The following is a 111,382-nucleotide window of genomic DNA, read 5'->3' as shown; positions in this document are numbered from 1 at the left end:
GAGCGACGTGCCAGAGCAGCTGAGAGGCAACCAGACACACGGTCAGCTGCCTGACGTCTGAGAGGACACTGTGAGGAGACACTGTGAGGAGACACTGTGAGGAGACACAGTGAGGACGCACTGTGAGGAGACACTGTGAGGAGACACTGTGAGGACGCACTGTGAGGAGACACTGTGAGGAGACACTGTGAGGACGCACTGTGAGGAGACACTGTGAGGAGACACTGTGAGGACGCACTGTGAGGAGACACTGGAGGAGACACTGTGAGGACGCACAGTGGGGAGACACAGTGAGGACACTGTGAGGAGACACTGTGAGGACGCACTGTGAGGAGACACTGTGAGGAGACACTGTGAGGACACACTGTGAGGAGACACTGTGAGGAGACACTGCGAGGAGACACTGCGAGGAGACACTGCGAGGAGACACTGCGAGGAGACACTGAGGAGACACTGTGAGGACGCACAGTGGGGAGACACAGTGAGGACCACACTGTGAGGAGACACTGTGAGGACACACTGCGAGGAGACACTGTGAGGACACACTGTGAGGAGACACTGAGGAGACACTGTGAGGAGACACTGTGAGGAGACACTGAGGAGACACTGTGAGGAGACACTGCGAGGAGACACTGAGGAGACACTGTGAGGACGCACTGTGAGGAGACACTGAGGAGACACTGTGAGGAGACACTGTGAGGAGACACTGAGGAGACACTGTGAGGAGACACTGTGAGGACGCACTGTGAGGAGACACTGTGAGGAGACACTGTGAGGAGACACTGAGGACACACTGTGAGGAGACACTGTGAGGACGCACTGTGAGGAGACACTGTGAGGACGCACTGTGAGGAGACACTGTGAGGAGACACTGTGAGGACGCACTGTGAGGAGACACTGTGAGGACGCACTGTGAGGAGACACTGTGAGGAGACACTGTGAGGAGACACTGTGAGGAGACACTGTGAGGAGACACTGTGAGGACGCACTGTGAGGAGACACTGAGGAGACACTGTGAGGAGACACTGTGAGGAGACACAGTGAGGACGCACTGTGAGGACACAGTGAGGACACACTGTGAGGAGACACTGTGAGGAGACACTGTGAGGAGACACAGTGAGGACACACTGTGAGGAGACACTGTGAGGACGCACTGTGAGGAGACACTGTGAGGAGACACTGTGAGGAGACAGTGAGGAGACACTGTGAGGAGACACTGTGAGGAGACACTGTGAGGAGACACTGTGAGGAGACACTGTGAGGAGACACTGTGAGGAGACACAGTGAGGAGACACAGTGAGGAGACACTGTGAGGAGACAGTGAGGAGACACTGTGAGGAGACACTGTGAGGAGACACTGTGAGGAGACACTGTGAGGAGACACTGTGAGGACACACTGTGAGGAGACACTGTGAGGAGACACTGCGAGGAGACACTGTGAGGAGACACTGTGAGGACACACTGTGAGGAGACACTGTGAGGACACACTGAGGAGACACTGTGAGGAGACACTGTGAGGACACACTGTGAGGAGACACTGTGAGGAGACACTGTGAGGAGACACTGTGAGGAGACACTGTGAGGACACACTGTGAGGAGACACTGTGAGGAGACACTGTGAGGACACACTGTGAGGAGACACTGTGAGGACAACTGGAGGAGACACTGTGAGGAGACACTGTGAGGAGACACTGTGAGGACGCACTGTGATCCAGTTAAGACTTTCGAAATAAAACAGGTAATATATGACGACCTTTGATGACCTTTGGACATCTTTGTGGACAGACGAGATGAAGGAGAAGATCTTTAAAACTCTGGCCAACATGAATCCTTGAGCGTAGGCAGTAATCCCAGTGCAAACATGAGGAGACCCGAGGGAACAGGCAGCCACACAGGTGAGGCAGGAGGGAGAACACAGGACCGGGGAACAGGTGTGACTCAAGACGAAAACAGGAAGAAGACAGTTAAAAACACGGGGAGCGACTGACTAATGAGACGCAGGTGTCGCAGAAGAAGAGCGAGAGGAAACAGACAAAGAGTGGAAACTGGAACATCACACGACAGGAAGTAAACTACAAAATAAAAGAGGGAATAATCAAACCACGACACGGACGCCGTGCTCCAGCTGGACTCTGACTCGGACTCTTTAAAGCAGGCTTTTATAAATGATGCTGGAGGGAAACTACAGCGTGTTGAATAAAGGTGGTGAAAACTTTGAGGTGGAAAGATATCAAACCGACTATGTGCGATCAGACAGGTGCTGCCGACTGAGGGTGAAGTGGAGCGACTGAGTCCTAATGCAGCTTTTAATCATCGCTCTAATGAATTAAACTGCCGTCTGTCTGCCTCACTGACTCATCGCCGCTCTCATTTCCTGTATGGAGAGAAAACTGTGATGTTAGAAGTCAGTTTGCTTAATTTAGAAAAAACCTGACTCCTGATACAGCAGCCTGGACTCTGGACTCTCTCTGGTTCTGTCTCGTTGTGTCTTCGACTTGAGCATATGACCGAGTGGAGGAGGTTAATATTTCAGTTGAGTCCAGCAGCAGAGGAGCAGGAGGAGCAGGAGGAGGAGCAGGAGGAGCTGGGTCAGTGTGACGGTCTAGACGTGGAGACAGAAATAGACCGTGACCTGATACATCTCAGTCCAGAAAACACAGACGGACTCGTCTCATCCATCCGATCAGCAGGACGGCAACACAAATGAAATCATTCCAAAATATTCTACTTGACTAAACTTCTGTTTAAAGGCTTCATGAAGGATCGATTCTCATTAATTCAGAATCAGGTCTTTGTTTGAGACACAGTCGTTTATATTTAATTAAGAAGAACGTGTGTTTTCTGATCGGCTCCTGATGGCCGTGATGATCTCACTGATTCGTTAAAACTCAACATCTTTTTTCACATTCAAGTACTTGTAGTAGTTTCTGCAGAACCACAGATGAGTTCACGCTGAATGTTTGTGTTTCTCTCTCGTCACACTTCTTCGATCGCACTCCAACTTCAGCGATGAAACCGGCTGGAAATGTCGGCAGCGGTGCGACTCTGTGACTCTGAGCGGCCTCCACCTCCTGATGCTGATGTGTACTGTGAATGTGATATGACAGCATGGAAACGTCTGTGGTTTGAAACGTTCCTGCTAACATGAAATCCTCGTACACGGCTTTTAAAGAGATATGCATCAACTTACAGTAATAATCTGAGCAGGAGGAGATCAGAAGAGATCAAACTTATTCTGCAGGTCGAGAGTTCTTCTTCTTCTCTTCACGATAAAAAGTCTGATGGAAACTTCGTCGTGCGTTAACCTCGGTGCTGCGCCGCACTCATTTACTGTGATTGATGCATAAGTAGAAGTGATCCTGTAATTCTGTTTCACACCCCAGTTCCTTTTCAGGGCCTGACGGGAACAGACGCCTCCGTCAGCACCGCCCACGTACCAGAATAACCTCCACACCCTCGTACTATACCTGCGTCACAAAACTACGTTAACATTCAGTTTTTTCTGACTTTCACACGTATGTAGATCTCGTTGTGTGTGTGTGTGTGTGTGTGTGTGTGGAGTTAAAGGGACAGTATGTAGATCTGAAGAAGGAATTCAAACTCACGATTTTAATATTTACAATATCAGTGAGGTAAGAAATCAAACTTTTCTCCATCTGTGAATAAACCAGCAGCAGCAACGTCCCAGAATGCTGTCTGAGGCTAGACAGGGCAGGGTCCGCCACATGTAAACAAAGTAAAACAGTACGGTGTTGTTCTTATTCAGTCGTGAAAACAAAGAGAGTTTGTTGTGTTGTTCTCACTGACGTCTTCGTTTCAGCTGCAAACGTGTTTTTATTGCAGATGAAGATGTCGATCAGTAAAACAATAAACTGGTTGATGATGTAAACGTGGCGCCGGCTGAAGAACGGACGCTCCGAGGAAACTGAAGCCGTGACTGAGGCGGAACATCACGTGCAGCACAACACAAACAGAAAGCAGTGCATCATGGGAGACGGCGAGAACAACAAACAGAAGAGAAGAAAAACAACAAACAGCCTGTGTGCATCCCAGCATGCTCGGCGCTTATTAAGCGGCGCCGCCCTGTCTCTCCTGATTTAATATCATGTCTTTGTTTTGTCCCCCAGACGGCGAGCGGCGAGCGGCGAGCTCGTCTGTCTGTGCGGTCGTATAAATGTTGGTTCGCAAACTAACGACAGCGGCGAGGCCAGAGATGATTCACCTCTCCGGCTTTAAACAACGGGACAAAGTCTGGATTGAAACGATCAAAGAGAATCAAAATGGAGGAGGAACGATCGGCTGGATTTATTCTAATCAATTAGTCATGGCTGCCTGCAGTACGATCACACCGCCGTTAATTATTCCATTTTGGATTCATCTGTTCATTCTTAATTTAACAGCCCAGAAATAAATATTAGGTTTCTGCAAAATATGTCTGAATCTGGACGTCTCAGATGGAACATGTTGATATTTCATGTGTCAGATCACGAAACAAAAATGATATGAGCTGTCAGGAGGAGGTGGAGGTGGAGGTGGTGGAGGTGGAGGAGGAAGAGGTGGAGGTGGTGGAGGTGGAGGAGGATGGTGGAGGAGAGGAGGAGGAGGTGGAGGTGGAGGAGGTGGAGGAGGAGGTGGTGTGGAGGAGGAGGTGGAGGTGGAGGAAGAGGTGGAGGTGGTGGAGGTGGAGGAGCAGGAGGGAGGAGGAGGAGGAGGAGGTGGTGGAGGAGGTGGAGGAGGAGGAGGAGGAGGTGGAGGGAGGAGAAGAGGTGGAGGTGGTGGAGGAGGAGGAGGAGGAGGAGGAGGCGGGAGGAGGAGGGTGGGGTGGAGGAGGAGGTGGTGTGGTGTGGAGAGGTGGAGGTGGAGGAGAGGGAGGTGGTGGAGGTGGAGGAGGGGAGGAGGAGGAGGAGGAGGTGGAGGTGGTGGAGGAGGAGGAGGAGGAGGTGGTGGAGGAGGTGGAGGAGGAGAGGAGGAGGTGGAGGAGGAAGAGGTGGAGGTGGTTGAGGGGAGGAGCAGGAGGAGGAGGAGGGAGGGGAGGTGGGGAGGAGGGAGGAGGAGGAGGAGGAGGAGGAGGAGGTGGAGGAGGAGGAGGTGGAGGTGGTGGAGGGGGTGGAGGAGGAGGAGGAGGAGGAGGAGGAGGGGTGGAGGAGGAGGAGAGGTGGAGGAGGAGGTGGAGGTGGAGGAGAGGTGGATGAGGAGGTGGAGGTGGAGGAGAGGAGGAGGAGGAGGAGGAGGTGGAGGTGGTGGAGGAGGAGGGGAGGAGGTGGTGGAGGAGGTGGAGGAGGAGGAGGAGGAGGTGGAGGAGGAGAGGTGGAGGGGTGGAGGTGGAGGAGGTGGAGGAGGAGGAGGTGGAGGAGGAAGAGGTGGAGGTGGAGGGAGGAGGAGGAGGAAGAGGAGGTGGAGGAGGAGGGGAGGTGGTGGAGGAGGTGGAGGAGGTGGAGGAGGAGGAGGAGGAGGAGGAGGGGGGTGGAGGTGTGGAGGAGGGAGGAGGAAGAGGTGGAGGTGGTGGAGGTGGGGGAGGAGGAGGAGGTGGTGGAGGGAGGTGGAGGAGGAGGAGGTGGAGGTGGAGGAGGAAGAGGTGGAGGGGTGGAGGTGGAGGAGGAGGTGGAGGAGGAGGAGGGGAGAGTGGGGTGGAGGAGGAGGAGGAGGAGGGGGTGGAGGTGGAGGAGGAGGAAGAGGTGGAGGTGGAGGGGTGGTGGAGGAGGAGGATGAGGAGGAGGTGGAGGAGGTGGAGGAGGAGGAGGAGGAAGAGGAGGTGGAGGAGGAGGAGGAGGAGGATGTCCACTGAGCCAGAGACCACTGTTCAAGACTGAGTTTCACCACTGGTAAGCGTGACAGCACTGGACAGGACAGTGAGCCTGCAGGAGGACGCTGTTGATGAGACATCAGGTGAATCCTGCAGTGATTCAGCGTCTCACACCTGGTGTATTTACATCACACCGGCTCATTGTCCTGCTGCGCTTTCACTTGTCAGCCACAACACGGAGCTTTTACAAAACCCCAGCTAAGTGGATTGTAGTTTTCCAGGTTGATGCCCTCTCAGGAGAAGAATAACTTGCTGTTTCTGTTGAGTTTCTGTAGAAATCTCTCTGGTGTTTCCTCTTTGTCAGACTGCTGAACATCTTTGTGGTTCAAAGAGGAAATCTCTGCTCTTTGATTCAGGACTGAGACCAAACGCTGACAGCTACCACTGATGTTTAAAGCTGTTGTAAGTGGAGCTTTGCCTCGTTTGTTCTGCAGGTCCAGTGTTTCTCTGCTTCTGTCTCGATCCGGCCTCCTCCGACTGTCCTGCCGGCAGCAGAGTGGAGTGAAGCTGCAGAATATTCTGGAGCGACCCGAGTGAGGTGACAGCGGGGCTGATGGAGGATGATGTGTTTACTGACACTGGCTGTGGGTCAGCAGCCACACAGAGGAGGGACGACACCTGAACGCCTCCCAGCCCCCACCGGCTGTTGTTCCAGTGAACCACAGAAGAAGAAACTGATTAATACTGCACGACTGAACTGAAGGATCTGCTGACGATGTGTTGATGTGTGAATCCAGCGTGTCACCTTGTGATTATTAACCTGCAGGGCACCAACATACCTGCATCACTGCCACGTTTCTCTCTGTGTGGAGACATTTTAGTGGTTTAAATATTCAACCAGTGCTTCATCGTTACTATGAGATCCTGAAGAATATCAAATGAATCGAGGGAAAGATTCAAGTACCTGCTCCCATTACAACCTGAGTGTGAGATCAGTTTTGGTATTTTTCGCAACACTTCAAGTAAAACGTGTCGATATCTATTGTTTCAAAACTGAAGCAGACGTACCTGTTCGGTATCATCACCTGTCAGAGAGGTCGACACCAGTCGGTACATCTGCTGACACAAAGATGAACAAATTGTTAGAGCTGCTAAAAGGTCACATGGAGAGAAGACGTCCATCATTTATCAACCCAAGCACAGCGCTCACATGTTCTTAACTCGACGCTCGTGGAGTGGAGTGTCAGCTCCTGCCGGGACACACCATCGATCAGCTGCGTCCTGCCGAGATGTTCATATCTCACGTCTGAGGCCACAAAAACCAGCATGAAAAATAGGAGCAATAATATTTAAATGTCGCCCGTCCATCACTTCTTCAACATGAACTCTGGGAGCTCCTGATGTTGACGCTCTCAGCTGTTTCTGACAGACGTTTGTCTAATTTACTTTTTGACATCTCGATTCTTTCTTCTTCTTTTTGCATCTTAGCTTTGCAAACATTTTCATATTTAACATCAGATCATTTTTCAACAAGCAAGCGAGAATACAGAGCTGCTTTTTTATTTCCGGTGTGTAGATAATTAAATTGAATCTGAGACCTGCTGTTTCTTTTTGCTTCCGTCGCTGCTCCGCTTTGTAAAGTAAATATGTGTGTGTGTTCAAGCTCTCTGCACACACACACACATTAAATGGCCATCCAGTGAGTTGCTGACAGGAGGTTAAGTACGTTGACTTCGACTTTCACTTTTGAATCCCAGCGGGCAGGAAACAAGCGTGCAGGCAGAACGTGATGTTTCTCCTGCAGCTGACGTTCTCTCCTGTCGACGTCGCATGTTGTTGTGTTGTTCGTTACAGCGCAACATGGATGCAAACGAGAGTTTAATAAACTTTGAGCTGATATAAACTCATCTCTACAGACGGATACCTGCATGTGTTAGGGTTAGTCGCAGGCACGGCGCCTCGATCTCTCTTCTGGTTGAGCCAAAGTGATTTTTTTAGCCGGGTCTTTGAAGATTACAGGAGTTAAAACTGTGAACACACAGCTTCATCAATCTGCTCATCTCACTCTCAGAGAGAAAGCAAATCATTTCCTGTCACAGTGAGCAGATACACAGATCCCGTCAGCTAACCTTCATTAGCTGTTTCCGTGTACAACATCCTCCCTGTGACAGAGCGATTGTGTTCGCTGATGAAGATAGAGAGGAGGACCGCCGCTGAAAACACTAATTGCCTGTGACGTTTAACTACTCGTCAGGGAGGTCGACACACCCGGTTTGAGGACCTGAGGAGGAGGCCGACGGCGGGCGAGATGTTGGGAGAGCGGCGTGCAGACAGCAGCTGTCCTGATCAGATCCGACCCTTCCTCCTCCTCCTCTTCTTCCTCGCTGCATTGTTTTGGCATCTCTAATTAAAGAAGTGACATTTGTTTCAGAGCCCGGGGTCGCTGGAAGACTAAGACTCTCCTTCTCTTTCTCCTCATCCTCCATCAGCCCCTCCTCCTCCGCGAGGTCGCCGACACCGACAGTACGTATCAATCACTGTCCCCAGCCTCCGGTCGTCCCCTGGGGTCCTGGGTGGCAGCGTGATGGTGAATGTCAGATGCTCTGTAATGAGTTGTTATTGTGCCAGTCGATGTATACGCGCCTCCCCGATGAACTCGGGTCACCGCGAGGATAATGTATCATTGATTGCGTGATCAATGTCTCGCAGGAGGAGCCGAGGGGGTCGTCGTTGGGCGTCGAGGCGAGTGAACAAGCTCGCCGCGGTGTTTGTAATGCCTGCACGGCCTCCGGCGTGCATACCAAGTGTGACATTGGCCTCGCAGCGCTCCATCCTCCTCCTCATCAGAGCGTGGCTGGGTGAGGAGGTGATTCACGTCCTTCCTCTCAAGGCTTTCTTTGAGCCTCGCTAATACAGTGTGAAAGTCAGTGGTGACAGCTTCCCAGGTGTCTCTGAGCCCCGAGCCCTGACATGTGACCCCCTTTAGTGAAGCGTCAGAAAGGTGAAGCGAGTCGGCGTGGACAGTTAAAGCGTCACAGTGTTAAGTAGACAGAGTCTGGAGAAAGACAGTTAGCTGTAGAGGAGCCACGCTCGATATGCCTCCATGCTACTTCTCTTTATGCTAAGCTAGGCTAGGCTAACCACATCCTGACTCCACACTTCTTGGTTTGAATACGTCCTCCGTGTCTGATGTGCGAGCGAGCTGCCGGTGTGTCGCTGGACTGCAGCAACATGTCGGCGCCACACAGAACCATCCCGTTAGATCCGTTTCATTTAAGCATCGCAGTCACACTGGCAGTGATTCCGGCGGCTCTGTGTGATTGAACAAAGCTCTCCGTCACGGATGTTGCCGGTGACCTTGTTATTAAAGTTGTGGAATTAATGTGTTTCTGATTGACGTGCGTATGATGAGTGAATTATGCAGCGCGGCGGCTCCGCAGTGACTGATTGTTTTCCAGCTGCTGCAGCGTGGTAACTGTGCAGACATGATGTCGTATATGATGGTAGAATAAAGGTATAAAATCACCTGTAGCTCGGCTCTCCGTTAATCTCAGGGTGAAAGGTTCGATCCCTCCCTCCTGCCCACGTGTCCTCGAGCAGGACACTGATCTCCACAGAGCTCCACCAGCAGGTCAGGTCACTGTGGACGGAAACATCTGTCGGGTCGGGTCAAGCATAAGCAGTTAATCACGTAGAAACAGATGCTCTTCACTGTACGCTGATACTAATGCATGTGATGTGTTGGTTAAAACAACAACATGAGGATTACTGACTCAGACACTGAAAAGCACTGAGAGATAATACAAGTTGGATACTTTCAGTTTTATTTTATCTAACTGAGGCGTCAGGTAAAGTTCAGGTGCACAGGTATGAAGGCTGTGGGCCCGTTATCACCTGTTTTGTCGTCCGGACACGTGAACGGCGTTTCAGGTCGCTGAAAACGGAGCTTTTGATTCTTTTTTTTTGGCTTGGAGCGCTTAAAAAAAGTGTGAACCTACAGGTAAGTTCAGGAAACCTCGACTGGATGACGGCTGATGCAGCAACACTTCACCTCCAGAACAGTTCTGTTTTGGATTCACACGTCTGACGGGACGATCGTGTACACAGTTTCCTCTGAAGGTCGTCTTGTTCCTTCCTCTTGAAACTCCTCGAGATGTCTGTGTTTGAACTTTGGCAATTTGTTTGCCGTCGTTCGATTCATCCGTCTGGGAGGGCGAGAGGCAGGATCCTTACAGCGCTCCCCTGCAGCGGCAGACTTCTACATTCTGCTGATTTAGAGCCACTTGTAACCATGGGAGACGGCGGACCGCGCCGCAGCCACCGCCGCCTCATTAAGAGTGCTGCCGGGTCTGATCGACGGAGGAACGTATTGTTATCCAGCAGACTTATTCAGCTGCTCCCTGAGATTTAACCTCAGCAGACCTTCAGCGTCTGTGCAGGCTGAGCAGACACACAGCGACACGTTACAGCACATTACTGAAGGAAATCACACGAGACGGACTCCATCATGTTTGAAGTGAAACTGGACGAGAACAAGTTACTCTCAGTTTGATTCATGTAAAGACCCAAACACAACGTCTGAAGTATGTTTTTTCACAACCAAAATCTGTGATCTTCCACTGAACTTCAACCTTTAAATGTAGTGATGCTATGTTGTAGAGATACTGTGATAGAGTGACAACTTTAAGAAGCCGTTTTCGTTTTTTCAATGGGCATGGCCTGGCTGGCCGCCTTGGAGCAGGGTAAGTATTTTTATGGGTGCTAATTTGCTAGATGAAATGAACTTAGTCACATTCATATTAATGTTGGAATTTTTTTTTTCACAAATGGAATACAGAGACGTCGCAACAATGATTTCCCCCTGGTGCCGAGGATGCGGCTGCCCCAGTCGGAGCCACAAAGCACCGCCCGGAGATCTCCAGCGGGGGATGTCAACCCAGAAGAGGAGACGGCTTCAGAGATGGAGCCAATGTCGGAAGTTGAATTTGACTCACAGCCATCTCCTGATCCAGGTCGGACTCCAGCTCAGTCTCCGGAGTCGTCTGCTGGCAGGTCGCTGTCGCCCTGGCTGGAGATGTCTCCAGGACCGGACTGCGATACAGAGGAGGAGGAGGAGGAGGAGGAGGAGGAGGAGGAGGAGGGAGTTTCTGCCACTCAAGCGTTTTAAGGACTGTGCGTGTTGTTTGTTTGTTCATTTGTTGTTGTTTGTTTTCATTGTGTAGAGTTTTGTTGTTGGTGTTGCCAATAAAACCTGTTGGACCTGCAGAGTTATGCTTTCTGTCTTCATTTCTATTTTCTACATTTCTTAGTGTATGGTATTGATGTTAGCATGCTAACCAGCTAGCTCCAGGGCTGTCCACATGTCCTGTGCTCGTGGCTAGCTGCACAGCTAACTAAGCTCCTAGTTCTGGTTTTATGGCGTATTTCCTGTCCAGGTCAGGCTGCAAGCACAGATAAACCCAGACAGTTACGGCCAGTTTCCACTGGATACGTGTCGCTGCGTTACGTCTCCACCACGCCAGCGGAGCTGATGGTTTCACTTTAGTCTCTGTGTTAACTTCCACCAGGTCCGGTGCGCTGCGTATCTGCTCCGTCCAGCTCCAGCAGTCCGGAGCCCTCCGGATCACATACGCAGGACTTCTATTTCTGGCGGATGCCGGAGCACGACGCAGCAGTTCAGCTAAAATTAGCACCGAGCAGACAGGAAGTCAAGCACAGAAACAACAATATAACATACGGCTACTTTTCAAAATAAAAGCACACAAATCTCAAAAAAGAGACAAACACAAGTTCTTCTGCTGATCCTTCGGTCGGGAATACTTCGTGTTGTTTTTATAACACAGACCTGTAACTGCGGTCGTGAGTGATTATGTGATTATCGTGGGAACTTCTCGGCCTCGCGACGCCAGCTGCCTACCGTACTGCACCGTGACGGACTCAAGACGCAACCGGTGGGGATTGCCAGATAGCGGAGCAAAGACGGATCGAAGCTGTAACGCAGCGGACACGTATCCAGGGGAAATTTGGGGTTAGAGACTAGCCGGGGAACAGAGTGAAGCATTCAGCAGCTGAACAACCAGATGTTTCCATCAGGAGGTGGAGGAGACCAAAAACAGAGCGTAAAGAGAAGCAGTGTTCTCGCTTTGTGTCAACTGGACGTGACGTTGGTGGTTTAAGTTACAATCATCCAAGTCACAGTAGTTTGATGGCAGTTTTCTAACAGCAGATCATTTGATGCTGCATTCTTCCTTCAACTTAAGGAAGATTAAGTAGAACATGCAGACATTAGCCACATCTTTGGTTTAACAACATAAAAACCTGCAGCCTGCCGCCTCCAGTTTTTAGGGATATTATAAGTAACCTCGTGGAACATTTCTCCCAGAATAGAGATAGAGTTTAACAGGATATGAAACAAATCTGTTCCATTTTTATAGACGCAAAACAATCAGAGAAGAGCTGCATGCTTTGTTACTGACGGCCAGATTGGAGGCTTTTAGCAGAATTGCGGCGGCTCGAGGTCACGAAGAGCAGGAAGAGCTTCAGTTTGCTCCAGTGATCGTCACCGAGCTGAAGTCAGGTCAGAGTCAAACAGACGGGGAGGCGACATTCTCCCACAGCCGGGATCTTTCATTTATACTGTGTTAGCTGCTGAAAACAAGCTTTACAGTTTTACAAAAGAAACATGAAGTCACATACTCAGTGGACTCAGTCTGCCAGCATTGTGCAGACTTGTTGTTGATGTGAACATGGAGACGGTCTGGATCTGTGTTCTGGTCCTGAGAGCAGAGCAGGTTGATCGCTCGTCCCTCCCTGCATCAGAAAACCCGCTGTGGCTTGTTGAACCTCAGACTCTGCAGCTCTCTGTATCTTTTGTCCGCTGACATTTTCCTCGAGAGCAGATTTATTGGCCCACATAATTAAAATGGCTGGCGTCACATGCTGCAGCGCCGCTACCTGCTGCACCATAAAATGTGACGGATGGGACACCAGAACGTGACACCGAGGCTGAAAACAAAAAACACATCTCCACCGTAAATCTCTGAAACGGCCAAAGAGCGCCAGCGGCCGGCGCGCACGCATCACGTGGCTGATCTGCATCGATGAACGAAGCGTATATCAGAGCGAGCGTGTAGATTTACTGCAGGGAAACAGATAGAGGTTGTCGGCCACAACATTAATCTCACTTTGCAGAGCATACATGATTTTAATCTCACTTTGCAGAGAGAGTGTGTGTCTTTAATCCATCTTCACCACTGGAGCCGGGAGGAAACAGAGGAACAGCAGCCAGGATCAAACCGAACTGAAGCTCAGGATCTGATGACGGATGGTGTCACACTGAGGAAGTGTGTTATAAACCTCAGTGTGAGTCTGAACACTGACTCCAACATGTGCAGAGCCGCTGCAGAAACATGCTGATATCCACTGAAAGTAATAAAGATATATTCAGCAGACGGGGAAAACAAAATGTGTTCTTCAGTACCGACCATGTGTTCTGTTTATAAGATATCATCTGTAAGAATTCTGCATTAAAACTTGAATATATTTTGTGCTGTTGTTTACTGACGTCATCACAGATCTTTCCAACAGTGTCTCCTTGTGGTCGGATCATCAGCCGGGTTTTGTTACTGTACGTTAGCAATAAACTAGTGAATGACATCTAAACTCAGCACTCAGCAGAGACTCTGGTTCTGGTTCTGGTTCTCTGTCTCGTTACGTTACGTTCATGAAGTAAAGTCCATTTCCCCTCCAGCTCCAGTCAGCAGAACAGAACCTGGATGTCCGCTCCGGATCAACAGGAGGAAAACACCTTTGTAATCTCTTTCCTCTCCTCCCGTCGGTGAACGTCTCCGGATCAGAACAGAACCTGATGAGACTCCAGGTGTTTATTCCTCCGGAGCTGGACGGCTCGCTCAGAAAACATCAGCAGGAATGATATATTACATATTTTCTATTTTTCCATGCGCTGCAGCGATGATTTCTAATATTTCTGTAACGCTGATTCACTTCAGGACCTCTTTAACGTTCCCGGGTCTCATGAAGCGATTCATCCCACAGAACCATCCGGTCCAGACGGGAAAGAAAAAAAAAAACCTTTCTGTTGACGTAGATTTTAATCTCGTGAGGAGAAAAATATAACCGGACACTTTCAGTTTCCGTTTGACAGAAATCCTGGTAAAAAAGAAAGAGAAAAGAAAACTATATGAGAATTAGATTTAAAAAATCACATGTTGTTTCTTCCCTTCACTCTCGCTGTGACTCACATCCACAGAAATGCTGTGATTGGTGGATCTCAGAGGGGATTTGCGGCAGATTGATGCTTCGCTAGAATTTAAACACTGTTTGCTTTTCTTTTTTATCTCCATGCAGAGTCCTTAATTATTTGCTCCAGAAGCCTTCGTCTTCGTCTTCGTCGTCTTCTTCCCACTTCATCGCTGCGCAGCCTGTCGCCTTCGTCTGTTTGACAATCAGCCACCTGCTCGCCGACTCCGACACAGTTTGACTCCAACCAGAACCAAATGTGTGTGGACAGATCCGCAGTGACGGCACGCAGAAATATGAGGCGGCGGCAGGAAAAAAACACCAGAACATCGGGTTCATTTAGCAGCTTTTATATCGCTGCCAACCAACAGAGAATATTTAATGTTTTTCAGTCACAACACGCCGTGTCAGCGTTGCACACACACACACACACACACACACAGCGGGGGATTGAACTCGTGACCTCACAGTCGAAGGTTTGTACACCTATCAGCAGGAGCTGATCGGTAAATGAGCCTAAACCGTATTGATTTTACTTAAACACCCTCTTATTATCTTTGTGCTGCTCTGTCGCTCAATCGGAAACAAATCAATCGAGGTTTTCTGCCGCCGACCCCCCCGTGAATATCAGAACCAACGATGAGCTGAGGAGACAATATGAGGAGACTCTGCCAGAAGTATTTATTGATCCATACGTATGAGCAGATCACAGACACATACGTACACTTTCATTATCATCTGTAGAAGAAATAAAAGATCTGATGGACCTGCAGCAGCGCCGGGCCTCGTGCACAACAAGCGTTTGTGATTTGACAGTTAAGGTTGTTCGTAAGTCGCCTCGCTGACGTTGATGCTTCCTGTCTGGATGTAATCGCAGACCTACCCGCTCCGCTCGGGTCTCTGCTCCCCTTTGATTATCATCTGTAGAAGAAATAAAAGATCTGACTGCAGAGACGATCACCTGCTGCTCAACAGCCCAACGTGATTTTACATTTCTGTTTAGTGAACACGCTTCAAACCTTCAGCAGCTCCTCTGACTGAAACTTCAGACGGACACACACACTTTAAATTTCCATCTTGACGCCGGGCCTCGGACCTGCAGCAGCGCAGGGACTCGGACCTGCAGCAGCGCCGGGCCTCGGACCTGCAGCAGCGCAGGGACTCGGACCTGCAGCAGCGCCGGGCCTCGGACCTGCAGCAGCGCAGGGACTCGGACCTGCTGCAGCGCCGGTCCTCGGACCTGCAGCAGCGCCGGGCCTTGGTGCACGACGAGAGTTTGTGATTTGACAGTTAAGGTTGTTCGTAATTCGCCCTGCTGACGTTGATGCTTCCTGTCTGGATGTAATCGCAGACCTACCCGCTCCGCTCGGGTCTCCGCTCGGGTCTCCGCTCCCCTTTTAGTTTAATTGGCAGACTGCTGGCACCCTGAACAACTGGACTCATGACCCGTCAATCAACCCAGCGAGACAGAAGCAGCAGGACCGGAGCTTTTTAGATTCTCTGAACTTTGAAAGCCTCATAATGGCCGTTCGGTGTAAAGTGAAAAGGCAGACAAAGTGCAGAGAGACTGTCGGCTTTCAGAAACACTTCCCTGAAATGGAACAAGAGCTTCGTGCTTTTTCCATTTTCCTGCGACACGTCCTGTCGCTTGACTTAAATTGTTGGCTTGGCGGAGACGCTGACACGTCCTCAGCCTCCCTGAGTGGAGCAGCTTCACCCGAAACACTTTACTTCAAAAATATAATAAAAAATAAAAAAAGTGGGGAAGAAGAAAATCAACACCCACGCGCTGCAGCGTTCCAGCTGAGCGGCCCGCGGGCCTCGTCTCTGCTGAGTCCAGCTCTTCTCTCTCTCTCTCTCCTGTTTTTGGAGGGAGGAAGTAGATGATGAATTAAAGTCGTCTTTGTCTCGCTCTCTAAACTCGGCTGAGGGATTTGGCTGTTCTGAAGAGCACAGAATCCAAATCCTGGAAAAATAAACAGCAGAATTATGTTTAACTGAGGTGAAAGTGAGCCACATGTCCGCTGTGTCGGCCGTCTGATGTCCAGAGACGACGTGACGGATCGTTTCAGTCCCATCAGTGATCGTCCTCTGACTTCATTCTTACGACAGAGGCTTTCATCCAACGCTGTCGGACTGTTTACTCTCTGACGTGCGTCACGCTGAGAAGAAAGTGATATCAGTGATTCTGCTGCTAAACTTCAGCAGAGACCTACAGAAGACGACTCCGTGCATCTTAGAAAATCTTTGTTTCACTCGTCTGAATTCATCCCGGCTGTCATAAATTCAAATTTCCAGGTTTCTGTAACAATCAGCCAGATGTGATGTAACGTCACGTAACAACAAACAGAACTCTCTTCTTCTTCTGGACCTGTTGTCGTCGTCTCACCGGTCTGACTCCTGCTCACTGACGGACTCGACTCGACTGCAGGTTCAGAAACAAGAACGGATCAGATGTTATATTAGAAAGGACGTCGTCGTCGAGACTTCAACTCGTTGTTTTTTCCCTTTCAGATCTCAGCGATCAATATTCTTTTATGACTCGGCTGCTGGATCCAGTTTGACTGGCAGAACAGTGTTCTGGTCTCCGGTTCCGACTGAGCCGCACCTTAATTCACCTGACAGAGGCGAACAGCGGAGCAGCTCCCCCCGGGTCTCTTTATCTTTCTTACTTTTAATTGGGCCACTCGATCAAAGAGAGACGTCTCGCCAATGAAACACTGTGTCATTTTAATTTTCTCTCATTAGCTTTTAAATTACTCAGCCGCCTCTCCGACGGGAGACCAGTCATTCTAAAGATGGAAATGAAAGAGACGACGACGGGGAAATACAAGCAGACTGAGCGGTTCTGATACCGACTGTGTACGGAGGAGTTCTGACCTCCGACCTCGCAGGTGTGACATGTTTTGAGGGGGAAGGATGAGGGTCTTTACTCTGAACACGGGGGATTATTTGGAGGAATTGCTTGTTGAGCTTTTAGCTTTTCATGAGCAGAAATGTCTGCGAGTGACACCAAACGATTTGTTAAAATACCACAAAAGATTGTCGACGGGTTTTAAACACACGGACACAAAATACTGAACGCTCAGCATGACCGAAGTCAAGAAGAACAGCAGCTCTTGGTTTCCACAGGATTCCTTCTTTTCTTTAATTAGTTTATGATTTAAATAAAGCGGGTTGAGGTATATAAACATTTCACAGGTCGATGAACATCATAAAGGCCCACACATTCATTATTTATTCATTTACTATCAGTCAGAGTTTAATACAAACATGTTTTCAGGTTGTAATCCATTTTTTAAATGTTAATTATCTTTTAAAGGAAATGAAAATTCAGTCATCATCTCTTCACGCTCGGGGAAATTAAACTGTTCCTGGAGCTTCACAGCAAAACAGCAGTGAGAAATATAATAATATAATAATAATAATAAATACATTAAAGAAGTCAGCAGACGTCCCTGAGACCCTAAAGTGATCTAACAAGGTGTCGATGGTGCAAGGGTTTAAAAACATCTGATCTGGAACCAGTCAAACCATCAGACGATACGTAGTGGACGGTTCTGTGGTTCTGTACGGTTCTGTATGGTTCTGTACGTGTGTTCAACTCAACTCAAACAATCTGCGTCACATCCAAACAATGTCCCGCAGACATATTCTACATTTTTTAAGGTCATGCTAGCAAACAGGGATCTCGGTTAAGAAGCTTAACTCCGGCCCAAGTATCATTCTCTGGAGTTTTATTAAGCAAACGGATCATCAGCTTATAGAGAGGAGACTTTAGCAAATCTAGTGGAAAATGGTGCAGAGAGGGCGGGCGGGGCCGGAGAGCCGCCGGGGGGTATATATAGGATTAAATTCTCTCTGTGGCCCTACAAGTAAAACTGTTAACAGGCTTGTCTGAGCTGACGACGTTTTGGGAAGCTTCGGTGGAATCTGGTGTTGAAATGTCAAAAATGTTAGGAAGACAACTTTTAGTGAAGACCAAGAGAAGAAACAGTGACTGAAGCAGACGGCGTGGTTCATCTATCACACGCAGGTTATATGATATGTAGACGGGTTAATTGTTTGGATTGTGCTCGTTGTTCCGACACGAGACAACTCAAAGTGCCTCACAGGACATTAAAAACAAGAAGGGCGACATCAAGAAACAAAACATCAGAGCAGGTTTAGAAATAAGGAAGTCAGCTGAAGTAGAAGACGAGCAAAAAAACAACCTCATGCACTTTGTTTTAATGTGACTTCTGTTATATGAATATGACGCTGAAGATAATAACTGATTACATCACAGGCTGCAGCTCAGACACTGTGATAATGTCATAAATAGTCTGTAACATATGAAACATATAAAGACCAAACAGCTTTCAGCAAATTGGGAGGAACTGGGAGCAAATCTGGTCTTGAATCTTCCATCACGTCCACCGTATGAATGTTAGACCCTGAACTTTACATTCTGTGTTAAAGAATATTGGTCAGTTGTGAGGAGAGCGACGGCGTTTCTGCTCAGAGCACAAACATAATAAACGGAAACATAATATATGTGACGCTCTGAGCTGCTTTACTTCATCGGAGAGCCGATTACAGCAGCGATCGATCCGCCATCGGGACAAAAGACTTTAGTGATGAATAATTGAGTCCGGCGTTCTCGTGTGTCTTGCTGTTTATCGACGTCGGGGCCGATCATTGGCTGATCTGCAGGCAGCACGGAGCTGTAACCTTGGTGTGTTATCTACACACACACACACACACACACACACACACACTGTTTATGCTACACTGTACAATTTGATTTTGTTGATCATTTTCCTTCTTGAAAGCTGAGAGGTGATGTTTTCAACTCATGCATGAAACCTAAAATCCATCTCTGCTGCAGCTTTCTCTTTCTCGTGTCGTTGTGCACTTTTAGTTTACGTTAACGATCAGAAGGATCATTTTCACACTCACTCATGTAGCTGACATCTGCGTTCAACCTTTGCTCACTTGTACTAAAACTTAAGTCACATAAATAATTAACTTGCTTGGACTCAAATCACGATGTTGTCCTGAACATAACTAACCTAAACCTGACCAGACTTTTCACAACATTAGCTCTGTTATGCACGTAACGCTAACTACGTCACGCTAACTACCTCATGCTAACTACCTCATGCTAACTACCTCATGCTAACTACGTCACGCTAACTACCTCATGCTAACTCCCTCACGCTAACTACATCATGTTAACTACGTCATGTTAACTACGTCATGCTAACTACCTCATGCTAGCTATGTCATGCTAACTACCTCATGCTAACTACCTCATGTTAACTACGTCACGCTAACTACCTAATGCCAACTACCTCATGCTAACTACCTCATCTTAACTACATCACGCTAACTACGTCATGCTAACTACCTCATGCTAGCTACATCATGCTAACTACCTCATGTTAACTACGTCACGCTAACTACCTCATGTTAACTATGTCACGCTAACTACCTCATGCTAACTACCTCATCTTAACTACGTCACGCTAACTACCTCATGCTAACTACCTCATGCTAGCTTCGTCATACTAACTACCTCATGTTAACTACGTCACGCTTACTACCTCATGTTAACTACCTCGCGCTAACTACCTCATGCTAGCTACGTCATGCTAACTACCTCATGTTAACTACGTCACGCTAACTACCTCATGCTAGCTATGTCATGCTAACTACCTCATGTTAACTACGTCACGCTAACTACCTCATGCTAACTATGTCATGTTAACTACGTCACGCTAACTACCTCATGCTAGCTATGTCATGCTAACTACCTCATGTTAACTACGTCACGCTAACTACCTCATGCTAACTACGTCATGTTAACTACCTCATGCTAACGACCTCATGCTAACTACCTCACGCTAACTACGTGATGTGCGTAACCCACTGATTCAGCACCATGGACTGGACGTTGTCTGGAGGGTCCGTCTCCTGAGAGCCGGACCTTCAGACGACTGGTTTCGTTTTGAAGATGACGGGTCGTTGGGCGAACAGGCTTTTGTTCCAGTGGGACAGTGTAATTAAAAGCAGGTACATGAGTTACATTGTCTGATAATAATCTCTAAAACTAATGACAGAAGAGGAAATTTATAGGAAATACAGCAAGATATACAATATTAATGAGGTAATAACACAAATAAATAATAAGTCATAATACAAAGTGTCTCCATCAGTGAGTAAACGAGCTGTTCTCAGAGGACGATGAGGTCCCAGGACACCGTCTGAAGCTAGAAAGGTGGCGGAGTCCGCCACATATAAACACAGTAAAACAGTTTAAACTGTTCATTCAGTGGTGAAAACAAAGACAGTTGATTTCTCTGCTCATTAAAAACTACAGACTGCTCCTTTAATAGACGAGTGTGCAGGTGAAATCTTTGTTGCAGGAGTCAGAACCTTCCAGAACTGTTCTCAGAACCGCTGTCATGAACGTATTTGCAGACTGACGTTTCATTGTGAGTTTGTGTTTAGGTTATTCTGTGTGACTTCTGTCTGGACCTCTGGAGTCTGTTTCTAAAGTCTGGGTTTGGTCTTTTTTAAGATCTTTGTGACTTCAGGCAGGAAAAAAACAAAAAAAAACCCGTCTGGGTCACAGTGAGGCGGGTTCAGACTGTAACCCAGAAACATCACATCTGATGGGACATGAGGACGGACGAGCAGCAGGAGAGTCTGTCCACGTGAGCTCGGAGTTCAAACCAGCAGACCGGTGGATCTAACGTGTCCTTGATGTGATGGGTGCTGCTGCATACACGTTTATACCTCTTAATTATTGTTTTCATAGCTCCGGATCATAAAAGTCTTAAAGTCTGTTATCTTGTAAACACACGGTGATGATGACGTTACAGGTGATGTTTGAGTTTTATCAAGAACTTCAGGAAATGCAGCTTCAACGAGGTTAAAACATGTGTCGTCTCTAAACTCTGTAAATATTTAAGTTAACTAATGTGAGGGAAGTTTTCAAGAATCAGAACCAGATCGGTCCATGTTTTCCTGACGTAAACGCAGAACGAGAGTTCAGTGACGTCTGTATTAAAACACGTTATCAGTTGAGTCCTCATCCCTTTAAACCCACACACACACACACACACACACACACACACACACACACACACACACACGCACACACACACACGCACACACACACACACACACACTAAGTGCTCACACAATGGGAGGTTAAATGAAGCGCCACAAAGCCGTTGATCTTCCTCAGAGAATATCTGATGACCCGTGGGTTTTTATTCACGCTGCACAAGGACGAGGCTAAAAACAGCCTCAGACGCTCCAAATGTGGAGCGTTTACTGCTGACAGGGGAGGGCGGGGAGGAGGTGGAGGAGGTGGAGGAGGAGGGAGCAGATAAAACCCTACCAAAAAAAAATAAAAATGATGATGGGTCGAATGAAGAGGTGCAGCAATATCCTGAAAGTTCAGCGTGCTGCAGATTATTTCTTAGAGATAAAAAAACAAATGCTAAAAATACGTAAGTGGACATGTGAGGGGTGATAACTGAACGTGAGGAGTCACAGCTGTCACCAGGTGGAGGTGTGATTCTGAGGCTCATTTACCTGTCTCTGTGGTGCGTTCAGGAACAGCTGGGACAAATCCTACTGACTCTACCTTTAACTTTAATAGTCTTTGAATTCTATTAACATGACGTGAGCTTCAGTTAGCTTTGACCACAAATGTCCTTCAGAGGGAGACTTTTTACTCTGATACTCTGAGTACATGTCAGAGCCTGTAATCTATTACTTTACTGGAGTAAACAAGCTGAATCAGTACTTCTACTTTTACCAGAGTCTGTTTCTACACGAGTATCTGAACGTCTCCTGGAGGAGAGTTTACACAGACTGCAGCTCTCAGCAGTTAAAGGTCCAGTTTGTAAGAAAAGTTGATTTTTGAGTCTCAGTCCCGACTGATACAGAGGCTTTGGGGTGGTAGGTCGGGTTGTTGCTGATTGTTGGTACGCGGCTCACAGGAGTAAAGTTGAGGCTTTGGATGATGCAGCTGTTGACATGCTAGCTTCTCTGCTAACGGCCTTGCAGGTGAGCTAACCTCTCAGTTGTTCTTGGTGAACAGTTCCCGCTTCATGTATTTGTCCTTTTCCTGGACTCCAGGTTAGGACTGGTATTAACGTTAGATAATTACTGAACCCTCACCCTACACTGGACCAGTCAGTAACATTTCAGTGTTTTTACTGCTCGAAATTATAGACAAATCAACCAAAACAGATTCTTAAGATGTCTGTATCTCACTCGAAGGAGGAGGAAGAAACTGAACTCCACCTCGCTGCTGGACGAGCTTTCGTGACACGTCGGTTCTGATGCGATGACACTCTGTTGCTGCTCGGTGAAATCTGTCATCATCACCGAGCAGCTGGGTCGTCTCTGAGACAGACAGACACACAGAGAGCTGTTGGCTTTCATTTTGTGTCCTGATTTCATTTTTCTCTTTGTCTCCTCCGTTGGACAATAGAGCAGGACGAGCTGCTGCTGGCGAGTCGCCACGGTTCAGCTAGCATGACTTCAGCCTGCGTGCCATCACACACACACACACACACACACACACACACACACAAACACACACACACACACAAACACACACACACACACACAAACACACACACACACACACACACACACACACACACAAACACACACACACACACACACACACACCACAGTGGCTTATGCTCAGTAATCGTCTTCTCATTCATTCTCACACTAACTCGAAAAAAAATATGGAAGGGATTTGCTAAACGCTGGGCCAGATGTGATAATACTGATCCAGGAGGGTTGACCTGGGGGGAGGGAGTGTGTGTTTGTGTGTGTGTGTGTGTATGTGTGTGTGTGTCTCCTCTTTGTCAACAGAAGCCGAGGAGACAATCTGCTCCTCTCTCGGTGTTATTTCCTCTTTGTTGAGGCTCCAGCGGAGACAGATTAGCAGCAGTATCGACATCTAACAGAGGTCAGAGGTCAGAGTGACTATCCAGGAGCTCATCTCCCTGATGGAGACATGAAACAAACACACAGTCGAAGAATCACACGACAGAACGACCGGCGGACACAGAAACCGATCAACACCATGTTAGCTGCTGATGCAGAGTCACAGCAGAGGTTATGGGCTGATAAGTTCTGTGACACTGGCGGTGACTCGAGGTGTTTACGTGGAGGTGACGTAGGTTTGATGGTTTCCCCGGTGAACGGCGTCACGCCGAGGACTTCCTGTTTCTGCGCTCGTGTGGAGGCTGCTGCAGGAAGAGGAGGGATTCAAACTGTGTCCTCGTTTGCCTCCAGTCACGACACGAAGGAGGGAGAGGTTTGAGCTTTTATGTTGCATCCAAAAATACTGACTGTGTCCAGTAACTCCTCCTATAACTGATCATTTCTACCACACTGTTCATAAACCTCGTTCATCACAGGCTCGAACGCACGAACACACGCCGTCACTCAGACTGATTAATCTTAATAGATTAATCTGATATTCTTCGATTCTAATCCCAAGTTATTTTAATTTATACTTTATAAAAACAATAATGTTCAAATTCACTTCCTGACACCTTCACTTTTCTATATTTTATTCTTGATCCAGAGAAAACACTGATCTTTTGTTTCACAGAGGGATGAAATAATGCTCTCATGTTTTATTCTGTCAGAAAAACACCAACAAAACACTTCCCACAAAGGTCACAAACACTTTTAAGAGCAATAAATAATTCAATTCAATTCAATTAAAATTCTGATGACTGCCTTCAGCTGTAAATCTCAGTTTAAAGACGTATGTTAGTAACGGAAATAACACTTCACAGTGAATATATCAGCCAGAAAATCATTATTTTCACTTGAAGCAGCGTTTTGTCTTCCACTCAGCGTCTCAGCGTTGAGGCTCTGGCGTTTCCCTGAAACAGAAGTGTGATCTCGACGTGTAAAACGTTCCCTCCTGCTATAAACGGCGCCACTTTTCTAATTAGCATCGGGCTCCTCCAGCTTGCGAGGTCGCGGGGGGAAGTCAGGAGGTGTCGACGCCACCGTCTCCCCGTCTGCAGCCTTATTATCAGAGCGGCGGCGAGCAGCAGCCGGGCCGTGATATTCTTATTCAGAACCGAATAAGAAACAATCCCCCCCCTTTAAAGGAAAGTGACAGCGGCTGTTTGCAGGCAGTCGATCTGAGAAAAGGTTAAACACTTCATTCTGTGAGATCTGTTCGCGCCCGGGACATCTGTTAGAGTGCGATAAGACGCTGGCTTTGAAAATAACATGATTCATATATATAGAGCTCGTTGAAATGTTGAGGCGCTGTGAATTATTTATAGACACATAAATGCAGGTGTAGCGTAACACGAAGCTCCCCGCAGAGGACCGGATCATCCAGAACCACACCGACGCTTCGACAGACGACGGCGTTCTGGGACGAAGAAGAAGAAGATACATTTTTTTTAATTCATGCACAAAATTATAAAATGAACATTATCTTTTTCAGAACGACCTTGGTTTTATTTCAGGGATCACATCGTGTCCTCTGTGAGTGTGTCCATGTGACCAAAGCACTACTGATGTGACCCGAACTGTGTTTCACTTCAGTCAGAACACAGTCAGAACCAACAGAAGGCGAGTTGAGTTTATTTTGTTGTTTAAATGTATGAACAGAATATGAAGACGTTTTGCTGTGGTGACAAAAAGGTTCAGCGGTTAAAGAACGTCGTCTCACACGCACCGCTGCGCTTTCACCTTCACATTGTTTTCTGATCGGTTTCTTTGATGAGATATTAAAGGAAGAGTTCACCCAACAATGACAACGTAGGCATTATCCCACAGTCAGAGGACGACGCAAACTCCACGATCACAAACAAATCACAAGAGACGTTATTTACATTGTTTAATCAGAACATTTCACTGAGGTAGGTGCATGTGTTTGTCTGTTCATGGAGAGCGTAAATAACATCTTCTACCTGATGTTAGCCGGTCAGAGAAGAGGCGAAGGGGAAGTGAGAGCGCTGTAGGATGGAGAGCACGTCGTGATGGACGATGACTCTAACCCTCGTCACTGAAGTACGTTGGTGTCGAGTGGACGAGATGGTGGAAGGTCGGTCGATCTCACCTGCTGATCAGCTTCGGCTCTCTCGTTAAGCGTGTGTGTCAGTCTGTCAGCAGCGGGTGAAGCCACGCCGCGCGGTGTTAATTAAAAACACTCGACACGATTACAATCCAGAACAACCTGCTGATTGTATCAAACCAGTGTTTGTCAGCTGGGCGAAGAGGAACGAGCTGAAACCCGACATCTGACAGTTCATCTCATTTAGCAACAATCCAAAACACGGAATAAAATGTATCATACGTACAGTTAGAAATGAGCGGTGTGGTCTATCTGCATCATCCCCGCCGCCTGTATCTGTGGTGGAGGAGCTGCAGGACGCCGCGGCTCCACAAACACTGTCACATCTTATTCATGCCTCGGCGGCGGCGGCGCTCCTCAGACTCACTTCACATGTAGACGATGAGAGCCGGGCCCCGAGGGCTCTGCTCATTGTGCCAGGCTAATGGTGTGCATGTGCCACAAAACGGCTTCTCATCTTCAAAAGAGGGCATACGTTCCCCTTTTCAAAGGCCCTCAGAGCCATTTATGTCCGTCTTCCTCTCCGACAAACGCACGTTCACACAAAGTGCAATCAACGGCCTCGCTGCCGCCGTGTGATCAGACTCCCGATCGAGTCTGACGATCGAGTCTCAGCCACATGTGCCACCGCAGGGTCGTAAACACAGACGGTTAAACTAAAGAAGGCTTCAGAGAGACATAACTGACTACAGAGGTCTGATCCATCTTCATGTTCCCTGACTGACGCATTATGTTCACATCATTTATCATTTATAACATTTGTCTCCTCTCTCACAGACGACAGCACCGCGTTAGGTAAAGCTCCCGCTCGGATGATCGAGTCTCATCCTGTGGACACTCGACCTGCGACACAAGAGACTCACCTGAACAAACATGAGGAGAATTACAGGTTTTATTTATTAAAGAAACACTTCGATCATCATCCACTCACACCAAAACATTTCTGAAGAACGTTACAAAACAACTGAAATTGATTTGAAGAGACTTTATTCACACCTTCACTGTAGCTTCTAAGCTAAAAATGTTAGCACGTATCGCGTCTGAAGGTGCGGTGCTCGAGCTCAACTGGGATTTTCAAATCAGCTCCGGACCTCAGGGCCATGTGGAGACATTTTATGTTTTGGTTTCCTTTTTTTCTTTACGTCATTAATGCATTTCATAATGTTACACATCCCAGGAACTGAGACCAGGTAACATACGTCACCTGTTCACATCAGGTAAAACGAGGTGCTCTGTTTGACTCCTCACAGCCTCTGTTTGTAGCCGGTGCTCTCGGTGCCGTTTCCCGACCAGAACAACCAGAACAGACACAGGTTCCACCATGCTGCATTCACATAATCACAACAGTTTAATCCTCGGCTTTATTATTGTATATGTTGGTTTTGTTTGGTGTTGTGTCCTGTTTCAAATGCAAGCATACTGTAAATATGTAAAATTGACCTTGACACGCGTCCAATTTTAGATTAAAAGCTCAACAATTTGTGTATAATATCATTCATGGCTTCAAAGGTTCACATCACTCAAAACCTGCAAAAAGGTCTGTTAGTGCTAACAAAGAGAAACACATGAAAAGTGCTGCGATTATAAAAATGTCCAGGGATTAGTGTTTCCAAAGAAAAGTGGACCGAGCGCTTGCTGTTCTATTCTCATTTATTGAAAAGCGTAACCTTCCCCTCCGAGCGTCAGCCGTGCAAATTCACCCTTTACTTTCTTTTCTCCGGATGGATTTAGTATTCTTCTGCTGCGTTCTTTCACTCCTGATAATTACACGCCACAGTGAACGATCCATTGTCCCTCACCAAAGGTTTATTCACTGTCCAGTTGTTTCAACCGCGCATTTTAATATCTGCCGCGCACGTTTAAAAAGCTCTCCGCTGTCACACCCCATCAGCCGGGTATTGTGGGGGGTTTCATTTGCTTCACACTTGGAGTGACCTGTAATTAAAAACTCCCTCGATGCAAATAAAAGAAGGGATCCGTCCACGGAGATAAGACTCATTCCAAACAGTGCGTGCAGCTAAATGTGATGTGTTTACAGGAACACAAAAAGACTTCAGTTCTGACAGCAAGTTGGGAGTGATTTAAATGCAAATGTGTGCAGAGACGTGTTTGTATTCCACTTCCTGCAGAAGCTTTAACGTCCATCTTCCCTGCTACGTTTTCCTGGTTCATACGGTTTGTTTCAGCAGGTGTGGATTCTGTTGTCAATCGAACTCCTGGAGTGGACTGAACAACCCGGCCGAGACCGCTTGAAAAGGCGAGTCTCTGTTCACAGGATGATGCCAACAGATATGTGATTTTAGCACAATTTCAAGCGTTTCATTACTTATTAATCCATGAAGCCTCTGGTTTTAATCCCGCCTACAAATATCTGGTGTCAGAACCACCTGAAAAAATGTACCATATCCTAAACTTAACCTAAACGTGACTGTTTGACGAAGGCCCGGTCCACCTGTCGCTGGTCCGAATGTATCGCATCACATTTATTTACTGTCGACCGATGTGTTAAGTTGCTCAGGAGTGAAGATGTGTTTGTGGGCTCACAGCGGGCCTGTGAAGAGCCCTACTTGTGTAAGAGTGACCCGTACAGAACGAAACCTAATGTCCGTTATTATGTGCTCTGATACGAGTGAGTGGCTCGGTTCAGTTCATATTTCTGTGCGTGCATTGTGTCCTTCCTCCCTCATGAGTGTGTTTTTGTGTGTCAACACGGTGTCATCGAGTGAGGTTTAACACAGGTTCACTCAGCACAATGAGGCCACTGAGAGGTAAAGTGGACTGCAGCTGCTTGTGAAAAAAGGGAGGTGGAGGAGGTGGAGGAGGTGGAGATCCTGTTAGTATCTGCATCGGATGATGAGCTCAAATCATGGAGAAAGAACAAACAGCCCCGGCGGCTGCCTCCAAAGCCACGATCTGAGCCTGAAGCAGGTTGGCCCTTCATCTGCATCTCAATGAGGAATTTGATCACAGCTCAGCATTCAGAGGCGACGGCACAATGTGATGCTACCGGAGCCGCCGCTCTCAGATATGAAAATACATCTGGGAGACAAATTAAAGACGGAGGGGGCAAAGAAACCAGCGCGTTCACTGTGTTTGATTCATGCTCTGCAGCTTCACTCCCTCCACGTCGGGTTGTTTTTCCAACATTCAGACTGAGGACATGTTCCATGAGTCCCCCAACAACAGTTTACTTCAGGTGAATGTGTGTAATCAGAGGCATGCTCCAGGTAGGCTGTCCAAGTCTTGTACCTCCACATTGAAAACACGATGTTCGGACCGGCGCTCGTGATCATGTAAGTCACGTTTCTACTTGGTATGAAGACAGGAGGAGATTCCCAAGAAGCTAACCTGACTCCACTCACACAGAGTGTAACAGAGTCTGTGATTGTCTCACGATGAGCTCCAGTTATTGATTACTCCCTCGTGTGGGCTCATGATTGGCTACCGAGCCACTCACTTATGAATTTAATTGGTTTATTGGTTTAAGGGCGCGGACTTCTGCACCATTATTACACCCACAGAATTTTATTAGAGGGAAGCTGGATCACGAGGAGGTCGTGTTTAGAGGAGCACAATAGAAAAGAATATGCAAAAATCATTGTGGTCATTTCGAGGCTGATGGGAGCCTCATGCATGTCCTGGTTCTGGTCCTGGTCCTGGTCCTCTTCTGATCTGGATGTTATCATATACAGAAATAATTCTTAAAGCTGCTACAAGGACAAAAGCTGTGAGACTTCTCATTTCATCCTCCCCTTTTCATTTTATGATGTATCTACCCGGACGAGTCAGAATTAACCCAATACCGGGCGTAAAGAAACAGCCAGTCTTCTGACTGACGGTGTTTATGGGTCATGTAGATGTATTAATATTAAATTGATGGTTCTAAGTTCCTTATAGTACACAGTAAGCACAGATCAGACATGAGACTATCAGTGAATATGTAAACATAATTGTAGACCCAGTCCTACGAACGGACATCGAGTTCTGATACCCTCAATTTTTTGGCCACTGGGGGGCAGCAGAACAAGTTGGAAACAGCGTAGTTGATGTTTCCCATTGTTAATAATATAATATCACAGCAACTTCAAGAATGTCCAATATTTGTGTAATAAACCCGATTTGCTTTTCTCAGCTGAGATGTGTTTTGGCGCCGTCGTCGATCACTCACCTGACTCAGGCATCAGCTCCATCAGCTGATCAATAAGTGATTCGTGACCAATCAGAAAGTTTTTCAGCTCTGAACAGGTAGAGGAGAGGAGAGGCAAGTTATGAAGAAGAAGGAGAAAGCGATTCTTAAACAACACACACTCACACTTTCTCACTGCAGCAGCCATCGCAGCGGGGAGTCGATGAGTCATCTCTGTAGCTTTTATACGGGCGGTGCATCAATCACCCGCTCTTGATGGGAGCAGATGGCGCGTGGCAGCTCAACCAGCGTGGAGATGTGTGTGTGGGTGTGTGTGTTTGTGTGTGTGTGTGTGTGTGTGTGTGTGTGAGTGTGTGTGTCTGGGAGAGGGGGTTGGTGCTGCCAGCCAGCGAGGGAGAACGGTTGGATGAAGGCTGATACAAACAGCAGCATCGAGGCCGCCGGAGAGCAGCCGCCCACAGACGGGAGCGCTCAGTGTTCGGTGTTGATCCGGCGCCAGCAGAACCAGCTGTGTTGCAGGTGCAACAACAACAGAGGAAGAAGACGAAGAAGTGTGCAAAGGGTGGTGCTTTGATCGGAGGAATGTGTGACTCATCGATGGAGAAGAGTAAGAGGATGAGGATGCAGAAGGGCGACGAGTCGTTCTGGTAGCCCAGGTGTCACAGCAGTTAGAGGGAGTGACGTCTGGATCACAGCTGGATGTTTGAACGTGGTTAAGGAATCAGAGAATACAACTTATTCTATATATTTATTCACAACAAAGTCTCTCAAAGGCAACCAAGAGATTATACTGAAATATTGTGTGTATCCAGTCTGACACACACCTGACGGACCGTCCACACCGAGAACGATCACTGTAGCAACAGCTTGGACAACAACAGCGTGAGCGTCCACACCGATGAACTCTGCTGTGCTCCAGATGTGTCGAAAGCTTGTGAAGATTGATATCGATGCCCTGTTACTGCTGTGCAATACACAGAGAAAGAATGAAAGAAAACCGTGAAGATGAATGAGAGGCGTTGGCAGAATCCAAACCTTCAGAAAAGCAAACTTTGTCGTCTTTGAGGACAAATTTTTGTCTTATTTTTGTACCGACTACCCTGATGATCGCACAGAGGACACTGAACTTAAGAGACATCTGGACTAAAGATCGCTTGACATGTGCATTTAACAAGTTGGATAAATAACCGAGACTGAGCTATCAGAGGAGATCATCTTCTCTCTGTAATGTCTCACGTTTACATGTCATGTTTTAGTTTCCTCTCATATTTTCAGTTCTCAGTTTTGATTTGTGTACCACCAGTTCACAACAAAAATCATCTCATGACACTTTCCTAATTGAGCAGATCTAAACCATACTCCTTAATTAATGTATTTACAGTGACCCAGCCCTTCCATTAGAAAGCACTTGGCAAGAAAAAATACTGCCTTTTAACGGGAGAAAACCTCGAGCAGAACTGGACTCAGCAGCCATAATAATAATATAATAATAATAATATAATAATAATAATAATAATATCTGTTGTTTAAGTCCCTTAAAAGAAGGATTTCGATCCTGATTTAAAAACAAAAGGCACATGCATGAAGACAACACGGATCTGTGTTGACTTGGTGTGAGGAGCGAAGCTGCTGTATCACGTGAACAGCAGCTTCACTCCTCACACAGACCCGAGGCGGCAGCAGACACATATCCACTCTGCTCCTCAGATGCTCCGGCAGCGTGACCTCACACGAACATACAGAAACAAACGTATGCACAGTTTCTATTCCCCTCCAGCTCAAAGCCTCATCTTTCCCTTTGACATAATTTCAGATGCCATTTTTTTTCCACTTTCTCCTCCAGTCAGATATGAGAGCCTTCAGAGCCTCGGGCGTGCATGCCACAGCAGTCAGAATAAAAAAATTAATACATAAAAAAAACAGAGAGTAGTTCCAGGTTGGAGCTGGCGGGCTGGATGTCACAGACTGATTAAAGCTCTGGGAGGAGAGAAACCTCCATGAAGCTGGAGGGGGCGTCCTGCAGCTCCAGAGATGCAGGGCATGTTCGCTGAAACGGTTTGTTTTGCCCTGGGGGTAAAGTTTTTCGCTGTAATGCTTTTATGATATCAAAGTGATTATGCAACCATGCAGCCAATACCGCGGGGGCTAATGGGTTTTTCCTATGTTCCTATGGCAAACAGATAATATCAGTGATGCTAAGGAGAGAAATAGAGCTGTTCTTACCAGTGGTGAATAGAGAGGAGGAGAAATCACTGCAGTCTGTCTGTTTCCTCAACATGTTACAATGAAGTGCTAAAACCAGTGTATGACTCTATAAAGATGTCTACAGACGTTCTTTTTCATGGTCAAGTTACCAAAAACAAACACTGTATGTCCACTTATATCTTAAAAATAAAACTAAGGGTTAGGGTTCATGTCTGGGTTCTCTGGGTTCATGTCAAGTCAGTTTTTTATTAAATAATCCAATATAACGAATTAAAACATTTCCTCAAGGGACTTTACAAAGTGACAACTTTTTCGAGTATCTCGAGTATTTCTGGGTCTGCTGTTTTGCCTCGTGTCCTGCTTTTGGGCTTTCATAACATTTACCACATTTCTCACAGAATACCCTTTAAAAAAATATCGACCAACTTCCTGTCAGTTTCAGTCTGTACTTAGAGCACCCTAACATTTTAATTTCCAAAATGTTGCCCAGTTTATGGACAATTATCCCCTGAAGGTCACACTGCTTTATATTTTGAGTCACATAATTACATCCTCGTCGTCTGAAGGTTTATGAAAAGACATCCTGTGCTGAAATAATTTAGTGAGTTAATATGCACACGGATGGGATAGTTACATATGGTCTGCGTTAATAATCTGTCAGTCTGTTCATTTCACTCGTGTGTGACTGAAGCATCATCAGCAGCACTTTCATTGTGTCCTCTTACCACCTTTTCCAGCGACTCTGTTTCTGCCTCTCCCCGCTATCAACTTACAAAGCATCTGATCATGTTAATGCAGGCTTCACTTCCAATGCAATTTACCAAACTCCCTGAGCTTTTCAAGAGCACGGACCACACAGCACTCAAAGCATTGTAATGCTTTTTCTGCACCAGGAGCATCTCTTCCCCCTGAAATTCAATCAGCCGTTTCAGGTCAGCCGTTTCATCAGAGAGGAGTCACGTGTTGATATAGAGCAGAAAAGTGCTGCCTGATTGCAGGAATCAGTGAGTGAAACCAAAGTTCACAACAACACGCAGCTCCATAAAGAAATGGATTTCCTGGTTTGGTGTGAAAGACTTGACAGACCTCCTCAGAGCCATGACCTCAATCTTCTCAAAACCTTTGGGATGAACAGGCGCACCAAATGTGAGTCACACCTGGTCACCTGACAAGTGTTGGACCTATCTGAGGCTCTGGTTTGTGAATGGGATCAAGTCCCTGCAGCAGGTTCAACATCGGGCAGAAAGACAGAAACCAGGAGAGTGGAGGCTGATTCTGCTGGAGCTGCAGCCGAACAAGGCTTGTGATTCTGCATTAAAGTGATCAGCACGTGAATGCATCATATCATATATTATATATATATGACATTTAATTCTGAAATTAGCCTTTCTGCATATTTAGTACTTTCACTTTTGATATGGCCAGAATTGGAAGGTAGCTCCAGAACTACAGGGGGCAGTATATTCGCTTCCTGCTGCTCAGTACACTATTTGTTGTAGCAACTAGCTGCCGTTAGCAAATAAATCTATGACATGAGTCGACCCGGACTGCAACCTCAGATGCCTGAGGGAGCCAACAACAGGACAACCGGGCTTGGACTGGGACTGAACGCAGCCTCTGTGGGCTACAGAGGTCAGTGTGAAGACAGGGGTCACTGTACAGAGGTGATTTACAGCGGCTCCGACCAGGACTTTGACTCCAGGGACGAGAAAGACACGGCAGGCCGAGACAGGAGAGGCCAGAGAGTCGGACATCAGCAGCATGTAGAGGCAGAATATGTTCACATCTTACTCTGTGGACTGAGGGTTTCTTTGGACGGAACCAGAAGAGATAGAGACTGTCTAGTTTGAATGAAGAGTGATTTATGATGAGATCATCTTTTGTGGTACATTATTAGGGGACAAGGGGGGAAGCTAACTGATTAGCATGCTAACTTCAGTAGACATCTCTGCAACACCAAACAAAAGAGGTCTTTGACAGAACGTCAACACTGTTTTAAAAGTCTTTTAATCCTTTAATTCTTTCTTTCTCCACTTACAGTTCAGCTGAGACATTTATAATCTGACCATCAGTTATATTACAGTTCAACCCACTTGAAAATTAAAAAGCTAAAACTCTCACAAACTAATTATCATATTTGTCTGTCTCTTGTGCTGCTTCAGTACGGTATCTTCCTCGTTAACACCCAGCTCAGGTGTCACAATGAGGATTCTGAGTTTAAACCTGACTGACAACACTGAAGCTAACACGCTAACACCTCGCTAAGTGTTAACTTGTGCCTCTCCGCCTCCGTTCCATGATTTCAGGATCTATTTCTGGATCGGTTTATTATCACTTCACCAGCCAGTCTTTTTCATCACAAACACTGGGAGGCCATTAGAGACAAGAACACTAAACAATGTAATATTCTTGTTTTTCTGTTCCATTAAATAACTGTCTCTGAATTAAATGTGCAGGATTCGTCACACTGTATGAGGGAGGACTTGTGTTACCGATGTTGTTATTGTATTCACATCTTTGCTGACACAGTTGGTGCAAGTGAAAGAAAAACCCTCAGCTGTGTGTTTGCTCCTTCGTCTTCCCTCTGAACAAATCAACAAAGGGTGTTTTTCCATCCACCTGTTTTTTGGCCCCTTTTCAATTTCTGCTTACAAAAAAAAACCCTCTCAAAATATTATATCCAATTGTTCTTATTTTGCACTTGAGTTTGAGGTGGAACAATGGGTGTATTTTCATAAAATGAATGTGAAAAACTGCACTGCAAACTGAATAAAGTGAAACTTACAAATTATATTTTGTGCCTAAACCTGACGTTCTCCATTCTCATCAAGTTGTAGCTACACAGCTGACAGTCACATATTGCACATAAATCATCGATAAGCTGAGTTTAGTAAGCCGGCTTCTCTTATTCTTCATATTAAGACACAAAACTAAAAGGTATGGCATGATTAGCAGCTTGTTAGGTAGATCTGTACCGTTATAATCCACAGTGACTTGTGTGCTTTGCTTCAGGAGACCTAAATACTAAGTCAGAGTTCCAACCTGCAGCTTTTCAGTTACTCAGCCGTCTGTCTGTTCTCTGTGTCGTCCGAACAAATCAAAAGCATCGTCCCTTCAGTAGAAAATGAATGCAGTGGGAGTGTGTGATGTGCAGAAGGTGAGTCACTGTTTGACAAACTGATCAAACTGAATCCTCGGCTGAGTTTGACTTCATCACAGCGACAAAGGTTTTCATTTCAGAGCCGTCCAAAACAAACGCTGCAGGAGGACGACAGGTGAAGGTCGACCTGCAGGAGCGCGCACACACACACACACACACACTACTGCAAACACAATCACAGCTTTGGCATTAATCATCAAGGCATCATGCTCTTGTACAGGAATTGATCAAATGTGAGGTACAGTTTCACAGCTGCATGTCTGTCTGCTCTCCAGACTAAATGGTAGAAGTGTTTATTATTCTGGGTTTTCATGATGCTGCCGTATCAAAGGGAAAACTACTGCTTACCACTTTAAGATTCAGGTACGAGACAGAACCTGCAGTCTGGACTCGGGGTGATGGTTTTCTTTCAGGGTTCAGCAGCTGAATCCTGCAGACTGCTAATTCTGAAAACAGCAGACAGGCCGAACATCCAGCTGCTCTGTACAAAGGCTGCTAATGGCCCAGACACTGTGTGTGTGTGTGTGTGTGTGTGTGTGTGTGTGTGTGAGGACCGGGGGGTTACAGTGTGCACACACAACGCTCACACAGGGAGCCCATTTTCAAATGTCAAGTGTTTGTGAAATAAATGTCAACTAGCTCAGGGATGAGAAATCAAAGGGTTCCTCAGCGCCGGCTGCGGCTCCAATAAGAAAAACGATTTGGCCGACAAAGAACTCAGAGGAGAAAAAGGAGCAGAAACACCCAATCGAACGTTTCGTCTCTCCAGCTCCGACGTGTCGAGCGTCCACATGGGGGATGGAGAGAGAGCTGACAGCGAGGAGTCTTTGGGAAACAGCTGGAGGAGACTGTTTGGTATTGATGGACTGTCTCCCTCTCTGAATGTCAGCAGATTCAATGAGAGACCATTATGACACAGTTGTGTTGTGGCAGCTGACCCAAGAATACCTGACGGGATCCACCTGAAGTCTGCAGCTTCAGGCATGTTCATGTATGTACTCAATACCTGGTCGAGGCTGCTGTCACATGACTGACTGCATCAGTGAGACAGAAGCACAGGTTGGTTTGATATCGGCCTTCAGCTCGTCTGTATCGCTGGTCTCTCATCTTCCTCTTCCTTCTTAAAGGAGTCATCACCTGGTTTTTTACATATCCAGTCCCTCTTGGATCGCTTTGGATCAATTCTTAAAACTTATTAGAAAAAATAAAATAAAAAAAAATCAAACATAGAGCTTGTTCTGACACTTTTTCATACCGCGACTTTGTCACGCGAGATTATGCGCGAGGTTTTGACCGGTCCGGATGTGCATTGTATTAATATGTAATGAGGCGCGTGTTGATTGGCCGCAGGAAGGACAGAGCCGGAATGGGGGGCGAGCCTGCATGCACACACAGACTCCACAACATAAAACAGCCCCCTGTCATGGCGGCACACACTAAATGACGAACCTTACGGAATTCAGGATTTATGTACGAGCCGGAGTCGGAAACCGAACGGGAGAGTGAAGAGGCAGAGACGGTGGAAGAGACACGTTTACAGCAGGACGTCTCTGAATGGTAAATTCTTTTTTTTTTCCTTCTTACTTTTCACACTCGTGTTTTTACATGTAAGACCTGAGTTTTAATGCTGCGGTCAAGATGTATGGCGTGAAAATGACAGAGCAATAAGCAGATTCGGCGTGCTCACTCTGGCTGAGGACGGCTGTGAGCCGATGCTTAATATGCAAGTAGCCTCCTGTGGTAACGTCACCACAGGAGCAGAGTCAAAATCTCGTGCTTTAGGGAACGCGCACTATTGTGCGCTATTCCTGTTCAGAAAAAGAGCCAAAGCGAAAAAATAAGCCACTTTCAAACTCCAGCTTTTCAGGCAAGTTTCAACAGAGGTCCAACAACCAATATGCATGATTTAACGAGACAAATTGCGATTTCCGGGTGATGACTCCTTACGGGGTGTTCAGACCGAACGCGATAGACGCGAATTGAGGCAGCAACTCTACATTGAAAATCAATGTAAATGGCGCAATGACATGCAATTCAGGCGTGGAACATGAGGAGAAGCTAATTGTAGCTGTGTGCAGGCACCGACCCGAGCTAACAGGTCCTGGAACTGGGCTCCGGTCAGCCTGAGGTTACTGCTGGAACCAGTCGTCATCCAGACGGAGCTCCTGGAGGAGACAGTGAAATTTCCCCAGCTCCGTGCGTCTCCAGAGGACTTCATGAATCCAGACATGACAGCGAGTGGTTTTCCAAAATGATCAAGCGCGCAATACAAGTGGTCACAAGCAATTGTATTCGCGTCTAACGCGTTTGGTCTGAACGCCCCTTTAGATTCTCTGTAGGGTTCAGGTTCAGGTTCAGGTTCTGGTGAGTTGGCCGGGCCAATACAGCAGAGTAAGACCACGGTCAGCAGAGCAGTTTGTAGTCTTGCTGGAAAAGGAAATCAGAGTCAGTGTACGGTATGATTTCCTTTCCCCCTGACCGAGTATTGAACATACTTCTCTATTATAATCTTTATTTTTGTTGGTCTCATGTAATATTCTCATATTTTGAGATTCTGGATTGACTTGAAAGTTTAATGTATTAATTTTTGTTAAAAAAAGGAACATTTCATGTTCTAATGTTTTTACATGCAGCAGGAAAAGTCTTCTATAGATCCCTGAATAAACCTGACAGACTCCTCTGGTACTGTTCTACAGCTTGCAGGTAAAAACCCATGTTCAACATCCCGTTCTGACAGCTGTGTGTGTGGTGTGTGTGTGTGTGTTTAACTTGTTGACTGTGTAAAATGTCAAATAAGCTTTATGTGTTTGCACAGAGGGTGTTGATATTCATTGTAAGAGCTCATCATGGTTTACTGATGCGCTCTACAGTTATCTACCTTTTTTCTGCAGCACTTCCTTTCTTTTCCTGCTCTTCTTGCCCTACATTCAGTCTGATGCAGCCTCCTGTCGTCTGTGTGACGTGGCTGAGTGTTTACATGTGAGAGTACAGCAGCTCCCAGCAGGACAGCAGCTCAACTCTGCCCTCTAAGGTGGGAAATGTGGTTACTGTAGGTTCTCCTCACCAGTCCGTCTGCTCCAGCCGTCCCTCCATACCAGATGCACAAAGCTTTAACTGTGCTGTGTTATAAGAACTCCTGATGATTTATCCACGTTTCCTCTCCCTCTGAAGTCAGTTTCTCTGACACTAGCTGCCTCGTTTGCTCTGCAAAGAGGAAAGTTGTTGTCACCACGACTGAATTATAATGCAGGATGATAATGATAATATAATCATCATCAGGAGAGAGTCCGAAAAAACAAGACAAACTGAAGATTTAGTGCAGATTACATGATAACGACTGTATAAATATGAATTAAAAGTCGTAGAAGTCATTAATCCATGTGTGTGTGTGTGTGTGTGTGTGTGTGTGTGTGTGTGTGTGTGTGTCTCAGCAGTGATCAGACCCCCGTCGTCCCTCCACCTGTCTGCTTCTGGACCAACTTCTTCCTCTTCCATCGTCACGCTCTCCCCTCGTCCTCTCCTCCTCCCTCTCCTCCTCTCCCTCAGACTCTCCCTCTCCTCCCCCTCATCTCCCTCTCCTCCCTCTCTTCTCCCTCAGACTCTCCCTCAGACTCTCCCCCCCTCCTCTCCTCTCCTCCTCCCTCTCCTCCTCTCCCTCCTCTCCCTCTCCTCCTCTCCCTCTCCTCTCCCTCAGACTCCCCCTCTCCTCTCCCTCTCCTCTCCCTCCTCTCCCTCTCCTCTCCCTCTCCTCCTCTCCCTCTCCTCTCCCTCAGACTCTCCCTCTCCTCTCTCCCTCTCCTCTCCCTCTCCTCCTCCTCCCTCCTCTCCCTCTCCTCTCCCTCAGACTCTCCCTCAGACTCTCCCTCTCCCTCTCTCCTCCTCTCCCTCCTCTCCCTCTCCTCTCCCTCTCCTCCTCTCTCCTCCTCTCCCCTCTCCTCCTCCCTCCCTCTCCCTCTCCTCCTCCTCCCCCCCTCTCCCTCTCCTCCTCCCTCTCCTCTCCCTCAGACTCTCCCTCTCTTCTTCCCCTCTCCTCCTCCTCCCTCTCTTCTCCCTCTCCCCTCCCTCTCCTCTCCCTCCTCCTCCTCCCCCTCCTCTCCCTCTCCTCTCCCTCTCCCTCCTCTCCCTCCTCTCCTCCCTCCTCCCCTCCTCTCCCTCTCCCTCCTCTCCCTCTCCTCCTCTCCCTCCTCTCCCTCTCCTCCTCTCCTCCTCTTCCCTCCTCTCCCTCAGACTCTCCCTCTCTTCTCCCTCTCCTCCTCCCTCTCTTCTCCCTCTCTTCTCCCTCTCCTCCTCTCCCTCTCCTCTCCCCCTCCTCTCCTTCTCCCTCCTCTCCCTCTCCTCCTCCCTCTCCTCCTCTCCCTCCTCTCCCTCTCCTCCTCTCCCTCTCTCCCTCTCCTCTCCTCCTCTCCCTCCTCTCCCTCTCCTCTCCCTCCTCTCCCTCCTCTCCCTCTCCCTCATCCTCTTCTTCTCCCTCTCCTCCTCCCTCTCCTCCCCCCTCCTCCCTCTCTCCTCTCCCTCTCTCCCTCCTCTCCTCCTCCCTCTCCCTCTCCTCCTCCCTCTGCGGAGGATGACTCACTGCTTTCATAGTTTCCACGTCTCACAGGCACATCCATTGAAGTCGCGGTGGGAATCCTGCCTCCCTCCGGCTGATGTTACCGACCGGACTCGTCAGCGCCAACAGTCCAACAGCGGCTTTCTGTCACACAGAGAGCTCAGACTCATTCACAAAGTCTCTGAACTACAAGATGTACTCTGAGATGCAGATTACAAGTTAACAACAGGAGCGAGAAGCTGTGTGTTGTCATTATTGTTCGACAAAATCATAAACCTAGCGAACAGAGCAGGTGGTTCTGCAGGATTCTGATTATTTCATCATCTCCGTCTCAGGAATCCTGCTGTTCCTGAAACTTTTCCTCCCTGCAGACCTCAGATCTCACAGTTGCAGGTACACCTGCATCTCTCTCTGCTTTCATCCCTCCTCACCTCCCGTCTCAACCTTGATGTAACGCTGCTATTCTTAGCGACGCGATGAAGAACGGAGCCCAGAGCAGAGACACCTCTCACATCTGACGGGGGTGAAAAGACTAAACAACCCCAGCGCAGAGCACATTTCTTCTCTCTTATTAATTTTTCACGGCTGAAACTTTTCTTTTTGTGTGTGTGTGTGTGTGTGTGTAAGTGACGAATCGAGACTCCCGGCAAAAAAGTGATTTAAAGCTGACAAAGCTAAACGAGTAAGTTTAGATGGAAAGTTCTTCAAGTTTTTAAATACGCGTTGGAGAAACCACAGAGATCCGCTGACGATGCTGCACTTCCCGATTCTTTCAGCCTCTTTTAGCTCGTTTCCTGTCTGGTTCTGGTGAAACCACAGTATACCTGCAGACAGACCGACTGCTGCAGACAGGTGGGGAAATCAAAACATCCAGCAGCTAAAGAGCCAGATATTCTTCTCAGGAGATGGAGGAGACCAAAGCAGAGTAAAAAGGAGAGTTAGGCGGACAAAATAAATCCCTCTGAGCATGATTCTCTGTTTGTGATCATGTTAACAACAACTTTATGAGCTCTGATATGGTAACGGTGAGTCTTATTCAAGAAGTTAAAGTTAAAGTTGTCTGTTGCCAGTTTAAGTAATTTGACACAAACGCCACCTTGTCAGCGACTATCTGCCTTCACGTCTTCTTTTTTGCATCCATGGATAAAAAAACAGAGAATATCTGTAGATTTGTTGGATGTACGACAACACTGACGGGGAGTTCACCTTTAATTAAACACACCTGCAGTCTGTCTTTTCTGCCACGAGGCGTCTCTAAATCAAAACAGAGTTCATGTCTCGTCGTGATTAAACGACCTCCACTGTTGATGAAAGTCTGTCAGCCTGACCGAGGCAGAAATGTTCACAGATGTGGTGGTAGAAAGTTTAATTCATGTTGGCTCTGTGTTTGGTCATGGTTGAAGAAAACAAAACATTCAAAGACGTCACTTTGGGCTCTAGAAGTTTTGATGAGTGACGAGCGGTTACTCCTGCAGAGTCTGACTCATATGCACCGACAGGTTTATGGATGGCTGCTCTTAGACACGTCATCTATTGAAGGTAAACACTCCAACCGAACCCTCGTCTGCCCGCAACACTCCTCCTCGTGATGAAGTCAGGATTGCTCATTCGTGAAGCTGATGTACAGGTTTGTCAGGTCGAGTCCAGACACGACTCTGCAGTGATGTCTCTTAAAATCCATCCAAACAAACCTGCAGGGATGTAACAGGAGGGAGGTTACAGGCCGAAGGTGAGACTGTGGAAACTGAGAGTGCCGGAGGGAAAGGAAGAGGAAGAGGAAGAGGAAGAGGAAGAGGAAGATGAGAACTGCCGTCATGTACAGACCTGGTATTAAAATCCGTCCTGAGTGACCGCTTGTGACTGGATCTCACAACTTTGCTCTACATGCAATTAAACACATCACTGAAACAAACAGACTCCATGTTTCTACACAAAGACAGAAAGAAGTTCATGTGGAACATTTGCTGAATGAACAAGAAGGTCCAAATAATGCAAAATGAGTCAGAGACAGAGTTTCATAATGTGTATAAAGTTTGTTTTAACTCAACAACTCTTAAAATCACAACATTTGGTAAGGGAGTCTGGTGCGGCTGTGGTAAATAGTCGGCTTCATGTATCACATTTAATGCTGAATTAACAAGAAGGTCCAAATAATGCAGAATGAGTCAGAGACAGAGTTTCACAGAGTTTATAAAGTGTCTCCAACTCAACAACTCACTAAACTGACACATTTGTTAAGGGAGTCTGGGGACTTTCTCCACGGGGACAAAGAAGTAGCCTATATTGTTCCTGTTTAGTGTCTTTGTAACATGTGACATGTTTAGATCAATAACATGTTTCTTCTTTCATAAATGGAGTGTAAATGGTGAAATCAGTGTAAACAGTGTGTTCAAACAGCTGATCAATGTTGGCAGGTAAGACTTTAGCACTTTAGACACAGAAGCAGACAGGCTGGTACAGACATGCTGCCACAAACTGACACTTTTTACAAGGAGACAAACAACTTCAGCTGAAAGATTTAATGCTGAATTTACAACAAGGACACAATGACTTACAATCTGTCACACACACAGTTTCACTATGTTATAAAGTCTGTTTTAACTCAACAACTCTGAAAATCACTACATTTGTTAAGGGAGTCTGGTGCTGCTGTGGTTCACTGGTTCACTTCATGTTTTGATGTAATGCTGAATTTACAAGAAGGCACCAATGATTTAGAATTTGTCATAGATAGAGTTTCACGATGTTTATAAAGTTTAACGCTACTCAACAACTCCTAAAATTAGCTGATTTGTAAAGGGAGTCTGGTGAAATTGTGCATGATAGTTGGCTTCATGTATTACATTTAATGCTGAATTTACAAGAAGGAGACAATAAGTTAGAATCTGTTAGAGATAGAGTTTCACAACGTTATAAAGTTTGTTTTAACTCAACAACTCTTAAATCACCACATTTGTTAATGGAGTCTGGTGATGTTGTGGTTCACTGGTTCACTTCATGTTTTGATGTAATGCTGAATTTACAAGAAGGCACCAATGATTTAGAATTTGTCATAGATAGAGTTTCATGATGTTTATAAAGTTTAACGCTACTCAACAACTACTAAAATTAGCTGATTTGTAAAGGGAGTCTGGTGAAATTGTGCATGATAGTTGGCTTCATGTATTACATTTAATGCTGAATTTACAAGAAGGAGACAATGAGTTAGAATCTGTTAGAGATAGAGTTTCACAACGTTATAAAGTTTGTTTTAACTCAACAACTCTTAAAATCACTACATTGGTTAATGGAGTCTGGTGCTGTTGCGGTATCTGGTTCAATCAAACATCTGCTGCAAACATTGGCAGGTTAAAAGAGCCCAAACATGTCATTAACAACACAATGAACCACATGGAAATCACACAGTGTGTAATCCACTCTGCCTGCTGCTGTGGCTTCTCCTCTTCCTCCTCCATCTTCTTCTTCTTCTTCTTCTTCTTCTTCTCCTTGTTTCACGGAGGAAGTCAGTTGAGCAGGTGCCCTCGTGGTCACATGACCTCCTCTGAATGTGGATTTAGTGATCGAATCCCAAATGCGTCCTCAAAGCGTCTCGTTCACCTCTTTACTTGGAGTCGCCGTCCACTGATGTCTCTCAGGACGGATGTTGAAACCGGGTCTGAACAGAACCTAAATCACTTGGTGGCTAAGAATCCCCCGCTCAGCTTTTAAATCCACCTCCAGCTCAGTTCTGCGCAGCCCCCTCCTGAGAAAACACACAAAGGTTAAAATACATATTGACTGTAACTGGACCTGTCCGTCGGAACCAGCTGCAGGCTGGATGTTGAACATCCATCAGAGGTGATCTGGCGTTTGATGGACGCTGAGGACGTTTCAGGGGAGGTTAAACTCCAGCAGCCTCCTTTCATGACTGAGCTGCAGCTCACCGCGGGCGTCTGTCCTCCACCCACACAGCCCTTTGAAGTGCAAACGGAGGCTTTCGACAGCACTTTTCACCTCCATCTCTGGGCACCGCAGAGACGACGGTGTGAAAGTGAGTGCCAGATTGATTGCATCTCATGTGTTCGCAATAAAAATACACTCCCCTATTCCCTTTCATGTGAGGGATGTTTCACAGGTAAATATGTGTGTGAGAAATTTCAATTTTGACTGAGCAGCACGGGAAGTGTTCCTGCAAAGTGTTTTAATAAAAGAGTGAATTGCCGTCCTCGACTTCACAGCAGCGCCGGCGAGGTTTTTATTGTTCTTTTTAATGTTCGTTCAAGAAGCTTTTCACCCGGTTGACTACAGCGATGATGATATGATTTTGAGCATCATTAGAATCAAATACTGCACATTTCAGTGTGGCAGCAGTGAGACACCTCAGACCTGAGTCACAAATGTCTTTCCTCCTGGAGTTCCAATGGATATTCTAATTTTGGGGCAATTTTCTTTCTTCCCTCTGAAGAATCAGTGTGCCGGCCGGGCGAATAAATCAGTGAATGACTGGAGATCTAAAAGTAGTTTCTACAGTAGTCAGGTCCAATCAGGGTCTCTGACACAGCTCCACCCTCTTGTCCAAATATGGTCACTTCTGGCTCCGTAAAACCAAGATGGCAAAGGCCGTCGTAGCTTTATTATTTCTGCACACAGCCTTGACTGCCAGGATAGACCAGCACCAAAACCAAAACCAGCACCAAGACACAACATATGCTGGTCTTGCAGGTGACTGGTCACCTGCAAGACCAGCATATGTTGTGTCTTGGTGCTGGTTTTGGTCTATGCTGGTTTTTCCAGCAGGGTTTTCCTCCCATTGTGCTGCTTCAACAAGTGTGTGATATCCTCTGGTACATCCTGTCGTTTCTCACAGCTGATTTCTTCCTCCCTATTGATTATCAGTGCTTGGCAACGACGCCTCCGCACTAAATGAAAGAAAAAAGAGAAGAAAAAAAAACAGGTCGATTGCCATCGGCCTCCAGAACCATCGAGCGCGCATCAGACATCGTTTGACAGCACGCTGAGAAGCCATTAGATGCTACGTATGATTTATGTGAGTGATTTCTGATTTGCTATCTCTATGGTGACCGTGTGCTTCAGTATAGACGTAAAGGTACTTTGATCAGTTCACAATTATGTTTCAAAGTCTCTGACTGTGAGGTGGTGATGTCATTTCACATCGACACTTCTCTGAACCGAACGTGATCGTTCATGGTTTTCAAAACTACAGCAGAAATTAACTTAACGGATCAAACTCCAGATGAAGTAAGAGCAGAAACTGTGACTTCACATTTCATTAAAGTTCCTGTAATTGAAAAATGAAATATGGATTAAATGAAAACTAGAAGTCTTCTTCAGAGAGTGATGATGGCTTATCAGATTCATTTGAATCACTCTGAGGTTTTTAATGATTGTTGAGGGGATTCCACTCTTAAAAGTATTGTCAGTATCAATAAATCCTGGACGTCTTCTGGCTGCGGTCCTGAACAGTAATTGAATATCAGTTCGTTTTCACAGAAGCATCAAGACGTTTTGGACAACTCCCAGTTAACATCAGTGGAAAAACTCCAAGTATAAAGACTTCTGCTCAAACTATCGACTGCCGGCCTCCATTAGATGATAACGATCCAGAGTGTGTCTGTTCATAGAATCCAGTAAACTGATTCTGCCTTTCTGAACCAAAACATCCCAGAGCAGCCAGACAATCAGCAGCTAATGAGAAAACTGTGACTGCTGGAACGTTTCATTGACTTCACCTGTCGGCTGATTACTCCTGTCAATATTCTGCAGAGGATCAGTGCACACGCTGCCTCCTGAAGAGAAACCACACCAAATATCAGTCAGGACACAAAAACCAGAGACAGACCGGGCCAGCTGCTGAGATTTACTTTTTACAGTTTTATATTGTAACAATAAATATGTTTTTTCAAATAAATTATTTAATCGACCTCCACGTCAATCAGAATGAAGATTTTATCCTGTGGGTAATGGGGGCGGGACTTGATAAGCTTTGGCTTCTCCCACTTTTCCCTTTCGGCCATGTGTGTTGTATTATTTGAACAATGATGAAATGTGATGCTTATGAATTGACATGTCCGAAACAAACAACATAAATAAATAAATCAAGCGAACAATCTTTTTTATGAATCAGACCGATTCCATAAAATTTCTAATGCGATATTCTTCAAAATGCTTCATGCAAACACGTTTACTGACACAGCTCGACAACTCGTAACAAAGGTTTGGCATCTTAAAGCAGAAATTATACGTAACATCTTTAATCCTTACACACTCTTCAGTCACAGCTCATGACTGTTGCTGTTGGCAGCAGACTTTAAAACCACATTAACCACTTCCTGTGATGCTGCTTTGTTCGATATGCGACCTGTTTGCTGGAGAGCGTTGGGTGCGTCTGTCACTTTAGTGAACTGAAGACTGTTTATTTTATTACATTCTTGCTCTTTGGCTCATCAAATCAAACGGACTCTCCCTCCCTGACTGACACCTGATTGGTTCAGGTGAGTCCCGCCCCCTACATCCTGCCTCAGCAGTAAACACATCAGTCTGAGTGGATCACCTTCCTGGTTAGATAATATTAATACTAAAAAAAGCCTGTGTGTTGTGACTGGTGGACAGTGAAGTGTTGCTCACTGCTAAATCTGTTCATGTTTGGTCAGTAAACACAACACGCCCCCCTCATCCCTCCCTGTTCCAGCTTTATTCTAAGCCTGTGTGCAGATCCACCTCTGTCACTCTGTACACGACATGTGGACGCCCCTGCATTAGAGTAATTACACAAACAGGATCTCTTTTTTTAAAAGTTTTTATTTTTTTGTTGTCAGGCGGTGGTGCCGCTGGCTGCTGTCTGTCATTTGACTTGAACAGACGCTGGGCACGCCATCTGTGGGGCCAAAGCCTTTAATCACCTCTAAGTCCGTCAGTCGGCCCAGAAAAGGTCCTTAAGAGCTTAAAAAGCACAACCGGCACACTTTCACAAACATTCACACCCCAGCTCTGAGAGATGACTTTGGTTAAGTTTGGGATAATTACTGTCTGTTGGACAGTTTTGGTCTCATGGTGATCTTGATGACAACACATCCTCTTGTGCCATCATCAGTGATGTTGCAGGAACATTTGTTCTTCTCAGTTAAACTTTGTGTGCGTGCGTAGTGGTCCTAACGAGATTAACAAGACTTCATGACTGTGTACAGATTTAGAAAGAACGGCCTAAACATAGAAGTTTGATCAACCCAGTGAACTACAGGCGATGCCGACAGCTCAGGAGTGAAAGCTGAGCAAAGCTGTAAACTGTAGCTGGATATTGTGGCAGAGCTACGCTAAATAAATATGTGGACACCCCAGTCCATTCTTGCTGACTTGCACTCTTATAATGAACCTTGTAAACAGCATAATAATACAACAGAAGTGAACTGAAACCTGTTGTCACCTCCTCCTCAGCTCGGAGTAAACGGTCGAGGAAGTACCTACGAACGGAATCAAACAGAGACGGAGGTTCAGCTTCAGCACATCCGTCTGATTAGTTTACAATAAAGTCACAATGGACGGATCATAAAACAGCAACATAAAGAGTCGTAATGACAGAAAAGACAATCTGGACATTTAATAAAATAGTGTGCGTCCTGTTCGTCCACTGTGACAGAGACTGGGACTGAAATGACTCATCATCCACTGTTTCTTACATTTTTCTACATAACAACCCTGATTGTGATCAGAAACAACATAATATAATTGGACCACAACACAAAAATGTGTGTTTTCTTAGTTTATGCTTTTAATTTAATGCAGTCATTTAACATTTAAATTTGGTCTGTAGTACTTGAAGCTGAAGAGGCCCTACGAGATAACAACACCGACAATGACCCCATATCAAAACATCTCTGTATACATAATCTTTTCTGTATCTGGTTCAGGATGATGCAAAATACATAATTCAGTTATGGCAGACAGTAAAATGGCTGCTACATGGCTCCATCTCTGAACTGTACAACTCTACCAAGTTTCATACTTCTATCAAGAAGTAAAAGGTTTTTAGACACATCATCTGGATTAGCTAGTTTTAGACAACGTACCTGAATTCACCATTTACTGTTAATCTGAATAATTCATGATGTTTTATGTGGTGTCACTGTGGTCTTTGACCATCAGAACATGGGGGTAGACATCACTGTTTCTGTGTTATCATGTTTCCTTCAGGAGTTATTAAGCAAAATACATAATTTAGTTATGGCCGACAGTAAAATGGCCGCCGTGGCTGCTACATGGCTCCATGTTTGAAACTGTTCCGGGCCTCAAACTGTACAAATGCTTCATGTTTTTATGAAAAAGTGAAATGATTCACCTCAGATGTGTCACATGTCATCTGGACTACAGGTTCATGTGAGTTCAGGACATGTAAACACACTTTAATGTGTAAAATATGTGGAGTTATATGACGTTAATACTTCTGCTGCTGCACTGTTTAAAGTTGATATTAAAACGTAAAGTCGTGTGTGTTTAAGAGGCTTCATGTAAGAGGGAGTTAAACAACATTTAACAGGGAGATGATGATAAAACTTGTACATGTGGGTTCATTACTAACATTATATTTCAGAGCGGTCCGGTCACGGTGGACCTCTCCCCGCCTCGGGCTGCTATAATTAGCCGTCTCCTGCTCCTCCACGGTCGGTGTACGTTGAGCAGCAGCAGCGGGGGGGTCGGAGCCGCCGCAGCACACACACACACACACACACACACACTTCCGTGTTGTGTGTCTGTCACCGTAAAGCAGGAAGCACTGTAGTAATGTGTAGGAGGTAATCTGCCTGCTGCTGTTTACCTACAGGTATGTTCACCGGCTCGTCCCTCACACACCTCACTAACGTCTCCGTGTGTGTCCAACGACCCGCCGCAGCCGTTAGACACGTTAGCTTCTCAAGCTAATTCCCGTTTGCCTTGTTTTGTTTTAACAATCAGTGTCTCCAGGGTTGTCAGTTGGTGTGACGGCGGACAGCTTTAGCCCGTTACAGACGCTTCATGTCTCACTGTTCAGACTGAAAACAGCGTGTTTAATGTGCCGTGTCAGCTCGCGAACAGGTGATTTAACGTTACATTCCGATACCAGGTGAAGTGAAGCCAGCGGGAGAAGCTACATGGAGGCTAACTGACAAACACAGGACCAATCGGTGCTCAGCATACGGAGGAACTGCGGTACATTAGCACCAGGATGCCAGCCGGTAAGCTCACTGTGTGTGTGTGTGTGTGTGTTTGTGTGTGTGATGCTGACAGTGAATGTGTGTGTTGAAGTGTTGCGTTTAATGACACCGTTTTGGCTGATTATAACAGACACGAGGGTCGAAGTTGTGTAGGGGAAAAAAGTGCAGTGATGCGTTCACTGTCACAGCTTGTGTGCGGGATTTGAAGGCATCTGTTGTCCCTGTGTCACCTGCAGGCCTGTTAATGAAGCTTCAGGAAGTACTTTTACTTTGTGGTCTACCTGACAATCTATTCTTGTTTTGTCTGACGTACAATTAAAAACACACTGCTGTTGTAAAAAAAAGTCATCATCTGAGAAACCAGAATCAATAAAGTTTGGCAGTTTTGATTCAAAACTGATTTTAACAATTAATCTGTTACGTTAGCCGTCAGTTGATTATTTTGCTGTACGGCTAATTAATAAGTCAACTATCTGTGATCAGTGTTGGGTAACTTTTCAAAGTAACTTGTTACAAGATTACTGCCATTAAAAAGTAATCATTATGTTACTGTGTTATCTACTGATGCCCCATTTACACTGGTTTAAAAAAACAATTAAACCCACGATGATGAGCTTTTGTGTGCAGTGGGAATGTGTACACTCTGCATTTGCTTTGTGGGAGGTTGGGATGAGGTCAGTAGGTGAGTTTAAGCAGGTGAACCAGTGTTTAAACAACCTGTGTAAAGTAACGCAGGTACTTTAGTGTTAACAGAAATGACTGCGGTTGTTGGATATTGTTCAGATGGCGTGTAGAAACTAAATAACGCATTACTTCTGTGGAGCGTTACCCCCGACACTGCCTCTCTACTTTCTGCAGTGATGGAATGTAACTTCAGTACATGTACGCAATCACGTACTCTACAATTTTAAAAATACCTTTACTTAACTTCATTATTTCCATTTTGTGCTGCTTTATACTCCATTATATTGTACTTTTTTACTCCCCCACAGACGAAGTAGAGCAGTTTTAATCAGCCAGGCTAAAAATCATGATATAGTTTATACTAACATGTAAATATATGTATGATTTTCTTGTTTTAACTTGTACTTTTAATACTTAAATCCGCTTCATATCAGATACTTCTGGACTTTTTCTCAAATACTATTCGTACGGGCGACTTTCACAGTACTTTAACGCAATATCTTCACTTTTAATCAGGAATAACTTCTTTAAACAACACTGGTCTTCTTCGTCTTTTTGGAGGTTACAAATTGTCACATGATGCTATAAAGTACTTTGCGAATGAAAGCAGTGGTGCAGAAGTGATTAATCTAATGATTAATCTCTTTATAGCTTTGGTAATTACTTGTTCATGTTATTCTTTGAGACAAACACTGAACTCTCTTTAGGGTGTGCTTGTGGTTTTCACTGAAGCTTTTCCTGCAGCTGTTATTGATCTCTACCAGTATTTGTTGCCACTTGTTGTAGTCGGATCAGAGCCAGACAAGTGAAATGTACTCGCATGCGACGTTCTGGGACAATAAAAATCATGTGCGGGGCTGTAAACGTACACTGTGGCAGAAAGTATGACTGTCAGCCAAGCAGTTTAGATTTTACAGCATCTAATCAAAAACTTTATTGCAGTTACTCTCTGTTATTATCTCGTTCACCACAGTCAGACAGCAGCCCTCCCTCTCTGCTGCGCCACATATCTGGACCTCTCTGTCGGTCCGAACCACTTTCTCAGTTTAGCTGGACGTTGGACATTCTTGTGACCTTCTTACATCTGGAGAACAAGACTTGTGTCTCCGCAGCACTACAGTACTTCACTATAAACTCGTTTTCTTACATTTTACGTATATTTTTTCCCCTCTTGCACAACATATTTTAACGTGTATCCACTTCAAGAACTGCACATCCTTCTGCTTCAGGTGCCGACTCTACAGTATACGTCTCTAGTTGACTTGTCACAGTTCACTTTGTGTATATCGTTAATAGATTACCGTTTATTTTTGTCTCTCAGGTTTTATCACCTGTGATCATTTAGATAATTACCTAAGTGTTTTTAACTTGCCTGTTAGCTAGCTGCTAAGATGAAATGGGCCTTTGTGATTGAAGATATATCTGACTTTCACAAGACGCTGTACTTCCGTCACCTTCATTTTTCACCTCATGTTAGTGTGGCTGGCTAACGTTTAAAGGATCCAAAATGTTCAGGACTTTATTTATAGAGACAAACAGTAAATCTAATCAGAATACTCATGATGAACTGTTGAAAGTTAACTGCAGATGTGTGATGTAGAGTCCAGGAGCAACAGGACGTGCAGATCGTAAATTATGATTGTGATAATATGTTGTTTAATTATTCCGCCTCACTGTGGCACTTTATAGTTAAAAACGCAGCAGGGAGTCTCATCTGACAGGAGTTTTGTAGTCTCTCTGTGGTGTAGGAGGAGTGAGTCAAACCTCCACTCGCTTCAGTTTTTCACCGTTTTCAATAACTCAGCACTTTCCCCCTCTATTGTCTCGCAGTCTCTGTAAGTGTCAGCCGCTCACAGATCCTCTTAATACAACGCAGCATAAGAAGCATTACGACGATCCAACATTCTCTAAGTCCTCTGATTCCCTCCGCCGCCTCCATCAGCTCCTCTGTCCTTGTGATTCCTCCATCCCGACTTTGACCTCTTTTATCTTGAGCACACGCCTAGTCGAGCGTAGCGTAAATAAACAAGGCATCGGAAAGTAAGTGTGTGTGTGTGTGTGTGTGTGTTGTCACGTCTGACAGCGTTTTCTATTTTGGGAGAGTTGGACTTTGCGTGCCCTCTGCTTCCTTCTCCCCCAGCAGCTGCTCTCTGGCAGGTAACCAGCTGCTGTTTTACTGGAGAACGATTCTCCCCTAAAGACCCAGTTGGCTGCCGAGACTCACAAAGTAGGATGATAAATCGGCGTCCGTGGCCCAAAAAGCCTCCCTGGAGATGTGCTGGTTGTGTTTGGGCGCAGTAGCTGATGTGTCTGGATGCTGGAGTTTGCGTCTGCAGCTTGAGGGACTCTGCAGCCCCGCGGCCCTCGTGTCTGTAATTACTCCCACTGGTAAACTGCTGATGACATTAGTGGTAATGGAACACCTTCCACATCGATCCCTGATGGGCCAATGAAACGGAGTGTGGCAGCGTGTGTGTGTGTGTGTGTGTGTGTGTGTGTGTGTGTGTGTGTGTGTGTGTTTGAATATGTTAGTGATGTGGTCAGATACGCTGCAGATGGTATGAGCTGAGTGATCTCTGTCCTGTTGCTGGTCCGATCAGTAGATGTTATTCCATCATGTATCAGACAGAGAGAGAGCTGGCGAATTATATTGCAGTATTTGTAGGCTATAATCACAGTATGTGATATGTTTGTATCTCTACATTAGGGCTGTAACGATACACCAAACTCGCGATTCGGTTTGTATCAAGATTTTTGACCCACGGTTCGATACAAACCTCAATTTTTTTTTTTTTTTTTTTATTAAACATTTTATTTATATAACATTTCATTAACTTCTGTATATGATACTTGTCTGATAGTATTGTGGAGGGCGTGTTTATCTGATGGTCTGCTAACTGCACAGATCCCTCACTCAACTTAATACAGACAAACAGAACCAAACTAAGGTAGCGTAGTAACTGTAACTGTCTTTGGCAACAAGGAAAAATACCGCAGCTGTACGTGGATAAGCGTCCTTCCTCCCGCCCGTCCTACTGACTCCTCGTCACATTTCTGCCTGATAACAGCGCCTGTCACCGGCAAAAAAAAACTTTAACTCACCAAGTGTTTATAATGAAAAACAATCTCCGCGACATCGGCCCTCCGGACCGAGACTTCAGTTAACTTTGCCCCGGAAGACAGTCTCTGTCGGGTTTTGATTGACAGGGGAGACACCGGGGAAACCCCTTGAAAACACACACATGTCATCATCATGACGTGTACCGTCACGTCTCTTTAGGAGCCGCAGCGCCGCTTTCTGTTTGAATTACGCAGCGGTTCGTCTTTACAGCGGTGTTTCACTCTGTGTGAACAAGCAACGGCGGAGAATTGGCGAACGACCGCTGCGGTGTTAATGTGGTGTTACTTACAGCTCATAGGGCTGATCTGGACTGGAAGTTTTGTTGCGATTCTGCCTTCTCACAGCGCGAGACAGGTTCGTGGATCTGAGTTTCAGCTTTGATATGTGTATCGTTACAGCCCTACTCTCTATATTTAAAATCTCCTCTTCATAAATACCAGGACTGGGTGACAAAATCCAACATCACAATATTTTTGACCAGACACCACGATATTGATATTGGGACATTTCTGTAGGGATGACTGTTAACACAACAAGGTTAAAGTTATTGTTTTGGCACAATGTGGTTAAGCTCGGTGTAGACGTAACGGAACAGTTCAACAAAGAAATTCAGTCGTAATCTTCTCACCTCCACGCTGATGTCAACAAAACATTTCTGGAGCTTCACAGCAAGACGTTGTTGCAGTATTCTCCTAAACAACCGAAGTAGATAAAAACGCAAAAACGAAGAAAGTAGGGGTGTAAAAATTAACAGATATGAAACGAAAATCTGTGTTAAATTTAGAGATGTGACTACACGGATACTCGAGCTCTGGGTCGGTCCAAATGTACCGTCAACTGGTCGATGGACGATTTAAAAGTTAAGAATCTCTCAACGCTTCTTCTAACTCTCGTCTAAGTTTAAAGGTCAAACAAAAGCAACATGTCCGACAGTGTAATCATGGCATCTATAACCTGTTTTATTGCTGAGGACTTACGAGCTGTCTGCTGTTGAACGTGTTTCTATCATTAGCTGGTTCTGTGACCGTGGTGGTTCTGTGACCGTGGTGGTTCTGTACACTGTTAACTGTCACTGTCTGCTGACATTATGTGCTGAGCTGCTGCACAGTGTTTAGTTAATCCAACTTCTGAGTGTGTTATCAGTGGTGAAAATGTGTCTGATTGTTAACTCAGCTTTGAGTTTATGCACTGATTATTACAAGGAAGCAGAGGATCCAGACAGTCAGGGAGGTCCAGTTCAGGGGGGTCCGGTTCAGGGAGGTCCAGTTCAGGGAGGTCCAGCTCAGAGGCTCACGGAGATCCAGACAACAGGATAGTTTTCCATCAGATCCAGGATGAGACGACAGGTGTGTGTTTTATACGCTGAGGTATAAACAGATATACATGACAGTGAGAAACACACAAACATCCCCGGGTCATTTATGAAATATCTAAATGAAGGTAATCAGCTTTTTACAGAATTTTCTTACTCTAATTTATAAAAGAAAATGAATGTCTACGTGAAACAAAGAATTGTATCGGCTTTTATTGTATCAAAACCGAACCGGATCCGATTGAATCGTTCCATAATGATTAAAAGAATCCTTGCTCATAGTGAAATAATGAAACGCATCGTTCCTTTGAGTAAAGCTGCACATTTCTCTGATCTGAACACTGGAATATTTGAGATAATGCAATAACAGAAACGTTACATATTACATCTTTAACTAAGTCAACATATAATATACCAACCAACTGTCCGTTAAGAAACCGGAGATGTCAGTTTAATCAGCCGATCTTCTTTAAATGAAGGATTTTATTTTTGCTTAAACGATGAGAGAGAAAATTCAGCATTGATCTGGGAAACAAAACCATGTAGAAGAAAAGTGAAGGCTGTCACTGACACCGACACACTAACGATGCAGGAGCCGGTCAAATGAAATTAGACAGATACCGCTACATTTAGTGCAGCTGCTATTAATAATCGACACTGATTTCCTTTGTGTGTGTGTGTGTGTGTGTGTGTGTGTGCTGCTCCACTTGGTAGCTCTCACTCCTGGGTCTGTTGTGGTCTAGAGGCTCTCATTATCCTCAAAGTGTTAACCACCTCAATTAAGTCATTATGTAGGACAGACCCTCCGTCGCTCACTCTCGCTGCGGCTGCTTCAGACTGAAGGAACAGTCAGTCAGATGAGCGCATGGTTACATATGGAGGGATGGACGGAGGATGGAGGGTTGGTTGGATGGTGGAGGGATGGAGGGATAGATGGGTGGAGGAATGGAGGGATGGATGCCTGTTGGAAACTACCTTTCTAAGTCTCCTGTCATTTGTGTGGAGCCCTTGGTGTTTTCTTCACCCTGCAGTAATCTGCTCCCAGAGAAAAGCTGCACACTGACGGAGGACACCGTCGACTTCATGTCTGTCCTGAAGCTTCGTCTCTGTTTCCCAGTGGGACACTCGGCCTGCACAACAGTATATTGACAGTTACATTGAACCTTTCCGGACCTTCTTTCACAGTTCTTACAGACTGTGACTGTTGGATCTGCAGCTGTAGCTCCACATGATCACCCAGCATCTCTAGACACGTTCACACTGTGCTTAAAAGGTGGGACTCTTGCAACGATACTCCGCCTCGCCGTCTGTGTGAAAGTCAGAGAGATAATGAGATAATGTGACGTGGTTCAGAGCAAAAAGCTTTAACTCACTGTGTCTCTGTCACCTTCAGTTCATCAGCTGCTCTCCACCAAGACTTCCCCCAGAAAAAAATACAACACTGCTCCTCGTGAGTGAGAGCCAGGCAGGCTCCGCTATTCACTGACAGCGATTATCTGATGTCATTTAGACCAAGAGGGGATGCATGGTGGGTCAGGATCTCCATCACAACACATTACAACAGCATCCATATGATTTACAAACACCCTGCGGATACATGTTTAGATTTACAGGTGAAAAGACGTTAAAGAAAACACACAGATGTCAACGTGATGATGCGTGATGTCTGTGTGAAAAGGTCTTCTGTTTAAAGATGTCCAAGAAAAACAACAATCTCTCTACTGGAAATTTGAGATTAAGTCACTTGAAGTGTGATTGTTCCTCAAAACTGATGAGGGAGAAGGCAGCAGTGGAGTAAAAACAGAGTAAGTACATGATGTCAACTGGCACCAAAACAATAACTCCTTTAAAGATGGATGTGTTCAACCATAACCCTCGATTCAGGCACATTAGCTCTCGGTGAGGATCAGAAAAAGATCCAGTTTTGGTTCTGTCACAACAAACATGGCTGGGGGATTCATGCTGACTAAATCTGAAACACTAATGCCATCAAAATGTGCCACTTCTGCCGATCTCTGTAATGTAAATGCTGCCGTGTTCATATAAAATGCAGTTTGGCGAAACACTAAACATAAACACCAAAACATGTTTGGTATTCTGAATTCATCCTGCTGATCCCTCGGAGGTTTAGTTTGCATCCCACGTGTGTTGGAGGAGCTTTACATCTGCAGTCGTGTTGTAAATGTGTCTAAATGGATGTGGACCACCTGCAGGGAGGATTTCTGTGTGCTCACGTCTTACAGAACCAAGTCACCCAGCATGCATCTGTGTCCCAGGTGGAACAGAGTGTTTGGGATGCTGAAAGAATCAAAGTCGATCAAACCCAGCGGGCCGGCGTTGTTTTGATGCTCCGCCGACTAATTGTACGTGTGCAGCCGGTTCCTGTGCTCTCAGGACGGTCCTCCCTCCGTCGCTGGCTGTGATTTGTATGCACAGTGGAAGACGGTTTGTTCTGCAAAGGAGGATTTGGCCTAAATATAACTTCAAAGGAGACGCGCCTCCCTCTGTTTCCTCCGCCGGTCGCATCTTTGCAGAGAGGGAAGCTTTTATCTTTGTTGTGCGACGCGCGGCTTACCGCTTTTTCTGCACTCTTTGAAGGATTTTACAGTTTTCCTCAGGCGTGTTTTGTAGTCGGATGTTTGCTCGCGTCCCTATCGACATCAGACAGACAGACAGGTGTCGGTACAGAGATGTGGAGCAGCAGGACTGAGGCAGAGCAGCAGCAGCATGTACAACATAACTGGTTTACTTCAGTCAGCACTGTCCTCTTTCACTTACACATGAAATGTCTGTGTGCTAGTTAAAAACACTCCTACATGTGCAGGCGACAACCAAGTATTCACATGCAGATAATGTGTCAGTGATACACAAAATGAACACTGCTTGGTGGGAATAGTTTCTCTAATATTGTGCATGTGTCAGCAGAAAGCATTTATAATGAGAAAGACGATGCACACGAGCTCCCTCATACCTGAAATATGGAGATGAGAGCAACGATATTCAGAGAGTTTATTAATCGTGTTATTTAAGATTCAGAGCATGTTGAGACAGTAGTTGACAGAACAGGCTCATCACAAGGTCCAGTCAGAACCTGTTCTGGAGATAATGATCGATTACAGATGTTCACATTTCCATTTTGCTGAGCAGTTAAAAGACGTTGTGCCCAGAGGGAAAACACTTTTTCTTTTCAGACACAAAAATATGCATAATTCTCAGAAGGTGGAAGAAGTTTATTTTCCAGTATTCTGTGTTGAGTAGAAAACAGTTTCCTCCTGCTGACCCTCCCTCACGCTCTCTGTGCTGCAGACTCGCTCACACTGCTCCATATCTGCCTATTCTCATGATAACTACAGCTCCCACAATGCCTTTCATCTCATTATCATGTGTTGCATTTGTGTTCCTGTAGCTAAATGATCAGTAAGAGAAGCACACAGCGTCATATCTCTCTGTGTTCAGCCTGTCAGGGCGAGGCCACGCTGGCTGCACCGTCCCTCCGGCTCTCATCCAAATGTATTTCATGTCCTTTCAGTCATCTGTGGCGAGAATGTCTGAACACACACTGACCTGAGGCTTTGTCACCGGCAGCAGCGAGACCCTGAGCTTCTGTGGAAGTTGTTCAATATTGTATAATTGGCAAAATATGACACAGTTGAGGATTGAGGATGCCTGCAGGCACGGCGACAAACCTGCCAGGATGTCATCGTTGAAATGTCGGGCCCGTGATACAGCTGCAAAAAAAAATGATATGATGCATGAAAAAACTCTTTTCAGCACCTTTTTTAAATTGTAATGTTTTCCTAAGATATTGTATTTTCAGCACTGATGGCTTCACCCATCTTGGACTGTTGCATCTGGATCTGTAAAGAGCGACAGATTGTTGGTTTCACCTCCTGGCAAACCTGTCTTTAAACGATAATGTTGGAGGTAGAAAAGCTCAAATAATATTCACCAAAAATAAAGATGGAAGAGCAACAACAAAAAAAGAAAAAATGTCAGTGATTCAACCATAAACGTCAAACACAGACATTCAGTTTGTCACTAAGTTCAGGTTCTCAAATCTGTCCAGAGTGAACCCTCTCCCCAAACAAATCAAAAAGGGATCTCTGAAAAAAAAAATAAACCAACAGCTTTCACATAGACTTGAAAACATGAAGTGAATATCTACAGAAGACATTTAAAGACGTCACCTTGCACTCCATAGTCTTGTTTTCTGTCACTTTTTTGGACTAACTGATTATTTGAGAGCGTCAGAGTGTTTGGCTGAAGTGTGTCGGCTCGTTAATGAACTCTTGATGCTCACAGATCCAAATTTAAATTTGAAAATCCAAAAGATTTGATTGAGCAGCCTGTGGAAGTGGAAGTTGTTTTCCTTCAGTTTGCCAGTAATTGATTTGCAGAAGAAACCAAAAAGCGCCCTTTTTTTTGGATTGAATTAAATTTGCCTTTCGATTGATTGTTGCGAGCAGCTCCAGCAGTAAAAGATGCTGAACTCTTAAACGCTCTCCAGCTCTTTAATACAGACCAACAAACCCACCTGTGGTTTCAGCACAGATCCCGAGACCTTAATCAGTTTCAGGCGGCTAGAAATTACTGTTATTTTTAGAACATTCCCAGAATATATTACGTTTACAAACCGGGAAATTCTGTGGTCTTTCTTTCTTTTTTTTTTTTTGGTGGAACTCGAGCATCAATGTGAGTTTTTGTTTTCAGCTCTCACAGAATCTAAAATTAGTGCCGGAGCTGTCTGAATAGCATGTGGCATGACGGTATCTGCTGCCGCCATCTGTGACAATAACACACACACACACACACACACACACACACACACACACACACACACACACACACACACACGTCTGACTGTAACTGAAGATTTTTGGTTTCATAATGGCCCTAAAACCGTCTCAAACGCTCTGAGATTCAGATAAAGTGGTCTTGCTTTCCAAACTGATTGTTCACGGTGCTAAAACTCTGCTGTGTGTCTCCAGAAGCGACCTCCTTCTCTCCCTCACTTTTGATAAATATCCTCAATTTTTCAGAATCACTTTTCCAAAAATATCCTCACATTTCAAATTATGGTTAAGTTTTTAAAATGTCCTCACTTCCCCAAATCATCCTCAATTTTTACAGAATCTCATCACTCGACAAAATGTCTCACTTCTGCAAAAATGTCATCGCTGGAAAAATGTCACGCTTTATTCACATTTCCTCACTTTCCTAAAAGGTCTCACGCTTTTAAATTCCTCACTTCACTCTTTTATCAGGAATTTACTTTCAGAAAAAAATGACCCAAATGTTGTTTAAATGTTGTCCCAGATGTTACAGATGTTTTTAAAAATGTCCTCATGCTCAAGGTTGGAATCCAGGCACGTACACACACTGGAAAAAAACCAAAACTTTCTCTGTTACACAACCGCAGAGGCCCACACACACTTCTACAGACTGCACACACACACACACACACACACACACACACACACACACACACACACACACGCCCCTTTCAATAAATCTGCATAATTACACTCCAATCAGGATGATTAAAACACCTCAAACCATACGCACACACACACATGCACACATAAACCCACACATTAGCAGAATACACACTCATCATGTCATCTCTGCAGTCATCTGTGCAAGTGCATGTGTGTGTGTGCAGCGTGTTTGGTACCGAGTGGGTTCTGAGTGTTTTAGCTGTTGGACTCTGCAGCGCTGCAGCTTCACCTGCAGCCCTCAGCAGATCTGCTGCTGCTGCTGCTGCTGCTGCTGCCGGCGAGGGGAAACACAAACACTGCAAGGTCAGAGATGAGAGTCAGTGTGTGAGGGGGGGAGGGAGGGAGAGAGAGAGGGAGGGAGAGAGGGAGGAAACAGAAAGAGAGAGAGAGGGAGAGAGAGACGGAGGCATCGAGGTCCACCTGGCAGGCCGTCCTCCACTTCGCCTCCACCAAGATGGATTCAGAGAACAACGAGTCGGGTAGGGGGCTGTTTTTTAATTTGTGACTCGCCAGTGTTTGTGTGTGTGTGTGTGTGTGTGGATGTGCACAGCCTGGCAGAACCCCACTGTGTGTGTGCGAGTGTGTGTGTGTGTGTGTGAGTGTGTGACAGAGACAGAGGAAGGGAGGCTAACAGAGTCCAGGTCTGTGTGTCGGTGAACAAGCCTGCACGGCGGCGGCCATTGATCTGCTCGGTGGCTGAACCGTCGAGCCCACTCATCCCCACCGGCCAATCAGCTGCCTGGTTGAGCTTTACAGACACACCTCGAGACCAATCGCTGCGACAGCACAGATTTCATGTCGTCGTAACAAGTGAGGGAGGGAGTATGATGCTCGTGATTGATGATTTGTTGCTCTGGTTATTGTTTTTATGAATCAAAGCTGGTGCTGATTCACCTCACATGATTTCAGGTCCTGAGAGTTTAAAATGCCCCTAAAGTCACGTTGTTTATATTCCTTATATATCGAATACAGCGTCTGCTTTATGTATCTGTGTCTACAGGATGTATAATAACTGTTTATTTTTATCAAATCTGCCCAGCTTTTGTTGAAGTTTGGTCTTTATGGGGACTGATAGTCACACAGTCGAGGTTCTGCTGCCGGGCCAACGTCAGTATATCATTATGTCAGATTCCCAGGTGGATCCAAGTGGACTCTACCAGCTTTGGATCAGGATGCATGAATGGAATCAACCTACCTGTAAAGTGAGGCGCTCATTATTGTTAATTAAGGAACTTATCAGTGATCACTTTCATCCAGATATTTAAAAGTCTGCAGGCTTAAACTCATGTACATGTTTCGAAACATTTCTCAGTAGACATTATTTAAAAAACAGTCCCTAGAAATATAATATGACACCGCTTTTGTCACCTTGATCATGGATGCAGATCTTCCGGCCTCCCATGAAAAGTAACCGGTTTTGGTCGCCACAAAAACAGCTGGTAAACATGTCTGCTTCAAACAATCCAGGTTTGTGGCTAACACCATCATCCCCTCCGGCTCATAATTGCACAATGTGAACGTGATGACGCACGTTTGCGACAGACGTCAAACCTTCGACGTGCCTCCTGTGCTGGAGACTGAGCTGGCTCGCTTTAACTGAAGAGCCTCCGCTGACACCAGGAGCTGTCTCAGCCCTCGGTCGCTGGTGTAGCTGACAGAGATGTAGACATTTGTAAATAAAATGTTCCCCAGTGGACAGATTGTGTCCACAGGTGAATCTGAGCATGAAGGGCTGCGCGGCTGCTCGGCCGTTTGGGCGGTCTGCGGTCGTCCTTGAGCCTCCGGCTGGCAGATGTTTGATTGGCGGCAGTGCTGCAGCACCAGAGGTCATCTGTTGTCTTTCATGCTCAATTAAGTCCCTCCCACCCACCCTGCCACCTCACTGCTGCAAGCGCACACACACACACGTGTACTTGTGCACTTGTGAGGACGCTTATTTAAATGCATGTGGAGCAGCTGAAGGTGTAAACCCAACCCAGACTGTGACCTCACGCTGACCTCGTCTCTACAAGGAGGAGTTAAACCTCCAGCAGCCCTCTGGAGACGTCAGGAGCCCAGAATGGTGCTCACTGTAAAGATTCAAACGAGTCCTCGCAAAGATAGAAGAGCAAACACAGCACACACACACACACACACACACACACACACACACACACACACACACATCCTGCTGTCAGAACCGCTGACTGTAAAATATACAGCGACCTACACACACGCACGCACTTTTACAAAACATACACAAATAAACACGACACAACAGCTGACTGAGCAGGAGGGCATCTCTTTACACACACACACACACACACACACACACACACACACACACACACACACTCTGCTGCTGTAGCATGCATTCATTCTGACACACACACACACACACACACTCACACACACACACACACACACACACACACACACACACACACACACTCTCACACACACACACACACACACACACACACACACTCTGCTGCTGTAGCATGCATTCATTCTGACACACACACACACACACACTCTCACACACACACACACACACACACACACACACACACACACACACTGCTGCTGTAGCATGCATTCATTCTGACACACACACACACACTCACCTTTGTTCCTGCCTTCTTTACTTTTTACTTCGGACAGATTTTAATGTCAGACGTACCTGAATGACACTATAACCTCGTGCTACTGTATTATTTCTATTTTACATCACATGTTGAATGTTTAAAATGCAGCTTCTCTGTTTAAAGGGTCAGTTAATCACAGGGTTGAATAACAAACTCAGCACTTTAAGCGCACCGTCCCCGTGATGTCGACACTACTGAGAACCGATTCACATTAAATCAGTTTTTCGGAGCATCTTTAGAGTAACGTTACAGAGATAAAGAGAGATGTCAGCCCTGCAACGAGCCCCAGTGAGTCACACCAACGCTCACTGCAGGATTTGTGATTCACAGTACAAAACTGACCCGAGCCTGTAAGCAGGTCTGCTGCAGCAGACGCAGCTAACATTAGCATGCCTGCAGCCAGCGCTGAACCCTCCTACACGTACATGTTGATGATTATCTCACGTGGATGTGCCTCTTGTGTTCCTGCGGTCCTGAACAACCAGACGTCAACATCTGCATCCACATCTCAGTTTGATTAAGGAGCCTGCTGGAGAAGTTGTTAGTTTAGCAGCGTTCCTCACCATCGTGCTGAAACAGGATGTGAGGTTTATTAAATTGTTGTAAAAGTTGTGTGTCTGACAGGGTGGACAGTGTAGTGAGTTTAAATATGATTCTGTTTGTGATTTATGCATTTTTAATTAAAATATTAGCCTTGGTTTCAATATAACAGTAAAAATGAACCATGTTAGCAGCCTCTCTTATCTCAGTGATGTTTTTTAGAATCGGTCCATCTTTTTATCTCTCAGCACAGCTGGTACATTACTGACATCATTCAGATTGGCTGAAAGAAAGATTTCATGTTCATGTTCTCGCCATTTGTTGCACTTTGACTTGATGATTCCAGTCGTGACCTAATTAAATGTTATTTTCGCAGACTTGCTTTGGGATGTTTTTGTCTTCTAGTTGAACCTACCAGTCCCTCGTTACTCGATCACAGATGATTAAAGCGTGCTTGTTGTGAAGTGCCTGTGAACTTTTCGATATACGAGAGCAAAAGTTTATTTCCTGACGGCAGTAGAAATGTCATCCGTGGGGGGAAATCAGCAGATTGGTCGGTGCAGATGGGATCAGAATGATCCTGTAGCTGAACTTATAATTACAACGAACCCACTTTACATTTTAAACGGTCCAAATGAAGCTCATCGCTGAAATTACCTTCCTCCTTGACCTTTTACAGTGTGAACACTTCCAAAGCTCGTGTGCTTGTTGCCTCAAAAAGTCATCAAGTGTTTTTGAATTGAATCATTTTTACATCAGATTTCAAACTGGAGATATTTTGGGTTAGGGGTTATTTGAGAGTGAAACAGACTCCAGATCAGCCCGTCTGCCACGTGTAGTTTAACGTTTTCTCTTCGGCCTGATTCAGTCTGACCAGCCTGAAAATGAGATGTGATTTTTGTCAGCGTTGCCTCGAGCTTCCTCTTCCTCTTCCTGCTTCCTCTTCCTCTTCCTTCTTCTTACTCCTTCTCTCCCACTTCAGACGTGTTGCTGACATCTCTGGACATTTATCTGACGATGAGCTGTTGGTTCTGTGGGTTTGTGATCTGGTGGGTCGCGTGATGTTTGACTGCAGCGATGAGCTCTCAGATTTCTTCCTCCAGATGAGCTCGGTCCAGACAGCCAGAGCCACAAATTACTTTAACGAGATGTGTGGGTGTTTTTAATCTCAGCTTTTTAATTATGAATATTTTAAATCACAGACGAGACGGTTTGAATCAATAACAGCTGACAGCTGCAGACAATATCACAGAGTTATAACAGGCCGCGGATGAATTGATTGGTTTGTATAAGTGTGTGTGTGTGTGTGTGTGTGTGTGTGTGTGTGTGTGTGTGTGTGTGTGGCTTTGCTTTGATTAAAGCTGATGATGTTGATAGATTGTGAGTGATCAGGTCTGCTGTTTGGCTCCGCCCCCCACTTCAGACCTCACTAGGCGTCCTTGATCTGATTGGTGGAAGTGTACAACAAGAAGTGCTTCCTGATTGGTCGGACAAAATGATTTAAACATTCACATTTTATGATTTTTATTTATTGATTATTATTGAGTGATCAGTTTGGTCTCATCAATGTTGGTGTATCTTAAAAAATATGAAAGTTAAGACTAAATTAATTTTAATTAACATTTCCTCATATGTTTCATTCGCATGTGAAAATGTACATTTCTTAATATGTTGATTGAAAATAAACCATCACGTGTGATCTGAACACAAGTGAATCACATACATTCATATTAATCAATTCAACTTTTCAAAATAAAAGCACATTATTTTATGGCTGTTTCTTTATGTGAATTTGTGTTTCTCCTGCAGTCGCAGCAGAAACTCATCTGTGCTTAAAGAGGAATGAATAAAAGTGGAACATGGATGGATTTCAGATGAATCCACAAATTAAAGCACATATTTTTTTTAGAGGTTTAAGACCAAAACAAAACAGCGATGACTTTGAGGTCAGGGCTTCTTATTATCTCCTCTGAGCTCGTGTTACCTGCTTGGTGTCGCTGCAGCCTCACAGCGAGGTTTGTAAAGAGCTCCGACGTTCTCACTTTCCAAAATGAAACGGGGGGTAACTTGAGACGGCTGTTCTTCCAAGAATACCGAGTTCCTGGAGTCTCTTTCTCCGCTGCAGGACTAATTGATACACCGGTGGCTGAAGTCCTAATGTGATCAGTTTAATTCAGTCTCTGGCAGATCGAGGAGATTTGATTGCTGATAGAGATTCATTCAGAGGCAGTCCCAGTTAACTGGATTTGCTCTCTGGGTTTAAAAGACACACAACTTGTTTTAAAAGGATATTTTTGACTTCACCTCTCATAAACCTCACCCACGCTGAAAGGGTTTGTAAGTGAAGCTGGTGGATGTTAAGTCGGGGAATGTGTCGTCGACACCGTGCTGCTGTTCAATTTGTTTTATAGAAAAATAACTTATTAAAGCGGTTTGTGCTGAAGATAAAACAAAATCAAACAAACAAGATGCAGTGAGACTTCTTCAATATCTCACAGCTGCCTCATATATTTGTACAATTCCAGCACAAACGCACCTTATCAAACTTAATAAGATATTGATCAGCAATTGATCGAGCGTGGCAAGATCCAGCAAAGCCATGATAAACAATCGTGCTCATTCTGCTGAATATTGATCGCCGATTTTTATGATTTATGATGTTTAGTCTGCAGTGTTTAATGAGAGTGTGTTTCTGACCAGCTGTCGGATGTTTGTGCACTTTTTGAATTGACTAAAATGTGTTTTAACCTGCTGATGTCTGAGAACACAGTTTCAACTGAGCGAACGTGATGCTAAAATGTCAGATTCTACAAATACACTCAACAGTAGTAAATGTAGACTAGCTCTAGAACTTCACCAGACTCCCTTAAAAAATCACTCAATTTTGTGAGTTGTTAAGTTTAGAGAAACTTTACAAATATAATTTAACGTTGTCTATTTCAAATTCTTAACTATTTGGGCTTTCTTGGAAATTCGGCATTCTTTCTTTGTGTAAAAATATATCTGTTTGTCCTTTTATTTGCATATATAGCGGGAAAGTGAGAGCTGATCCGAAGAGGTCACTCATGGACTGAAAGCTAGTCAACTTGTGATTGGATCACTCGTAACAGATGTTAACAGCAGGTACAAAAAAAGGCCTAAAAGGCTTTAAGACAAAACAAATCATTGATTAAAGGTCTGAAAGATATGAATTCTGTGAAGTTAAACAATCCTGGAAATCAAAATGACCCCAACGAGCTCTAATATCAGATTCTCCTGCATTTCTTCTCTTTTATTTCCTCCTTTGGTTTAGTTTCGTTATTCGTATCAATAATTGTCAAAAGACTAAAGAATTCGGCCGCCTCAACAATCGATCGTCGATGAATCATGAATAAACTTTTTCCTTTGACAAACTGTTTTAACTCTTTATGTAGCCGACTCTGATTTGACCTCAAACACAGATCATGTTCAGGGTTAAAAGAACAGATATAATAAACATAAAGTTACTTAACTAAAACAATAAATAACACAAAATCACGACTTCAGTCCGCCGGTGGTTTTCAACAACTGCTAACAAAATCTGACCCACACTGAGGCGACTGAACGGCTCAGATGGGAGGATACCAGTTTGTGTAAAATGACAAATGACTTTTTAAATGTATTTTAATTCAATACATTTTCTCATTACAGTTTTGAAAAGCAAGTATCTGTAATCTGTTACTGTAAAATACTCTTAATGTGTCTCTGATTGTCAGTTAAGACATTTTGAAACTGTTACATTCGTATCAACGATGACTCGAATAACGATGAATCATTAACGATGAATGATTAATGTCCCTGCTGTGGTCAAAGTCAAACAACCTGGTGTAAATGTAACAAACAGCTGTAAGGAAGTAAACAACGGCCAGATTACGGCAGATTAAAGTCACATGACTGACTGCAGAGCTTCAGGGCTCTGACCGGCTCTCTGCTCCATCACGCTCGGACCTGAAGGCGTCTCACCGCTCAGCGCAGTGACAGAACCTCCATAAATTGTATAGTATGGTAATTACACGGTCCACTGCCTCAGTCTGCTGCTGGACGCCGGCCATCACTCCTCTGCAGCTGCAGTCACGTGATGTCCGTCGTCTGCCGGTCCGTCTGTCCTCACTCGCGTCTCCTTACATCAGCTGCTGATGCGTCTCCACCAGAACACCAGAGTTTGTTTCTGATTCTGATCTGAGGTGTTTAATATTGATGCACAGCTCCAATCCAGTGATAATATTATCAGTAACATTATGAAGCTGCTGTCTGCACGCAGCCAATCCAAATTAGATTCATGGGGACCTGGAAACAAAAAAACTAAAAAACACAGCAAGCAGGTTTCTTAAAGGAACAGTTCACACAAAAATGAAAGTTCTGTCGTTTTCTTCTCAGCCACGTGCACGTCGGTCCATAAAACATGTTTGGTAGCGCGATGCAGCATTCTCCTGGAGAAGATGTAATTAATAACTAAAAAACAAAAACATAAATACAGCTCATCAGATGTAATCCAAGTCTGCACAAGCCCCGAGATCACAAACTGATCTGAGAAGCTGTTATTCACACTGACGCAGTGGAGCTTCAAATTTACCTGAAAATGCACAAGAAATTCACCAATTATCATTGATATCAACTTCCCTGTTCAAAGATCATTCTTACAGCCGTGTCAGAGCTCAGTTAAGTCTTAAGACGAATGTGTGGAGCTTGCGAGGACTTGCTGATGCCGCTTTTCTGTCTCCATCAGGGTAAAAATTGGAAACCTCAGAATCAAAATTGGATTCAGCCCAAATCCTGATCCATTCAGACGCTGAGGATTCAGCTCAGATCAGTCCTGAAATTGTGGAAGAAGTTGAATAGTTTGAAACATAAAGTAAAACACACAACTGTCTCCAGAACAGCGGCGAGGAAACAGAACACAGCAGCATTAGATCCAGATCTGAGCTGGTCGTTGCAGAGATTTCAGATCTCTGCTGTGTTTTTAAAACTCTGTTTTGTGGAGTGAAGCAGTGTCACAGGAAACGATCTGAACTGTATTTTGAACCATTTTTCTTCTTGTTTAACTTCCCTCTCAGTCGCTGCGCTCAGCAGATGTGTTTTTTCAGCACAAGTAAACTCAAGTGGTGTTGCGTCAACAGCACCATATGCCCGTGAATGCTGTAGATCCCTTTCCCGCGGTGGCGTTTGGCAGCCTGCTCGCTGCCTCGTTGAGACTTTGAGACTGTCTGTCAAAAGAGGAAGCGGCAGAAAATCTCTCCACTCACAGATCTGAGTGTTGAGGATCCTCAGTTTCCTGGCAGACCAGAGGGTTCTTTAACTTCTGTTGGCCTTTCAGCAACAAACTTACAATGTAGAAGAGTCCATTTGTGCTTTTTTTAGAGTAGTTTGAAATGAAAGTCATGTTAGTTATGTGTGGTTTCACTTTAGAATAATGGTTTAAAAGCCATGTCAGGTCTGAGCACTGTTCTGACTGTGATGGTGGTTTTAAAATAAATCCATCCCAACATATCAGAGTCTAACACTTGGAGATATTTCTGACATTCACAGCATTTTTCTTTAAAAATGGCCCTATTTAGTAATTTATCAGCCTGACCTGAGCGAGGAATCAGCTGCTGAAGCGATTAGGATTGAATTCCCGCTGTGCTTCCCGGACCGGGCAGCGTCTCAGCTTTCCTGCTGTTACAGTAAAAAGTTTGTTCATCAGATCCGCTGCTTGTAGGAAACATTATTTTATTGGTCATATTTCACTCTCAGGTTCAGGATTCAAGCGTAATCGAGTAGATCTGAACAGACGGAGGAGTCAGAGGAACCTGTGTGACGGTGATTCGTCTTTTTCTCTGACGGATACGTTTCTCAGCGCTGTGGGGGGAAAAAGGAAAGCAGGGGTTTGATCCCTCCATCGCTCAGCCATGAAACATGAAACTGATGGCAGATAGAAGATGGAAGTCACCTCTTGATGTCTTGTGACTGTCATCAGTGAAGCAGCAGGTCCGTCACTGTTGACTTGGATGGTTCTGAACTGCTCAGATTAAGCTCACCGTCACATAAAAATGTACTGAAATGCTGCAGAGAGAGCAGCTCTGGTCCGGCTGTATCACAGGTGAGCAGGTATCAGCACACATGCAGTTCTCATTCATACGTAGCTCCAGTTTGAAGGTTAAACGTCCTTTTAGCTCTCAGACTGTCACACTGCTCGTCTCAGTATTTGATCGGGAATAAAGAAGACGTGAGATTGAGTTAGCACGGGTTAGCACGGACGTGGTTGAATGCTAACGTTAGCTCTTGTCTAGCTGCAAATAATGTGTTATCAAGCCTGTTGTTTGTCCTTTTGTCCCTAAATATTCTCTATACACGTTCTTTTCAGTTGATGAATCAGGAAGCAGGGGAACTCGCAACCTGGAACAGATCTGTGTCATTATCACAGCGTTATTATCTGAGCTTCCTGCTCTGAGTGTGAAGTCAGAGGAAAATGGCTGCTGTGTGGCTGTAGATGCTCTTGTCTGAGCGCGCACAGATACGTCACAGTGAAATTTGTCATGGCTGCAGTCTGTATCACGGTCACTCGTGTCTGCTGCGTTTGAGTAACAGAGATCTCCCTGAGAATCCCCCCTTCAGCTTCCAAGGCTAACACTTGAGAGCGGCTTCATTACGAGACTGACACCTCTCATCACACTCTGTCAGCCTGTGAAGTGACACACACACACACACACACACACACACCCACACACACACACACACACACACACACACACACACACACACACACACTGAGCTGCTTCACAGTGAGTGTGTGAACTCTGTTTGTGTATTTTAGTCCACAATTAAGTCCTTATATTATCCACACGGACCAAAACAATCTGTTTTCCTCTGTCTTCCTCGGCATTGTTTTAAGAATATTTGCGTCCACACGGATCCACTGAAAACGACTGAAAACGCTGTAGTTCATATTCCAGGTCTATAGGAGTAACGGAGAAGAAGAGGCGGAGCATGCACATAAAGCTTGCGCGCTGTAAACAAACAGACAGTAGACGGAGAAACCGAACGCAACAAGAAGAAGATGACAATGGCTACTGCAAGGAAACCAGAATCGTTCATGTGGACCGATAATGAGGTCGAACTGCTGCTGCGACTCACACTCAACTACAAGGAGAGTAAGTTGCAGGAGAGGCTCAATATCTTCTGCTGCACGAACACAAACATGCAGTCCGCCATTGTTGTTGTTGTTATGAGACGTCGCGGAGTTCAGAGGTCGGAGGCCAAACGATGCAGAACATGTGCGTCTACACAGAAAAGCGTTTCCTTGTGGACGGCCTCTAAAGCATCCTCATAGAGCGACCGTGATTAATCAGTTAGTTTATGTTAAGAAAATGAAAGGCTCTTTGAGTTGTGGACGTATGAGGACGTCATCTTTAGCTCTGGAAAACACTGGAGACCAAACAAGATCAAGTTCAGTCGACAATCAGAATAATGGTAAGTTGCAGGCTGTTTTACAGAAGCTGGTTTCAGAAGAGGATGATTTTTTCAGACTCGAAGCATGTCGTCATTTCCAGGGAGCAGCCGAGGCCTCGCACAGTTCAGTGTCCGTGGATGACATTTAGTTCTGCCCCGTGGCCGTCTGTGTCCAGAACCAGAGTGTATCAGTTCAGTCCTGTTTCACCCCTCCTGACTGCCACAGGCGCTGCCGATCACTGGATACCTTCCATCTTGTGCATCGCAGGTCGAGTATTATGTGGACCTCAGATGTTCCCCGACCAGGTACAACTACCAGTGCGTAGTAGCACTGAGTTTAATCACCTTAAATAAAAAGTCTTGTGGTCACAGTTATCAGAGCTGTGGGTTGTCCGCCCTCTGAAGGCTGCGAGCCGTGGATTGGCCTCAGACAACATTATTCACACCCGACACAATCTAACATTTACACACACATGCACCTGATAACACATTGTTTTACCTCAGCAGTTATACACACACACACACACACACACACACACACACACACTGAAAGCTCTCCTTGTGAGTATTTGAGTATCTGACACCGCGGCCAACTGGGACCTTCTGGATGGATATTGAGTCGTCCACACTGAGGAAATGTCACAGAAAAGTCATTACTGTGTGTCACACATGTATCACCTCTGTGTATGTCATGCATCAAAGAAGTGTGTGTGTGTGTGTGTGTGTGTGTGTGTGTGTGTGTGTAGGAGTGAACATATATGTGTGTGTATTTTATTTGTGCTCCAGTCCACTTTCATCCCGATGATGTCATGTATTCTTTTTAAGCAGAAGTCCGAGTGAGATAAAGATCCATATCGCAATATAGTAAAAATGAACTTTAAAAACACATCGAAACATGTTGATTGAGTTGACACAGTGAACAGCTCCATCCTCCTCCACCTTCCTCCACCTTCCTCCGCCCTCCTCCACCTTCCTCCACCCTCCTCCGCCCTCCTCCATCCTCCTCCGCCCTCCTCCATCCTCCTCCATCCTCCTCCGCCCTCCTCCATCCTCCTCCATCCTCCTCCATCCTCCTCCGCCCTCCTCCACCCTCCTCCACCCTCCTCCACCCTCCTCCCGTCCTCCTCCACCCTCCTCCACCATCCTCCATCCTCCTCCGCCCTCCTCCACCCTCCTCCGCCCTCCTCCATCCTCCTCCTCCATCCTCCTCCGCCCTCCTCCATCCTCCTCCATCCTCCTCCATCCTCCTCCACCCTCCTCCACCCTCCTCCATCCTCCTCCACCTTCCTCCATCCTCCTCCACCCTCCTCCACCCTCCTCCACCTTCCTCCGCCCTCCTCCACCTTCCTGCACCCTCCTCCGCCCTCTGACGCCTCCTGGTGAATCTCACGGTGACGTCGACTTTTGTACGACAGCGATTGTAATTAGCAGAGGTGGAAAATCAAACGTCTGGTAATCAGTTATTTTGTCTGGGTTATCGGAGCGGTGGCAGATTTAATAACTGGATCTGTGAAGCTCCGCTGCTCTTCATGTTCTGCTGCGGCGCTCCAATTATCTTTCCTTCAGAGCCGAGGAACTTTTCTCATCACGTCGGTGTCACCGGGTCTCCGCGACACTCCGACCCTCTGTGGTAACTCCAGAACCAGGCTGGATTACGCTGCACTCAGGACTCTGAACAGAATCTAAGAATCGGGCCGTCACGGCGGTGTGGCGCCCCCTGTTGGAGAACATTTACTCCACCAGCAGCTGCCATCAGTGTGGCGTTAACAAGTATAATCACTCCAGTGGGAAACAGGAGAGTCTGGAGTTAAGAGCTGATTTGAAGGTTATTAAAACTGGAGATCCATGAACTGGACTAAAACATCAAAACTGAACTCCTACACGCCGTCTTTTTTGGGCCTGTGTGTGTTTGATTAATCAATGAACTGATACGTTAATCAATTAAAATGAGTCACATTCACATTGTTAATATTACGTGTCAAACATTTGCTCGTTTCTGCATCTTTACTGGGCAGATTTGCTGCTTTTCTTTGTCATTCATGACAGTAAATGAATCTTTTGGATTTCCTTTCAACATTTTCTGAAACTTAACAAACTAAACTATTAACTGATTGATCATGACAATAATGGAGATAGTGTTAGTAGCAGCCTTTTAACGTTTTACTGCCAGAACTGTGTGTTCTTTAATGCAGTTCTTCTTTTTAATTGAACATTGAGACATTTTTTAATGTTTCCTCAACCAGATTAAAGATTTTCCTCTTGCAGCTTTTTGACACGATTGATTGAAAACACTGTTTTAATTAATTGGGAATGATGATGGGTTTGGATATCTCGTGAAGCTCTAAACTGGTTTTCCTAATTTTTCTAACTGGATGTTATTTGTATCTTCTGACAACGAGCTCCTTCTCAGTCACGATCCATCATTTTATCAGCTCTACGCTGTCGATACTCGATAATCGATACTCTGATTCACTCTGCACTTTCACCCGGCCCAAGATTAGTATCTGGATGTCTCACAATTTTCTTCAATTAAATCATAGTAAAGCTGAAGTTCGGATCAATTCTCCACTAACATCCTCCTTGACTTTGAAAAGGACATGAAGACGGTCGTTCAGTCATTGTAGGATTTGCTGTAAGATGTCACAACATTTTGGAAACTATTCATCACAATTTCCAAGAACCAAAGCGAATATCTTCTTCAAAATTGCTTCCTTTGTCCAGCCAGCGGTACATTAAGTTTCTTTGGGTTCTAAACAGTCATCAATAACAGAGAAACCTTCCAATCCTCAGATGTAAGAAGCTCGAACCTGCCAATGTTTGACAAAACTGATGGCGATTAATTTTCTTCCAGTTGACTAATCAGTGCGGTTGTACCGGACTTGATTGTGGTTTTGTTCGCTCTGATTTGTCACCTGTGATTAAGGTGAGTTTAGTAACCAGCACAACTTGATTAAAGTCACCAGTATGAGTCCGTGTGCTTTGTCCTTTGTCATCACGGTGAAAGAATGACCAGAGATCCGTTGAGAAAGCATTACAAACCTTGACCTGCTGGAGGTTCCTGAGCTCTCTGAGGATTTATGAAGGGGAATCTGGAGCTAAATCCTCCACTTCCATCTCCCTCCATCGATAAAAGGCTTAGACAGGTAATTGTGTCTCGCCTCTGCATCGCACCGCCTCCCTCCCGCTGGACGCCCACCAGCTTCACTTATATCAGTCCGCCCCTGAGACGCTGGTTCAGGGATGGCGAGGAGCGATACTCCTTGTTGCAAGTGTGGGAGTCTCATTTTAGAAAATACTTGAGGGTCAATAAAAAGGAAAGTGTTGTTTTTATGGTACCGGGGTGATGTGTTGTCTGTGGGGTCGGGGTTTGTTGAGGACATCAGATGGATGATGGATGTCCTCGTCTTCGGTCTCTTCAGAGATTCATCGTGTGGAGGTGAAGGGGAGCAGAGGAGGAGGAACACGCTGAATATTGGGCTCATTTGTCACCTTGTAGCCTAACCAGCCTGTTTTGTCAGCGTCTGCTTCCTCCTCTGCATCGATCCATCCTTTCCTGCTTCCCTATGGCCTCCCTCTTCTGGATCTTTCCTACCTCTGTTTGTCTCTTCCTTCTCATTAATCTCTTCCTTTCATGCATCATCTTATTTCTTTCCCCTCTTTCTTTCTTCTTACTTTTGCCTTTCCTCCTACACGTTATCTGCCCACGTCCCTTTTCCTTCTTTCCTCTTCCTTTTCTACTTCCTCCTCGCTCTCTCTCCATCCACCTCCTTCTCCCTTCTGTGGTTGATTTCTCCCTTGCGGTGGCTGTAATTTGCTCAGAGATAGATGGGCCGGTGCTGCAATCATCCCCTCCCCTGCTGCTTTTGATGGATCTCCCAGCTCGGCCGTTGGAGTCATTCTTCGAGCCTCTGGGTGTTAGCTACCCCCTCGCTGGCAGACTGATGAAACAGCCGGCTGGAGGGACGGTAGCTTCTGTTTTTAATGTGTTTCTAAAGGCCCAAATGTCACTGGATGTACTCTCAGGGTTCACATTATTAACTAGACCTCCCTGGTATTGAGTAGGACCCCTGGCCGTCTGCACTGCCGCCTGAATACTGAGAGACGTGGACGTGGATAACTGGTCGTCATCTTGCGGCTCCTGAAGATTTTTCAGAAATGCCCTGCGTGGTTTTTGACCGTGATGAGGTTGTCCTCTGTTGGACACAGACCTGAGGGTCTTTTTGTGGTCATTCAAGCAAGCTGTGATGTTCTAGGCTTCATGTTGAGATGATGGATTTGAAATCCTGCTGTTGCCTCCTTTTCAAAAATGGAGAACCTGTCGAGACCTGGTTGGTGATTTGAAGGTCGAAAAGACGGCCAACCTTCAGCCCAACCTTGAAATCCTCAACTAACACTTTATTTCCATCCTTCTTTTTTTACAATCAGGATTCCACATAATCTGTATAGGAACAGGCTGTTTTGTTACTAATTATTCTTCTGTGCAGTTATTTTTTTAACGAATTGTGTCCTTGATGGTGGTCTTGGGTTAAAAGAGAATCCTTTTATTGTTTTTGTTGTGAGATTTCGGATGTGCGTCACCACCTCCTGCCTTCCCACCTGAGCATTTCCAGGGAGATCGGGTTTCTCGTGACACCGTCCTCCACCGCCTCTTCCTCCTCCGTCTCGGAAACTGAACCCTGGGATTTCATCTGGCTCGGTTTCCATTTCCTGCCTTTGTCTACCCTACATGAATATTTAAATGAGAAATACCGAGCTTCCATCACCCCCCCCCCCCCCTGCAATAAATCCACTATCTACAGTTGGATCATAATTCAATTTGAACACACCACATTTATCACAAAGTGCAGAGTGTTTCCTGGTGGTGGTTAAATGTTTATAAGGCAGAGCCACAGGGAAGGTGAGCGTGCTCAAGACGATACCGTCTGATGTCTTCTAATCCAGCTGAAATCGCGTTATTGTTTGAATAATGGGGGATGTCGATGAATAACCTCTGTGAGGACAAAAAGTGAAACATATATATATTTTTCCTGAAATAAGAACAAGATCTACAGCACTTAACTTCAGAAAACATTTCTGTGTGTGAGGGAAGAATCAAATTAAGATGTTGTTGATGTTCCTCCTGGTTAAGTATCCATGTCAGGTCAAATTTATATCATCAGATCAAAGTTATTTTGTGTATTCTGAAATATGGCCAAAAGAAAAAACCCTTCCGAAAAGTAAAAGGTAAATAATAGAGAGAGATCTCAATCTTTGGAACATCAGCGAGACAAATGCTTGTAGAGCACGTAGAAGAGAGTTTAATGTGCTTTGTATGAACCATTAACAACACTGAGTAGGATGTTTGGAGTTCAGGTCACCTCTGAACTCGACACTCTCCTCTCTGCAACGCTCATTTACTAATGACGTCACTTGAGCCTTTAAAACCAGGAAGAGACAACACTTCTATATCACGCAGACTTGTAGTTCTCACTTTTTTGTGGTCTTGGTCTTGTCACGGCCGCGACAGTCTTTGGTCTCGGTCTCGGTCTTGAGCTGAACTAGTCTTGGTCTTGACTTGGTCTTGGTCTTGTCTTGTTCTTGATACTCTCTGGACTTGGTCTTGTCTTGTTCTTGATACTCTCTGGACTTGGTAGTGTCTTGGTCTCGGTTTAGGCGGTCTTGACTACAAGTCTAATATCACAATACGATATCCAAAATCCAGTGATGTGTATTCTCATTTAACAAACTATCGGCCAGTCGTAGAGACTTGTCGAGGTTGATAAAGACCATAATTATGTTTGTAACGTTTGTGACATCTGTGTTTTGTCCCTCTGGAGCTGGCGGTGTTTAAAAAGGTGTGAACGCGGTGTTAATGTGAAGGAGCATGCACGGTCATCCAACCTTCTGGTGACAAGAAGCAAAAGAGACCTCTGTTTTTTTTGTGTCGTCGCTGAGAAATCTTGCGTGCAGTCAGATAATCTTGCTGACTGCTGACTGCTGCTGAACCCGGCCAGAACTGCGGGCCACAGAGAGAAAACAAAAACTGATTTTTAAGCAGTATAAATTTAGATATCCGTCTGGCCGGGACCGAAGCAGAGCGACGGGGAGGCTGTAAATTTATGGGTCATCATCTGTTTTTGTGCATGCGCCCTTCAAGGTTCAAAAGCAGGACGTGGTAATGCAAGTCAATGAACCCACCAGCTATTCAGAGGCAGAGAAAGCAAACACTGTCCGCACGACGCATAAATAACAGTCGTACAGTCTAAAGATCTGCATGTTTGAATGAGTAGATGTAGCAGACAGGACTCTCACGTCCGTCAGCCATCACTTTGATAGTTTTATGTGTTGAAGTTAAACTTTCTTCTCTAACTCTACAGTCGTGACTCTTCATATTTACTGCTCCTCTGTGTCTCTGACAGTTTCAGCAGCCGTTTCTGAGACAGATGTGAAAAGTGGGATCATCTTTTAATCTGAAGTTTCTTTGTAGCCCGAGTCCTGTGCGGGTTGAGTTCGGGAACTTCAGACAGATTTATTTCTTTGGACTGAATGTCATTTACAGCGTCTCCGTGGGCTTTATGTAGTCTTTTTTTTTTCTCACGGATCAAATCTTGAAATCGTCACCATTCTCGGTTTTGACGTCATTGTATTGATGTATGATTGCATTGGATTGATAAACTGTGATGTACACTTTTGACTGATGTCCGATATTTTATACACCAAACCGTCTGAGGCAGCTGGATTCACAGGCTTAGCTTTATTAGCTAGCTTTAGTTTTTAATGCTGCGTTCAGGGTCACAATGAAGAGAATGAAGTGGATTAACATGTTTTTGCTTCAGCATAATGGTTACTAGGGGTGGGTACTGGCAAGAACCTCACGATACGATACGTATGATGATACTTTGGTCACGATACGATACGTATCACGATACTTTGGTCACGATACGATACATATCACGATACTTTGGTCACGATACGATACGTATCACGATACTTTGGTCACGATACGATACGTTTCACAATATCACGATATTGCGATATAAATAAAGATGAAAACACAAGTACCTGTATATGTACATCAGATGATATTGATCAGAGGACAAATTGAGTCAAAACTATTTCATTCAAAACAGCCTCGCCATGTAGTTAATTCCCATGAAATTTCCGGGCAGTAATATTCTCTTTGTCCAGCTCGTTGTTCTTGATATCTCTCTTAACTTTGAAGTCAAAGTGCTTCCAAACGTCAACATTAAATTGCGGAGGCGTTGTTAACTTGCCATCCATTTTGCAAAGACCTCAGCCACTCTCTCTACTACAGAAATACACCCGCCGCACAGCAGAGTCGCTCTTCAGCGCCACCTACTGGAGTGGAGGTACAGAAGTCGTACTGCATTCACAACGCGTCTAAACATGAATCTTTTATAAAAAAAAAAAAAAAAAAGATCTTTGGAGTTGAAAAATCGATATTGTATTGGCCGGCAAAGTATCGCGATATATTGCCGTATCGATATTTTTACCCACCCCTAATGGTTACCATTTAATAGATATGTCTTTAGCTGTGTCCGCAGATCAGCATCAGGGCTGAATGAGGCATCTTTTCAGTGGATCTTAATCTTTGAAATGGCCCTCAGTGCCCGACTGTCCAGGTTGTTCCAGCTTTGCCTTCACAAATCTGAACCAGGATGATTTTCTCCGACACTGCGCTGCCCGTCGCTGTCCTTCAGACACCACTGGCTCATTTAAATCAAACTTCTGTCTCGCGACTTCACAGACTTTCTTTATTAATGTTTCTCGTCTCCAAGGACGGCATCGCATCAGCGCGCAGTGTCACCCCACAGGGGCGTGTTAGCAATCTGCTCGCTCGTCTCCAACCCCGAAAACTTGAGCAGAACAAGGGCGCTGTGAGAGAGATGTTGTCAGCCGTCAGACTGACAGTGTGGAGTGAGAACGCTGTCACGGCTTTCATCTGCTCGTCAAAGGCCCGAGAATTAATCAGGAAGGCTGAGGGCAGTCTTTAATCTTGTAGATTACCACCTCACAGACGGTTGAGGTGTAGATTAAAGCAGACCGAGCTGCTGGAGGTGAGATTTACTGCGTCGGGCTGTTTGTCTTTGTGTGGATACTCAAGGCTGGAAGAAAATGACAGAAAATATGTCGGTTATCAGCCTCTGGACTGACTCAAAGTCAACTCCCCGTATGAAGTTGAGGAAGAAATACAGTTATTGATGTTTTCATTAAAGTCAACCTGTCTGATGTTTCCTGTCAGCAGGAGTCTTAGAAGTGACTCGTCTCCTCTGACTCTTAATGCATAACTGAACGTTTGAGTCTCCGCTAGTGTAATAAGTCAATAAAGGAAATATTTTCACACCGGTTCTCTTTACTAAACAGAAAAATACAAACGTACACAGTCTGAATCCAGGTTTCCCTCTTTAACTGAACTATGATGAGCTTTATCTCCTTGTTAACTCATTGTAAAACTCACTTTATTTAAACTGGACATGAACTGAACCAGAGTCACCAGAACAGTGTTGGTTTGTCTCCACAGTCACTTCTGGTTCGGTCCAAATAAACCCTCAGTTCACAGTAACAGGTGAAAATATTCCGGCTCTTCAGGTTGATGATGTCCGACTCTCTGTCCTCTCCTGTCTCCGCCTGCCGCGTCTTCCCGGAGTCATAGTCCTGGTCAGAGCCGCTGTAAATCACCTCTGTACTTTTCCCGTCTTCAGACTGACCTCCGTCGCTCTCAGAGGCGTTCAGCACCAGTCTGGTGACCAGTTGTGTTGCCTCCCCTCATAATTTACGGTCATCTGGAGTCTAGTCGGCTATAAGGGCCCGTTAGCTCCACCGCTAACTGAGTTAATTAGCCAACGGCAGCTAGCTAGAGATCTCTGAAGCCGACTACTTTAGAGAATAGTGGAATATAATGAGCAGCAGTTACTGGTTATGCTGCCAAGAAGATCTTCATTATGATCCTGTTCAACATTAGACACATATAGAATATAAGAATAGAATATATACGAGGCCTTCAGCAGAATCCAGCTGTGTTAACCAGGTGTACCTTTGTCTGCTCAGGTGATAAAGGAAACCAGCTTTCTTACATGATGTGAACAGAGATCCAGTTACAGTTGTGCTGACGGGTCATGGACTGTAAGCACACATGAACACACAGCATGTCGAGATGACCTGATGGTTAAACAAGTGTTTCTCTGAGTTTGTTGTCGGGGATTATTATCGATTGAATAAAACTTTGCGAGGCTGTTCTGGTTCCAGGTTTTGTCTTCATCAGTCTGTTGGATCACGTTTTCCTCTGAACACAGAGGCCGGTAACCCGAGCCGCCGCTGAAAGGCCCGCATTAGCCCCAGCGGCGTCTCGTCTTCTCTGTCAGGATGAGGGGTAATCCCAGGCGCTGATAGACATGCAGCTCCTACTTGACGTCCCATTGGCTGGTGTCGTTGTCGGTCAGAGTGATGATGCCTCTAAAGAACCTGTGGCAGGAAGAGTCCTGAGAGAGGTGAAGCTGGGATGTTGTTGTGGTCGGTCTTACCTGGTCAGGTGCAGTGGAAACAAGAATTCTTGAACTCTCTGAGTGAAACATCGGCCCGACGCTCTGGTGCTGGATTTACTTTGAAACAGTTGTCCATTTTTTTAACTGGAAGACTTCATGTCTGACCACTGAAGCCGTGCGACCTGTGAAAACCTCAGTTTGAAAGGAACAGGAAGTCACTCCAGTCATGCCGTCTTTCTGTGTCAACCTGAGACGAGGCATGCTGAGGAGGTACCGGCAGGTGCCTCGGACCGAGGCTGATGGAGCCTTCAACTACAGCCGGGCCTCAAACAGACCCGGCCTGCTGAAGTCTGGTAGGCTCCACACCAAACCCTCGTTATTTCAGCTCCATTTTTAAATGAGTGTGCGGTTTATTTTGTGCTTCACCTTTCAAGCAGAGAGAAAAGACAAAATAAATGAGCTGTTGCACTTCCTGAACAGTGTCAGGGACGTTACAACTCATTTTGAAATATAACTATGAATCTGGTTAGCTGCTTTGTCCCATTAATTATGAAACGTCTAATTTACTGTTTCCACTTCTGACAGAAAAGATTCTGTAGGGCTTTTTCTTAACATGTTAAATATAGTTGTTGAGTCATCATGTAGGTTTATTTTGTCCCAGACACACAACATGACTCACCACATCCAGCCCACTGTGAGTATTTTGTTTTCAGAGTATACACATGTACACATCCAAGACTTCAGGCGTCCATGTTGAATTAAAAGAACAATAACAAACATCAAAGTATTGCTCTGATATTTGTCTGTAATCTCAGGTGTTGATTTCCAACACTGTTGATTACCAAAAGTTGTCATTGATTGTCCACTCACATTTATAATCTTATGGTTTAACAATAAGTTGAAAGTGAGATATTAAGAAGAAAATACAGTTTAGTGTCGGTGTTACTCGCACTGTCGCAGCAGCACGGTCAAAAGATTTCACCGGTGAGTCGAATCATGATGCTGTGGCAGTCGTGAAATGCAAAATTCATATCAGAAATCTTTTCATGCGTCTGCGCAGCCGACAGCTGGAGGCTTTCTGTTTTCAGGCCGTCTGCCGATCATCCGTCTGTCCTGTCTCAGAACGCCTCCAGCCTGTTTCTTCAGATTTGGTCCAAATGTTCGCCGGAGGTCAAGGTCACTGCGATCTCACATAGCACATGTTTGGACGTAACTCAAGAGTTCACAGGATAATTTGAGAGGTTAAATACTCTGTGGCGTTATAATATTATAACACTCTCATGTTCTGGCCTTTATGCTGCTCCACAGCTCAGGAACAGCGACTCAGAGTGACAATCAACCCGATGTGGTAATTCTGGTTCTTAACTGAAATGAATGTATTCCCGTTCAAACGTTTAGCAGCTGGACGTCTGTTTTTAATATTGATTCTGTATTCATGCAGATTGTAAGACAAGTTGTCATACAGAACATTTGATCGTTGTTGAGCTCGGCAACCTGGCCGTCTGTAAATTACTCGTGAAGTTTCCTCTCCAGAGATTATTTATTTTATCATATTAATACCTCGAAGACGAACACATCCACATACTACACCCCCTGCTCCTGACTTCAGTGTGTGTGTGTGTGTGTGTGTGTGTGTGTGTGTGTGTGGCTCTCTGTCTGTTTATTCAGTGTTTGGTATGTATGCTGGACATCCAGGTCTCCCATGAATCAATAAAACATAAAGATTTGGTTGGTACTCTGCTCAGGTGCTGGTCGGCACCGAGCAGCAGTCAGCTCCATGATGAAAAATCTTTACCCAACATGCAACTCTGATGAAAAAGCCGCACTTAGATCCACTGACGATAGAAATACTGTAGATGTACATAGATTTAAACATTCGGTCAAACGTGTTGCCTGAAATAAAACACATGTGTGAGTCTCCTGCTGCGCTGCGTGTTTCTAAAGATATCTCAGTTGACGTGACGGTGGGCGGGTGTTTAAGCATTTACATGTTATTAATTTCTCCTCTTCCCGTTGTGTTCCGTGGCAGCAGGATGATGGATGTGTTCCTCTGTAATAGCCTCTTCTCAGCCCGCTGAGTTAGTTGTGTTGGGGTGTAATTCATCAGACCGTGTGACCACCAAAATCTCTGGATCTCTGGGCCGCTCGCCGCTGTGATTACGCAGCCCTCTCTGCAGATCTATAGCCGGACACTCAAACTGATGCATCGCCTCCATTACAGTACTGAAGCCATGATGCTCTTAGCCGGAATGGGTTTTAATATAATTTGGAGCTGCTGTCATTCATTTTCTTCCACTGGTGACTCTACACACACACAAACAAACAAGTCGTCCGGGCCTGAGTGCAGGAAATATATTAGTTTTAATGCCAAAGCGTCATAGACGCTCAGTGATTTATATCTCTGCATCAGGTTCCTTTCAGAAGTTCTCACGAGCTGGTTTAATATTTCTAAATGATCTTATTTCCTCCAACCGACTGTCTAAAATTCAGATATCAAACTGACAATGTGTAAGAACAGAAAGGCAGCAGCAGCTCGTGTTTAAACAGCTGGCATCATAAAAGATTTAAACATTTCATCAATCATCTCGATTGATTAATTGTCTGCAGTTCCTAGTTTTAATGACCTTCCCTCTTGATGAATGAAACCTCAATTCTTAAACGGTCACATCTTCAGGGTCATTAATATCAATGTGTTCAATGAAACGTTTATGTTCAATGATTCCAACCCTCGTGCGTTTTTTCTTACATAATTGTTTCAGACACACGGAACGAAGCGGTGAAGCTTCAGACACCAGAACGTTTTCCTCGGCAGAGGCAGAAATCACCTCCAGGCAGCCGGCGGTATTAGATCATAATTGCGCTCGTATTCTCTCAGTCAGACACTTGAAACCAAACTCCCATTTAGGCCGATTCGTTTTCCCCCTGAGTGGCTGCGGAGGAGCGAATCACAGGCAGAGTAATGAGGATGGAAATAGAAAGCTGTCGTATCGCCTCCATCTCTGCAGCTCAGGGCCGGTCGTCCACCGGCTCTGAGCGCAGGAGGAGCCGCGGCCTCCCAGGTGCTTCATTTCATCTTCAACGTCCACATACACTCTGTGTGTCTCTGTGTGTGTGTGTGTGTGTGTATATATACATCTTCACCTTTTTTCAGGTGTGAAGGTTCAGTGGTAGATAACCAAGTCAGGCCTCCTTAATGTCACTGTTGAAGGCTTTAAATAATGTATTTTCAACCTAAACCTGGTGTTTATTTTACGGTGCACTGTATTCACTCATCTTATTGTCTCCAAATCAGAGCGTATTCTCTAATAGTCCTGTATCACCTGTAGATTTTAACTGATTAACCATAATTTAAGATAAAAGAGCTCAAATTGTACTCACTCATAGATACCAGCCAACTAAACACGCCTGATTTTTTATTTTTCATCAAGATCCATGTAAAAAATGTTGAAAAACTCACTACTTAAAGTGAAACTCTCACCAAAACTTAACCCAGGGTCTTTTTGTGAATGTATACGAGTCAAACCTTCGTGTAAAAGCAAAATTACAACGAAAGAGGCACTTTTATGATTTACTGTGTTTTTGTTTTTTGGGTCAAAATCATTGACAATGGGAGTGCTATGGGCAAATACTATGTTAGCATCCAAATCTCTATTTTTAAAAGAAAGTGAGAAAATGTTTTTGGATCCATCCTCCTTTCTGAAAACCAAAAATATTTTTCATGTAATCCTGCTGACAAACCGGGCCCACCGGGCACAAAGTCTTCCAGCTAAAATGTGTTAACGCTCGAGGTCATAGTTGTGATTTTCCACTTTAATTATCATCAGTGAAACGTTGACTGAAGGCAAGTAAAGAAGCTGCAAACTGTGTTCCTGCAAGAACAACAGATTTACTCGTTATATCTGAGAATGAACTTTATAGCCTCGAAGATTTTTAACTTTTGTACAGTGTGACTCCTGAGCCGAGGACAGCACGATAAGATCGGTTAGTGAAGGATGTTGGGAGCGTGACATCATCTCCTGATCAGATTGTTTGAAAAATATCTTGTGATTTTTAATTAATTGTCCACAGAGAATTCATCCGCTACAGGGACAGAAAGCAGATTGTTGTGGAAATCTGTTTTTATTGCAGGAAAACAGGAAGTACGTTAGTCAGCTCAGCTTCTCAGTTGAGTTGAAGCGACAGCGTTACTGTAAATGTTTTAATAATCCAACAGAGGACTGAGGCCTGTTTACTGATTCAAGGTATTTAGTTTAAAACCAACCATACCTGACTTCAGCTAATAACAGCTGCTAGCAATCAGTCCTTCCAGAAAAGCAGAGTTTTTTTGTGATTGTTGCGGGCAAAAATCCTTGATTATGCGGCACGTTTTCTTAAAAAATGTGATGGAATATGCAGGATATTTATGCAATTTTATGCGATGAAATTGCGGGAACTTGCAAAAACTGCAGTTTGATGCAAAAGAGAAAAAAAAGTGATTCCTCCAACACTCTGTTCTCACCAGGCTGCTACCTTAATGTAAAGAGTCATTTCTTATTACTTCCTATGATAAGCAGCACACTACATCACAGAAAGTGCTGCGAATATTTAAGTTATTATTTTATTTCAGACCTTAATAAACACATGGCTCAAACTTACACAACATTGATGAGTCAAACAAGTTCTGTAGCTTTACAAAAGGAATATGCTACAACTTCTGTAAATATGAGTAAAGAAAATAATAAAATGTGTTTCCTGTTTTACAGAGGTAGCTGCACAAAACAGACATCTTCTGTTAAAATAAGTGCTTCCAATGTACAAAGTGCATCTCTTACTGTACCGTACATTTACACACTACTAATATACTTACAACTGTGAGGTTTTTGAAACTAGTATGATTTTTGTTGGCAGATGAGACTGATTTGCAGGCTTCATCATGGCTTCATCGCGGGGTTTGCAGCTTTTTGATGACGTTCACGTCGCGTAATTGCGTCACTTCATAACGTTCCCATGGCAACAGGGGAAAATGGCTGCTCTTGTGTGAAGCAAACGCAACATTTTTCAACTTTCTGCTGAGATATATGTGACTTTTTTGCAATGAAAATGCAGGATTATTAAAACATGCAAGCCCCGAATATTTTGTGTGGAAATCTGCAATTTATGCGGCGAAAGTGCGGCGTATTTGAAAAAATGCAGCCCCCGCATGAATATGCGTACTTTGGCTGATTATGCATTGAATTATGTGATCACATAATTGCGTTTTTCTGGAGGGACTGAGCAGTGATTCAAAAGTATTTTCTAACCATATAAAGTAACTTTGAAGACCAGTGGTACAGACTGATCCGTGGCTGCGTTCAGTAAAGTCTTTGAAAGGTGCTGTTAAAGTTAAGTATTCTCAATGTTCTGGTCTGGGTGACTTTATGTGGCGCTGGAGGCTCACAGAGGGTCAGTAGACTTTTCCCCTCACATCTTCACATTCTCGGCTGAATTCCATTAAACCTGGCCGGTCACACTACACTAACACAGCAGCTCCCTCGCCGCTCCGTGCCCTAATGTGGCAGGTAATTGCAGGATCTATAATGAACGCTTTGGAGCCGCGGCGCTGCAAAGGTTGCCTCGGTGACAGGCCTTTGATGGCGTTAATGAAGTTGATTAATATCCAGACTCCCGGGGGGCCGCCATCAAACTCTGCTGCACCTCAGCCGAGAAATAAACTCTGGAGGTGTTAAGGTGACCCAACGTCGCCTGAGAAGTCTCTACGTAAGGTGAAAGGTACCCTGGGAGCTCTGTGAACTGTCTGAGCAGGGACTCCTGGGAAATGAAGTGCCCCACCTCCCAGAAGTTAATTTCCTGAGTCTGCGGTGGAAAAGGTGCCTCTTCCAGGTAACGATGGTGGAATGGTTGAATCTGTGTGCAGCCATGAGAGAGCCGGGTGGAGCTTCAGTGTCGTCAGATAAAGAGGTTACGACTGTTCGTTGTGTTGCTCTGACATGTGGCGCTTTGATTGGAGGATATTTTACGCAGGTTGACGTCGACTTTCAGGTCCTCTGCTATGTCAAGGATTTGTAATTTCTGGATGGATGGCTGGATGTATTTTTTAATTGTATCCATAAAAGAAGTTTGATGATTGGTGATGTTCAGCTGTGCAGGAGTTTTGGGTTCTTTCACAAGCCGTTTTTAGACGGAGCACCAAGCCGCCAATCTGCCCGTCCTTTTTGGCGGCTGTTTTAGACAGAGGGCGGCAAATTGGGGGTCTGCTCTGGTCCGCCGATTTTCCACCTCGGAGGGTACACTTATTTCCACCTCCCCTGCTATCTAAAAACGTGGCGTCAATGTGCCGGCCTCTGTGTGAGGTGGGCGGAGGTGTGGATGACCTGCACTGTTTGTGCGACCCACAGCCGGGGAGTTTTAAAACCAGGAAACAGCTGATCACAGCAGTCAGTCCATCATTTCATCTGCGGACATTAAGATGAATAACTGGACAGCCGCTGAGATCCAGGAGATGCAGCGTCTCCTCGGTCTCTGTAGCTGTTTGGTTGTGTTAGCTTGTTGTTGTAGCAGCAAGCTAAGGACGGTTGCTACTTTCAAATTAAAAGCCCCCCGCTAAGAACCCAGTTCTAAACTCCAATGGGGTGCAATGTAAAGCTCTTATTTTGAAGACAAATTCGTTGTCACTGTTCACAGCCCAACTTCGAGCTTCACGTCACGTCACATGCTTACGCCTACCTCAGAGGCGGCTTTTTGAAAAGGAGGAATATTATGTCTCGGTTTTAGAAAGACAGGCCGACACATTGCCGCAGTTACCTTGGAGCAAATGTGCCGCCTTTTCTATCTAAAAAGGGCTACAGACGGTTTATGATCGCCTGTACATAATACTGTCAGCTTTGCAAGACCTTTGCAGTGTTTGCTGATGGCTCCGACTCTCCTGGCCAACAGTCCACCATTGGCTGGTGTTGTAACCCGCTGGGAGTTGCCGCATTAAGAGCTTCCTTTATCATACCACAAGTTCTATTTCTGTCTTTGCCTTCCGTCGGGCGAGTATGTTTCATCTGACATGCTTGTCTGGCGTTTGGTCTCTGATGCTAAAAGGCTTCCCTCATTGATCGTCTGTCAGACGAGCTGAATGCTGCTGTGACCTTTGCGGTTGTGGTCTGCTGCTCCTTCAGACACAAAGCACTGACATTTCGTTAAAGACACTCTGTTCTGATCGTCACGCTCATTGATCAGGAAAGAACATCACAAAAGTCTCGACGCACACGAGAAAGTCTGAGGATTTGTGACAGGCTGTGAATGGACGGTGTGCTCCTGTCATCACAGCTAGATGATGATATTTACTGAAAATAATGAATGAAACTTTAGTTAAAACCAAAAATGAACGAACGATTTAAAAGGATAAATTATGACCGTAAGAATTTAAGTCAAATTGAATTGTGGATTTAGATTATGGTGATGATATATAAGGTCTTAGATGACCTTGAATTGAGGTTGTCAGTCAGGCAGGTAACAGTTCACTGCGACCCGAGCACTTCCACTTTTCTCTGGTGGTCAGGCAGAAATACAGATCTGCACACTGGTGACGGATGATTTAAATCGTTAAGAGGCGCGTGGTCCAAGTTACTTGACGACAGGACGATGTCAAAAAAGACTTTGTGTTCTCAAACAGGAAATCAATTCATCAGGGAAAAGACGAAGAACTACTGATGGATTGGACCCTTTTTCAGCAGGGACCAGAATTAATTGATTGCACCGACCTTGCAGGATTAAACCAACTTAAACCATTTCAAATGTCAGTGAACGCACCACAGTCGAAACCAGCAGCTTCCTGTCGGTTCAGCGGTCAGCTGCTCTGTAATCGTCTCCGCTGTGACTTTAACTTTTCCACCTCAGACCGCTGAGCCAGGACTCTGATGACTCATCACCTCTCACTGACTCAGAAGGCGGCTGCTGGTCATACTAATTCAAGTTAGTCAATAGGAGATGACCTATCACATTCGCCTCCTGAATCAAGAGTGAACTCGGTTTGCTTCAGCCTCTCACAGAGCTCCATGTGAGTCAGAGGAGCAGAATGAAAAAAACATTGTTTTGCAGCCAATTGTGGCATCACGTCGTCTGCATTCCTTCACCAGAGAGGAGTTGTGACATTGAGCTGCTCTGTAGGAGTTAGAGAGACATATGGAGTCAAGTTGAACGTCCCAATACAAGTTTCTCAAGCGATCTGTGAACAAAAATCTAAACTTCAGGAGTCGAGAACTTCTTGGAAATCATATCTGATGCACATTTTCTTCAGGACTGTCAGAGACGATGGCAGCAGGTTGTGATGGACCGTCTCGAGGTAACCTTTGCTAATAATCCTGTTTTTGTGTTTTGCTCCAGGAGTCTGTGGCTGCTGCGGGCCGCTGAGGCCGAGGTACAAACGCCTGGTGGACAACATCTTCCCCGAGGACCCCAAAGTGAGTGACTGCCAGCACGACACACCTTCAGATTAATGAAAGTTATTTCAGTGGAGATTGAAGGTCAATATGTTATCTCTGAATTCAGCGGCCTGTAACTGCCCTCTGAGTGAAAATCCAATTTATTAGATGGAGAGGAATAATGTAGCGGATTAGATCCAACAGAACGGCTGTGTGGGAAAGTTCTGTCGCGCCTTGTAAGAGACGGAATTGATACTTAAGTAGTTCTGTCATTCGGCTGTTTGCTCCTGAGTGGAATGAGGGCGATTAGCAATAAGAAATGAATCAAAACATGATAGAAAAATGAATTTTCAGATGCTTGCAGCTCAAAGCATCGGTTGATGGAGCTGACACGGCTTGTAGAATAACACAGACGAGTCAGAGGTGCATTGTGGGTCGTTACTAATGCTGTGTTCGGCGCCCAGTCGTTATCTCGGTGCTGAGATTGCTGTGGAGACCCAGTGACACCTCCACCACCACAGAGCTTCCCGGCCACAACACAGGAATAATTGGACAATCAAGGAGCAACATGAACTCTCCAGACTTTGATAAATCTGGCTATTAGATGTGACACGGCTTTGATAAGAGGACCGTGACAACTTATTATCACCTGTTTGATTCTTCGACCTCTGTTTAATTAAAACACCAAATGTGTACGAGGTTCGTCCCGTACACAACACAGGGCTTTACTTTTCTTTTTTTTTTCTCTGATATCTTCTCAAGGGCCTTTGGCGTAAGCAACCAGGTGCGGTGGGAAATGGAAACGCTCGAATGGTCGAGACCTTGTCAAATTAATTATCACTCGCTGAGAGCCGGAGGAGCTGAACACACTCAGGGGAGAGCCGGTCTGAACTAACTCCCCCTTCGTTATGTACGACACCTGGCGACAATATATTTACACCGGCTGTCTGTCGGCATCTTTACTCCGACGCTGAAGTTCAGACTGTCCTTTTTATAAGTTTCTGAAAAGACGATGAATCTAAAAATAACTCACATTTCCCGTTCAGAGAGAGTAAACTCTTGACCCGTGCACACGAGCTGTTATTAGATTTAATGAGGCAGAAGTGTTTTTTCTGCTCACTGTAGTTTGACACGAGGTAACCGTACATTTCATTTGGTCGCCTGTTGCTATAACTTCCAGGAGAGAGTCAGAGAGCGAGGAAGGAAGTCGGGGAACGACTTGAAACATCATCTCATCTGTGAACGTTTGTGCCTCGGTCACGTCATCAGCAGTGGTGGTTGTTTAATGGTTTGTTCACCACAAACGAGACGTTACCGTGCAAGTTTTACTGCAAGATCATCGGTGACATTTCCCCCTCTCTCTCCTCTCTGCACCGTTACGTTCATGAAGTAAAATACATTTCCCCGACAGTGGAGGTCACCAACGGATCACTGCTGCAGTCAGGCTGATAAACAGGAGTGAAGATAATTAATCCCAGGAGTTAAAGAGTAATCTCTGAGCAGAATCTGATGTGACTCCAGGTGTTTATTCCTCCTGAAGGTCTGGCTCTGTGCCTGACTCTCTCTCACCTCTCCGGGTTTATCCTTTTAAATCTGGACCGCCTTGTGTTTTCCTTCAGGATGGCCTCAGTAAATCGGACATGGAGAAGCTGACCTTCTACGCCGTGTCGGCTCCAGAGAAGCTGGACAGGATCGGTGCGTACCTGGCCGAGAGGCTGAGCAGAGATGTGGTGCGACACCGCTACGGGTGAGAGAGATCTGGCTTTATCCTGTCTTGTTTTACACCTGTGTTGTGTCTTGTTACCTGGAGATGTTGATAAAAGCCTTCCTGAAAATATCACTTCAGTTTTTAGTTAAGTTATCCTGACAATGCACATCTATGATTTTGGGGACATTGTTTGTGAAAAAGCCCTGAAGGAACCTTTATTCTCCATCTGAAAGAAAACTCTGAGTAGCTTAACTTGCACTTAACAATAACTTATAACAGAAGCATCATTAAACTCATCAGAAAGAGTTTGTCTGTGTTAATCTGTCGTTCCTTGAATAGTTAATTCCACTCCTGGTAAAGTAATTAAAGTGAGTAAAAAAGAAGAAGAGATCCCTGACGCATTTCTTAAAGAAGACTGGCAGCGCCTAATCAATACAGTGATTATAATGTCAGAAATGGTGTTTAATTGGCTGTGACTTCTTTTCCCTGGAGCTGAGAGCAAACACATCTCTGTCTCTCTCTTCCATCTTTTATCGTCCATGCAAGGCGACGAGCCTGGTGGCAGCTGACGATACGAAGCTTTGAGTCAGACCGGTCGATTTCTGCTCATATGAATTCATATTTTTAAACGCACAGAGTCCCGATGTCAGCCACCAGACAACATGAGTGTTTTGTTAGCTGTTATTATCCTCAGTCATGTTACTCAGACTCGCTGCTTTACTGTTGCAGTTTGTAAAGAAATAATTGAACACCTACTGTCACAGAATAACGATGAGTAAACTCTCCTTACTGCAGTGAAACAGAAGATGTCGGTGTTAGTGGAACAATTATCAGCTCACAGCTTTCGTCTGTTTTGACTCAAAGACCAGAACATTTTTTAACAAGCTCTTTCTTGAAGATGGTGAATATTAAGTCCAATAATATTATTGAAGGTTAGTTCAGGTGAAGTCCTCGTAGTCCACAAAACAGTTCTGGAGCTGCACAGAAAACCAGCTTAACTACTGAAGTAGCTGGAGACTAAAGAGAAAACATACAAAGGCTCCACACAGCTCATCAGGTGCATTATCGAGTCTCCAGAAGCTCAGAGAGCCCAAATCGATTTGAAAAGATGTGAAACCTTTTTTTTTACGCCGACGTCTTTGCTGTAGCTGCTGAGCTGAAAGCGTCTGTCGTGGCTGCAGCAGCTCAACACAGCATCAACCGTGTAAATATCGTCTGTTCACATCGATCTGAGACCAGTGGGACTCTGAAATTAAAGTATAATCTCCATTCTGCACGTCTTTGTGGAGGCCGATGGCTGACAGACTCTCTCATGAACAAAATGTCGATCTCATCTGTGGTAAAGACAGCGTCATTGGTGAGTTCGGTTTGAGAACAAAATGAAACGCGTGGCTGTTGTCATTGTTCAGATATTGAAGGACCTGATCTGACATTTAAGCTCTTTAGATTATTTCTGTAAATTCCCTAAAAGTCTCTGTGTCATTAACTGTTCGGCATGTTGCTGATGACCCTCCGTCTGCTCGCTGTGTGCAGGTACGTGGTGATAGCCATGGAGGCTCTGGACCAGCTGCTGATGGCCTGCCACTCTCAGAGCATCAAACCCTTCGTGGAGAGTTTCCTGCACATGGTGGCCAAACTGCTGGAGTCCAGAGAGCCGGACCTGCAGGTTCTGGGGACCAACTCGGTAAGACAGAAAACAATGGCACAGTTTATATATATTGACCTTCAAACACACACACACACACACACACACGTCCAAGTTGTAAATTTACTTTTCAAACAAATGAAAAAGCTTCATACTTCCCACTGAACCTCCAGTCAGTCTCAGACGAAGAAGGAGGAGGAGAAGAAAGCTGTTGTTGACTCTCGGAAAATAAATTAAAACATAATTTACTGTAATGACATGACCATATATATATATTTATATATGCATGAGGAGTGATGGAAATGTAAACGCTGCGTAGAGAGAATGGATGGTGATGAAACGTGGAGGTGAGAAATGAAATGAGCTCACAGAAGATTAAAACAGATTAGATTTTAATTTGTTTTAACAAACGACTGGTGGCAGAAAAACAAGAGCGCCTTCTGCTTTATTCTCGTAGTGATGGAGATTAAATCAACAGTTTATCTCTTCAGATTTACACTTTGGTTATTTAACTCGCAGTATAACTCAGTGGTGTTGTTGACTCGTCCGACGTGAACTTTTGCACCATTTTGTCAATTTCTCTTCGACTGTTTTGTCTAAAAAAACATGTTCAGCTGGTAATTATCAAAATCAGCTCTTATAATAAACTTCCTCGGCTTTTTCTGGAACTTAAAAGCTGATCGTACATTTCAGGCACGCTGGTTTGTTCCTCCTGTAATCTGCTGCGCTGCTCCTGCGTCCCTCTGAAGTGCTGCTGCTGCTTTCTATGCAAATGATTGTTTTCTTCTGTTCATGAGAAACCTTCCTCTGAATCCGAGCACGTCAGCTTTTATACCAGAATTAATTTACTTTCTTCTCAACACGTTGGATTATTTTGGGTAAGATTCTTGTATTTGTGTTTGAAATGTTGTCGTGAATTGGGATCGCTCTCTCTCTCTCTCCTGTGTGATTCTGCAGACAAACTAAAGAATTAACATAAAGTCACACTTCATACACACACACACATCAGTCGGCTGCAGCCCAGAGCTTCATGTCGCTGGTTAAATACCTAATTTAACTGACTCCGGCGGTGGAAATGGCCCTATACCATATCCTGTGAACGACTCTGATTATTATTAGCCTCTATAAGCCGCCAGCAAATGTCAGCCCCATTTCTCCTCCCGAGTCTCCTGAAGGTGAAGCAGAAGTTTCTCCGTCCTCCCTCCTTCTCTCAGCCCGTCGTCCTCGCCTTTGTCGGCGGTTCATGTGAGCAGGAAACAGAGCCGAAGGTTTAGATGTGAGAGCCTTTGCATTATTTATGTGTGGTATTTAGGCTCTGACAGAGGACAGGATGCAGAGGCAGGTAGGTGTGTGTGTGTGTGTGTGTGTGTGGAGGTTCAGACCGCCTTTAGGTGAGCGCCGTGTTAATTAAATTTTCCTGGTGGCGCCGGCTACAAAGCTGAGCTCCTCTGTTTAATGTCGGCGTTTGGTTTTAACATGAAGTGGAGGAAGAAGACACACTCGTGTTTGTTGTGTGTGTTTGTAATTATCAGTGTAATGAGTTTGTCTGAGATGTCTGCAGAACAACACGAACACACAGCTACACAAACTGCTGCAGTTCTGTTGGAAGACAGTTTGAAAGTGTCCAGCTGCTTTCAGCGCCGAGTAATTAGTCAAACACATCACACATTTGGGGCTTTTGTGAATAGAATCAACTTCATAATCCTCCATCAGCAACATGACAAGCTAGTGAGGGAAAAAAGAGGTCAGAGGTCACAGAATGAGTATTTAACAACTGGAAAGATCCTCGCAGGAAACTTGAAATTGTAGCTACATGACCAGATAAAACCGAGAAAACGGAGACGAGGGGGTGTGAACTTGTGACCAATAAACTCCAGCTGAGAAGGAGGAGAAGGAGCGGCAGGTGAACTGTGTAATCACATCATCAGGTGATGGTGTTTCTCATGAGCTTACATTGTGAAAGAAGAAATGAGGGATGCTTCTTTTGGACAACCACCCGCGAAATGACTCTTTTCACTGTCAGAATTTGAGCCGTTTGGTTCATTTAATCTCTTCAGTTTAGCCGGTTCGGTCAACAGAAGTCACAACACTCATCGGGCCACACAGCCGTGAAGTTCTGGGTGTTTTTTGGAAACATGTGCCACTGGCTGTTAGTGGAACAAAAGTTTTATTTCTGTGATTAGATGTTTTTTTACTGAATGCATCATGGGACTGGTAGTTAACTTTTCATGTCCACAGTTTTGCACCTTTGACTTTTCATTAAAATCCATCCAGGACTTGAGCCGCTCTCTTCACACTGCTGATTAGAGATTAAATCTGTGACTGTACCGGGAGAACAAAAGGGGAAAGGTAACAGAAGAAGAAGAAGAAGAGCGACGATGAATCGTTCTGTAAATAAACGATACAACAGTTTCCTCGTCAGTCCAAGACTTGGATATTAATTAGACACACGCAGCGTTTATCACCTCTAATGTAAGTCTCCTCCTGCCTTTCTATTTGTGTACCTTCAGTGAAGATGCGTTTGTCACCACAGTGTTTCTCTGCCAGCCGCTCGCCGTTTCCAAATTTATCAGCCCGTTAACTTTGTCACAGGATATTGGCAAACTGCGACGGCTCGAAGTGTCTCTTCCTCCGCTCCATCTCAATAGAAGAGACACTCATAGGTCCACACTCAGACACATGAAGCCACTGAGTCAGACACACAGGGGAGTTCATACGTCGGGTATTTATAGCCTGTGGAGCCAGACGAGCCGCTCAGAGAGAAAAATCTGTACTTCTGTGTGTCCGTTCCATCTTCCTCTCATGTTCTTCTTTTGGCTACCAGATCAGAGTCATGTCCAACTTTTATAAAATACAAAGTTCTCGAGTGCTTCCTGAGTTTAAAGAGTTTGGAATGATGAATTGATAAATAAATTGGAAACATGATTAGCCTGATGTGTCCACTTCAACCAGAAGTCAGACTGATGCTCCTGAAATGGACCTCAGCTCTGCCAGTAACCCGTCTCTCCTCTCTGTTGGACTCCTGTTGGCTCACAGTTGGTCAGTGAAATACCAGATCCTCTTCTAACAGACAGACCCTCATTAGTCCACAGTGAATTCTTTGTTCTGCGTCTGTTTGAGGCCTTTTGTGTGAAGCTCAGACCTCCGAACCAGAAGCTCTTTAATTGCCAAACGACGGTGAATGTGGACAAAGACGGAGAGAAGCAGCAGCAGCAGCAGCAGCAGCAGCAGGTACAAAAAGAATCCATCTGTTGATCCATGAAGGAAATATGAATTGCAGACTTTTCAATCCCGCCTCGTTGGAAGTCGAAGCTTGACAGCATGCTCGAGACTTTAAGCAGTGATGGTAGAGAGACAAATACGGCACTGGACAAACATTTCACAGGCTGCCAGAGTCGTAGAAAACAAATATCACCAGCAGCAGATACTTCTGTAGCTACTTACCTTACACTTAATTTGTTGGAGTTGTGGAGCTTTCAGTTCTGATTCAGGGAGTCGAACAGAGTTGTTGTGTTGTTGTGTGGTGACGTAGAGACGAGCGCGGCGGCTGCTAACGGACAGGAAGTCGGCAGAAACAACCACAACGCTTACAGCAGCTCTCATGAAAACAAATCTGCTCGATAACAGCAGAACTTCCAGGTCATCCTGATCAGAACAGGGAGGTAAAATTACATTTTGGATCATTTGTTCCATTTGAAATATGAAATATTGATCAGTGCAGCTGTACAGACGGTAAATATACATTAACCTCAACTCCCGGTTTGCCTTGAGGCCGTACAGTCGCTGCTGTCAAGGTGATTTCTGATGATCGTTCGCCACAGATGGGAACTGAAGGGAAACAAACTCCCAATCTAACCATCAACAGGCCCGGCAGGTCTTCGTCATCATTACCTGAGTCAGGACTCCGGAGGCAGCAGCCCGCTGCGACTCCGTCTGTAACAGAAGACGTCGACACTTTTCTGTGATGAACTGCAGACGGCAGGATTTCTGACAGTCGCCTCCAAACTGCAGTTTAACTTCCCGTGTACTTTTCTTGACAAACTCACCCACCGACTAGACGGCGGTGCAGAAATGTCACCCGCGGCGGTTTCCGTCATTCTTTATTAGTCTGCACTCATCACTTGAAATCAAAACTAATGCCGAGGGAGAACTTATGAAAATTGCTTCAGGCTGCAGGATCCAGCTTCTTGGCTCGAGTCGGCGAACGTCCGCCCCCTCAAACTGCGAGGCCGACACACCAACACAGTCAGCAGCTGAGCAGCAGTCGGACCAGAGAGGCTCGAAATGTGAATTCAGTCATTTCCCAGGTTTCATCTGATCATCACGTATGGAAACAGGCCCGGCGTGTTCGTGTGAGACAAACTGTCGCCTCCACTTCCCATCAAAACTCATTTAAACTTTTTAATTCCGTACATCACAAGTTGGGTTCAGATCTAGAGCCTTCATGAAATGTGTGTTTGACCTGTGAAAGAGGATCAACCCAATCTTTGAGGACATAATTGGGAAAAAAAGTCGTCTGTTCTTTAATGGCCCAGCGTGTTTTTCCTGAAAGCTCATCGTGCTTCTGCTCTGAACACAGATTGGAACTTAACCAAAATGGCTCCCTGGCAATGAGTCTTTAAATGGATCCCACTCTTGGCTTTACCACATGTTATATAATCAGCATGCCTTGATAAGTAAAACCAGTCCATTTCACACGACTTTTTAATGGCACCTTTTTAAAATGGAGCTCTTTAAAAACCGCCCCGAGGGAAGCAAAACAAATTGTGCTGGCGTTTCATCGCCCACTCGTTCTCTCATTGTTGAGCTGCTTTGCCACGAGGCGTCGGTGAGGCATGAAGCCTGTCGCCTTTTGATTAGTCTTATTTACATGATGAAACCTCGGTCGAACCTCCATTACCCCATCTTCACTTGAAGCACTAAATCCTCTCCATGTGAGGGGCTGCAGTCCTCTGCTCACTTTAAGTGGAATGGAAAGTGTTTCTTTTTAAATCTTCTGCAAGTTTAAAAGCTGAAAAAGATGAAGATGCACAGCTCAGACCCCAAACTTCAGATTTATTTAGTCGTATTTCACGCTACAGTACATTCTTTTGGTTGATCAGTCCTTCCAGAAAAACACTGAGTTTTTTTGTGATTGTTGCGGGTAAAAATTCTTGATTATGCGGCACGTTTTCTTAAAAAATGTGATGGAATATGCAGGATATTTATGCAATTTTATGCGATGAAATTGCAGGAACTTGCAAAAATTGCAGTTTGATAATAAAAAGAGAAAAAAAAGTGATTCCCCCAACACCCTGTTCTCACCAGGCTGCTACCTTAATGTAAAGAGTCTTTTCTTATTACTTCCTATGATAAGCAGCACACTACATCACAGAAAGTGCTGCGAATATTTAAGTTATTATTTTATTTCAGACCTTGATAAACACATGGCTCAAACTTACACAACACTGAGTCAAACAAGTTCTGTAGCTTTACAAAAGGAATATGCTACAACTTCTGTAAAAATGAATAAATAAAATAAATAAAATGTGCTTCCTGTTTTACAGAGGTAGCTACAAAACAGACATCTTCTGTTAAAATAAGTGCTTCCAATGTACAAGTGCATCTCTTACTGTACCGTACATTTACACACTACTAATATACTTACAACTGTGAGGTTTTTGAAACTAGTATGATTTTTGTTGGCAGATGAGACTGATTTGCGGGCTTCATCATGGCTTCATCGCGGGGTTTGCAGCTTTTCGTTCACGTCGCGTAATTACGTCACTTCATAACGTTCCCATGGCAACAGGGGAAAATGGCTGCTCATGTGTGAAGCAAACGCAACATTTTTCAACTTTCTGCTGAGATATATGTGACTTTTTTGCAACGAAAATGCAGGATTATGAAATCATGCAAGCCCCGAATATTTTGCACGGGAATCTGCAATTTATGCGGCAAAAGTGCGGCGTATTTAAAAAATGCGCCCCCGCATAAATATGCAGACTTTAGCTGATTATGCATTGAATTATGCGATCGTATAATCGCGTTTTTCTGGAGGGACTGGTTGATGCTTTCTTGTACCGTGAAGGCCTTTAAACCTCTATAACAACAGCGAGGTGTCATTGAAATAAATACATTCACCGTCTGCACCAATGACAAGTCTGCAGTCCATCGTAGGGCTGAAGTATAGAGAACAACCATTCACACCTACGGGTGACCTGGCTCGCGGGTCTTTGGACTGTGAACTCAGGACCATCTGGCTGTCGTGCTGCCCGCAAAATAAAGTTCACAACGATTTGTAAAAACAACACATCGAATAACTGTTGAGATATTTTCACCCAAGTTGGGGAACATCAGACTGCTCAGCAGGCACGCTGACATCGCCATGGAAACTAGCGTGGTGAGAACATAATGCTCCATTTAATCTGTCTTTTGTTTTGACTATCAGTCATTTTTCATTGGGTACACTTTTGCAGCGATTTGATGTTTTATGACTGAATCTAACCGAAGTACATCCATCAGTCGGCCCGCGCGCTCTGCCCACACTGCAGTCGTCACCTCATAAACACAACCCGGTAATTATTTCCCTCCATTTATGTGTCTAACGCTTGGATTTAACACGCTGAGAGGTTTGGGAAGCTGAGGTGAGGCTGCTGTTGTGTGAGCCAGCTGCCAGAATATACCTCCATCCATCAGAGCCATTATCCGAGGAAAGGTTGGGCACCAAATGGGTGGAAATTACCAGGTAGAGCGGCGGGGTTTCACTCGCCGAGGCCGGCGTGTGCAGAGGCAATTTGTTGCAGTGGACAATGACAGGGTAGCAAGAGGCGCTACTCGAGCACAGCTGACTGTGAGGAGGCCGAGGAGGCCTCTCCAGAGGACACTCACGCTTGTTTGGAGGGAGGAAATTATAGGCTGGACCAAAGGGGGGGCGGCTCTCGAGCGGTTATTATCATGATCACCATCGCGTCCAGTTCATGCCGCTCCAAAGACATGACGGAATTTTTATCATGTCGCTGAAGCGTTCTGAATTCTTACAAACCTCCAGTAAAAATGTGTGTCTGTTTCTTGTGTCTCTGTGGTTGAGAGGTGAAAAGTCAGCAGTGAGGCCTGTTGGTGGATGGAGGACAGTTTTCATGTCTGAACCACTGTTTGTTTGTTTGTTTGTTTGTCGGTCGGTTCGTCTGTCAGCATGATTACACAAAAAACTACTGAACAGTCTCTGAACAGAGGCTCGGTAAAGAATAAACCCCATTACCTTCAGGATAAAGGCACAGATGCAGGTATCTTCTCTCACTTTCTTGTGTAGCATGGGGCAGGGTGATTTTTCCTAATTTCCATGAATATCTCGGGGAGTATTGCACGGCTCAGCTTCTCTGCAGGTTTGCAGGAACTGTCACCTCAACCTGCAGAAGCTCCAGATCTCAGGAACTCTGAAGTTTTCTCTCTACAGTTGGCGAACACATTTTTTTTTGCACACTTTATATTCTGCGGTCGTGATTATTTTCCTCATCATGCTGAAACACCTCGCCACAGTGAAAGTGTCTGCTGTTGTTATAAAGTCACCTCTGTCTGTCTCTTCTCACAGGATCAGCTAGTAAACTGTTAACCTGATGTTAAAGTGAAGTTGAGAAACAGCACCTTGCTAAAAAAATCTGCAACAGAACAACTTAAACTTGAACCTGATTGTTTGGTAGCCGATGCTCACAGCTGTTTCCCTTCACTTCCTGTCGTCTCTCCAGTTCGTGAAGTTTGCCAACATTGAGGAGGACACGCCGTCCTACCACCGCCGCTACGACTTCTTTGTGTCCCAGTTCAGCGCCATGTGCCACTCTACTCATGACGACACCGAGACCAGAACCAGGTGAGAAGACAGAGACACACAGTGTATCTCAGCTCCTCTCTGTTCATGTTTGTAGCTCTTCTATCATGTTTTCCTGATGGCGTTCCATGTTGGACCCCTAACAAAACTATTTTCACTGCCACAGAGAGATATTTGATTCTAGATATTGTTTTAAAGGCCAGCATCCAAACACGTACTGCAGATCTTCAGGATTCTAAATGTTAGATGACACAAAACTTGAATTTCAATATTTAGATCTGTGTCTTCCGTAGCTTCTTTAGCTCAACTTGTTCCGAATGTTGATGAATGCCTGAAAAAACTCCTTTTATTTCCTCCTCTTCTTCTTTTCTTCCTGTCCAGTTACGTTGCCGTGTTTCCGAGCACGTAGTCTGCTGAGTTTAGATGCTCATGTTTTACTCTGAAAGCAGCAGTTTGACTAAACGTGAAGATTTTCTTTGTCACTTTAGACTTTTTGGATTTTTAAAACTGAGATCATTATTATCCAAATATTGCCACTTCCTGTGAGCCCTCTGTTTTAAAATAATCTGTTGAGATACCTGCCGTGGTTCGTCCGCTAGATGGAAACATTTGTATATGATATCAGACGCATCTAATGTTTCTTCATGTGTCGAGTCTCACGTCTCTTTTAATAAGAGATGGCGTATTGATCACTGATAACTCCAGAATGAGGCTGCATCGCTCATGAAGAAGAGTCCTTGTCTCATCGATGTATTCCTTCATTAATAATTTAATAATAATCTATTATGTATTGTTCTGAAAGTGAGGCAGATTTTCCTCTTCGGTTCTGGAAGCCGGTGTTAACGGCGCTCACGTTCACGCAGAAACAGCTGATTGGTGGTTGTCGCTGCAGACGGTTTCAGTTATCTTCTCTCCATGTGGAGAAATCTAGCTGCAGCTGAAGAAATCAGTTCAACTCTCGCGTCCCGTCGGACGGAATGAAACGCTGCCCGCACTTCACTCGCATTGATTCCTGCGGCTCGGATGTGATTCTGTAGCTGTCCACCGCTGCATCCTCTCTGATTATTATGAGGACACCATCTGCATCCACTATCCCACCGTTCAGAGGCGGCCGCCCTCTTTTAACGCAGTGATGGATTGCACCAATAACGCATCCAGCTGGAGGAGAGTCTGTAACACAATCTCCACCAGTGCAGGTCTCATCCCACTTGAATCCTCTGAATACAGAATTAAATATATCTCTTGATCCATATTTCATGGCCTCCCCCTCCCACTGAGACCACACGGCTCACTAACAGCACCACAGGAGCGCCTCGCTGAAAGACGAGCGTTTGAAAGACACAATGGTGATGAAATGAAGAGAATGGCTTCAATGATGTGAGAACTTCAAGTGATTTACAGAGAAAGGCTCACCTGCCTGATGGAAATGTTGGTTTATTACTTTATTATAACTTGGGTGATGTTGTTGTTGCTTTGGCATTATTCCCATCCATCCATCCATAACATAACAAGGTAAGATGTTCCTTTATTGATCCACAGGTAACACAGCAGTATGGAGGGAAATCAATAGCAATGAATAAAATAACAATTGAATAAAAACCATTAGAATAAAAATAAGCATACTGTATACAGTAGCTGTCCTTCCTGAGATAAGCGATGAGCGTTCCTGAGATAATAAATCTGTTGCCTTATAAAGTCCCTCCAGCGTGTTCTGGGTCCGCCCCGGGCTCTGCTCCGGTTCAGGCGGCCAGGAGGCGTCCTAACAAGACGCCAGAACCACCTCAGCTGGCTCCTTTCAACGCCAACGAGCAGCAGCTCTGCTCCCAGATGACCCAACTCCTAATCCTCATCTCCTCTGAGGCATTATTCCCATTATTAATGAAAATGTAACTCATTAAAACACGAGATCAGGGATGCAGCAACATCACCAAGTCCAACATGAATATCAGAACTCCTCCGGCACCGGAGAGAATCTCTAAAAGTACCAGCTCTGCTGTGAGCTTGGATCAGAACCGCTCTGATACAGTTTCAACATGAGATGAACGTTGAGTCTCGTTGCTGATATTGTTTTTGGTTTTCTATCCTTTCAGATTATTGTTTGGAATTTAATTAGTGTATTACCGGTTCAGCACACAGATTTTAAGTGTCAGGCATTTCAGTTTCCTATGATAAGATATTTTTCTTCCTGTTATCTACGACCTCGGTTCAGACAAAGCCGAGCTTTTCGTGTGAAACCTAAACAACAGAAACAGGAGAGGTCGTATTAAAGGTGTGCTGATCGATTCATGACGTCGACTCGAGTTTAAGTAACATGCAAAAATATGTTTCACCTCAAAAGATACCGGTTGTCTTCAGGACTTTTTATTATCTGAGTTCATAGCTTGATAATATTAACATGTAATGATGAAAAGGAAGCAAAACATACATTTAAGTTCATGATTTTAAAAATAATGATAATGAAAGTAATTTGCAGCAGATTGGCGCCCACCTCAGAGGAAACAGGTTGTCTTCTACGTATACTGACCAACATGTTGCAGCCATCACATTCAGAATGAGCAGATATTTACAGAAATCCATCCAGTAAATGAGGTAAAAACATTTAACATGTTGTCTTCGTCCTGTCTGTTGTTGAGAACGTCACAAAGGATTAGCAGATGATCACATTCTCTGTTGTTCAGCAGTATCTGTTGATACCTCACAGGGATAAATAACGCTGAAGTAAATTGGATTGATGCTTCTTCTTTGGACAGAATGCTGAATATGAAAGATCTCGTATCTGATTTTCTTCTACACACAGTGAGTGAGCTCTCTGTTGTGGCCAGGTATTATTCAGTGGGAGCACGCCAATTTATGAAAGGTCTGCATGGAAAAGCCAAACGATAATGGCAGTAAAGTAATTGAGCCGGTGAAAATTCTAAAGGCTCTTTTATTAAAGTGGAAATAAAGGACGGCTTCATGCAAAACAGGCTCATTCGTACAAAATACCAATTTCCTCCACATGCTATCTGTCACTCTGTACGTGGAGCAATTTCACATCAGCAGTTTGCTTCTGTTGTTAATGAGCCTGTTAAGCCAGCCAGATGTCATGCAAATATCATTTTTCATTGTTTGGAAGACGGAGAAACTCCCTCAGCAGCCAGTCGGTAAAAATAGCCCGGCGGTGGCGGTTGGTGGTGGTGGCGGTGGTTGGTGGCGGTGGTGTCGGAGAGGCCCGGGTCAGGCTCTGACACCACGCAGCACTTCACAAGATGTTCCCTCCCACTGAGACGCCCACCCTCTGACTGTTGTACACATCTGCAGTGAATTAAAACAATACCTGAAGACTTCTCTCTCTCATACGTGGCAGAAATAACTTCCCTCCTCCAGCATCACTGCGGCTGGCTGCAGCAGCGAGTTGTGTTTGTGCAGGCGTGCGAGCTGCTCTGCATAGAAATGCACTCACATCTCCATTTGTATGTATGAGGGAGCGTGTGCATGCTGGCTTTATTTTCAACTTGGCTTGATACCTCTGAGGCTCAGCGCTGTAAACAGTGTGACTCCTCACTTTGCCTTTTTTTTTCCGCCTGTATTTCATTATTCCATTCGGCGGCGTCTCGCTGTAGGTAGAGAGGAATTCCCCAAATAGAATTTCTCCGGTGGTTATTGGATTAGGCCTGAGGCGAGGTCGACCACCCTGTTTTTCATATTATTGCTCATACCGGGCTTTATGTCAGAAATAGAGAGGAGAGACAGAAATAGCCGATGGGGAAGTCAGAATCGCTGCGCTGTGATTGGTCCTGAGAGCAGTCGTGCTCTGCAGACTGCAGGATGTTTATGTGTATGTGTGTGTTTGTTGGTTTGTGTGTGTGTGTGTGTTAGTGCTGGACAGTTTTAATCAAACCAAGTGTTATTACTTTGATATTTTCTCCTCAGAAGTCAGAGAAAAGTTGGAAGTCAAAGTTGGTAGTGAGTCAGCTCTGCAGCTTCAGGAGCACCAGATCAGTTCAGCTGCACTGAGTCATGACGTTAGCTGATACAGGATCAAAGAGGGGAAGGAAGGAATTTAGGGTTCCCAGATATTTTTTTAATTTTTTTTAGCAGAATATCCGCATGGCTCAAGAAATGAGCTCATCACATCATCACGTGATCGTTTGGTCCAACAAGCATACAAGAGGAGGTGTCTGGATCTGCTGAGCATGCTAACATTTTATCATACCGAGCCAAACATTAGTGTAAAAATGTTAAATTCCTAGCGCTGAATGTTGCTGAACATGCTAACTGGAGCATATTTGTTTGTGTAGCATGCTCATCAGAATTATTCCACCATGTTCACAGCACGTTTAAAATTTCTAATGTACCAAATGTCGCGTTATGTTGAAGCTAACTCTGCAGCCATAGATTCCCCAGAAGAAGAAGATACCAATGAGATGTAGCATGAATGTTTTAATATATACAACAAATCAGGTTTTAGGGAATGTTAGAGGTTCAATATGTCAGAATATTGTTGAAAACACACTCCTACTGCTTTGAGCTCTCCATCTCGTCTGCTAGCTGCATGGCTAACAGAGCTAGCTAGCTAATGTCAACTATAGTTAGCAGTCACTCTGATGATTTGCTGCCCCCTATTGGTCCGGAGTATGAATTTGCGACGTGGCCAATTCTTACATGTTGCACCTTTTTAGATGCTAACAGATTCTGTAGCATGCTAACGTGAGTAGTTTTAAAGACCTGATGAATCATTAAGTGTTAGCAACACGTTGTTACACCTGAAGAGAAAACTGTGTTGATAATTGCTGCATTTAAAAAACGACTCACGTGAGCTTTTTAGTTGAGTTTGATCAATAGAAACCATTTGACCCCTGACAGCGACGCATGAGGAGGAGACGCAACCCAAGTCTTCACCGGTCCAAACTCATACACAAATCCTTTTTTACAGATAGCATGAGGTCACTGTCCTCCATTAAAAATGCAGCCTTTGAGCAAATGACCCGTGATGTCGTGATGCTTGAGATGACAGTCACACTTAGAAGAATTCAAGATCAAACGGCTCCTGCTGCTTGTCCAATCAGGACAGTCTCCTTCGTGCTGCTTTTTCTGTTTCCATACAGAAGCAGTTTTATGTCCTTTTCATTGAGGACGTTTCTGTGTCTAAGACGTCGTGTGTGTCTGTTTCAGGATCCGAGTGGCGGGGATCAAAGGTCTGCAGGGCGTGGTGAGGAAGACGGTGAACGACGAGCTGCAGGCCATCATCTGGGAGCCTCAGCACATGGACAAGCTGATCCCGTCCATGCTGTTCAACATGCAGGACAGCGAAGACCTGGACAGGTACTGATCACACACAGAGTTCTGGACGCGCTTGTTTAGTGTTTTTACTGATATTCTCCTCCGTGAATTCAGAGCTGCAGGGGAGAGAAGTGAGAGGTTTCCTGAGGTGAGGACCGTTCTGCTGTATGAGGCGACCTTATAAAAGGGCCAAACCTCGACACACAATAATTCCAAGCCAATCAATTATACATGCAGCGCTGGAGGCAATCAGTGGAGTAAACCACTTCACCTGCAACATCGAACTTTCCTCCACCTCAGAAAATAAAGGTTGTTGTTTCCAGAGCAGCTCACAGTGACTCTGATATCCCAGAATTCACCTCTGATGGAACATAAAGCTGTAAATCACACAGAAGCTACAACACACAGTGACGTCTGGTGCTAAACCAGGAACATAACATCCGTTTTAACATTTGCTCTCTTCCCTTTTCAAACTGCTGTGTGTTTGTGTGTGTTCGGGGTAAATCCATCCCGACTCTTCCTCTCTGTCGTCGCTCTGCTCTGTGATCCTCAGGCTGAATTTAAGCCTCCACATCCAGTATCAGAACCAGTGTCACTGAGACTGTAAACCTCCAGAATCCCCTGCAAACATTTTCTGCACACCATCAAACGTCCTCGTGAGCCTCGTCTAGATCAGATGTCGCAGTTTTAGCTCCTAGCCGGCTGTCTTGAGACGTGCAGACAGGAGGAGGCAACGTGAACAATACGTCCTCGTAGCTGAACGTTAATGGATCGATTGCACGCATCACTGATCCTGAAGCTGCTGACAGACGTCCCACAGTTGTGTTGTACAGTCACAGTTCAGTTTAGTTTAATCCAGAGCTGCAACAACGAATCGCATCGTTTCATTAGTAGATTCTGGGTTTTTGCAAACACTCAACGCGATATTTTTCACCATTTTCTGACATCTTATTGACTAAAAACGAACTGCTTCAGTAGTCAATAAATATCAAAGTCTGGATGACTGCGATTGTCATCAGCAGACCAACAGTTGAAATCTCACCTGCTGCTGTCATTGATAAAGGAGGCCAGCTCACCATCCACTGCCTGTTAGGAAACACAGAGGAATGAGAAACATGCAGAGCTGACAAACCTAACATTGAGATTTATGAAGAGAGGTGAGAGAACTCTTTTCACTGTGATGCTGTGTGCAGGATTTAACAATGAGAGGGAGGAAAATGAAACTCACTTCACTGTGCTGCCCTTGAGTTTCACCTGATCATAACTCAAGTTTGAAAAAATACCTTTTTTTTTCTGTATCTCTGCACCTTTTATCCCCCTCACAAACATTTCTCTTATCATACCTGAGCAGCGCTCCGTGGACAGCAGGAGATTTATTACTCACACAGCCGGCTGCTGTCTCCACTTGGTTTTTTGGTTTTTTTAAACTTTATTGTCTCGTCTCAGGAAACGAGGAGAGTTTAGTGAGCTGAGCAGGAGTACAAGTCCGGGAGGTGCTCAAGGTTAATGCAGCGAAGCAGCAAACAGCCTGTGGAAACAATCAGCCAGTAAAGTGGAAACACTGATTCATTAACATCACAGTAGACTATCAGTGACTTTAACAGAAGCTCGGGGAACTTAACTGACTAGATTTTGACCGTGCCCACGTTTTATTGATCTAAACATGTCACATGTTACAAAGACACTAAACAGTAACAATATAGGCTACTTCTTTGTCCCCGTGGAGAAAGTCCCCAGACTCCCTTAACAAATGTGTCAGTTTAGTGAGTTGTTGAGTTGGAGACACTTTATAAACTCTGTGAAACTCTGTCTCTGACTCATTCTGCATTATTTGGACCTTCTTGTTAATTCGGCAGGTGTTCTACGTGAAGATATTTCTTTGTTTGTGTCTGTTTGTCCCGGCGTTGAAGGATGGATGTTACCGCTCCGGTCCGAACTAGCTCCATCTGTTGACCTCTTCTGCGTTGCTCTAGTTTCTTTGTTTGACCTTTTTTTTTATTCGATTCAATTCGCTGCTTGCGGTGCGAGCAGAGTCGGGATCTAAAGTAAATCTCTCTGTTGGATCTGATGTAAGTCGCTGTGGATCTCTTGTGTCAGCTGAAGGAACATAAACCTCCAGCTCGATCCTGGGAGTTAAAGCCTCCGCCCTCCTTACGCCTCCACACACCTCAGACCTCATTATATTGGTTCAATCCTCAGACTGAGGCCTGTAGTCCAGGTGGAGGAGGAAATCCTTGCAATGTGTCACTGAGGAGTTTTCTGCGCCTCCTCGTCGTCTCCTGGGACTGAGAGCGCTGCGTTCACCACGGAGATCTATGGCAAAGATCAGCGAGGCAGGAGAGGAAGCTTAATACTCTGTTCTCCACGTTCCCCCCGTCAGCTCATCTGTACTGTCTGTTTGTTATTCTCGTCTTCATTCTCCTCCTTCTCCTCTCTGTTCTGCTCTCATCCCACATCTCATCTTAGTTTTTCCTCTCGTAACAGATCTTTAGTAACCATGTTGTCTGCCTGAGAGGTTCCTTGAATACGCGACCTCCCATTAAACACTTAAGAAGGAGAAACGGAATAAATAATTGCGAAAAGCACAAAATCAGAGTAGAATTAACCACTTGACCTCTCTGCCAGACAAAATATAGGCTGATTAAAGTGCCTGTTTTAAAACTCCATAGATTAGTTCAAAAATGTCTTAAAGGGATATTCCGGTGTAAATTTAATCCATGGTCTAACGCACCGTGAAACTGTGTTAGACTCCCTCTCGAGAGATCAAGTTAGCAGGCCGCTAATTTACGGAGTTTTATCAACCTCAGAAACGACCGCACGACAACAATACACTGCAGTAAATGGATCCAAATATAAACCGCCACCAAAAAGCCACAAATAATGCTCAGAACAGCACCAAACTTCAGCAACAGTACAAATAGGGTCTCAGCACATAGTCCGGGGCATCTAACCTCCGCTAGCTTAGCTGGATTTCTATTGTAAAGCTAAAAACAGATTTCAACTCTCCTCCATCAGCTTCCGGGTCGGGGAAGTCCCGACGCGACGATTACCGAGTGCAGTTAGAAATGCTCAATTCCGTTCTTTTCCCTGTCCGCTCTCGATAATAACTGTTATAAACTGGCAGGTAAGACACATATGAACTTTGATTGCTTTTCCATGGAGTCATAATCAGACATTTTCATCCATGAGCCGCGGAACTCTACTGCACTCGGTAATCGACTCGTCGGGACTTCCCGTCAACAGGAAGCTGCTGCAGAAGAGTGGTAAATTTAGTCAGCTTTTCAGTAGAAATCCAGCTAAGCTAGCGGAGGTGAGATGCCCCGGACTATGTGCTGAGACCCTATTTGTACTGTTGCTGAAGTTTGGTGCTGTTCTGAGCATTATTTGTGGCTTTTTGGTGGCGGTTTATATTTGGATCCATTTACTGCAGTGTATTGTTGTCGTGCGGTCGTTTCTGAGGTTGATAAAACTCCGTAAATTAGCGGTCTGCTAACTTGATCTCTCGAGAGGGAGTCTAACACAGTTTCACGGTGATTTAGACCATGGATTAAATTTACACCGGAATATCCCTTTAAGACAGGCAGGGAAATAAGCCCCCAACTAACAAACCCAAAAGGTCTGAGACCACACTGAATATATCTGATAATGTCAGCTGGAAATAATCAGACAGTTTGAGGATTAATGATGTAAATGAAAGTTGTTCTAGGCTGACTCGTAGTGTTGTCGTGAGGAAACGAGGACATACATGTGTGTTTGTGTCTTGAATGGAAAGAAGTGAATCAAAATAAGAGTTTTAATTGCGTGGTGGCAGAATCCTCCCTCAGCAGCGTCTGCAGCTCCTCCTGCCCGAGGTGAAGCTGTTTCACCTTGTGTTCGCCCACGCACCTGCACACAGCGATCACTCACTTCTGTTTAAGCAGAAAAGTCTCTTAAAGACCTGCTGAAGGTGTTCGAGACGCAACAAAGCAAAATATTGTCAAAGTTTTCAACAATATTCAAAAGAGTCTCCTCTCACATCCTCCTTTTCTTCCTCTTTCTCTCCTCCTCCATCACTTCCTACCACCTCCTCTTCTCTCCTCTCTTCATCGTATTCACTCTCCTCTTATCATCCATCCTTTCTTCCCCTCTCTCACCGCGGCCTCCTCTCCTCTCTCTCTCATCCTGGTGGTTTCCATGTGAACAAAAAGCTATTTTTGGATCCTGTCTTTTTTTTTTTCTTTTTCTTTTTTGAATCCCTCCTCGTGTTTCTTCTTCTTCTTCTTCTTCCTTTTCTTCCACTGATGCATTTCTCTACCTAAAGTGCCGACAACTTCCTTCCATCACATGTGGAGGAATTAAGGGGTTTAGGATGTGATCCGACCCTGGACGGCGTCTGCTGGGTGTCATTATATCGACATGGTTCTGTGATGAGACCCAACGTGGACACGAGAGGCTCGGATCAAACCTCCAGTGTGTCGCTGCACATCCTGAACAGACAACAGTAAAATGTACGAGACAGTAAAACAGAAAACTCATCTGTTACCGTGTCGGGGGGGTTGCAGGGATGAGGACCTGCTCATAGAAACATGGCCGCAGGCATCAGGAGTGGTGAAATCCTCGACAGGCTGTCTTTACTGTGTCAGAGGAACTGGCAGTGTGTGTCGGACGGGTTCGGGTTTGTTTGGACTGTTTTTGGAGAGCACAGGTGTTAATTTGGTGACATGTTTCAAACCTGCTGCGCAAACCTGAGCGCTGATGTAATTATCAGTTCCCAAAAAAACAAATGTACTCTCTATGTTCTCCTGTTTAGCTTCAACATGTCATCCTACACACGAAAGATCCACCTTGAGAACGACCTTCAGCGGCTGTGGACATGATGAGCACATGAATATATCTTTGTTAAGTGATGCCGGTGCAGAGAGAGCTTTCCCTTTGTCAGAACTGAGTTTGAGTTCAGCAGTGTGACGTGCATGTGAGCGCAGCAGGGTCAGGAACATCACAGCAGACGTGTCCTCCAGACGACGCGCCGTAGATCACCAGAACTTGTCCTTCAGAAGACCTGCTGCTCCTCCAGCGACGAGGCGCTCGACCTCACAGAGGAGAACCGCTCGTCCTACATCAAAACAAACCGTCCGTGTCGACTCCGGAGGACTCGCAGGATGTTCGCTGATCTTCAACCTCTGTTCTTTACGCTCCGTCGGGCTTCGGGCTAACTTAAACAACTTTGTTCAGCTTGGAGACGGATTACCTCGCGGTTCATTGACGCTAACTGTTGGGTCACGTCTCTGGTGTTTACCCCCCCGACCGCCTCTTTAAGAGGTTCTGTGTCGTAAGAAGGCTTCACTCCGCTTCAGAGACGGCAGTGAATATTCACAGCGCTGTAAACGGTTTATCGTCAGGAAATACAGTCACAGGTTGATTGAACAGATAATCAGAGCTGTTCTCAGCACCACCAGTAACACAGCGACACGTTCACGATGCAAGGACGTAGTTTGGAGGGACGGAACGAGTTTTCAGCTCCGGCAAACTTATTAAGCATTTGAAGAGGCGTCGTTCCAACGAGCACGACGACACTGCTCCCCCCAAATTTATGAGACAGTGGGAGGAAGAGGATGTTTTAAGAGAATATGCTTCTTCCTTTTCTTTTCTTGAAGATGCACTGGTATCGGATCGGTATCGGGAAGGAGAAACTGGTATCAGAACATCTCTAATTTCCTCGTTGCTCTTGACAGTTAAAAATCCAATCATGACATTCAGCTTATCTCTCATTCCAATCCTCCAGTTGTGTCCTCTCTCTCTTCTCCTGCTCCTAACAGTCCAATCAAAACATCTAATCTTCCATGATTTAATGGAAATACAGCCTTCACTTAATCCACATATAATCACAGTGCATATATTCCTTCATCACCTCGGGGATCGTCTCCGTGTTAATGGGAACACGCCAGCCGGTTCTGATGGTCTTCCTGCGACTTAATGAGCAGATCCTCGAGTCTGTTCTGTGAAGGAGGAGAGGCAGGAAGTGTGAGGTTACACAGGACGGACACATCGTTAAATATTACAATCTCACTTCAATTCATTCACATCTGCCACTTGCTCTTCTGGCTGGATTCTTTTATTTCGTCAGCCCTCGATTTAGCATATTGAACACTGCCACAGAACCTGTGAACCAGCAGCCGTCACCGTTTAATTTAACGTGTGCAGATTGTCAAGTTGTGGTTTTAGTGAGGATATTTATTGCTGAGTCCTTTTTTTCTTAAAGTGACAACGAGGGACTTTTCATTGTTCATGAAACAGTCTCTGATTCCTCTGATGATTATAAACGACCTGTAACAGACTGATGTTTTTATATAGTTATCATAAACGCCTGTGCTCGGGTCCAATCACATATAAAATCACAAATCCATCCTGTAGTCTCTCCAAAACAAATGAACACGCCACCAAGAGGGCGTGAGCTCAGATCTGTACGACAGCAGCAGCAGGCGTCGTAGCGCTTTTGTCCAATTCCTCGTCATCGCTTTAAATCTGTCTAAAGTTCACAGAAAAGTTTAAAATGTAGTTGTCATCTCCTCTGGAGCTTCACAGTAAAATGTGTTTGCTGTTAGCAGCTAAATAACTGGATCAGCTGAAGACTTGATTTGAGACGAGGAAAAAACAATCGAAGCTCGGAAGCCCCGAGATCACAAGCTGAACTGAAAAGATGACAACACACTGTTTGTTTACTGCTCTCAGCTTAACACAAAATAACTCAGCAAACAAGATAGAGTTCAGTTCAGGCAGTTGTCACACCACAAGGTATTTTTAAGGACACCTGAGATTGTTTCCATCTGGTTTTGTGGCATCAATAAATAATGGCCATATTTTTAAGAACCACAACTGATATTTGAATCTAAACCAGGATGTTCTTCCAACCAGTGATGTGCACAAGTGGCTCAATTGTTGAAAAACGCATGCTAAAGTGCCCTCCTGGGAGCCAAAACGCGTGTTAAAGTGCCCTCCTGGGAGCCAAAACGCGTGCTAAAGTGCCCTCTTGGGAGCCAAAACGTGTGCTAAAGTGCCCTCTTGGGAGCCAAAACGTGTGCTAAAGTGTCCTCCTTGGAGCCAAAACGTGCTAAAGTGCCCTCTTGGGAGCCAAAACGTGTGCTAAAGTGTCCTCCTTGGAGCCAAAACGTGCTAAAGTGCCCTCCTGGGAGCCAAAACGTGTGCTAAAGTGCCCTCCTGGGAGCCAAAACGTGTGCTAAAGTGCCCTCCTGGGAGCCAAAACGTGTGCTAAAGTGTCCTCCTTGGAGCCAAAACATGTGCTAAAGTGCCCTCCTGGGAGCCAAAACGTGTGCTAAAGTGCCCTCCTGGGAGCCAAAACGTGTGCTAAAGTGCCCTCCTGGGAGCCAAAACGTGTGCTAAAGTGCCCTCTTGGGAGCCAAAACGTGTGCTAAAGTGCCCTCCTGGGAGCCAAAACGTGTGCTAAAGTGCCCTCTTGGGAGCCAAAAAAGCGTGTCAAAGTGCCCTCT

The 111,382-nt window shown here is 45.1% G+C and overlaps 2 protein-coding genes across 4 annotated transcripts in view; both read left to right on the top strand.

The window, feature by feature from the left end:
• Window positions 1-8,605, top strand: part of oc90 (otoconin 90) — a 37,098-nt gene extending 28,493 nt beyond the window's left edge. Inside the window, exons 22-23 of the mRNA XM_030403299.1 lie at window positions 8,233-8,336; window positions 8,453-8,605. Of these exons, the coding sequence (XP_030259159.1) occupies window positions 8,233-8,336; window positions 8,453-8,605 (257 nt within the window). The remainder of the gene's footprint in view (window positions 1-8,232; window positions 8,337-8,452) is intronic.
• A 39,244-nt stretch (window positions 8,606-47,849) lies between these two features.
• Window positions 47,850-104,225, top strand: efr3a (EFR3 homolog A (S. cerevisiae)). 3 transcript variants are annotated; one of them, XM_030401946.1, is made up of 8 exons: window positions 47,850-48,012; window positions 48,292-48,403; window positions 87,442-87,518; window positions 89,099-89,226; window positions 90,721-90,871; window positions 98,557-98,678; window positions 103,791-103,940; window positions 104,013-104,225. In XM_030401946.1, exons 2-8 carry the CDS (start codon window positions 48,394-48,396, stop codon window positions 104,080-104,082), a joined length of 708 nt encoding a protein of 235 aa, XP_030257806.1. In that variant the 5' UTR covers window positions 47,850-48,012; window positions 48,292-48,393; the 3' UTR covers window positions 104,083-104,225. The 3 variants fall into 3 exon arrangements, with proteins under 3 accessions (XP_030257806.1, XP_030257807.1, XP_030257805.1); XM_030401947.1 differs by lacking the exon at window positions 47,850-48,012 and having other exon boundaries at window positions 48,027-48,403; XM_030401945.1 differs by lacking the exons at window positions 47,850-48,012; window positions 48,292-48,403 and adding an exon at window positions 59,370-59,476.
• The last annotated feature ends 7,157 nt before the right edge of the window (window positions 104,226-111,382 follow it).

The sequence above is a fragment of the Sparus aurata genome, chromosome 21 (genome assembly GCF_900880675.1).
Source record: "Sparus aurata chromosome 21, fSpaAur1.1, whole genome shotgun sequence".
Taxonomy (NCBI): domain Eukaryota; kingdom Metazoa; phylum Chordata; class Actinopteri; order Spariformes; family Sparidae; genus Sparus; species Sparus aurata.
The sequence above is the reverse complement of the archived record's forward strand: the minus strand, read 5'-3'. Positions and strand labels throughout refer to the sequence as shown.

Coding starts and splice junctions, on each gene's coding strand:
- efr3a (XM_030401945.1), top strand. CDS start 59,452: ATGGATTCAGAGAACAACGAGTCGG. Junction 87,519..89,098: donor TCTTCCCCGAGGACCCCAAA/GTGAGTGACTGC, acceptor GTTTTCCTTCAG/GATGGCCTCAGTAAATCGGA. Junction 89,227..90,720: donor GTGGTGCGACACCGCTACGG/GTGAGAGAGATC, acceptor CGCTGTGTGCAG/GTACGTGGTGATAGCCATGG.